At 45.3% G+C, this 144,179-nt stretch overlaps 1 protein-coding gene across 1 annotated transcript; it reads left to right on the top strand.

Moving 5' to 3' along the window:
* The first annotated feature begins 42,788 nt into the window (after positions 1–42,788).
* Positions 42,789–142,272, top strand: WDFY2 (WD repeat and FYVE domain containing 2). Its single transcript, XM_044285229.1, has 12 exons — positions 42,789–43,035; positions 68,300–68,367; positions 80,850–80,923; positions 99,785–99,839; positions 103,179–103,329; positions 105,950–106,062; positions 110,729–110,855; positions 120,002–120,107; positions 123,638–123,739; positions 138,042–138,172; positions 139,687–139,795; positions 141,573–142,272. Exons 1-12 carry the CDS (start codon positions 42,899–42,901, stop codon positions 141,600–141,602), a joined length of 1,203 nt encoding a protein of 400 aa, XP_044141164.1. The 5' UTR covers positions 42,789–42,898; the 3' UTR covers positions 141,603–142,272.
* The last annotated feature ends 1,907 nt before the right edge of the window (positions 142,273–144,179 follow it).

The following is a 144,179-nucleotide window of genomic DNA, read 5'->3' as shown; positions in this document are numbered from 1 at the left end:
AAAAATGCCCCTTCTTAGTGCCCCAGCAGATGCCCCTATAGTGCTCCTCTCCCCCACAATGTGCCAGTAAAAAAATGCCCCTTCTTAGTGCCACCATATGCCCCAATAGTGCTCCACTCCCCCATAGTGCCCCCAAATAATGCCCCATAGTGCCGCTCTCCCCTATAGTGCCTCCCATAATGTGCCAGTAAAAAATTCCCCCTTAGTGCCACCAAATGCCATAGTGCCCCCATAATGTTCCAATACAAAAGGCCCCTATAGAGCCCCCACTTCCCCTTAGTGCCCCAAATAATGCCCCTATAGTAACACCAGATGCTCCATAGTGCTGCTCTCCCCTATAGTGCCCCCAGAATGTGCCAATAATTAAAAAAAGCCACTTTAGAGCCCCAAGATACCCCCATAGTGCTCCTCTCCCCCATGGTGCCCCCCCATAATGTGAAAGTAAGAAATGCCCCCATAGTGCCAGCTCCCCTCATAGTGTAAGGCCCCCCATAGTGCCAGCTCTCCCCCATAGTGCCAGCCCCCCATAGTGCCAGCTCCCCCAATAGTGCCAGCCGCCCCATAGTGCCAGCCCCCCTATAGTGCAAGCCCCCATAGTGCCAGACCCCCCCAATAGTGCCAGATCCCCCCCAATAGTGCCAGATCCCCCCCATAGTGCCAGCCCCCCATAGTGCCAGCCGCCCCATAGTGCCAGCCCCCCTATAGTGCAAGCCCCCAATAGTGCCAGACCCCCCCAATAGTGCCAGATCCCCCCCAATAGTGCCAGATCTCCCCATAGTGTCAGCCCCCCCATAGTGCTAGCTCCCCCATAGTGCCAGCCCCCCTATAGTGCCAGCCCCCTATAGTGCTAGCTCCCCCATAGTGCTAGCCCCCTATAGTGCCAGCCCCCCTATAGTGCAAGCCCCCCATAGTGCCAGATCCCCCCCAATAGTGCCAGATCCCCCCATAGTGTCAGCCCCCCCATAGTGCTAGCTCCCCCATAGTGCCAGCCCCCCTATAGTGCCAGCCCCCTATAGTGCTAGCTCCCCCATAGTGCTAGCCCCCTATAGTGCCAGCCCCCCCTATAGTGCAAGCCCCCCATAGTGCCAGATCCCCCCCAATAGTGCCAGATCCCTCCATAGTGTCAGCCCCCTTATAGTGCTAGCTCCCCCTATAGTGCCAGCCCCCCTATAGTGCAAGCCCCCCCTATAGTGCAAGCCCCCCATAGTGCCAGATCCCCCCATAGTGCCAGATCCCCCCCATAGTGCCAGATACCCCCCATAGTGCCAGCCCCCTTATAAGCCAGCCCCCCCTATAGTGCCAGCTCCCCCCCCCCCACATAGTGCCAGCTCCCCCCCCCCCCACATAGTGCCAGCTCCCCCCCCCCCCCCCACATAGTGCCGGCTCCCCCCGCAAAGAAAAAAAAAAACACTAATACTTACCTCCATCAGCAGCGATGCAGGCCTCTTCTGTCCTGTGTCCCTGCTGTGTGCCGCCCGACTCAGGCGGCGCGACGATAATGACGTCATCGCGCTGCCTGAGCCGGCCTCTGATAGGCTGCAGGCATTAGTGCCTGCGGCCTATCAGAAGAACAGGGGAGGGACACGCCTCTCCCTGAGTCCCTCCCCTTGCCCACAGCACACAGCACCACCCTGCCGCCGCCACAATTATATCCAGGGCCGCGCCGCCTGTGGTGATCGGCGGTGCGGCCCTGAAGAACAAAAAATATAAATAATTTTTGTTAAAGATGGGCGGTCTGGGGGGCAATTGTCTGCCTGCCCACCGGCCCAGCCCGCCCCTGGATGAGGCAGCTCTTCAGCTCAGTGTTGTGAAGTAACTTGTCCTGCTGTGTGATTAGGACAGGTTTTGTGTGTACTAATACCGGTAGGACAGCAGCCATTTTTCTTCTCCTAATGATTGCTCCCTAGACAAAACTAGCAATTATAACTAATGTAAGGTATTTGGGTATATATTTATAATGAAGTAATATTTAAATATTTTAATTTTCTTAATTGCTGTAGAACCCTTTAATGTATTGCTTCCTATATGATATTTTATAGAACAGATCTAGCACTATAGTTTTATGTAAAAACATCAAAGAAATAAAGCAGTCGCCTACACTTAAATTGCAATCCCTTATTTTATTTTTTTCTGCCCGAAACCTCTCTTCATGAACAGGAGCAATACAGTAATTGAGGACGGCAGAGAGGCAATACCCCATGACTCCCATCCAGCCTGGCATTTTCAGGGCACTAATGAGGAGTCTCTTTATAGTACTGTGTGCTACCACTCATAATAGAAGGAATTGGGAAAATGTTTTAAATCCATTTTTTTTTCAAAGCTTTAGTTATTTAAAATGTTTTTGTGCTTCTGAATGTGCTACATCATGTAGTGAGTGCCTTTTCTCTGACCTCTGATACCCCAACTAACAGGAGCCATTGGCTGTGTATAAATTGCAAAACAGCTCCATTCACTTGAGTTAGGCTGTGTTGCAATGTCTGAGTCAGCGTTGGTGCTGTGTCGGAAAAAATGCTGAAGGCGTTGGTATGTCTTTGCTCCAGGCACTGGCCTAGAGGTCAAACCTCTAAAGAGGTTATCTGACTTATTTGAAAATCTGCCCAGTGCCCTTAAATAGGATAAAATAGCAAAATATCAGGCATTCAACACTAAATCCCCTGCCGTTTCCATTCCTCATCTTCGGTCTGCATTTACTGGCTGTAGCGTTGATGTAGCTTATATGGCCCATCACCTCTGCAACTAATCACTGGTCTCAGCACTGCTGGGTCTTGTCACTGCTGAGGTCAGTCACTGGCTGCAGCGGTACACATGACCTCATTCATGCAGGAAGTATACACGTGGGGCCTAGAAGTGCAGTGAAGACAACCCGGGACCCACGGAGCTGGAAATAAACGGTGGTGAGCAGGCAATCATAGCTCTCTTCACAGAGCCTGCTGTATAAAAAAAAATCTGGATAATCTATTTAAATCCATTTTTCACCAAGTAGACTTTTGCCACTTTCTGTGGGCGGGCAGCAGCTCATCACAGGAGCAATAAAGCCCCTGCAACTCCCAGGATGCCTTACAATTAGCTCTTGTTAACCCCTTCCTCCCCAGCATAGAAAATAGTCCCCTTGTGGTATGTAATGTCCTCCCCTCAATTTCCTTGTCCACTGTCTAGATAGATATGTAGCTATATACTTATGTGAGTTTGTTGTAGGGATGAATGAAAGGTGTCTGGAACGCTTCACGATAAGATCACTACGCCGGCACTGGGGAGAGCAGAAGCAAGTTGGGAAGCTACTGAGCATGTCCGTCCACCACTGAATGCAGGAGCAGTTGGACCAGAATTTCATCCACAGAATAAACAGCAGGTGGCACTACCAGAGAGGATAATGTAGTGTAGTCAAAAAAAGGCAAACAATATTATTATTGCATTAATATTCCAGGAACACTTCATTTGCAATGCCATATTCATTGCAAAGAGATACTTTTCGTGGCAAAACCCCTTTAATATTAATTAAATAGCAGTATAACATGGACAGTTTAAAGGGCTTCTGTCACCCCCCAAAAGTCATTTTTCATTTTTGGGCTAATTAAAATCATGTCCATGTCACATCTACACCCGGCGCAGGCGCACTGAGGAAGGAGCGGCCGAGTGAGCGTCCTCCTCTCAGTGCGCCTGCGCCGACTGAAGAACGGTACGGCGCAGGCGAGAGATTTGGAACGCAGACAGGGCCAGCCGGAGGAAGAGAGCTGGTAGCCAGGTAATTAACATATTATAAAAGTGCGGTTTTTAAAGAAACTAAGCGACAGAAAAAGGTAAGGGCACTATACACTCTCCTAAAGAATTATTAGGAACACCATACTAATATGGTGTTTAACCCCCTTTTGCCTTCAGAACTGCCTTAATTCTACATGGCATTGATTCAACAAGGTGCTGATAGCATTCTTTAGAAATGTTGGCCCATATTGATAGGAAAGCATCTTGCAGTTGATGGAGATTTGAGGGATGCACATCCAGGGCACGAAGCTCCCGTTCCACTACATCCCAAAGATGCTCTACTGGGTTGAGATCTGGTGACTGTGGGGGCCATTTTAGTACAGTGAACTCATTGTCATGTTCAATAAACCAATTTGAAATGATTCGAGCTTTGTGACATGGTGCATTAGCCTGCTGGAAGTAGCCATCAGACGATGGGTACATGGTGGTCATGAAGGGATGGACATGGTCAGAAACAATGCTCAGGTAGCCCGTGGCATTTGAACAATTGCCAATTAGCACTAAGGGGCGTAAAGTGTTCCCAGAAAACATCCCCCACACCATTACACCACCAGCCCGCACAGTGGTAACAAGGCATGATGGATACATGTTCTCATTCTGTTTACGCCAAATTCGGACTCTACCATTTGAATGTCTCAACAGAAATCGAGACTCATCAGACCAGGCAACATTTTTCCAGTCTTCAACAGTCCAATTTTGGTGAGCTCGTGCAAATTGTAGCCTCTTTTTCCTATTTGTAGTGGAGATGAGTGTTACCCGGTGGGGTCTTCTGCTGTTGTAGCCCACCTTTCTTTCCCATTCTGACATTCAGTTTGGAGTTCAGGAGATTGTCTTGACCAGGACCACAACCCTACATGCATTGAAGCAACTGCCATGTGATTGGTTGACTAGATAATCGCATTAATGAGAAATAGAACAGGTGTTCCTAATAATTCTTTAGGTGAGTGTATATTGAATAATCGCACTATAAGGATTTTAATTAGCCCAAAAATACAAATGACTTTTGGGGGGTGACAGAAGCCCTTTAATGCACTGGTATTACATTACTCTATGAATGGAGCTGTTATGCAGTCACTATATGTTGGTATTATGGTTATTTATATACTTTTTGACAGTACACCATATGGAGACTACAGAAGGTACTATACAGGGCACCGACCAATGTAAAGTTGGGCCAAGTTGAGCCAGGCCTCAATTACTGAGGTCTTTTAAAACTAAACCATCCTGTGTCTGGTGAAATTTCTGCCAAAAAACCCCAGAATGGATGTTAAAACCCCCCAAAGCTTGGCATGTCTATGGGACAACAGTGTCCGTTTTGCGGACCACAAACCGCAACCCTGCAAAACACAGGCACTGGCCATGTGCCCTACACATCGCTGTGTGGATCCACGGACTTCAACGGGTCTACTATACACAAGATAGGACAGTGATGGCGAACCTGTCAGAGACCGAGTGCCTAAACTGCAACCCAATACCCACTTATTTATCGCAAAGTGCCACTGTTCATAGTGCGCCTTGCGCTAATGAATGTCAGTAAGAGTCTAAGGCGTAATGGGACTTTTTCCAGGGCCTGGGTGCTAACAGAGAGGGCCACCACTGCCACCACTGAGATAGGACATGGCCTATCTTTTGGGGTGCGGAGACACAGAAACACACGGAGGCCCTTCCGTGTGCTTCCACATCTGTGTTTCCATATGGCAAAAGATAGGACATAACCTATCTTTGGCCGCATCATGCACACAGCAGACTCGTTGAAGTCAATGGGTCTCCGCGATGCCAAGTGCACACGGACGGTGCCCATGTTTTGAGGATCGGTGACTTGCAGTCCACAAAATGGGCATATATTGTGTGAATGCAGCCTTATCAGGAAGAAGAATGAAGTGTTTCTGATACTGACATATGAGGGTGCATTTAGAGATAAGAATGACAGGTCTGCTCCATCTCTCATGGCACGGGAGAATATGAGGACAGAGTAGGAGATATGGGAATCTGAGAGCTTCACATTGTTTAATTCACCCCTTCTCAATTTATTTTAATGAATTCCTCTTTCGCATCTCTTCATGGTATTCAGACGGAGGTGGGAGATCCGATTATAGGGCATTCCCCAGACACCTCTTTTCATTTCATTGTGAGACTCGTGCCACTAACTCTACGGTCAGCAGGTATTACATGCTGAAATCAGCACTGCCCTGAGAGGGCATTTGGATAAAAGTGCTTCTGGGAACGAACGTTCAGCAAGGTTCGGTAATTACTCTCATTACTTTCAACAGAAATTACTCAAAATGATATTGTGCCATGTAGGAGAAATGATGTATAGTAGGTGCAGGCTAAACTCATTGCGGCAAAGCAGCAGTATACTACAGCTATATACTACAGCACAGGGGAAATGTAAGGCCTGTAAGTTAAAGGGCATCTGTCAGCAGATTTGTCCCTATGACACTGGCTGACCTGTTACATGTGCTCTTGGCAGCTGAAGACATCTGTGTCGGTCCCATGTTCATATGTGTCCGTGAATTTTTTTTTTTTAATATATACAAGTTAGCCTTTAGGAGCAATGGGGGTGTTGCTGTTACACCTAGAGGCTCTGCTCTTTCTATAGCTGCCGCTCCTTCTCCATTTTGATTGACAGGACCAGGCAGTGAAAACATCATCACACCTGGCCCTGTCAATCAAAGCGCAGAGGGCACAGCAGTGGCAGAGAAAGCGGAGCCTCTAGGTGTAATGGTAACGCCTCCATTGCTCCTCGAGGCTCATTTGCATATATTAAAACATCATATTTCTCAGCAATGCGGACACATATGAACATGGGACCAACTCAGATGCCTTCAGCTGCCAAGTGCACATGTAACAGGTCAGCCAGTGTCATAGGTACAAATCTGCTGACAGATGCCCTTTAACCATGCTTTTTCAGTAGGATGTACTCAAGGGGCATTCTGTGCCACTGCTTTGTAGTGGTGGTAGACCCCAGTGCATTATCTTACTTCATGCTTCATTAGGCAGTAGTGTCTCTGCAACCATGGATCACAACTTTTTGGACATTCAAAGAGGGATTCCCATGATTCATTGTGTGAAAGATCCCCTTTTTAAAGGGGTTGTGCCCATAATAACGTTTATTCCCTATCCACAGGATAGAGCATAAGTGTTTGATCAGTGTGTGTGTGTGTGTGTGTGTGTGGGGGGGTCCAACCTCTGGGACCACCAGCGATCACAAGAATGTGGGTCTTTAAGTGCCACCAAACTGCCCAATAAAAATGGAGCGGTGGTGAGCCTGTGTGTCCATTCGCTTCTTCAGTACTGCTTCGAGCACTGTACTCGGCAGTCACATAGACGTGAACATGCCCACCACCACTCTGTTCTCATGGGGGAGTACGACGGCACTTGTGGATCCCCGGCAATCAAACACTTATCCCCTATCCTGTGAAATAAGGAAATAAGTGTTATTAGTAGCACAACCCCTTTAATGCATATTTTTGAAGATCTTTTTCATATTCAGACAAACATTATCAGGGCTGTACCGCCAATTAGGCAATGTGATCTCCTCAGGCGGTGCAGCCCTGGAGATGAGTGGGGGGAGCTCTCATCTCTCTATATTCAACTGTAACGCCGTCCTCAGGACAGTGATACATTTGGATGCTGCAGTGGGACACGGAAGTGACATCTCCCTGCCCCACTTTTCCCTATGTTAAGCTTCAGGCCTAGTGCCTGTAGCCTATCAGATGCTGGAGCAGGCAGCACGATGATGTCACCATCGTCACGCCGCTGGAGCCAGGCAGCGTACGGGAGAGGAGCAGCATGGGGTTTCTACTAGGGCACTATAAAGGGAAATTATATACTGGCACAAATTATGGGGGCATCATATACTGACATACATTAGAAAGGACAGATATTTACAGACTGTCCAGGATCACAAGGCCGTGTGTGTTAGCAAAGTTACCGCTCGTTTACTGCCAAAGGCTTTGCTGTTTATGAAGAGGGTACCATCAGGTAGGAGCTCCAGAAAGTCAGTGAGCGCCCCTGAAGAAGAAAGGGTGCACCCTCTATTCACTGTGCATGGCCCAGGTAGAGCCAGAGTGATGATTGCCACCGTGCCTTTTCATAACTTCGGCGGATCCTCCACCAACACAGGGGCTTATTAAGTCCTGCGTCTAAAACTCTGGTCTTAATAAATGACCCCTATAATATATAATCTAGAAATTTAATATGTATTTGACTAGAGAGGAAGAATTGCTCTGCATGATTACATCACAGCACAATTAGTATTGTCTTTGTGCCTACACAAAACCTGGGTACTCCTAGGTAGTATTCGGAGGTATGCCAGCAGTAGGTGACTGTTTCCAAATAGTACCTCTGCACCTCCTTTAGCGACACTATTGATGGGTATATTTTAGACAGCTTTTGTTGTGTTTCCATATATTGCTGTCTGAGTATTTATATCTGAAGTTGACATATTCAGTTTTGTTTTATTGCTATGACAGTGTATGTTAAGGGATACTGTAATTAGACCTCACACGTGTTGATTACTATTGTGAGTTAAGTCATCTGCTTATTTTATCTCTGCTTATCCAAAGGCAAAACCATTTTACTATATAAGGCTACTTTCACACTAGCGGCAGCCTTCTCCGGCAGGCTGTTCCGACGGGTCTACCGGATCCGTGCTGCCGCTAGTGCACACGTGCCGCCGGAGGTCCGCTCTGGCCCCATTGACTATAATGGGGGTAGGCCGGAGTTCCGGCGGCATCACGGCAAACATGCCGAGAGGCGGCCAGAATAAAACTACGACATGTTCACCCACCGGAACAGCCTGTCGCAGAATTCTAAACCCGGTGCATATTTTTAAAGGGAATCTGTCGCCAGTTTTATGTTCTCCTATCTGAGAGCAGCATGAACAGGTATGGCTAGTTTCACACCCGTGGCTGTCCTCTCCAGCAGGCTGTTCCAGTGCAGAATACCGGGAATTTACTGGACAAAAACCGTTGTGTGCAGTTTTCTCTGACCAATTCATGGAATACTATACTTGCCGGTTAGTGGCTTGATCTCTGACGAACCCCATTATAGTCAATAGGTTTTGGCAAGTGGCATTGTCCAGCTGTGCCGGATCTGAAGAACTCCAGCAGGTTGTTCCATACCAGAATAGTCTGGCGAAGATGACAGCCGCAGATGTCAAACTTGCCTACCAAAGACAGTGAGCAAAGTGAGTTGTTTTGCTAAAATCTGTATTGAATAGCATCATCCTGAAGTTCGATGGAGTCCTCCTAGTACACTGCATGTGACAGGGAGTCCTCCTATCAACAACCCTGGGGTGAAATGCTGGGAACTCATGAATATGAGGACTCCCTACCATCCCTAGTTCTTGGCGGGATCAGACAACACTCTAATGTTTGTTGGGAGCTCCTGACTCTCTCCCAACAGATGATGTTAGGAAGAATCAGACAAAATTTATATTTTTGTCTGATCCTTTTGTTCTCCTGGTAGAAAAGCCGTCGCCAATGGCGTCTGAAGCAGCTTTCTCCACTCTCTCCATAGAATACACATATACATTTGGCTAAACATGTATGAGGAAGCCGTGGGGAAGTCGGGAGAGATAGCTGACGGCCAAACAAACAATCCAGCTATTGAATGTGTATTGGCGCTTTTCCAGTCAGCAACTGTTCTCTTCCACCATGAGAAGAGGGAGGAGGAGTAAAAGGGAACCTATAAAACGCCATAGCATATAGCGCAGGCGTTTCAGACTGAGGATGGGGTGTAGGCAGCAGGGGTTTTTATATTGCCTTTCTGGCTGGCTGACCAAGTTAGTGCAGGGCAGGAAAGGGTGTAAAGGTTTAGGGGTGGTTATGCCAGGGCACCCCTCCTCTTCCCCTTCAGAAATAATAAAAAGGAGGGTCTCCTGTGTTTTGGCCTCTTGCTCCAGCACCTAACAGTGGGAAGCTTTCCCGCCCTCCCTCCCGCTATGCAGTATGTGCTGTTTGTTTGATGTTTTATTGCTTTTCTAATTAAGTCACAGCTCGAGGTCGGTGGTTTAAGAAAATGGTACAGCGGAGGAGAAGGCGGACTTGCGCATCAATGTTTGGTGCGGCATAGCGCTTCTCGCTCTCTGGCATTTAACAGTTGGATGGTTGTTAAAGAGTTAACAAAAAAATGGAGAAATACATAAAGCTGTGACCGACTTTCCACCCACATAAACGGCTTGCTGTGTTTTATTTCGGCCAGACAGACAGGGCTAGTTCTGTAAGGGGTCAGATGTCGTCAGTCTTCACATAAATGTGTGATTGGGACTATTTCATTCCATTCTTTATCCTTTATTATCAAAAAAGTTGAAAACATTTTTTGATAGTAAAGGATAAATAGTGGAATTAAATCAAACTTTTAAGTGATGGATTTACTGTATGTGGATGGTGGATATCCAAATGAATTGGGATAAAGACTAGCCGCATTAATTAGAAACCGTCTAGATACCACCAGATAGCACATGTCCTATTATTTGTCTACAACATGCAGATCACAGACCCATTCAAGTCAATGGGTCCACACTGCGATGCAGGGTGCAAATGGCCAATGTCCATGTTCTTTTGGATCAACGGTTTGGGGTCCGTAAAACGGAAATGGTCGCGTGTATACACCCTAAAGCTGGGTAAAACTTTAGATTTTTGTTATTTGGATGTTGACAAGATCCATCAAAAATCCCTGCCCTTGGGGACAGTTTGACATTACCCTTTTCTTTTCCTCTTAGTGTAGTGCCACTTATTTACCTCCCTCTATAGAATTCACTTGGCATCGCAAAACATATGTTAAAGGGACACTGGCAGGCCCAATAACCATAATTAGCTGTACATATCCATGCACAGGTCTTCTAATGTGCATTAAAAACATATAAGTATCCCCCCTGTCCACATTATGAATACAGTTAACTCACGTTTTATAACCTGAACTAATCGCTGTTCTTTCTGCCCAAGGGGCAGGTTTCAGCTTCTCTTGCGCCCAGCCAGCATCAGCCCAACCGCCGTTTTTGAAGCGCCGCCCAGCTCATCAATATTCACTTAGCTGGGCGGCTTCTGCAGTCCCCGACCTTCCGAGATCCGGCGCATCCGCCGGTACTCCCCCCGCCCCTATTATAGTCCGGGGGCACGCGTTCACTAGCGGCAGGACGGATCCGACAGGCTGTTCACCCGACGGAGCAGCCTGCCGCAGGTCCGTGCCGCTAGTGTGAAAGTAGCCTTGGCTTGTTTCCTGACTGCTTCCTTTTTTGGCCCGTCCTTAGCATTTTCATGTCATGATTTTCCATTTCATGATTTCAGTTTGCACTATCTTTTACATAAGTTCCTCCTGACCATTCTTATCGTGTATACAGTCTTATTTGTCTGTTTGACATCTGGTTTCCTTTAGCTGTTCCAAGCCTTTCTGAGAAAGCAGCTGAATCTTGGTGTCAGTATTTTAGGATGATTCAACTATTACAGCTGTTGCATGAATCTTAAAGCGGTATTCTTGTAATTTGAATTTATTCCCTATGTAACTATTGGATCCAGGGGGGTCCTACTGCCACGACCCCCAACGAATCACAAGAACAAGGGCCCTCTGAAATTACCCGAGCAGCAGGCCAAGCATGTTCACTGCTGTTCACTGCGTCTCCATGGAAAGTAGGTAATAGCAGTCACGTGCCACCCCCTGCACAAGTGGCACATAACACAGTAGACTTACTGCACTACACACATATAATCCATGTACAGCACCTCCACCGGCCTATGTTCTTATAAAAAACTTGATAGATTATTCAAGAAACTACTATTATTATAGACACAATCAGAGCTGAGATGACTTCTAGGTATACGGTGGGCCCCCAAAATAAATTTTACTGGTGGTCCCTAGGCACCCCAGTCCAACACTGCCTGTATATGTCACCTCGGAGGCCACTGATTTTCTGGCAGAGCTGATGTGCATGCAGATGGCACATTACACCAGAAGTGGAGGAGAAGGGAGGTTGGCAATGGGACTGAAGCGCCGCAACAGGTGAATCTTTTTTTTTTTTTTTTTTTTTTTTTTTTTTTAAACTTGCACACTGCCTGGCCATATGAATAAAAGGGTTCCTGGTCTCGGATAACCTTTTAAAAGCGTGTGATCTTATTAAGCAGAATTTAATGTGGTTCAGTTTTATAACACAATGCTCACTTTGTCTACAACCTCGCCCATTTCATTTCTGACTCTTCTAGTTTTACAGGTAGACCCGGAAAGCAGTGCCAACCAGTTCTACATCCAGAAAACCTACAAAAATCGTTAATTTCTAACGATAATTTGTTTTCCCTTAGTCCTAACAGCAGCACAGATGGGGGTTAACTGCCCCCCGTGGACTGGTAGGACCGGCGGAATGTTTAATGAGCCCAAAGAATAAACCAATAAAAGAACTCCAGCTCCCTTAAAGGGAGGGGTTCATCCCCCAGCCCACCGTGTATATCACAAGAAAAAAATGCTTTAGGGTGGGAAATTTGTGTGCTGCTGTTAGGACTAAGGGAAAACAAATTATCGTTAGAAATTAACGATTCCCTTACGTCCTACCAGCAGCACAGATGGGGAGATAGCAAGAAGAATCCCCTAGGGAGGGTCCTCATGCTCGGCAGAAGCAAGAACTGTCTGCCCAAAGGCCGAAAACTCTGATACCCTAGCAACAATCCTATAATGGGAGATGAAGGTTGACTCAGAGCTCCAGGAAGCTGCCTTACAGATCAACTCTAGGGGGAGAAGACTTCTCTCCGCAACAGAGGTAGCTACGGCCCTTGTAGAATGGGCCCTCACAAACTCCAGAGGATCTAAGGATTGAGAGGTGAAAGCTTCCCTGATAGCTTCCTTGACCCAGCGACTAATAGTCGTTTTAGACGCCTTACGGCCTTTAGACTTACCGGCAAACAGGATAAAGAGATTTTCATCCAACCTGAATTCTTTGGATCTATCCACATAGATCTGAAGGCATCTAGATATATCCAGTGGATGTCGCACTGGAACATCAGAGGAGGAGGCAGAGAGTAATACAGGTAGAGAGACTACCTGATTAATATTCTGAAAGGTTGAAACCTTAGGCCTAAAGTAAGGTAGAAATTTTAAAAGGACCCTATCCTGTAGAAACATGGTATATGGGTATAACGCGGAGAAAGCTTGTAGCTCCGAAATTCTTTTGGCCGAGGTTATGGCCAGAAGAAAGACCATCTTAAGTGTTAAAAATTTAAAACTTGCCTCCTCCAAGGGTTCAAAGGGGGGGGATGCTAGCCCCCTGAGAACAACTGACAAATCCCATTGAGGGACGGGTTTCAGTATTGTAGGCTTCAATCTTTCCGCTCCTTTAAGGAAGCGCTTGATGAGTGGGTCCCGAGAATATGGTCTGTTAAGACAGGCCGAGATGGCAAACACTTGGACCTTTAGGGTAGATGGGGCGAGACCTCTGTCCATCCCATCCTGAAGGAACTGTAAGATCGCTGCGAGGGGCGGATCTGCAAACGCCACCTGGTTGGAGCTACACCAAGAGGTGAAGATCCTCATGATCCGGGAGTAGGCCTTTTTAGTAGACTCTGCTCTGGAATGCGATAAAGTTCTCAGGACCGACTCAGAGAGCCCATCCACTCTGGGAAGGGACTGATCAACCTCCAGGCTGTCAGGTTGAATCTGTGCAGATCTGGGCAGAGATGTGTGTCCCATGACACCAGGGTCTGCTCCGGGGGGAGTCTCCAATATTGTCCCCGACTCATCTGAATGAGCTGGGTAAACCAGGATCTCTTGGGCCAAAATGGTATGATGGCTATTACCGAGGCCTGATCCTGATGGATTTTCATCAATACCCTCGGGATCATGGAAAGGGGAGGGAAGATGTACGCCAGCCTGAACCTCCACGGTGTTGTCAGAGCGTCTATCGCCAGGGGGTTGTTCTCCCTGTCTAGGGAACAGAACCTCTGTACCTTGGCGTTGAACTTGGTTGCCATGAGATACTCCTATGGCATCCCCCATCTGAGGGCTAATTATTTGAGGATCTCCGGATGTAGTGACCATTCCATGGTCGATAGGCCGCAATTTAGGCGGTACGTGATGACGTTGAAGGAGCCTCAGATGTGAGTGGCGGATAGATGGGATAAGTTCAGCTCTGGCCACCGCAGAATTACCCCGTTCACAGACGGAAGGGGTAAGAATCTTGTGCCTCCCTGCTTGTCTATGTAAAGCACGACAGTCCTGTTGTCTGACGGGACTTTCACTGCTTTGCCCCGAATCTGAGGGGCGAAGTGAAGGAGGGCTAGCCGGATAGCACTCATCTCGTGGAGATTTGAAGAAAGATGCCACTCCTGAGGAGACCAGGATCCCCGAACTGGGGACCCGTCTATGTAAGCGCCCCAGCCTACTAGGGACGCGTCCATGGTCAATATGAGCCAAACTGGTTGGGTCATAGACTTTCCCTGTGGTAGATAGAACCACCATGTGGGGGAAAGTTGGGACTGGTTGAATAGGGGGCACAGGGAATCTAGCCCCAAGGGGCTGCCGTTCCGTTTGTTTAAGACCTCCGACTAAAGGGGCCGGAGGTGCTATAAAGCTCAAGGGACTGCATCCGCAGCCGCTGACACGAGCCCCACCATCTTCATGAGGGTCCATATGGAGACTCGTTGTGATACATAAGGGAACCTTGCTAGGTCCTGAATCCGCATTCTTCTTTCTGGTGTCAACTGGAGGGACATCTCCAGAGAGTCGACTATGAATCCTAGATGACGGATAGAAGTCGAAGGGCTCACGTTCGACTTCAGCCAGTTGACAATCCAACCTAGGTGGAGCAGAAAGAAAATTGCGACATGAAGAAGAAGGGAAAGTAGAGGCCAGACGTCCAAGTAAGGGACAATGGTCAGATCTTGGAGTCTCAATGCTGCCACTACCGATACTATCACCTTGGTGAAGATCAGGGGGGCAGACGAGATTCCGAAGGGAAGGGCGGCAAACTGGAGATGTCTGCCTACTCCTAGTATCTGGACCGTGATCCTGCCGGATGATGGGTGGATCGGGATATGGAGATAAGCGTCTTTGAGGTCCAGAGTGGCCATCACCTCCCCAGAGCTGAGGAGGTGGCTGACTGACCTTATAGTTTCCATGTGGAATCTGGTCCTCCTTAAGAAGCGATTGAGAAGTATCCAATCTATGATCGTCCGAAGATCTCCCGTCTTCTTGGGAACCAGGAATACTGGAGAATAAATCCCTAGACCCTTCTCCCCTGCCGGTACCTCCTCCAGGGTTCCCTTGGAAAGGTAGTCTTGAATATAGACCTCCAAGATTCTTTGCCTGGCCGGCAATAAACTGCGAGTAGCAATGAGTCTTCCTGGGGGGAGAAAAACAAGGTCTATTAGATTGCCTATGGCTACAATATTTTGGACCCAAGGATGCGGGATTTCTTGGGCCCATAAGAGTCTGGATAAGGGACGCCCCCTTAGAGGGAGGTGGAGAAGGGGTACGGGAAAAACCAGAGGCGTAACGACAGGGATAGCAGGGCTTATCCAAGAGCCTCAGAGAGGCCCATAGTCAGGAGGGTTTTGCCTCCCTGGTGGGTTTACGGGAGCGTCTAGAAAATTTTCTAGGCGCCCCCCCCCCAATCTCTGCGTCCAACCTGCTGTCCTGGCCGGCCCCCGCGGGCTTGTCTACCCCTGCCTCGAAAGGACTGTTGGGGGAGACTCTTCCCCTTTTTATCTGAAAGACCCTCCATAATGGTGTCTAATTCAGATCCAAATAGACGGCCAGGTTCAAAGGGGAGCCCACAGAGGTTATACTTGGACGCATTATCTGCGTTCCAAGGTTTCAGCCACAGAGGTCTCCTAGCAGCAGATACTAAAGCCATTGTTTTGGCTGCCAACTTTAACTGAAGTTGGGCTGTGTCACATAGGAAGTCCATGGCCAAATTGACGGACTTGAAGGCAGCGAGGATATCATCGCGAGAGACACTCTGGTCGACATCCGTCTGGATCTGATTCAACCTGGCTCTGAGGAAGGACGAGACCTCTGTGGCAGCAATGGAAGTCGAGGCGGAAGCGGCGGCCGCCGAGTAACCTCGTCTAAGGGTGCACTCTGTCCTCCTATCTAGAGGGTCCTGCAGGCTAGACCCATCGTCTGCAGGAACCAGAGTGCGCCTGGACAACTTGGCGATTGCCATGTCCACCTTAGGAATGGAACCCCACGATTCCACTAAGGGTTTAGCCATTGGGAACATTTGTTTGAATTTCCTGGTAAGGACTGGGCCTTTTTCCGGCTTTTTCCACTCTGTGCGCATCACAGAGAGAAGGGTCTCATCTGCCCTAAAGACCCGCTGGGTCCGGTAGGCGGGATCGGAAGACTCCCCTACGTCAACATCATGGTCCCCCGACCTGATGGACCTTAGAAGCTTCTGAGTCTTTTCCGGTGGAAAGAAGCCAGAAGTCGATTCTTCTTCCTCAGAAGAAGATGACCCCACAGAAAGGGGTAAAGGCCTATCGGTCACCTCCATAGGAGCTTGGGAGGGAACAGGTAGCCTCTCATTAAGGAGACGTACGACCCCTTGAATGGAGTCGTCAACATAAGTCTTGGCCCACTGGTACATGTCCTGCATCGAAGGCTCAGTAGCAGTGGTGGAACGACAACTGTCACACCTGGAAAAAGGGCAGCTCTCATCAAGAGGCGTATTGCAGTCATAGCAAGCCAGGTGTTTCCTCTTGGTAGCTGCTTTCCGTAGCTGATCGGGCTCTCTGGGAGAGGCCATAGCTGAAAATAGAGAAGGAAAACAATTAAAACATCCTAAAAAAGAAGAAATAAGGGAAAAACCCTCCATTGATTTTTAGGAGCACGAACCAGAGGAGTCAGTAATAAGCTGAAGCAAAAAAATCCCGTCTGGATAGCAATATCACACAAAGGCAGGAGACTCTGGAGCTTGCTTGTAAAAGCAGCGCAGCCAGAGACCGACTGAATGGAAGCAGGGAGCTTAAATAGAATAGCTCCGCCCAGGGGAGTGGTCTTTGTTAAAATAATCCTCCCCCTAACGATACTGCCATTCATTACTGTTACATTCCCTAAAAGAGAAGGTTAATGAATAAGTGGTGATCCCCACCACACCTCCATCCCCCCTAGAGAAAAAAAGAACCGGCCGGTAACTCTTGTCATCCTGAAACTGCAGTCAGGGACCGAACGGCCGGCCGAGGGACCGGAAGTGACGCCGCGGCTAGGCCCGCGTCACTTCCGGTCATGGCGGCGCCCATACCAGCCATGCAGCGGAGCGCTGCCGACTCACAGGGGGAGAGACCGAAGCAAGTAGACTAATCCACTTGCAAATGAGGCGCAAAATATAAGCGCACTAACAAGGAAAAAAAGGGGGACACTCGTGGCTCTAAGAGTCAAGAAAAACGTCCCCAATTCTCAACAAGGAGAGAGTGAAAAAACTCGCCAGTCCACCTGTCCAAAGGACAGAAAAAAACACGGTGGGCTGGGGGATGAACCCCTCCCTTTAAGGGAGCTGGAGTTCTTTTATTGGTTTATTCTTTGGGCTCATTAAACATTCCGCCGGTCCTACCAGTCCACGGGGGGCAGTTAACCCCCATCTGTGCTGCTGGTAGGACGTAAGGGAATACTGAATTTGACATTGCCAGTCGTATCCTGAATATGTTTTCTGTTAAATCACTTTAAGAAATGACCATGCGGCCATCCTATAGAATGGTTATGGTGAGGACAGATCTGGATTTGTCTCCCTTTGTTTATCAGCTGGAAATGTCATCAGATTTAATTAAACAGTGATTATTCCGGGAGAGTCAATAAAAAGCTTCCAGGACTTCATTGTGCTGATTTTCTCTGTTGATTTATAGACAGCCCTCAGTGCGGAGGTTTGCATGTAATAAGTAGCTGCATGTAGCTCTTTCGTATATGCACTGTGTTCAAGGCCTGCATGAATGAGATGAATATCATACATAAAAAGCTCTTGTTCCTAAGGCATGGTTTCACTTCTTTTTTTTTTTTTACCCCTGCACCTACAGTACTGTACATAGCATGTTATTTTTGATTGCCTGATTTCACTTTCAATAATGTAGGAGACTATGTTGGCACCTGGTCAATGGTACATTTAATATCCAATACTTTAGCAAGCCCTAGTCGCCTTAGAATCCTTGTTGGCCCTGTGGTGTGATAGTCCATGGTGGCTCAATGACTTCTCTGGTTATATAAAAGAGCGGCTCACAATCACAGTTCATAAACTGACCATTGCAGTATGACTAAGGCTTTGTTCATATCTCTGCTAAGGTAATACAGTAGTCTTTTCCTGCTAAAGAACAGATTACCGGAATTACTTTACGAGACATAGACAGACATTGCCACTAGAGATGAGCGAATTTCATATTTTGAAAATTCGTTTGTGCTTCGTTTGGCGGTAAAAGCAGAATTACGTTATGGATTCCGTTACCACGCAACATAACGCAATTCTATAAATCCTCTCCTGCATAACGGAAACGGGACAGATCCGTTATGCAGGCCATAGACAATGTAGACTTCTATTATGAAGGAATGAATAACGGAATGCCTTTAGTGGCACGGATACATTCCGTCATAGAATTGCGTTATGGTCTGTGGTAACGGAATCCATAATTCAATTCTGCTTTTACCACCAAGCGAAGCGCAAACGAATTTCATAACATGAAATTTACTCATCCCTAATCGCCACTCATCACTGGCTCCTCATTGACTATAATCGGTTCCGATACATTTCCGGCATAAATGCTGGCTTTCTGCAGAAAGCCATCAGATACCTGCTAAATCCCATAATGCTCCCCAAAGATATAGAAGGGTGCAGAAGGGCAGGGCTGGAAAGTATATTGCCGCCCACCTGCAGTCCAAGCTCAGAGCTACCTGAAGCCACTGCTTTAAATTGCTTCATTAAGGATGCGCCTTTAATTGCATCACATTATTAGATGGAAGTACCCTTTCAAAGGGGTTGTCCCTACTGGAAACCACATACGGTATTCCTCTACAGTGGAACAACCCGTTTAGAACAGATCACCAGGCATTACTAGTCAACCTTCTTCAAGTTGAAGAAAATTTGACAAGATAATGCAACCCCATTCTATAGCGCAGTGTGAGTGCGCTGTGTCCATGTGTGGGTCACCAGTTTTGCACTGGGTATGTGCGGCGGGGCAACCAATCAGGACACAGCATTCCACACGCACCCACACCGCCAACAGCATTGTGCCGACCAATGAGGACATGGCGCTGAAACGCTGCTTCAAATAACTGTTTAACCCCTTCGTTAGGGACTGCTGTCTGGAAGGGGCCAACCATTGGACCGCTGCTCTGCCCTAGCAGCGGCCCAATGCTTGAAGGGTTAATGCCCCCCACCCGCACACAACACCCCTGCCCCCCCTTTCAGGAAGGCAGAGCGGCAGCGGGGTAGAGTGTTAGCTGCTTGGAGGGACCGCTGTATGGAGGGGCTAACAATCGGGCCGCTGCTCTGCTGTGGCAGCGGCCGATGCTTGAAGGATAAACTAAGGGAGGAGCTCCCTCCCCCATCGGGCGGCTAGCGTCCCGATGGTTACCATGGCAACCAAACGCATTCACAGGCATCCGGCTTGCCGTGGTATATCTAAGCCTGATCAGGCTCCTTCTAAAGGCAGGAGCCAGATCAGGCTTACGGCTTGTTCACACGACCGTTGTTCCTCCGTGCCCATGCTGTGCACTGCACGGGCACTGTCAGTGGGGCTGCCACATGCAGATCGCGACCCCATTCACTTGAATTTAAGTGAATGGGTCCGCATCCGTGATCCTTGTATTGTAGACCCGCCGTATGCGTTCCGTGTGAGTTCAATACCCACTGGATCTTCAAGAAGCAAGTGTGTCTGGGTCCAATTTTAATTTTTTTTTGTGAAAAAAGTAAAAAAATAAAATTAATTAAAAAACCTTCCTATATCCACACATAATTGGTTAAAAATGTAAAAAATAAAAAACACGAAACATTTTTGGTATCGCCGCGTCTGTAAGGACCTGATCTATAAAAGGACTATGCTACTTTTACCGCATGGTGAACACCATAAAAAAAAAATGAAAAACTATGATGGAATTGCAATTTTGCCCACCGCACTTCCCAAAAGATGGTATAAAAAGTAATCAAAAATGTAATATGTATCCAAAATTAGCACCAATCAAACTGTAACCCCACCCCACAAAAAATGACCCCCTACATAAGCCAATCGTCCAAAAAATAAAAATATATGGCTTTCACAAAATGGAGACACAAAAACATGATTTTTCTTTCAAACATTATTTTATTGAATAAAATAAAGTTAAAAAAAATGCACATATTAGGTGTCGTCATGTCCGTAGCGACCTGCCCTATAAAAATAGCATGTGATACAACCCATCTGGTGAACACCATAAAAAATATAAAAAATACAAAATGTGCCAAAAATCTATTTTTTATCACCTTACATCACAAAAAGTGTAATTCCGAGCAATCAAAAAGTCATATGTGCCCCCTAATGGTACCAATCAAACCATCATCTCATCCCACAAAAAATGAGACCCTACTAAAGAAAAACGCCCAAAAAATAAAGAAAATATGGCTTTCAGAAAATGGAAAAAATCTTTATTGTGTAAATCCAAAATAAAATAAAATAAATTGACTTATTAGGTATCACCGCATCGTTATGACCTGCTCTATAAAAATATCACATTATCTACTCTGTCAAGTGAACATTGTAAAAAAACAAATAATAGAAACTGTGCCAGAACAGCCATTTTTTGGTTACCTTGCCTCATAAAAAATAAATAAAAATAATATACATATATATACACTAGGGATCGACTGATTATCGATTTTACCAATATTATCGGCCGATTTTAAGGATTTTGAACGTTATCGGTATTAGCATCTATTTTGCCGATATATCGATAGCGTATGGGGAACAAGGATCGCGCTGCTGACAGCGCTCTCCATGTTCCTTCAGCAGCACAGGGGAGAAGGAAGCAGTGTCTCCCTCCCTCCTGTGCTGCTGCTGCCGCTGCCACCAATGAGAGGGGGGAGGACATGAGGAGGGGAGGGGCTGTGGCCACTGCGCCACCAATGAAGATAACACTCTCATTAATTCATATACAGGAGGCAGGAGCTGGCTGCAGAATCACATAGCCAGCTCCCGACCTCTTTGAGCGGTAGCTGCGATCCGCGGTAGTTAACCCCTCAGGTGCCACGGATCGCTAGGCCAGAGTCAGCTAGACTTCTGGGCCACAATCCCCCAAAGGTACTGAACTACTTTGTTACAGCCTGGAAGTGCTGGAGTATTGGCTAAGAAAGCTGTAGTGTCCCACTAGGTATGGGTGGGCACTACACAAGGGTCAATTGGTGTGCGCGTTACTCCTACTCACAAGGAACAGAAATGTCATATTTTATTCTGCATTTAATGTATGTTTTAATGTATTGTTATATGCAATGTACCCCTGTCTAATGCAGCAGCAGGCCGAGTTGGGTGTAGTTAGACATCCCAGACACTAGAGGGAGATAGGGAGCCCCTAGTATAAATGTCCAGGCCCAGACAGGGAGAGTTAGTGCAGAGTCAGGAGTCTGAGAAGACACAGGTTAAGAAGCCTGCTCCTGACATGCAGCTGGATAGCCCTGGCTGCTAGTGATGTCCAGGAGGCTGTTGAGAAGCTCCAGCCTGCCTGAAGAACAAGAGAGCCTAAGTTAGCTCTGAAGAGACACCCCAGTTGAAGGATTCAACCTCCTGGGAGAAACCAACAGTTACCCACCTGATAGGAGGAGGCGACCCAGGGTAAGCAAAGTGACCCTGATAGGCAGAAGAACTTAGGAACCATTGCAAGCAGTATAATACCTGAGGAAGGAGGTAACCAAGGATATAAGCCACCCTTTTAGGCATCCGGGCCTTGGGAATTATCAAGCCAGAGTAGGAGTTCTATAAAGGACAACCTGCTGCTGAGTGCTTGTGGAATTTACCCTCAGTGTAACTTGCATGTCTATTGCCTGCCATACTTGTGAATAAGCCCCTTTTTGTGGAACTGTAATCTGAAGACTATACTACTCCCTGCTGTACAAAGTTGGATTGTCCAGTAAAGTTTATGTTTGGTTCACTGCATACTTGTGTACCTTCATCTTTCCAACCACCGACCGGCGTGCCACCGGCCAAAGGCACTGGCGTCACGAATACCACAGGGACCTTGCCCCAGGCACACAAAATACCTGTAACATCCAGGGCACCTCAACTACCATCAGGCCTGGTCCCTAACTACAGAGCGTGCCCCAGAGGAACTGTGTCTACCTCTCCTTCACTGCCACGCGCCTACCCAGGGTTCTTCAAATATAGTGAGTACCCTCGATTGCCCATAACTGTGACCTCACTTCGGCATACCCTGCAGGTCTGGCGTGTTGCATAAATTGGCGTCACGAACAGGATACGAATATTCCTGCGCCATAGCGGATTTAAAAACTGTGTGCTGAAAATTGTCTTAAAGTGACATGCCCCAATTGTTCTATTAAAAATTGCTGGGCCAAAGTGAACTGTAATAATTGCGGTGTGAAGATTGCATTGTATGGACTGTTTTCTACTTATTTAAGCCACCGCTTGCTGTCAGTGAATAGACAGCTATTTCGCTCAAAGATGGCCGCTGAGCTTGCTTGAAATTGTTTGCTGCGTCATCTTCATCTTAAATTGGCGGTAAAAATTGGCGCCTTCTGCTAAAAGTGCGGGAAGGCTGTATGCTGGCGCCACCGCCCTGTCTGGACATTTGCATGTCTGCTGTGATGGACTCCGCCTCCCCAATACTGGAGTACCTGGGGGGCGGCCTCCCAGTGCAATGGGAGGATCTGTCTGAACTTATTGGCGCCACCCTGTCGCTCTCCAGAGAAAGATCGAGCATGTTGAGGAGTGAGGACTTTCCTGATGATATGTCCGCGCCTGACTTATTAAACATGAAAGTGACTGGTGTTGAGCGAGAGGACGCTCCACCGGCCTACTCTCCGGGACCGGAGAGACCCGCCTGCCCGCCACAGAGGACGCAACAGGAGACCTATTATGGCTCCTGGAGAGACTTCTTCCAGCCCTCGTTCAAGTGGTCTGCATTGATGGCAGAGATCCGGGAGGCCGCCATAAAGAAGACAACCAAAACCAAGATTTACTACGAAGAACTGGCAAAGACCGTTCACGAGTGCCACACTGACACACAACCCCGCCTGGAAAGGAGAATGGGGTTGGTTGTGGCCTTTGACAAGGACCGAGGCTTCGGTTTCATAAAAGACTACCTGACTGGACGAGACTTATATGTCAACAGGAGGTCCGTCAAGCGGAGTTACCTCCCAGAACGTCTGCACAACCTCCGCGAGGGAGAGGAGGTTGAATTTACCCCTGCTGAGGGCCTGCGAGGCCCCTACGCCACTGCCGTGTCCCGTCCTAAGAAGAAGACAGAGGACTGGGACTTTGATGAGGACTACTCTGGCTGCGAGCGTGAGTCTGTGCGCTCTCCGGAGGACAACCCTGGCTGCGAGCGCGAATCTGAATGCTCTCCAGGACCGGCCCATCACGCCTTCCAAGAACGGGGCTCTTTCATTGGCCCAAATGTGTTCTGGCAGCCGACAGTGGTAGAGAAGAGGGTTAGCCCATGGCCCTCACCTGAGTTGCCTCGCAGGGAGAAAACTATCCGTGAGCTTCAGGATGCAGAAAGATTCAGAGCTACCCTGGAGAATATCCACAGAGGGAGGAAAGCGGACGCCTCACCTGAGCCTGCAGCGGCTGCGCAGGACGAACCACCCACCGCCCAAGTGCCGACAACGACAGCGGAGACCAGCGATCCCGACTCCGAAAGCCTGGACGACCAGATCGTGCGGCTGGAGCTGAAACTGCAGGGAGCTACGCCTGATTGCCACCGCCAGGATCCGGACTCCACCTGGCCTACAACGTAAGGACCCGGACGTCTCTGGGTCAAAGGTGAGAGTACCTGTCCCTGCCAGTCGTCCCTCCTTAGTACCGGCACCTGCGGTGGGATCCTCATATGCTGTGCACCGACGCACAGAGCCAGTCGTCTCAGAACCCACCGGACCGCTTGCAGCAGCGGTACCCAGGCCAGTGCAGCAGCCTACGATTGTCATGCCTGCCCCGGTGAGGTCAGCGACTGTGATAACCCCTAGGCCTATGGGGCCTATACCTATTAGGGGTCCATTTGTGTTACAGTTGCCCCCCAATACGGTGTTGTGGGCACATCCATCTGTTGAATCGCAGTACAGGCCCAATATACAAATGGAGCCAGGGAGCACCACTGAAATGCAAAGTGGATATGACATGCCCCTGTGAATTGGCCTGCTAGGCCCTTGATGTTTGCTTGTTTTGCCAAGGGATCCTAAAGAAGAGTTAACCCTTTCAGGACAGGAGTCCTTCGTTGTTTTGGCCCTCTGTTGCTGCTGCCAGTTACCCACGGCTCAGTGGAGGCGGCAAGCCACTGAAGTACCACATGCAGCAAGGCCATCTTGTTTACAGGACCTCCTGCCTGCTTTCTCAGAGTGAAAACCCAGTTGTGCCTGTTTTCATGTTGCACCTTTTAACCCTTTAACCCCCTTTTCAGGTTGATTAAGGGTATTACAGCACTACTTTGATGTGTATGCCATTTAAATAATGTGGACTATTTTATGTGCTGCTATTTTATTATGCAACTGGAATTTAAAAGAATTGGGCCCAGGGATAGACTCAAAAGCACATGAGCCTCTGAGATTTTGCTACTGTTTTAAAGTATTGTGCCCAGAGATGGACTCCACCTCGTGCGAGCCTCTGTGATTCTTGCTACACTGTATGGTCGCCTCTGCCTATATCTCTACTTAGCTGTGGAATGAACGAAAAGAAAAGAACCTGGGTACGGACTCGTTTTAAATGCTTTGAGCCTCCAAAGAACTGTTATTTAATGTTTACATTTTCCATGGACAATTTGCACTTAAAAAGTATTATATGGACTATCCTGGTATTTAATGGTACGCTGTGCCAGGTCAGCGCCCCTGTTCCCATTGTTTTATCCTGAGAGAAGAGAACGACGCCCCTTTTCACCATTACTTGCTCCTATTCCAGTGGAACTGCCTACTATGTGTATACATATAATGTATATTTTGCAAATGTAGATGTGTTTTCCTGCTTTGCTTTATTGTCCTCATTACAGGTGCAGTATCCAGCTGTGCAGGTACCCTCCATGTTGCGCCGAGGACGGGCAACGTTATAGCGTGGGGGTATGTAGTGTCCCACTAGGTATGGGTGGGCACTACACAAGGGTCAATTGGTGTGCGCGTTACTCCTACTCACAAGGAACAGAAATGTCATATTTTATTCTGCATTTAATGTATGTTTTAATGTATTGTTATATGCAATGTACCCCTGTCTAATGCAGCAGCAGGCCGAGTTGGGTGTAGTTAGACATCCCAGACACTAGAGGGAGATAGGGAGCCCCTAGTATAAATGTCCAGGCCCAGACAGGGAGAGTTAGTGCAGAGTCAGGAGTCTGAGAAGACACAGGTTAAGAAGCCTGCTCCTGACATGCAGCTGGATAGCCCTGGCTGCTAGTGATGTCCAGGAGGCTGTTGAGAAGCTCCAGCCTGCCTGAAGAACAAGAGAGCCTAAGTTAGCTCTGAAGAGACACCCCAGTTGAAGGATTCAACCTCCTGGGAGAAACCAACAGTTACCCACCTGATAGGAGGAGGCGACCCAGGGTAAGCAAAGTGACCCTGATAGGCAGAAGAACTTAGGAACCATTGCAAGCAGTATAATACCTGAGGAAGGAGGTAACCAAGGATATAAGCCACCCTTTTAGGCATCCGGGCCTTGGGAATTATCAAGCCAGAGTAGGAGTTCTATAAAGGACAACCTGCTGCTGAGTGCTTGTGGAATTTACCCTCAGTGTAACTTGCATGTCTATTGCCTGCCATACTTGTGAATAAGCCCCTTTTTGTGGAACTGTAATCTGAAGACTATACTACTCCCTGCTGTACAAAGTTGGATTGTCCAGTAAAGTTTATGTTTGGTTCACTGCATACTTGTGTACCTTCATCTTTCCAACCACCGACCGGCGTGCCACCGGCCAAAGGCACTGGCGTCACGAATACCACAGGGACCTTGCCCCAGGCACACAAAATACCTGTAACATCCAGGGCACCTCAACTACCATCAGGCCTGGTCCCTAACTACAGAGCGTGCCCCAGAGGAACTGTGTCTACCTCTCCTTCACTGCCACGCGCCTACCCAGGGTTCTTCAAATATAGTGAGTACCCTCGATTGCCCATAACTGTGACCTCACTTCGGCATACCCTGCAGGTCTGGCGTGTTGCAAAGCCACATGTTGGTACCGTGTGTGAACGGTGCTCTAAGTGAGGTAGGAATATGTTATGTTTAGGTAGAGCCCAGACGGGCAGTCTTATATTTTGCACTGTTTTGTTGTTGCTATAAAATAAGTCTCACGTTTGGACCTGCAATCCGACTGTGGCGAAGCTAATTGTGAAAATGACCCCTGAAATAGAGCTAATCCCCCACTATATATATATATATATATATATATATATATATATATACATACAGTATATAGGGGTCAAAAAAGATGGGCTGCGCTCCAAGAAGTAAAAAAATACAAAAAAATCTTTATTTACCCAAGCAGGACATGCGACGTTTCGGCTCTATGCTGGAGCCTTTCTCAAGCAGTGTATACAGACAAAGTGCCAAGTATATATAGCAATGTGCTGATTCATAGCAATTTACACAACATGTGTGTTCAATTCATAACAATTAACAAAAAACATATAAAAATACAGTGCAACCACATAATAATAAAATAAAACTAGGACTATCGATATCCTATGATCATATTGTATATATCAAGAAAAGAAGTGCAATCACAATTCCACCCTATATATGGAAAATCATACGTATATACATAATTGATATTAGTGTCATCATCAGTGCCCTGTGTGATTAATAATGTAAAGTGCCAAGAGCTTACTGGAGGGTATTGCAAACGGAGGGTGAAGGAGGAGTAAAGAGGCGAATGGCTGCCATCCGTGGTATCGCGTGCAGTCCGGCGTGCCTGGGGCGCAACTGCGCATGTCTGAATGACGTATGTTTCATACTTCCGGATTCCACCGCCCTCGTCACTATGCAGCTGCGCATTGCGGCTCTGATGTCGAGTCAACCATTTTGGGTGCGGGAATAACACATAGACTGACGGGCGCATGCGAATTAATACCGGTCCCATCTGATACACACAGGATCAAGGTAGCGTTTACACTTATTCGTGCCATACAAAGCAGACAGTGGCTATGTGGGATCAGATGAAGACTACCACAACATAATAGAGGTGGAGCCTCCATCCGTGACCACCGATCAGTTGCGACCCCACACGTTAGTGCAGGGTCACTCTGTATCCATGATCCTGGCCCACTTATCACCACCATTTCAAAGGGTTCTCCTGAAGACCACCTGCCATGTGAATACCAGACTTTGACCAAAAAAATAATAAATGCTGAAAGACAAACATCCTCTGCAGATTATAACTCATGACTGCACGCCAAACCCCAGTGCGGCCTCGAACTTCCTCTCTCCATACTCCGTGGCATACCATCTGTGATAAAGAATGAATGAATCCACTGTAGTTCCCTTTTTTTTTTAAAGACTGGTTCTATTGCCACCTCTCCTAGGCATTGGTACAGAATCAATGATGCAGCACTTCATATCTCTCTGTGTGCTTGAACTCAACAAAGTGCTTTGGAACTGGTAAGTCGAGTCGTTTTTTCCTTATGGTGTATCTATGGTTGTTGAGACGTGACTTGAAGTTAGTAGTCGTCTCACCAACATACACCAGATTGCACGGACATACAAGCACATAAATGACATAGCTGGAATCGCAAGTCAGATAATGTCGTATCTGATATGCAATGCCAGTCTGGGGTGTACAAAAGTTTCACCTTTAAGGATATATTTGCAGTTAACACATGTCAGGCAAGGGAAACATCCAACACTGATTGTTGTCTGTCTAGCTGTTTTCAATGTCCCCACATCGGCCTTAACCAATTGGTCCTTTATGCTCCTGGACCTACGGTAGGACATCAAAGGAGGAGAATGAAATTCCTCAATTGTGTTATGGCAACCTCCTTATATGTTCCAATGACGTCGGATAATGTTCCCTATATCTACGCTCTGCTCAGAGTGTGTCGAGATAAAGGGAATCCTTACCGCTTTAGAATGTTGTGTTTTCCATATGAGGGTGTCCTTCCTATTTAATCTCATGGCCATTTCCTTTTTTTCATGTAGTAATTTAGTTGGATAACCCCGCCTCTGGAATTTATTCATCAGTGTATCTAAAGTTCTATCAAAAACCTCAGAATCTGAGACTATACGTCTGGCCCTTTAAAACTGCGAATACGGTAAAGATCTAACCATTGGTCTGGGGTGATTACTACTGTATGTCAATAACGTGTTCCTGTCAGTGGGCTTGGTAAATAGTTCTGTCTGCAACCTGCCCTCTCTCAGCAGCACGCGGGTGTCCAAAAATTGCATTTCAGTGTGGGAATGCACCAATGTAAATTGGAGAGCATTGTCAATCCCATTGAGGAACCTGTGGAAGCTTCCAGATGAGGAAGATGTCATCTATGTACCGCCACCACGCCCTAACGTAGTGGAAGTGGTGGCTTCCATAGTCGACATCCTCCTCAAATCGACGCATAAAAATATTGGCATAGGTTGGGGCCACATTGGACCCTATCGCCACGCCCTGTTCTTGCATAAAATAGGAATCCTGAAACAGGAAATAGTTAAACCTCAAAACAATCTCCAAGTGGTTGAGCTGGTGTGTTGTTCCTTTGGATCTCCTGCTCCTCCATTCTGCTTTAAGCTATGCATTTTGTCTTGCATTTCGTTGTTTGCTTGTGTGTGTTGTTGTCTATCCCTCAGAGAGATGCTGGTTCCTTCATCTGGGAAGGAACCAATAGTCTTATTCCCTGCCACCATTCTAGGGCTTTCCAGGGTCTTCAGGGCTTAGGTTATGGTGTATGAGTATTTCCACCTTCAGGGTCTACTCATACTGGCAGGAGTCAGGAAGAGGTCTAGGGATTCCTAGGTGGTCACCATCCCTCTCCCTTAGCTTTGAGGCCTAGACTCCGGTCTATTCCTTCTGTGTGTCATTTGGTGTTATCTCCTCCCCATTACTCGTGACAGGAACGGAAGTGTGACTTCACATCGGTAGTCACGTGCACCACTGCCGCCATTTACTGGCCTAAGTGGTGAGGTGTCCTCAAGGGGCATGTGACCACTGAGCTTCTGCAGTCACTTGCTGCTTGGGGACAGGTAACTATTGAGGCCAGAGAATGGCTACAGTGGTGCATGTGACCATAGACAGAATGTCACACTTCTGGTCCAGAGGAGAATGGAAACAGCTAGGACTGAACAACATGACATCATGGTCATAATGTTAAAATAAATTAAAACTCCAGATGAGATTAAAACTCCAGATGAGAATAATATCTCCCGTCATATGACAGGAGGAAGTACAGAGGTCCTATCAGTGCTCCAACATTCTATACTAGGAACCGCAGTCACGTGCCCCTGACCGCCTCCCTGCTGGCCCTGAATTAAAATAAGTTGAAAGCAGCATGAAAGCAGAAATGACTGGCATACAAATGGACATCAAAGTGGGCATAAAAGAGTATGATTTAAAGGGTTAACTGACTTTGAGCCACTGATCTCACACTGCCAACATGCAAAGGGTGCATCATATTCATTGTACTTCAGTGTGGCTGAACAGGTTCTTAGCATAAGACCTGGCATCAAAGTAGGCAAATGGCCCCTTTTAAAATATTTTAGTAGCTGGGCCACCAATTTCATACTGCCTACATACAGAGGGTTGTGTCCCTCATCATATTCAGTTGAGTAGAGCAACAGGTTTTGGGCACAAGAACTGGCATCAACGTGGGTAGATTATGACAAACAAACTGTGCCCGCCAGGTGCCGTTCTGCTCCTCTCCCACTCCTGTGCTCTGGTGCCTTGGATACTTTGGCCTCCTCTCCCTCTTCTCAGCAGAGCAGAGCAGCCTGGCTCTTCCTCCTCGCAGGTCGCGGTCTGCCCCCTGATGACACTGCCTCTTATTGCCTGTAGGGCGTGCATGTGTGCGTTCTGCGGCTGTTAAAGGGCCACTCTATGTCCACCCACATTTTCCCCAGCCAGGGCTACTTAAGGGTCCTTCCCTTGTGATAGGATGGCTGAACAATGGGTTCTAGTCCAATACTGTAGTGTCCTGTAATGATGTGCCGTTCTACGTTCATCTGTCTGTGTACTGACTTCTGCCTACTTTCCAGATTTTAGCCTTCACTGCCTGATCTATGTTCTGACCCTGAGCTGCCTGCCCTGAACTCGGATTTCTTATTGGATTGCCCGTACTATGCCTGCCCTGACTTCAGCCTGTCCCTTTTTTATTTTGTTCAGTGCAACCCTTTGCTGACAAATACCACTGCATGGCATCTGAGACATTCTTTGAATGTATATGTCATATCTATACATTAAAGGGGTTATCCTGGAAATAATATTTATGACCTGTCTCCAGGATAGATCATGAATATCAGATCGGCAGGGGTCCAACTCCCGGGACGCCCCGGATCAGTTAGGAGATGCTCTTCCTAGGCCATGTGATGTCACCGTACATCGGTCATATGGCCTAGTTGCAGTTCAGACCCATTGAAGTGAATGGGGCTGAGCTGCAATACCAAGCACAGCCACTATACAATGTATGGCTCTGTGCTTAGAAAGCTGCCGGGAGAATGCTGTGCTCACCAGGCGGAGGGTGCTGGGACTCTGAACCCCGCCAATGTGATAATAATGACCTATCCAGAAGATAGGTCATCATTATCAATTCCTGGATAAACTCCTTAACCACTTCAGCCCCCCTAGCTTAAACACCCTTAATGACCAGACCACTTTTTACACTTCTGCACTACACTACTTTCACGGTTTATTGCTCGGTCATGCAACTTACCACCCAAATGAATTTTACCTCCTTTTCTTCTCACTAATAGAGCTTTCATTTGGTGGTATTTCATTGCTGCTGACATTTTGACATTTTTTTGTTATTAATCAAAATTTAACTAATTTTTTGCAAAAAAATGACATTTTTCAAGAAGAAACGACATCCATATAAAAAAAAAAAATAATCGCTAAATGTATTGTTCTACATGTCTTTGATAAAAAAAAATGTTTGGGTGAAAAAAAATGGTTTGGGTAAAAGTTATAGCGTTTACAAACTATAGTACAAAAATGTGAATTTCCGCTTTTTGAAGCAGCTCTGACTTTCTGAGCACCTGTCATGTTTCCTGAGGTTCTACAATGCCCAGACAGTAGAAAAACCCCACAAATGACCCCATTTCGGAAAGTAGACACCCTAAGGTATTCGCTGATGGGCATAGTGAGTTCATCGAACTTTTTATTTTTTGTCACAAGTTAGCGGAAAATGATGATTTATTTTTTTTTCCTTACAAAGTCTCATATTCGACTAACTTGTGACAAAAAATAAAAACTTCCATGAAATCACTATGCCCATCATGAAATACCTTGGGGTGTCTTCTTTCCAAAATGGGGTCACTTGTGGGGTAGTTATACTGCCCTGGCATTTTAGGGGCCTAAATGCGTGCAAAGTAGTTTGAAATCAAAATGTGTAAAAAATGGCCTGTGAAATCCAAAAGGTGGTCTTTGGAATGTGGGCCCCTTTGCCCACCTAGGCTGCAAAAAAGTGTCACACATGTGGTATCGCCGTACTCAGGAGAAGTTGGTGAATGTGTTTTGGGGTGTCATTTTACATATACCCATGCTGGGTGAGATAAATATCTCGGCAAAAGACAACTTTTCCAATTTTTTTATACAAAGTTGGCATTTGACCAAGATATTTCTCTCACCCAGCATGGGTATATGTAAAATGACACCCCAAAACACATTCCCCAACTTCTCCTGAGTACGGCGATACCACATGTGTGACACTTTCTCGCAGCCTAGGTGGGCAAAGGGGCCCACATTCCAAAGAGCACCTTTTGGATTTCACAGGCCATTTTTTACACATTTTGATTTCAAACTACTTCGCACACATTTGGGCCCCTAAAATGCCAGGGCAGTATAACTACCCCACAAGTGACCCCATTTTGGAAAGAAGACACCCCAAGGTATTTCGTGATGGGCATAGTGAGTTCATGGAAGTTTTTATTTTTTGTCACAAGTTAGTAGAATATGAGACTTTGTAAGAAAAAAAAAAGAACAAATCATCATTTTCCGCTAACTTGTGACAAAAAATAAAAAAATCTAGGAACTCTCCATGCCCCTCACGGAATACCTTGGGGTGTCTTCTTTCCAAAATGGGGTCACTTGTGGGGTAGTTATACTGCCCTGGCATTTTAGGGGCCCAAATGTGTGCAAAGTAGTTTGAAATCAAAATGTGTAAAAAATCCCCTGTGAAATCCGAAAGGTGCTCTTTGGAATGTGGGCCCATTTGCCCACCTAGGCTGCAAAAAAGTGTCACACATCTGGTATCGCTGTACTCAGATGAAGTAGGGAAATGTGTTTTGGGGTGTCTTTTTACATATACCCATGCTGGGTGAGAGAAATATCTTGGCAAAAGACAACTTTTCCAATTTTTTATACAAAGTTGGCATTTGACCAAGATATTTATTTCACCCAGCATGGGTATATGTAAAATGACACCCCAAAACACATTGCCCAACTTCTCCTGAGTACGGTGATACCACACGTGTGACACTTTTTTGCAGCCTAGATGCGCAAAGGGGCCCACATTCTTTTTAGGAGGGCATTTTTAGACATTTGGATCCTAGACTTCTTCACACGCTTTAGGGCCCCTAAAATGCCAGGGCAGTATAAATACCCCACATGTGACCCCATTTTGGAAAGAAGACACCCCAAGGTATTCAATAAGGGCGAGTTCATAGAATTTATTTTTTTTGGGCACAAGTTAGCGGAAATCGATATATATATTTTTTTTCTCACAAAGTCTCCCTTTCCGCTAACTTGGGACAAAAATTTCAATCTTTCATAGACTCAATATGCCCTCAGTGAATACCTCGGGGTGTTTTCTTTCCAAAATGGGGTCATTTGTGGGGTGTTTGTACTGCCCTGGCATTTGAGGGTCTCCGCAATCATTACATGTATGCCCAGCATTTGGAGTTTCTGCTATTCTCCTTATATTGAGCATACGGGTAATGAGATTTTTTTTTTCGTTCAGCCTCTGGGCAGAAAGAAAAAATAAACGGCACAATGTGGATGAAAAAATCTCTACCCAAAAAAAAAGGAGGGGGAAAGGCGTCTGCCAGGACATAGGAGCTCCGCCCAACATCCATACCCACTTAGCTCGTATGCCCTGGCAAACCCGATTGCTCCATTCACATCAATCGATGTGGATGAATAAATCATTGCCGGGATTTTTTTTTTTTTTTTTTTATATATATATACAAAGTGTTTGCCAAAGCATATGAACACGCCGCCTCCTCAGCTCATATGCCTCGGCAAACGTATCTTTTACTGCAGAGGAGAAATCTCGTCTTGCAGCGCCGCATACACCGACTTTTGTGTAATCTGACAGCAGCGCAATGCTTCTGTCAGAATGCACATTAGTGCTGCAGCTAGTCGATCGATTGGTCCACCTGGAAGGTAAAAATAACAAAACAAAAAAGAAAAAGCCAGGCCGCAACGCAATAAATTTATTAACTTTATAATAACATTTGAACGGAACATATAAACTTTATTTAACTTTTTGAACTGAACGTTAACTTTTTTGCTTACCGGTGATTTTTGTTTTGTTTCTTTTTTTTTACCTTTATAGGACAAACCTCTCCTTCCCCATGGGACAATGTGCAAAGCGCAAATCGCCCAAAGATGTGGCAAAGTACATTATACACTTTGTCCCAGGTGAAAGGAGAGGTTTGCAGCAGCTGTGTGTGAATGGGCCCTAATAGCCCTGTGTGCCTGTCCTGTGAGATGCAATCCCTATGCTAAGTGTACCTGTGTGTGGTACTTCCGGAAACACTCCTCTAAGCATAGGGCAGGGTGGTCAGGGAAGTCAGGACAGAAATAGCGGGTGTCACGCCTTATTCCACTCCTGCTACAGACACAACATTTTTTTCGGGGTGGCGGTCGGTTTGAGGTACCAGCAACGACACTGGGGAAATGGCCCTCGTGTAGACGGCTCACTACACTGGTGGATGGAGCCACGGAACCTCCTGGATACAGGAGGTTCTCGATGATCTCTTCCTGAAATTTGAGGAAGGATCCTGTTCTCCCAGCCTTACTGTAGAGAACAAAACTATTATACAGAGCCAATTGAATTAAATATACAGACACCTTCTTATACCAGCGTCTGGGTCTGCGGGAAAGTAGATAAGGAGCCAACATCTGGTCATTGAAGTCCACCCCTCCCATGAGCGAATTATAGTCGTGGACACAGAGGGGATTTTCAATGACACTGGTTGCTCGTTCAATTTGGATTGTCGTGTCTGCGTGAATGGAGGAGAGCATGTAAACGTCACGCTTGTCTCTCCATTTCACCGCGAGCAGTTCTTGGTTACACAAGGCAGCCCTCTCCCCCCTTGCAAGACGGGTGGTAACGAGCCGTTGGAGGAAGCCCAGGCGACTTGGTCACGCAGTGCCACAGCAGCCAATCTGTTCTAGGAACAAATGCCTGAAGAGGGGCACACTTGTGTAGAAATTGTCCACATAAAGATGGTACCCCTTGCCAAATAAGGGTGACACCAAGTCCCAGACTGTCTTCCCACTGCTCCCCAGGTAGTCAGGGCAACCGACTGGCTCCAGGGTCTGATCTTTACCCTCATAGATCCGAAATTTGTGGGTATAGCCTGTGGCCCTTTCACAGAGCTTATACAATTTGACCCCATACCGGGCACGCTTGCTTGGGATGTATTGTTTAAAGCCAAGGCGCCCGGTAAACTGTATAAGGGACTCGTCTATGCAGATGTTTTGCTCAGGGGTATACAAATCTGCAAATTTGTTGTTGAAGTGGTCTATGAGGGGCCGAATTTTGTGGAGCCAGTCAAAAGCTGGGTGGCCCCTGGGACGGGAGGTGCTGTTATCACTAAAGTGCAGGAAACCAGGATGGTCTCAAATCGTGTCCTGGACATGGCAGCAGAGAACATGGGCATGTGATGAATTGGGTTTGTGGACCAATATAAACGCAATTCATACTTTTTGGTTAAGCCCATGTTGAGGAGAAGGCCCAGAAAAATTTTAAATTCGGAAACTTGGACGGGTTTCCACCGGAAAGACTAGGCATAATAACTTCCTGGGTTGGCGGCTATAAATTCAGTGGCATATCGGTTTGTTTCTGCCACAACTAAGTCCAAGAGCTCCGCAGTCAAGAACAGCTCAAAAAATCCCAGGGCCGAACCGATCTGAGCTGTCTCAACCCGAACTCCAGACTGGGCGGTGAAAGGTGGAACTAATGGTGCGGCTGAAGTTGGGGACTGCCAATCAGGGTTTGCCAGCACCTCAGGGACTCTAGGGGGTCTACGGGCCTGTCTGTGCGGTGGCTGCGACGGGGTAACTATTGCACGTTCCACCGTACCAGCTTCAACTGTCCTTCTGGTGCTCGCCACTTCACCATGTTGTACGGCAGTGCTGGTACTAGGTCCGGGATGGGCTGCGCTGCTGGTGTATGCCTCACCACGTAATCCGACAGCGCCAGCCCCACTCTGCTGCCCTTGAAGCGAATCCTGCGCAACCTGTGGTCTAGCAACACGGGGCCGGGTACGCCTGGTGCTATCAGGGACCTCAACCTCCTCGTCCGAACTTTGGGTCAGACTGCCACTGCTTTCTACAGGTTCATATTCTGACCCGCTAGATTCGTCAGATGAGGGTTCCCATTCCTCATCCAAGTGGGTCAGAAGCCTGTAGGCCTCTTCAGAAGAATACCCCTTGTTTGCCATTTGGACTACTAAATTTAGGGGGTATTCCCTGAGACTACCCAAGTAAAAAAGCAAGCCTGTCTTACAAATGGGAGGCTAGCAAAGTACCGGAGGCCACTGCGATTGATAAAAAATATCAAAACTGATTTTTTTTATCGCCGCAGCGCTTGTAAAGTGATTGTGCAGTGACAAAAATATTTTTTTGTCACTGCGGCGGGGCGGGCGTGGATGAACGCACGTGTGGGCGACCGATCAGGCCTGATCGGGCAAACACTGCGTTTTGGGTGGAGGGCGAGCTAAGGTGACACTAATACTATTATAGATCTGACTGTGATCAGTTCTGATCACCTACAGATACTATAAAAGTACAAATGCTGATTAGCGATACGCTAATCAGCGAATCAGTGGCTGTGGTGCGGTGGGCTGGGCGCTAAACGATCGCTAACTACCCAACCAAGGGGCCTAAACTATCCTAAAACCTATCAGTCAATACCAGTGAAAAAAAAAAGTGACAGTTTACACTGATCACTTTTTTCCCTTTCACTAGGTGATTGACAGGGGTGATCAAGGGGTTAATTGGGGTGCTGGGGGGTGATCTGGGGCTAAGTGTAGTGTTTGGTGGCTACTCACTGTGATGCCTGCTCCTCTGCTGAGACCAACCGACGAACAGGACCAGCAGAGGAGCAGGGAAGCCATTTAACACCTTATATTTGTAAAAAATAAAGTGTCAACTGGCTTCTGATTCGATTTTTTAAAAATCATCAGCCTGCCAGCCACGATCATTGGCTGGCAGGCTGATGACGAAATACTCCTCTAACTTTTGCCGGCCCGCGATGCGCATGCGCGGGCCGGCTTTGCCTGCAATCTCGCGTCTCGCGATATGACGCACCGGCGCGTCCAGCCGGAATAACAGGGCCGCCGCCAGGACACAATCCTGCGTACGGCGGTCCTGTAGTGGTTAAGGCCTCTTTCACGCGATCGTATGGCTTTTTCAGTGTTTTGTTACAAAAAGTAACAAATAAAGATCCGACTGACTTGATCCCAAACTAAGGAACAAATGGGTGAGCCCTATAAAATCCCTAGAGCTCTCCCTGACTGCTCAGCCCATGCAAAGATCTTTATGATAGAAAGTTGCATGTCCACGTACCTAGACTGAGTGACACCTGCAAACCCTATAATAGTAAGGGGACACGACCACCGGCTCCCTGCACTTAATACAGAGGGAGTCGGGGTCACCTAGAATCAAGCCAACAGGAAAACAGAAATAGAATTAACTGAGGAACCAGCAGTAGTAGCATCTAGCAGTGAACACAATCCAGGAAGTAGTATAAACCGCAAGGTGAGGCAGTATGAGAGGGGATATAAAGGGAGGCAATCACTGCTAATAGATGACAGCTGGAAGAGGGAGAAGAAATGTCAAAGCGAAACCAAAACAAAAGAACATCATGCAGGAGGTACTGAAGAACGTCTGTCAGAACTTCTCAGAGATCTGGCGGTGACAATCTTTCAACGCAATGGAAATACGGAAATGGAATGCATATGGAGTGTTGCGGAGCTACAGTACCTAAATCCCCTTGTAGCCGAAGAAGCAGGTCAATGTCCAAGAGACAATTTCCCCAGTAACTGGACGACACACAGTTTTGGGAGTCAACTGACTTTACTAGGCATGGCACACATGGTTTCAAACCCCCAACAGACTCTTTTACATACAATAGAGTACATAGTTTACTATAATACAAGGAAAGTTGGGGTCAGACAATAGCAAAGGCTGATGGGAGGTTCAGGGGGGACACAGCAGCTAGTTTAAACAGGTCTGGCAGTGTCCCTGGGACACCGCCCTGCTTTTGGGAAACAATGGGACAGGAAAAAGGGGAAGGGGGGGTTGTGCGGACAGCCGAACATAAAATAATATAAAATGATCCATCTGTTACACTGCTCCCCCTTAACCACAAGCCAGCATACACAGTCTGATCCCCCAACTGATCGGCTTGGGGATGTCTGGGAGGTACTCACGAATCACTTTTCCAGTTCAGTTTGTCGTGATAACCCGTCAGCATTGCCATTCTGTTTTCCTGGGCGGTATTGAATTGTAAAATCGTATGGTTGTAACGCCAAGCTCCAGCGCAACAACCGGGCATTATCCCCTGTCACACGATTTAGCTATACTAACGGGTTATGATCCGTGAGTAATGTGAACTGCTGTCCATACAAGTAGGGTTGAAGCTTCTTTAGGGCCCACACCACAGCCAGGGATTCTTTCTCTATGGCAGCGTAGCTCACTTGGGTAGAAGCTTCCGACTCAAGTAAGCTATGGGATGTTCACCGCCATGTTCTCCAATTTGGCTCAGTACCGCTTGCAATCCAAACATTGAAGCATCTGTGTGAACGAGGAATCTTTTAGATGGATTGGGAGCAGCGAGTACAGGACTATTAACAAGGGCCTGCTTGAGCTGTTGGAATGCCTGCTCACACTCTGGGGCCTAGACTACTTGGCGGGGACAGTTCTTTTTAGTGAGGTCAGTGAGGGGTTTGGCCAGGGTACTATAGTTTTGGACAAATTTCCAATAATAGCCCGCGGTTCCTTAGGAAGGCTAACACCTGCGTTTTGGTACGGGGGGTTGGCCACTGGGCTACTGCCTCTACTTTAGTTGGCTCAGGCTTTTGTTTCCCACAACCCACCCGGTGTCCTAGATATGGTACCTCTAACTCTCCGTCCGAACAGTAGTTAGAACGGCGAAAACCCTGTTGATTCCTGCGGCACCTCCCTGTAAGCAAAAGGTGGGGTAGGGGTTTTTCCCAGTCCCGACAGGTGTCAGTAAAGGGTGTCAGTAAAGGTGCTAAGCATCTGTTTTAAGGTACCATTAAATCTTTCACACAAACCATTCGTCTGTGGGTGGTAAGGTGAACTAACGATGGATTTGATGCCGCACAGTTTCCACAGCTATTGGGCGACTTCTGCATAAAAAAGAGTGCCCTGATCCTAGACTATCTTTCTGGGAAAACCCATCCGAGAGAAGACTCGCATCAATGCCTCCGCCAACGTCTCTGCCTGAATATTAGTTAGAGCCACAGCTTCTGGATACCGTGTTGCATAATCCACTTTAGTTAAAATATACCTTTTGCCTGACGGGCTGGGTTTGGCCAATGGTCCTATAATATCTACCGCTACCCGTCCGAAAGGTTCTTCGATGATGGGTAGGTGTTGCAACTTAGCTTTGCGGCGATCCCCTCTTTTACCTACTCGTTGGCATGTGTCGCATGTTTGACAGTACTGCCTAACATCTTTAGAGATGCTAGGCCAAAAAAAAATGTGGGTAAGCCTGTACCTGGTGCGGCTGACCCCTAAGTATCCTGCCAGGGGGATATCATGCACGATCTGTAATAGCTCCCTCCTGTACTTCTGTGGGACTACTAGCTGTCGGGTGGAGATAGGTGGGGACCATGCTGTGACCCTTTCAGAGTCCTGTTAAAATAACCCCTGCTGCCAAAAATATCTCTCTCCTTCTATTCCAGTCTGTGACTGGTTAACTTTATCCCTATAAACCTGCAACGTAGGGTCACTAAGGGTTTCCTGCCCAAATGTTGCGGGGATATCCCAGGGGATAGGGTGAACGTTTTGAGGAAGGGTTCTTACCTGGACCTCAGAATGTGCTGGGTTGTTCAGGGAGTGGGCCTGTGACCTGGTGGTAACTGGATAGGTCTCGTTGGTACCCTGGGAAGGTACAAAAGCGGAAGTCATCTGGCCAAGATCATTTCCCAGCAAAACATCAGTGGGTAGGTCTTTCATCAACCCAATATTAACCATTCCTGCCCCCAAACCCCAATGTAGATGTACCCTGGCTGTGGGTATTCTGTGGATGGTCTCTCCCGCTACCCGTACAGCTACAGAACCTCCAGTGCGGTCGTTCTCTGGAACCAGATGTCGTCGCACCAAGGTGAGGGTGGCACCGGAATCACGCAGCCCCTGGGTCTCCTTGCCGTTGAGGATAACATCAGGTACAGCTCTATATGCCTCTGCTGCATGGCCAGAGAGCATACCAGCGAGGATCCGTACCCAGTCCTCCTCGGCTTCCACAATTTTTTTAAACGCATCATGCAGTACCTTGACTTTGGGTTCTGGAACCGGAGTACTAGTTAGCAGTCTTTCCAATGCCTGCTGCTCTGCTATCTGGAGTTGGTTCTCTCTCTCTTCCCTTGCAGTGATCAAGCCATCCACCTGGTTCATGGTTGCCTGTACCATCTCTAGGGAGGGATTCACTCCATAAAATGCTAGCCTGCGTTTCACCTCTCTGTCGAACTCTGACTCTCTGGTTTCTGTAGCCATACTTGTGTGCCCGTTCTCCCTCGGTCAGTTCAGCAATTAGCATGTCCTTCGTTTTATTGCTGGCTATCTGCCCTCTCGCTTCCTGCAATTCCTTTAATGTTGTCTGTTTTAATCCAGTATAGTTCGTCTCCATTCACAGTTCCATTCGTATAACCAAACTGAAACGGCCTGTTATCTGCACGAACCGCTGCTGCTTTCTCCTGCTGCAAGGCTTGGATCCCGCTGCTTGCCACCAATTGTTGCAGAGCTCCAAGACATACCATCAATATCTCCACTTTAATCCTCTTGTAGCCGAAGAAGCAGGTTAATGTCCAAGAGACAATTTCCCCAGTAACTGGGGAGTCAACGGACTTTACTAGGAATGGCACACATGGTTTCAAACCCCCAACAGCCTAATTTACATACAATAGAGTACATAGATTACTATAATACAAGGAAAGGTGGGGTCAGACAATAGCAAGGGCTGATGGGAGGTTGAGGGGTAAACAGGTCCAGCAGTGTCCCTGGGACAACGCCCTGCTCTTGGGAAACAGGGGGACAGGAAAATGGTGAAGGGGGGTGGGGAAGTGTACGGACAGCCGAACATAAAATAATATAAAAGGGTCCATCTGTTACACAGAGAACAATCATTATTTTTTGTGGAACCATTGAAATGAAAGGAACGCAAAAAAACGCCCGTAAACGGAAAAAAAAACCCTGTCATATGAAAGAGGCCTAAGGGTCAATTTACACATCTGTAGTGAATTGCGGATCTGCAATACACCCGGCCGGCACCCCCTCAGAAATGCCTATTCTCGTCCGCAAATGCGGACATAGTGTGTTCTCCGCATCCATTCCATCCTCATAGAGAATGAATGGGTCCGCACCCGTTCCGCAATTTGCTTGTTTACACAACCGTATGGTTTTGTGGTCCGTTTTTGATGGATCCGTTGTTCCGTTTTTTTGGGATCCGTTGTTTTTCTGTTCCGTTTTTCGGCAAAAACAGGAACTTTGTAATCATTGCAAACACCAAACACATGTGCAAAATGGGCTGGGCATAGCATTTCTACAGCATGGATCCGCAAAAAACGGATGACATACGGACATGTGTTCTGTATGCATTCCGTTTTTTATACGGACCCATTGACTTGAATGGAGCCACTGAACGTGATTTGCGGACAATAATAGGACCTGACTCAAAATGTTGTGGACCCATTGAATGTTGTTTGTGGACCCATTGAAATGAACGGTTCCGTATACGGAAAGCAAAAAACGGCCTGTATACGGAAAGCAAAAAACGTTCCTGTGAACGAGCCCTAAATGTGGGAAATAAACCGGATGTGAACACAGTCTTAGATCAGTGGACCAAAGTCATGTAGATTGTAAGCTCTCGCAGGCAGGACTCTCTCCCCCCTGTAGCAGTCTGTTAATAGTTTCATCATGCATCCCAACCATGCTTGATCTGTCAGAACAGTCCCAGATTTCAGTGGCTGTCCCGCAGTCCCAGAATAGCTGTGGTATGTCCCACTCTCAGCTGATAGTAATGGTGAAGCAGGGAGCCGTCTGCTCCCTGCCTCACCATTCACCTCAGTTACCGACACTCCCCAGCTGGGAAGGGCCGGGAATCAGCTTAACTACTGTGATGGGGCACATGTCTGGGCATAACTATTGTGAGGGGGCACATATCTGGGCAAACCAATTGTGAGGGGGCACATATCTGGGCATAACTATTGTGAGGGGGCACATATCTTGGCATAACTATTGTGAGGTGGCACATATCTGGGCATAACTATTGTGAGGGGGCACATGTCTGGGCATAACTATTGTGAGGGGGCACATATCTGGGCATAACTATTGTGAGGAAGCACATATCTGGGCATAACTATTGTGAGGGAGCACATATCTGGGCATAGCTATTGTGAGGGGACACATATCTTGGCATAACTATTGTGAGGGGGCACATATCTTGGCATAACTATTGTGAGGGGGCACATGTAGGCACTGCTCTTGTGTGGTGGTGCAAAGGGGAATAATTACTATGTGGGGGCATTAAGGGGACTGAGTGTGTATAGTTATGCTTTGGGTGGAGTTGGGGGAGTGGCCTAGTATAAATTATTGCACATATTATTGTCCCTCTTTGCGATCTTGGCAGGTCTGGTTTCATGTTTATGGTAGTTTTCCTGTTGTGTATGTGTAACCCTCTACCCACTTTAATGCCAGTTCCTGCTTCCAGAACCTGTTGGGACCAGGCTCAGCTCAGCTGAATATGATGTAGGGAGTCACCCTCTGTACGTTGGCAGTGTGAGATAGGTTATTTAACCCTTTAAATCACACCCTTTTATGCCCACTTTGATGCCCATTTGTGTGCCAGTCGTTTCTGCTATCAAATGATGTCACCACAAGACAGCTCACTGCAATTTATTTTATTTTTGAGAAAAGCCGTCCTCATGATTCAGAACCAAAATACAAAACATTTAAGTCACGTGAATTAGAAACTGAAGAATAAGAATCCAGCTCCAGCTTTGTACAAGTTCCCACTGTGTATGTGTTGGTCACGTGACGTGTGTTTACCGTCCCTGCAGGGAGGCGGTGCGGGTCACGTGACCACTGTTCCTATTATACTGACAGGACCTCTGTCCTTCCTCCTGTCATATGACGGGCGATACTGTTCCCACCATGATGTCCTTGCTGCTCCTTCACACATATCAATAAAGATGAGTGAAAGAAACGAAAGAAAAAAACCAACCCCCCCCCCCCCAGGTGATGGGCGTGACCTGAGTAGTGACGCGTCAGTCAGCTGACAGAAGCTCGGAGCAGAGGCTGGAAGGTTGTAGAGCTGCTGCCAGTCTGTACCCGGCTGCTGCAGCTAGAGACGGGCACGTCACACCTTGGCACCAGGTAGAAGAGGATGGCGGCGGAGATCCACCCCACACCCCTCACCCGCAAACCCATACTAATGAACAAGGTGGAAGGATCCCAGGACGTGGTGAATATGGCTGTGATTGTGCCCAAGGAGGACGGGATGATCAGTGTGTCGGAGGACAGGTACCTGCAGCGCGTGGCATGATGCCCCCGGAGCCTGCTTCATTATTTACTGCCTGCAGCTTAGTTACTGAGCAGGGTGCTGGGTTACATGGGGTGCTTAATAATTCACTGCCAGCTCCAGAAGTGAGAGGCACAGGTGAGGTGTATTGGCATTTGTGGGCACAGGTGAGGTGTATTGGCATTTGTGGGCACAGGTGAGGTGTATTGGCATTTGTGGGCACAGGTGAGGTGTATTGGCATTTGTGGGCACAGGTGAGGTGTATTGGCATTTGTGGGCACAGGTGAGGTGTATTGGCATTTGGGCACAGGTGAGGTGTATTGGCATTTGTGGGCACAGGGGGGTGTATTGGCATTTGTGGGCACAGGGGGGGTGTATTGGCATTTGTGGGCACAGGTGAGGTGTATTGGCATTTGTGGGCACAGTGGGGTGTATTGGCAAGGGGAGGTTTGGCAGCAGTAAAGTAAGTTACTCTTCTGCAGGTTATTCATAAGACTAATAATCTGCTCTTACCGGGGGGGGGGGGGGGCTGCGTCGTGATCACTTGGGACTGGCACATATTTAGGGCATCTGGTAGTTATTGCCGCTTATCAGTTGTGCCCGTCTAGCAGTAAACTTGATATTACTGCAGAGTTGTACCGCCCGATGGATCAGGTTCCATTGTTTTCTTCTTGCTCCTTCGTGCTAATTATCCCTCATGTAGCCAAAACATAGGTGTGACATTTACCAGCGTACCTCTGAAAGACAGGGCACAGATTACCATGCGGAAAAGCGCCAGTGTAGTACAGAACCAGCAAAGTGGATGGGATCAGACAGATCTGATCGACACTTTGCTTTATCCTTCAGTGCGGAAATTCCTCTGCTGTGTGGATTTTGAAATCTGCAGCTTCTCAATTGTTTGTGCGGATTTCACCCTTTTAAATTTTAGGGGTGAGATATACGGCAAATCCGCCTTAAATCGGCACCAAAAACCGTGAGTAACACGTGGTATTTAGTGCGGAAACGTACAGCAATCCGCATGGAAATTCTTGTAGTATTTTCTGCAAGACGGCCCGCTCCTATGTGCTGGTAGCTTCAAGGGTTAGGCTCATCTCATACATTTGGGGCTAGTGATGAGCGAAGCGAGCTTTGGATGCTACATCCTAAGTCGCTTTGTTCTTCGCTCATCACTATTTGGGGCATATTGCTAGGACCTATCTCTAGAATGGAGCCCGCAAAGGAGAGCAGGCCACGCATGTGCGGCCGCCCTGCATTCAATCCTATGGGACTGCCGAACGTAAATGGCAAGCGTGGCCACCGCTCCCTTCACTTCTGTGGGGCTAACAGAGATACTTCTCGGCTATTTTCAGCATTACCGTAGAAACAAATGGAGGACGGCCACACGTGTGTGATCCTCTCTCCTTTTTGGCAGACTCCTTACTAGAGAGAGGTGTGGGACCCGCACCTATCAGACGTTGGGGGCATATCCTACTGATATGCCCCCAAAGTATGAGAGGGGCCAACCCTTTTAAGGGTACAGCCACACAAGACTGAAATTACAGAGGAAAAAAACACACAAAAAAAGCTGTCTGTGTCACATGTGACAACTGCCGCGATTCTGGCGGGTACAGCACCTACACTCCAGCCCTACAGTAGTGTTCTGTGATGAAAGCAGGTTCTGCCTTGGTACTAATGATGCAGGGCTGGAGGGCGCCTGCTGCCATCATGCATAGTGCGGACACACACAGGACCAGCACCATTGCCAGTAGCTGCCATGACTTTAGTTGGGGCAGTGCTGCCGTGACGAGTGCTGTCCACTACAATGTTGACTGTGCTGTGTAGCTCTGGCGCTGACTTCCCATTGATGGCGCTACATCGAACAGCTGATCAGTGGATATAGAGGGCGCTAGACTCTATAGGTGGGGTGCAGGGAAACATTGAAAAGGATGCAGCGCTGACAGGAGCACCATAAGCCCTGGTGCTGGGAGTCAGATCCCCGCCAATCTTATATTGATGACCTATCCTGAGGCATTTAGGCATAAAAATGGTTGCAAGAACCATTTTATTACTTTCTTTTTTATGTCCATGCGGCAATATTTAGTCGCACAGACGTTTCGACACTTCTGAGTGTCGAGGGTGTGCAGGGCCCGGAACATTGGCCCCTGCAAATTTACTAACAGGTGTAAATGTTCTTAAAAACCTACTCCAGTCAGGAGCTTAAGTAGTTTTTATGCCTGGCGCAAAGACTGCTGGAGGAGAATCTAACTTATAAGGAAGTGTCCTGTGGCTAGGGGATGACCAACTGACCGGTAAGGGGGGGGGGGGGGCATCTTCTTGGACCCCCACCGATCCCTAGACCAGAGGTCCTATTCATGCAGGAAGAGCATGTGCCATGCTGCTCCATTCATCCTCTATCGATGGAGCTGCCGGATACTGCAGAGCTTAGTACTCTACTACCTCCGGCAGTGCCCTAGAAAATGTATGGAGTTGTAGGGTGCATGCTCGACCTGCCGCTCCATCAGATCAGGGGAATGGGACCCCTGTTCTCAGGTTCACTGGTCAGATCCCCAACAATCACTTATATATAAACTTGGCACAACGCCTTTAATTAAACCATATCACACAATGGAGAACGGTGAAAGGGAACCCCTTAGGGGACAGCGAAGAATGGTCTGGATACTTTTTTGATGGTTGACTGACACATGATTGGATGGATATGTGCAGTTAGCATTTTTTGTTATTCCGCCAATGCTCCTGTGCAGACCTATGTGTCAGTGCTGCAAACCGTGTGCGGCCTGATCCTGCAGTCGTGTTACCGTCTTCCATCCGACCCCTTCTGATCCAACAAAATAGTTCATCTAAAAATACTAATTATTCATCTCTTTGCAAACAGGTCTTTTTTTCAGGTCATCATTCCTTTGATGACATTTATTAGCTTTTTTTCATGTTGGGCATTCGTCTGTGTGCTGCACAGGATACGTCTGTGCTGACGCTGTCCGATGTAGAGGATGAGCGGAGTGCGGCCCATACATGCTGAATGTGCAGCCCGAGTAACCTTTCTAGGGAAGGAAATGACTGGAGACATGTTCCTGTTAACGAGGTATTCAGACAGCAGACTTTTTCAGCTTATTCGTAGGCTAAGAACCTCTGGGAACCCAACCTTTTGATGAGGATCCTTCTAAACCTTATTGTAAGATAGAAGTGTCCAAAGTGCATTACAAGTTATGAAGACTGGATTCTGTCCTGTTGGTGTCGCCTCATCCCTTTTCTTCCCTCCATTGAGAGAAAGCAGGCAGCCGTAAGATGTCCTTTATCAGAATTGTCTATAGCGAGCAGAATTAATACCCTACGGTTCTCCGTTCTGGCTTGTAAATCGGGACCCCCCACTCTGATGTCCATATGCTCTAACAGGGTTTCTACATAGTGGCCATGCCAAAACCCCAGAGTTTACCGGACTTTGTTTCTGTTTCTCGGCAAGTGCATGTGAAGCATATAATGTGCTTCAGGCCTTATTCACACATCTGTGTCCATGGAGACATGGCAAAATGGTCAGTGGTTCATCCATGAAGATGTCTGTAAAGGATCCATGTTTGGTCAGTGTTTTGTTTTTTTGCCCTTCGTGTGGCATCGACATGCACTACTAGGCGGAAAACCCACTTTGTTTTGTCAGTGGTTTTTGCCGACCCATAGACTTAAGTGGCCATATTTGATCCACAAAAGTAGAGAGTGTCTCCGTGATTTTCTTTTGCAACTTCATGGCAGATTTTTCTGCAGCAATTTACACCCCATACGAATGTTCTCTAAGGCCTCTTTCACACGTCACTGAATCGCGTACGTGTGCTTTCCATGATCTCCACCGATCGTTCATGTAACCATTGACTTTAATGTGTGTATTCACACCAGAGCTATGGGTCTGTGGTGAGACCATGGAAGCATGTCCTATTTTGTCCATGATTACGGATCCCTCACGCACCTTATAGTCTATGGGTCTAAAAACCATTCCATGTTTGGTCTGTGGTTTTCATGGACCATTGGTATGAGATGGTCTAATATTTTTCGGTCTAGCAGTGTCTGTGGAAAACAGATGACACAAGGAGGGAAAAAAATGGACACACAGACCAAACACAGATTCTTCATGGACAGCTTTACGGAGGAACCACTGACCATCTTATCACGGGATGTCATCATGGACGTGGGAACGAGGCCTAAAGTGCTTGTTTATCCACAGAAAGCCCCTTTCATCTTGCAGCCACCCATCTCACCAAGGGTAGCTACAGCCAGCCAGAGAAATGTAGTACCTATAAGACGCACTGGCCCATAAGACGCAGGTTTTAGAGGACAATAAGAAAAAAATATTTTTCATTAGACCTCAGATCAGCAATCAGACCTCCAATATTGATCAGACCTCAGCTCACGGCCCCAATCAGACCCCCAATGTTAATAAGACCCTTAATCAGACTTCAGATCAGACTCCAATGTTAATAAGACCCCAATCAGACCTCAGATCAGCACCCAATATAAAGAAGACCCCCCCCCCCCATTCAGACTTCAGATGAGACATGCCTCATATCAGCCCCCTGCTATATTTATTTGCCCCTAGCCATGTTTGATCAGCCCCCAGCCATGTTTGATCAGCCCCCAACTAGGGCTGCAACGAGTACTAGACTAAATCGAGTAATTCGACATAAAAAAATCCTCGATGCAAATTTTTTGCATCAAGGATTCGTTGTGTCACGTGACCATGGAGCGGGAGTCTCCCGCCGCGCTCAGAATACTCTCCTTTCCAGCAGGGGGCCTTCGGACACTCCACAGCACGTCCATGGTCCCGCGCTGACCTCCTGACGTACGCACGCCGTAACCTGACGCGCTGTGTGACGTCAGGCGCAGAGCAGCGTGGAACGATGTAGTGTCGGCGGCGCCCCTGCTGGAAAGGTAAGGTGGTGCGACTAAGGCCGGTGGTGCGACCAATGACGCTGTGCACTCCGGGTGTCAGGAGGAGGGGGGGGGGAGCTGCTGGCACTGGGGTGGGGGAGAGCTGCTGGCACTGGGGTGGGGGAGAGCTGAAGGCACTGGGGTGGGGGAGAGCGGATGGCACTTGGGGGAGAGCTGAAGGCACTGGGGTGGGGGAGAGCGGATGGCACTTGGGGAACGGAGCTGATGGCACAGGGCGGGGCGCTGATGGCACTGGGGGATAGTGGAGCTGATGGCACCGGGGGGAACTGATGCACTTGGGCTGATCGCACAGGGGGGAATGAAGGGTGTTGGGGACTGATGGTAGAGGGTCTGATGAGTTTTTATAAAAGAAAACAGTCTATTAATTCATTTTTTTCTTATTAGATTACTCGATTAATCATAAAAAATAATCGATAGAATACTCAATTTCTAAAATAATCGTTTACTGCAGCCCTACACCAGCCATGTTTGATCAGCCCCCAGTCTCGGATCACAAAATAAATAAACCACTTACCTCTCCTGCTCCTGGACGCGGCCGCTCCTCACTGCCTGCGCTCTGTCTTCCTCCTCCGTCGGCTGTGCTGTAAATCGGCGTGCACAGAGCGCCCCCACGCTGTGCGCAGCCACTGCACAGCCGACAGCCAAGAAGGACCAGGAAGCGGTGAGTACAGAGCCTTCACTGCTTCCTGGTCCTCCAGTACTAATGAGCGCTTCCATAATGGAAGCGCTCATTAGTATTCACCACATTAGATGGAGGGGCCTTTTTCGAGAGCATATTGTGAATAAATTGTAATAGTAGATTTTTTTTTTTCCCGGAATATTGTATTGATGGTTGTTTACTAGAACTCTCAGCTGTTGTCCATGTACATGTGCATTTTTTTTTTATAGTATTTGTACGTTTTATTTACATCCTTTACTTTCTATTTATGAGACGGTTAACTGCACAAACCACTTTGAAATTGGGTCACACTTGCCTGCAAGACATAACCTGCTATTATGTACTGGAGCTCGTGTCTGCTCATCAGTGCTACAGGAAAAAGTTTAAAAAGAAATGAGGAGCATTGTCACTCTTTAATATTTAACCACTTCCAGACCGGGCCATTTACCTCATTCCTGACCAGGCCTAATTTAGCAAATCTGACATGTGTCAATTTATGTGGTAATAACTTTGGAACGCTTTTACTTATCCAGGCCATTCTAAGATTGTTTTTTCGTCACATATTGTACTTCATGACACTGGTAAAATGAAGTAAAAAAAATTCATTTTTATTTATAAAAAAAATACCAAATTTACCATTTTGTTTAAAAAAAAAAAAGCTAATTTCCAAGTTTCAATTTCTCTACTTCTATAATAATAGTAATACCTACAAAGATAGTTATTACTTTACATTCCCCATATGTCTACTTCATGTTTTGGATTCATTTGGGAATGATATTTTATTTTTGGGGGATGTTACAAGGCTTAGAAGTTTAGAAGCACTTTTTAGGGACCAGTGCAGGTCTGAAGTCACTTTGTGAGGCTTACATAATAGAAACCACCCAAAAATGACCCCATTCTAGAAACTACACCCCTCAAGGTATTCAAAACTGATTTTACAAACGTCGTTAACCCTTTAGGTGTTCCACAAGAGTTAATGGCAAATGGTGATAACATTTCTGAATTCAAATTTTTGGGTAACTTTTCCATTTTAATTTTTTTCCAGTATCAAAGCAAGGGTTAACAGTCAATCAAAATACATTATTTATTGCCCTGATTCTGTAGTTTGCAGAAACACCCCATATGTGGCCGTAAACTACTGTACGGGCACACAGTAGGGCATAGAGGGAAAGGTGCGCCGTATGGTTTTTGGAAGGCAGATTTTGCTGGACTAGTTTATTTACACCATGTCCCATTTGAAGCCCCCCTGATGCACCCCTAGAGTAGAAACTCCATAAAAGTGACCCCATCTAAGAAACTACACCCCTCAAGGTATTCAAAACTGATTTTACAAACTCTGTTAACCCTTTAGGTGTTCCACAAGAATTAATGGAAAATAGAGATACAATTTCAAAATTTCCCTTTTCCAGGACGTCCCTCCATGACAGCACCCATGGAGGTTGTCCTATTGGTCTCTGTAGGGACAGGAAGCGAGAGAGATTAAAAGGCCCCCTCCCCTCCCACTCTCCAGTGTTCTTCCTGTCCCTACAGGGATCGGAGCAGAGAGAATCTTTCCCGACTCTGGGAATCTATTTCAGGGCCGAGCCTGGTCGGGGGGGTCTCCCTCTCCTCTTCAGGCTCTGGAGGGCCCTGGGGCTAGCACCTCTCTGGGTAGGGGTCCCCTAGCTTCCCCCGATACCTGTTTTTCCTTTCTGCATCAAGCTGTGGTGGCCGCGGTATCGGGGAGCCGAAGCCGCTTCTTCCGTCGGGAGCTCTGGGATCGGCTGCGGCTCCTGCGCTCGGCGCTCCTCCCGTTGACGTGCAGGCCCATGTGACCGGAAGTGAGGGTCACATGGGCGGAAGCAAGATGGCGGCGCCCAGGGAACGCTGAGCCCGGCGGAATGCACGCAAGGGGGGGTCGACTCTTCGTTTGAATGAGTCCCCCCCCACCTGGATTTAAGGAGGCGGAGCTGCGCGGCAACGGGTGGACCAGGTAGGACATAAATTGTGTGTCAGTTTGATTGTCCAAGCGTGGTATGGAGGTCCAGATGTCAGCTATGGATTCTAGCGCAGACATCCCTAACCCGAGTCATGTAAGTAGTGAGGCTTGTATTCCGGTCCCTCTCTCTCTTCTTGGCACTGGACTAATGGTCTCTCTCTCTTCCATACCAGGGAGAGAAAGACACCACGGTTAAAACGCTGGGAGAACCCAAAAAGAAACCCAGAAGATGTGCTCTGTGCTCAAAGAGACTGGGGGACGCACATGTAAAAGCCCTGTGTAGCGACTGCCTGGCAAAGATCCTCAGAGACGAACAATCCTCCCTTTTGGCTGATCTAAGAGTGATTGTGAAGGAGGAGATCCAAGCGGCCAGCTCTAGTATAGCACAGAGACCCTGTGCCGTCTCCCCTCCCCCCAAGAGACCCCGTGTTCTTAGGGAGTCCGATTCTGAGGAAGAAGGTTTATATCTGTCAGAAGGGGAAACCTCAAAGGGGGATGACGATCAGGGCTCGTCTTATATGGCCGACGACCAGAGAAGATATCTCTTCTCGCAAGAAGATCTAGATCCCCTCCTGTCGGCTGTAAGGCAGACAATGGATATAGAGGAGGAAGAACAGACTCGCTCGATACAGGACGAGATGTTCGGCGGCTTAAAAGCTAAGAAGAAAAAGTTGTTCCCGGTAAACGAGACCTTAAAGGACCTAGTCATAGACGAGTGGGCAGATGCCGATAGAAAATTGTACATTCCACGGGAGTTTAAGAACAGACTATTGTTCAACTCAGAGGACACAAAACTGTGGGATATAGTTCCTAAAGTTGACATTCAAGTGGCAAAGGTGGTAAAGAGAACCACTCTCCCCTTTGAAGACTCAGCCCAGCTAAAGGAACCAATGGATCGGAAGATCGACGGTTTGCTCAAAAGAGCATGGGAAGTGTCGGCCAACAGCATAAATACCAACATTGCTGCTACCTCCGTGGCCAGATCTCTGTGTTTATGGGTGAACCAGCTGGAGGAACATCTCAAGCGGGACACCCCTAAGGAAGAAATTCTGGCATCCCTGCCTCTCTTTAAGATGGCCGCATCCTTTGTAGCAGACGCCTCGGCAGAGTCCATAAGGTTCGCAGCAAAAACAGACTCCCTAACAAATACGGCAAGGAGAGCCCTGTGGCTAAAATCCTGGTCTGGGGATATAGCCTCCAAGAATAAATTATGCGCCTTACCTCTTAAAGGTTCTCACCTCTTTGGTCCGGTACTGGACGAGATCCTGGAGAAAACAGCGGACAGAAAGAAAGGTTTTCCGGAGGAAAAAGGCAAGAAACCCTTGCCCTTTCGTAAGACGACCAGCAGCTTCCAGGGCACTCCCAGAGGTAAAGGGAAGACAGGAAGGTGGAGCTACCCCAAAGGAGGAAAAGGTCGGGGTTTCCTTTTTTTTAATCCCAACTCCAAGCCTGAGAAACAATGACGCCAGACCAGTAGGGGGCAGACTTCAGTTCTTTTGGGAAGAATGGACCCGGATAACCAAGAACCAATACATCCTGGAATCCATCCAGAAAGGGTTCAAGATAGAGTTTCGCCTTCCCCCTCCTCATCTTTTTCAGGCCACAATATTTCAGCTAACACTCCCTTCATTTTGTTCCTTTCCCAAAAATATACAGGAGGAAAGATTCCAGAGGCTGGACGTTAGAAGAACAATCCTAGCCTATCTGGACAGAACCAGTTCCTGGAGGAGATCAAGTAATCTGTTCATCCAGTTCGGTGGGAAAAATAGAGGCTTGAAAGCATCAAAACAGACGCTGGCACGGTGGATTAAGGACACCATCAGAGAAACATACAGACTGCAGGAGATGGCCTGCCCCTTAAATCTGAAGGCACATTCCACGAGAGCGATGGCAACTTCCTGGGCTGAAAGGGCCGACGCTACAGTTGACCAGATTTGCAAGGCTGCAACCTGGTCTAACTTCCTGACTTTTGCCAAGCATTATAGGCTTGATGTATTGGCCGGACAGGACTTGGCCTTTGGGCGAAAAGTCCTTCAGGCAGTAGTCCCCCCCCCCCCTAGGAGATTCAGTTGTTAGTTCTCCATGGGTGCTGTCATGGAGGGACGTCCTGGAAATACTGGTTTAGTTTACCGGTAAATCCTTTTCCAGGAGTCCGACATGACAGCACCCTGTACTACCCTCCCTGTTATGCTGGTTCCAGCCTTGTAAGCAGTGTGAATATAACATTGTATTAATAAAGGTGTTGGATCCTATCCGGTGTAGTAATTTGAAAGAACACTGGAGAGTGGGAGGGGAGGGGGCCTTTTAATCTCTCTCGCTTCCTGTCCCTACAGAGACCAATAGGACAACCTCCATGGGTGCTGTCATGTCGGACTCCTGGAAAAGGATTTACCGGTAAACTAAACCAGTATTTTTGGCAGATTTTCCATTTTAATAATTTTTTTCCAGTTACAAAGCAAAGGTTAACAGCCAAACAAAATGCTATGTTTATCACTCTGATTCTGTAGTTTACAGTAACACTCCATATGTGGTCGTAAACCGCTGTACGGGCACACGGCAGGGCGCAGAAGGAAAGGAATGCCATACGGTTTTTGGAAGGCAGATTTTGCTGGACCGTTTTTTTTACACCATGTCATATTTGAACCCCCCCTCATGCACGCCTAGAGTAGAAACTCAAAAAAAAAATGTGACCCCATTTTAGAAACTACGGGATGGGGTGGCAGTATTGTTGGTACTAGTTGAGGGTACATATGATTTTTGGTTGCTCTATATTACACTTTTTGTTAGGCAAGGTAACAAGAAATAGGTGTTTTGGCACCGTTTTTATTTTGTGTTATTTACAACATTCATGTCATAGGTTAGATCATGTGGTATTTTTTAAAGAGCAGGTTGTCACTGACGCGGCGATACCTAATATGTATGCAATTTTTTTTTTAATGTTAGTTTTACACAATGATTTCATTTTTTAAACAAAAAAAATCATGTTTTAGTGTTTCCATAGTCTGAGAGCCATAGTTCTTTCAGTTTTTAAGCGATTTTATCAGTTAGGGTCTCATGTTTTGCGGGATGAGTTGACGGTTTGATTGATTTTGAGGTGCATATGACTATTTCATTGCTTGCTATTACACTTTTTGTAATGTAAGGTGACAAAAATAGCTTTTTTTTTATACCTTTTTTTTTTTTTTTTTTACGGTATTCACCTGAGTGGTTAGGTCATGTAATATTTTTATAGAGCAGGTTTTTATGGACGCGGCGATACCTAATATGTATACTTTATTTTTTTATTTTTATTTATGTAAGTTTTACACAATTTATTTTTTTATTTTTATTTTTTTTTGCGGTATGAGGTGACTGTTTGGTACTATTTTGGCGTGCATATGACTTTTTTGATTACTTTTATTACCTTTTTTGGGAAGTAAGGTGAGCAAAATTTTTATTTTAACATAGTGGTTTCTTTTGTTTTTTTTTATGGCGTTCACCGTGCGGGTAAAGTAAAGTAATCAGTGGTAAATGTGTTTTTTGATTTTAACTTTTTTAAACTTTTTTTTTTTAACTTTTTTTGACCCAGACCCAATTGGTTCTTGAAGATCCAGTGGGTCTGATGTCTGTATAATACAGTACAGTACACTATATAGTGTACTGTACTGTATTTTCACTTTACAAAGTCTGATTAGACTGCACCATGAACAGCCTCTGATCAGTACCATGGACAGATGGTAACCATCACTCGCTGCCACAGCAGAGCAGTGGTTTATGGGGAGGGAGGGGGGCCCCCTCCCTCTCCCATCGGGGGCTGAAAAGGCACAGCAGCCCCTGATGGGAGACGGAGGGAGTTCCCTCCCTCTTAACCTCTTCCATACAGCGGTGCCTACGGACCGCGGCATGGAAAGGATAAAAACGCCTGACATCTGTGCTAGCACAGATGTCAGGCATTTCAAGCAGAGTGTCAGCAATGTGCTGACACTCTGCAAACCGCTCGGCTATCCTGAGAGTGGGGGCGGGCGGATGATCGCATGCCTGCACGCCCCCCCAAGCACAAATGTGAAACTTTTTTTTTTTTAAACACTTTTTATTTTACACTTTGTGTCCCCCAATAGTTTTTAAACTATTGATTTCTCCTGTAACTGGGGCTGACATAGTAGCCCCTGTTACAGGGGAAATACACCCCCAGAGAAGCTGTACAGCAAAATACACTGCTGTACAGCCTCAGTGCAGGGCTGATTGAGGTCTCTGAAAGACCTCACACAGCTCCTATACTCTCTGACCCGGAGGTCACATGACAGCCGGGACAGGAAGCGCTTAGCGCTTCCTGATCTGGATACACAGCACTCCTTGGGCGCTGTGTATACAGCGCTCTAGAAGGCAGGGACACCGAGGAAAGGTCCCTGCCTTCTCTCTGGGGTGCTCTGCTGTCACCAACAGTGGGCCCCCCTCTCGGCAGCTGCATGATTAGTGTGCAGCTGCCATCTCTAAATGGACATTCCAGAACGTATGGACATTCCAGATAAATTACCAGCCCAAGGACGTTTATAGTCAATGGGCGGTCGTGAAGTGGTTAAAGAGGACCTTTCACAGCTCATGACATGCCTATTTTAATAGCTTCATGCATTCCCCATGTAATAACAATTCTGGAGCATCTGGTTCTTATGGCTCTATGTTGTGCCATTCCTCTATTATTTCTGCTGGAAGTTATGAATGAATTGCTAGCAGTCTGCAGTAAGGGTACAGAGGGGTGGTAACAATTTGGGGGGGTGTACCTGCACAGACTCGCTCAATCCAATCAGTGCTGCCATTTTCAGACTGTGCAAGGACACACCCCAACTGGTTACCTCCCCTCTGTACCCTTACTGCAGACTGCTAGAAATTCATTCATAACTTCTAGTAGAAATAATACAGGAATGGCACAACATAGAGCAATAAGAAGAGATGCTCCAGAATTATTATTACATGGGAAATGCATGAAGCTATTAAAACAGGCATCTCAGGAGCGGTGACAGGTCCTCTTTAAAGGGTATTATAGAACAATAGCTGTTTAGTTGCATATGGACATCAAAGATGGGGTTCTCCTATTTTGACCCCCCCCCCCCCCTTCTATTAACCAGAACAGAGAGCATCTGCAAAGTGGAAGGAAGACTTTTTATATGGACAGCTATGTAATAAGAGTCTCAAAGTTTTTGCTGCCAATTGTGATAAATTCACAAGGCCGTTCCTAACACCTGATGAAAACGTACGTCACATGTGGTTGTCAGTTGCCATACCATGTAAAAAAAAAAATTGAGATTCCTCAGTGGTTGATACCTTTTATTGGCTAACTGAAAACATCATGACACAATTGTAAGCTTTCTAGGCTATTTGGGCCTTTTCATAAGGCATCTTTTAAGATAGTATGTCAAGATTTACATATTTATACACCAAAGTACATAGGAAGTATGGGGTAGATGAGACAAGTGATGAAAAGCAGAGCAATATGAGTGGGGGAGGAAACAAACAGTTGTAGCAGTAAATTTTGTAATAATTATAGATAAGGTGTTAAATAAGGAGTTCTCTAATAGATATCCAGTCCATGAATTTGATGAACTCAAGAGGTCTGGGGGGCACATTTCTTAAGAGATGTAGGAGGACATAAATCCATGAGACACATTTATCCCTGATCTGAGTGTATTAAAGGTCATCATGAACTTGTATTCTCAGATTCTCATGTCCTTCTGTGATTTAAAATTCAATTTGAATATAAAAAAAAAATGGAGATTCCTCACCTTTTAGTGGCTAACTGAAAAGATGATGACACAGTTGAAAGCTTCTGTGGCTACTTGGGCCTCTTTGTCAGGCGTCTTTTAAGACAGTATCTGAAGATTCACATATTTATACACCAAAGCACATAGGAATAATGAGGTAGATGAGACACGTGATGTTAACTAGATCAATAGGAGTGGAAGAGGAAACCGTTGTAGCAGAAAATTGTTGGATCACTTATAGATAAGTTTATATAAAGTTGTATTGTTTTATTTATCTTATTGGGAAGAGGCCCAAGTAGCCTTCAAAACTTGCAAATGTGTTATCATCTTTCCAGTAAGCCATTAGAAGGTATCAACCAATGATGAATCTCAATCTTTTTTATCATCTGTTTGCTGGCTGACTTGGCACTAATATATATATATAACTTTTAATACCGATTTTTTTTATTTTTTTTTCCCCTCCATGTCTATGATATTGTGGTCATGGCTGCACAAGTGTTTCGGTACATGCAGATGATTCCTTTCTTCTTTTATTGTTTGGTGATGAGAGTTCATTCTTGTTCTAAGCTTTTGACCAGTTTTACCCACATAGAGACCCCCAGTAGGACATTTGGTGTGGCTCAGGTGAATGTACCTGGGATCCTGTTGTTCTGATGTGTATTGGGGATCTGTACGTGGTCAGTGGCCATTGTTTATGGACAGGTCTTACATTTGGTCTGTTTGCACAGGAATGTTCTTGTTGTTGGCGAGGACTGTGAACTTCTGGCAGTGATGTTTTTAAGATTAGGGGGTTGTCTGTAGTACAGGATGGGGGGGTCTGGAAATATGTATAATTGCCATGAGCTTAGTGGTAAGAGCATGGCTGTAATACATAGTCCTGCTCTGGAGCAACTGCCGGAAGTATTTTGTATCAGTAGATGTAAGCCAAACGCAGGATTGTAACCTATGTCTTTAGAACCCGCTCCTGGCTCTGGCTTACAAATACTGACCAGAATACTTAGGCGAGAATGAGGCCTATTGCCAAGTCACTGCATAAAGACCTAACCTGTTGCTTCTCCCGATCTCTCTGCTTTAGTAAATGCATTCCTCATGAAATATAATTTCTGGAGCATATTTTCATGTCCATGCACAATGCAGCAGTGCTCTACAAACATTGCATTGTGTTTTTGATTTTGTATTTTCAGCCATGGTGGCACACACCTGCGCGTTAGGATGTGCTGACTAACTTTGGTTTTCATCTTTACATGTTGTGCCGTTCTTTTCTTACTCCTACTAGAAATTTCTGAATAAATTGAGAGCTATGTGCTACCAGATGGAGGTATGTTCCTGGACACTCTCTTGCTTTGTCCAGTCAGTGCTGACATTGTCACACTGCATTGCTACTCATCCTTATGGGGGTGTCAAAATATTGTAAAATTTCCAAGGGAGGAAACAGAGGTACAGCAAAACATAGTTATGAGAAAGGCTACTTCAGAATAATTTAATGGGGAATGCAAGTATTTATAAGGGTACGTTCACAGTTGCGTTTCTAAATCCAGCATGTTCTTCTGGTAGCCTGTTCCGGACAAAAAACGCTGCAAGCAACAGTACAGTCAGGTCCATAAATATTGGGACATCGACACAATTCTAACATTTTTGGCTCTGTACACCACCACAATGGATTTGAAATGAAACACACAAGATGTGCTTTAACTGCAGACTGTCAGCTTTAATTTGAGGGTATTTACATCCAAATCAGGTGAACGGTGTAGGAATTGCAACAGTTTGCAAATGTGCCTCCCACTTGTTAAGGAACCAAAAGTAATGGGACAATTGGCTTATCAGCTGTTCTATGGCCAGGTGTGTGTTATTCCCTCATTATCCCAATTACAATGAGCAGATAAAAGGTCCGGAGTTAATTTCAAGTGTGCTATTTGCATTTGGAATCTGTTGCTGTAAACTCTCAAGATGAGATCCAAAGAGCTGTCACTATCAGTGAAGCAAGCCATCATTAGGCTGAAAAAACTAAATAAACCCATCAGAGAGATAGCAGAAACATTAGGCGTTGTCAAAACAACTGTTTGGAGCATTCTTAAAAAGAAGGAACGCATCGGTGAGCTCAGCAACTCCTAAAGGCCCAGAAGACCACGGAAAACAACTGTGGTGGATGACCGAAGAATTATTTCCCTGGTGAAGAAAACACCCTTCACAACAGTTGGTCAAATCAAGGACACTCTCCAGGAGGTAGGTGTATGTGTGTCAAAGTAAATAATCAAGAGAAGACTTCACCAGAGTGAATGCAGATGGTTCACCACAAGATGTAAACCATTGGTGAGCCTCAAAAACAGGAAGGCCAGATTAGAGTTTGCCAAACAACATCTTAAAAAGCCTTCACAGTTCTGGAACAACATCCTATGGACAGATGAGACCAAGATTAACTTGTACCAGAGCGATGGGAAAAGAAGAGTATGGAGAAGGAAAGGAACTGCTCATGATCCTAAGCATACCACCTCATCAGTGAAGCATGATGGTGGTAGTGTCATGACGTGGGCATGTATGGCTGCCAATGGAACTGGTTCTCTTGTATTTATTGATGATGTGACTGCTGTCAAAAGCAGCAGGATGAATTCTGAAGTGTTTCGGGCATTATTATCTGCTCATATTCAGCCAAATGCTTCAGAACTCATTGGACGGTGCTTCACAGTGCAGATGGATAATGACCCAAAGCATACTGCAAAAGCAACCAAAGAGTTTTTTAAGGGAAAGAAGTGGAATGTTATGCAATGGCCAAGTCAATCACCTGACCTGAATCCGATTGAGCATGCATTTCACTTGCTGAAGACAAAAACTGAAGGGAAAATGCCCCAAGAACAATCAGGAACTGAAGACAGTTGCAGTAGAGGCCTGGCAGAGCATCACCAGGGATGAAACCCAGCGTCTGGTGATGTCTATGCATTCCAGACTTCAGGCTGTAATTGATTGCAAGGGATTTGCAACCAAGTATTAAAAAGTGAAAGTTTGATTTATGATTATTCTTTCCCATTACTTTTGGTTCCTTAACAAGTGGGAGGCACATATGCAAACTGTTGTAATTCCTACACCGTTCACCTGATCTGGATGTAAATACCCTCAAATTAAAGCTGACAGTCTGCAGTTAAAGCACATCTTGTTCATTTCATTTCAAATCTATTGTGGTGGTGTATAGAGCCAAAAATGTTAGAATTGTGTCGACGTTCCAATATTTATGGACCTGACTGTCCTAATCCTGGCATTTATGCCGGAAAGTGGCCATATAACCACCAGATCCCTTTGACTATAATGGGATCCAGTAGAATCCAGCAGTGCCGAATCCAGTAAACTCCTGCAGGTTGTTCCCTAACAGAACATCCTGCTGGATAAGGGGATGTGAACGAGCCCTTAAACTTTGAGGAGACGTGACAGGCTCATGCACACAACCGTATGTATTTTGCGCTCCGCAAAACACAGATCATCAACAAATATGGATGACGTCCGTGTGCATTCCATATTTTGCGGAGCGGAACAGCCGGCCTGTAATAGAACAGTCCTCTCCTTATCCGTAATGTGGACAATAAAAGGACATGTTCTATTTTTTGTTTGCGGAATAGACTGAAACGGAATGCACAGGGAGTCGTTTTTTGCGGCCCCACTGAAGTGAATTGTTCCGCATATGGTCCACAAAAAAAACCAAAAACTGAATGGACACGGAAAGAAAGTACGTTCGTGTGCATGAGCCCTTAAAGCAGTTATCCTGGAAATAATATTGATTCCCTATCCTCTGGATCGGTGGGGGTCCAGGAATCAGCTGTTAGAAAAGGTTGGGCACTCTGAGTGCTGCGGCCTCTTCCTAGGCCATGTGATCTCCCCGTACATTGGTCACCAGGTCTAGTTGCTGCTCAGTCCCATTCAAGTAAACGGAGCTTACCCGCGCCCAGGCCAGTTGATACTAGTTGTGACGTCACTGGGCCAGCAGTAAACAGTGAGAAGGCCGCGGCGCTACTGGTGCGCCTCTGCCTTCTCAAACAGCTGATTGGTGGGGGTCCCGGGTGTCGGACACCCGCCGGTCGGATGCTGATGATCTATCCAGACGATAGATCATCAGTTTAAACAAACTGCAGAACCCCTTTAAATAAAGATATAAAGTATATTTATATTTAGTTTCTGTTAGCAAACCAAAAAAATAACCCTTCATTCAGCCTCTGCAATGAAAAAAATTTCATATGACCTGGAATGCCAAGATGAAAAACATATGTTTCTGGTCCTTGAGACCAAAAATTAGTCCTTAAAGAGTAGAACTGAATAGTACGTCTGACATGTCCCTGAGACCCCAGCTGATTATTGAAGTGAAGAGTCAGAAGCATTCGGCTGAGGACTGGACCTTTTTGGCTATGATGGCCTTTACTTGACAGTCATCAGAGCCATTCTCCTTGCAGTTGTGTCATCTCTTAGGCTTCTTTCACACTAACGTTAATATTTTCCGGTAGTGAGATCCGTCATAGGGCCTCAATACCGGAAAAAAAACGCTTCCGTTTTGTCCCCATTCATTGTCAATGGGGACAAAACGTAACTGAACAGAACGGAGTGCTCCAAAATGCTGCAGTTTTCTTTCCGTCCTGGGATGCGGAGCAAGACTGATCCGTCATGAGCCACAATGCAAGTCAATGGGGACTGATCCGTTTTCTCTGACACAATAGAATACTGATCCGTCCCCTATTGCCTTTCAATGGAGTTTATGATGGATCCGTCTTGGCTATGTTAAAGCTAATACAACCGGAGCCGTTCATAATCGATAGGCAGATGGTTGTATTATCAGTAACAGAAGCGTTTTTGCTGAACCCTGCCGGATCCAGCAAAAACGCTAGTGAAAGTAGCCTTAAAAATGTTCACGTTTTGAGGCATCACTCGCACACAGTTAAAGGGCATCTGTCAGCAGTTTTGTACCTATGACACTGGCTGACCTGTTACATGTGCACTTGGCAGCTGAAGGCATCTGTGTTGGTCCCATGTTCATATGTGCCCGCATTGCTGAGAAAAATTATCTTTTACTATATGCAAACGAGTCTCTAGAAGCAATGAGGGCATTGCCGTTACACCTAGAGGCTCACCTCCCACTGCAACTATCAATCAAAGTGCAGAGGGTGCAGCAGAGAGCAGAGCCTCTGCACCTAGAGGCTCATTTGCATATATTAACATTTTTCTCAGCAATGCGGGCACATACGAACATGGGACCAACACAGATGCCTTCAGCTGCCAAGCGCACATGTAACAGGTCAGCCAGTGTCATAGGTACAAAACTGCTGACAGATTAGGGCTCATGCACACGCAAAACGTGGATCTGCTAAAAATACGGATGACATCCTTGTGCATTCTGCATTTTGCAAAAGGGAACAGCTTGCCCATAATAGAACAGTCCTATCCTTGTCCGTTATGCGGACAATAATAGAACATGTTCTGTTTTTTTTGTGGAATGGACATACAGACATGTAAGATGTAAGCCGTGTACTGGGATAGGCTCCCCAGGATACAGCGAAGTCACGAACCGCGAAAACAACTCCACCACCAGCTTTTGCCAAAACAGAATTTTACTTAAACGTTGTAATGAACACAACAAATGCTGGAAACCTCCAATAGATTTATATACACCTAGCCCGAAGGCTGAGACCCGCACAGCGCGGCGCCCTCCTATGGATGCAGGAGGAAAGCGTGGTAATTTACCTACTGGTGGGCATGACTAAACTGCCACACCTTACCTGTTATTACCCAAAAAAAAAGAATTACTGTATGGGTGCGTGGTGCGGGCTAGCCTGCGGTGCAGCACAACAGCTTACAATTTTACAGTGCTCTACAGTATTCCTCCTTCCATAACTGGTCTTGTAGCATGTGCCTGAGTATTCCTCCCGAGCAAAACGCCAGCCTGGCTTGAGTTTGTGGGAAGTTTATCAGCTCTCCAATGTGAAATGTCACTTTAAGTTATGGAGTCCTTGCAATGAACAGCCAGCAACATTTGTGGCCTGACACAAACAGAAATCCTAACTAACTACAGGTCTGGTCTCAGTCTCTAGGCGTCAATGCTGTAATGAGGTGCGTGCACGATCTTACCGACCTGGGTCTGCTCTGCATCCGCTGGTGACTCTGAACCGAACAAAAGCTTCTCCAACAAGCATGCGGTCCCACAGTGTATGTAGCTTTGCTCCTCAGCTCTCATCAGCGTTCCTGGAAACAATCCTCATTCCTCTGGACAGGATCAGGGTCTTGGACAGGATCAGGTTTACTTAGCTGCCGCTCTGGTCATGTGGGATGCTCTCACACCTGGATGCCGTCGGATCCTCTGCTGACACAGTTCCTCAGTCTCAGCTCCCTCTAAGATGGCTGCTCCCTTTCTCTTTCTCACCAGGCTCTGTGTAACCCCAGCTCTCATGAATATGGAAATATATGCAGTCCGTAGCTGTGTTTAGGAAACAGCGGCATCTTGTGGCCAAACAGCAGAATGTCAGTCCAGATCATTTAATTTAATCTACATTGTGTTCAGACAAGGAGAGACGTTTCCCCATCTTACAAATTCACACGGAGTGATTTCCTTATTTTTTTTGCGGCCCCATTGATGTGAATAGTTTCTGCATGCGGGCTACAAAAAAAACCCACTGAACAGACACGGAAACAAAATATGTTTGTGTGCATGAGCCCTTACACTGACAGCATTATATCAGTGTAAATCAGTAGATTTCAGGACTGTAAGGCCCCTTTCACACGAACGTGACGGATTAGGTCCAGGTGCGTTCAGTGAAACTCGCACCAAGCAAATTCAGTCAGTTTTGTCTGTGATTTTTTTTCAGTTTTTTTTTCTTCGTGGGTGTATTATAAAGCATTATAATGCTGTGCAATCTAGTCAGAGGAGCAGAGGTCAGAATGGGATCGCTGCAGGTTTCTCGCATTGAACTCGCTCCTGTGTGTCTAGCCTTAATGGCCAGCTAGGGATGAGTAAATCGAGCCTCGGATCCAAGATCAACTTAGTCTCTACAGCATTAAAATGTATGGGCTCTGGCGAGGTAAATTCGTGATCACCAAAAAGTCTCGTGGGACTTTGGTGAATAACTTCGGGATTAGATTTTTCAACTTGAAAACCATTTTAAAACTTGAATCTGAAATCGGCTTCGGTACCGAGGTACCATCCAATACTGAAGCCAACTTCGGATTCCTGTTTTAAAATGGTTTTCAATTTTAAAAATCGGATGTCAAAGTTATTCGCAGGACTTCGGTGATAATTCATTTCATCTCGCCAGAGCCCATACATGCCGTCTCACTTACCCTTCACACTGCGCTGTCACACCTGGAGCAGAGAGACCGCTATGTGCGGATGCTGTTCATTGATTACAGCTCGGCCTTTAACACCATCCCTCCCAACAAGTTGGCAACGAAACTGAACAACTTGGGTCTCAGCTCACACCTGTGCAACTGGATACTGGATTTTCTTACAAAAAGACCACAAATCGTACGCGTGGGCAAGCACTTTTCTTCATCCTTCACACTAAACACTGGGGTACCGCAAGGCTGTGTGTTGAGCCCTCTCCTTTACTCCCTCTTCACAAATGACTGTAAACCTATTCACAATACCAATACCATTATAAAATTTGCAGATGACACGACCGTGATAGGCCTAATCTCCAACAATGATGAAACAGCCTATAGGAAAGAGGTTGAGAACCTAGAGAGATGGAGTAAGAACAACAACCTCATAGTCAATACCAAGAAAACAAAGGAGCTAATTCTGGACACCATCCCATTAGCATTAATGGTGGAAACGTGGAGATAGTTCAAAGTTTCAGATTCTTGGGAGTTCATATTAGTCAGGACCTGTCATGGATAAAAAACACAACAGAAATTACCAAAAAAGGCCTTCAGAGGCTTTATTTTCTGAGGAGTCTGAAGAAAGCACAACTCCCAAAACAGCTGGTAGTCAATTTTTACAGGTGCACCATAGAATCTGTTATCACATACTGCATTACAGTGTGGTACTCCGGCTGCTCTTCTGAGGACAAGAAGACCCTCAAGCGCATCATCATCAGAATGGCTGGCAGAATTACTGGTACTCCGTTACCATCACTGGATGACATCTTCACTGCTCGCTGCAGCAACAGGGCAAAAATTATCTGCGGGGATCCAACTCACCCCGGCCACAGCCTTTTCACTCCCCTACCCTCTGGTAGGCGTCTTAGAGCCCTACATGCCCGCACCACTAGGCTGAAGAACAGCTTTTATCCCAAAGCAATCCGTCTCCTAAATGCTCGGAGATTATTGCCCCTTCCTAGGATAGAAACTACCACAGACTGAAAGTTACTGCTGCATTCATGACCCCATGATGATCTCTTGTCTGCAGTGGTGTCTGAATCAGTGTGTATATATACTCACAAGCACTCCCTACTTTGCTCTTGCTATATATATATATATGCTGTGAACTGTGAATAGTAATGCTTTCTAGTGCAATGTTTTGCTTTTTTCTAGTGTAATGCTTTAGTTTAAATGCCAGTTCTTGTTCCCCTGTCCATGGCATCTAGGATTGCTCGAAACATTTCATTGTATTGTACATTGTATTACATTGTATTGTACAGTGACAATAAAGGCATCTTATCTTATTTGTATACTGTTCAGAAACTAATCTCCATACAATATTCAAATGAAGCGTTGACCGAAGCGACTTTGAATCTAGCGTCCGAAGCTCACTTCTCTCATCACTATTGGCCACCATTCTTCATCACTGAAAATTTAAATTATATATATTTTTTTTACATTGAGGGAGATTGCAACCAATCACATTTTTTCTTTAATTTTCCTAATACACAGCCATGGGCAACTACTCCCATTCTTCTTTGCAGTAGTCTTCTACATCTCCCCTACGGATTTCTATAATCCTTAGTATTTTATTTCATTTTCTGCCGCTCCTTCCCGTAATGCAACTCGTTAATGTGACCCTCGCATCAAAAACTACAGTGCTAAATTAATTGTACATTATTCTGGCGTAGCATGATAGGACTTGTAGTGCCACAGCTGCTATAATGCCCTAGGCTTCCTTCCATGATCCAGTAAGGATAATGTTTAGCGCTGTGACTAGCGTGTTCCTCCCACACACATTCATTATTGCGGTTCTTCTGAGATGTTCTGGAAATGGTAATTGTTACATAGGATATGGGTGAATGCTGTAGGTGCTTCTTGCTGGAGAGCGTTTAGATGTCACCTGCAGCTTTTAGACTCCATGTTACAGCTGGAAGGGCACAGCTTTCCTCGACCACCTGCAGTGCACTGTAAAAGGTGAGATCTCTGCTTCAGGAGGCTTCATAGACTGCAGGCACAGATGGAGCGGGAATGTAAGGGTGCCTGTACGCTGTCTGTTATACCTTATCTCGGTGTAGCCTCCACTCCTGGTTTTGGCTCAAAATCCCTGATGAAAATCGCTGATCAAAACACTGATGTGTGAAAACGGCCAAACTTGGCCAAATGTGCAGGATTGGCCATGATCGCCTGAAGGGGTTGTGAAGATGTTCTGAGAAGCAGTGTCGTCTTTTTGTCAACCCTATTAAACTTTTTTTTGCATATTTTTTTTTTGCCATTTATTGTTAATTATGCTGTTTTATTTATAATTTATGATGACAGAGCTAAAGAAAGGAAGGCCTGTAGATTTATGACCTGATAAGCCAGTTAATGACCCTCTTCTGCACTTAAATGCTTTCAGGATTCTGAAGGGGCAAGCAACCACCAACACAATGGGGAGATTTATCAATCTGGTGTAAATTAGAACTGGCTTAGTTGCCCATAGCAACCAATTATATTCCACCTTTCATTTCCAAAGGAGCTGTCAAAAATGAAAGGTAAAATCTGTTTGGTTGCTATAGGCAACTAAGCCAGTTCTACTTTAGTTTGATAAATGACCCCCAATGTCTGTTGTAGAGTTTATCCCATCTCGCCGTTTCCGCGGTAAGGTGTCACTAAGCTCTTTCCACAGTGGTTTCCTCCTTGGTCGTCTTCCATTAAGACTACGTTGGCTAAGACAGTGACGGATGGTGCGATCTGACACTGATGTACCTTCACCTTGGAGTTCATCTCCAATCTCTATGAAAGTTGTTCTGGGCTCTTTGGTTACCGTTTCTATTATCCATCTCTTTAGACATTAAACTTCTGAATAATATGTGCAACTGTAGTAGCAGGAACATCAAGCTGTTTGGAGATGGTCTTATAGCCTCTACCGTTAACATGTTTGTCTATAATTTTCTTTCTAATCTCGTGAGACAACTCTCTCCTTAGCTTTCTTTGGTCCATGTTTAGTGGGGTACCCACCATGACTTTTCACCCTCTAAATAGACAGACTGATGGTTTACAAGTTTGAAGACACCTGTGATCCTAATTGCAGGAGACACCATAGGTTAACATGTCTCTATAGTCAAATTATTTTTAATCTTTTCTAGGTTTACCATCATTTTTGTCCAGACCAGTTTCATTAGTTACTTTTTATTAAATATTCTGTCGAACCACAATTCAAAAGCAATGTCTGATTTTTTTTGTCACTTTCAAGTTTGGTGCCCAGGATGTTATATTAGCACAAAAAATGTGTTGTCCCGACAACCTCCCGCCCCCCGGAATTTTCATAGAAGAAAAACCATTTCCCTGAAGAATAATTTTCCATTTTTTTTTAATATATTTTTTCTGATATGGAAGTGCATTGCTTTTTATCTGTGGCAGATTGTGCTGTTTCCTTGTGTGGTTATAGAGGATGCAGATGTCACACAGAAGGGCCTCCACCCGTCGTAATGGTTGCACCCATAATAAATTGAGTCTGCTTTTATGAATCTTGGTGCCTTGGATTCTTACGGGACATTTACAGCACTTCATGTGTTATCTATTTATATATTTTGGGATGGTTGGTTTTGTTAATATATTATTTACCTGTTTTTAGTTAAATTGCAATGTAATTGTTTAGTTCTTACCTTCAAGGGGTGTCCAAGATTTTAATACGGATGACCTATTCTTATGATAGGCCATGAACATCAGATAGGTGTGGCGCCTGCCTCTCGACACATGGTGACCGTGGTGTGGTGAGCGCTGCGGCTTCATTGTTTACCAGACACAGCACTCTCTCTATTTTATTGTGCGTGGCACTGCAGCTTCTTCCCATTTAGAGGGGTTATGCCAGATTTATTAAAATGATGTGAGGAGCAGTGTATAAAAAAATAACACTTTAATGTGCTGCCTCTCCGGTGCTCGATACTCTGATCTCTTTTGGACCAGCAGCAGTAAAATGTTTATCGCTCACGTTATGCTGCAGGCAATCACCGCCGCCAGCAGTGACACGCTGTTCATGCACACGTGATCGCTGAGAGTTCAATGGATGTGTGTCAGAATACAGGACACCGCCATGGGATAACTGCATAGAAGTAATGGTGGAAACCATTGTGGCTATTACAACAACTACTTCACTGTATTTGTGTTTTACATGGCTGCCTGTTTCTGGGTGATATGTAAAATGGCAGCCTGTCTTTAGGTGATGTTGTCATGCTGTTAATAAAAAAAAAAAAAATTACAAACACAACACATGAAGGGGAGAACAATGTGCTTTTACACAGACCAGATGAGGTGCTGCTGCAGGCAGTAATGCTGTATATACTGTATACATATGAATGCCAGAGATCACATGACATGCTTGAGGGTCACATGACTGACACTATCTTTAGTCCTAATCGGATCTCCTGCGGATGCATTTTACAGGACTCAAATGTGCTGTAACATTCTCTTTCCTTAGAGAGAGGCTATTGTGCAAATATAATAAGTAATACATTTTAAATAAACTTATATTAGACAATGGTATGTTCTCTAAACTAATACATGTAATAATTTAAAACCGGAAAACCTCTTTAAAAAATGTTTTGACTGTGCCTAAGTAACTAAAATATGTGTGAATTTTTTTTACGCCATTGTTTTAGGACTGTCCGTGTGTGGATGAAGAGGGACAGCGGTCAGTTCTGGCCCAGTATTTATCACGCTATGCCAGGTATGGCTGTTATTGATTTGCCATTGATCATATTCACAGATGTCACACAAATACAGTACAGAGTAAAATGGACCGTTTTAATGCTTTTTTTTCCCCACTGTCAAGTGAATGTGCCCTAATCAATAACTGCTCAAATGTCTGCATTGAGGTTGCCCATACACAACTTGGTCCAGCAGCGGTATCTGCATGTGAATCACTACTAATTGTTGGGCCACAGCTGGACTTGATGTTTGTTTCATATGGCATGTACCGCTGCGGCTCGGCAATTAGCTGCCAGACCACATAGTGTACCGGCAGCCTAACAGACCCGACTACGGGAAGAATGAGGTCATGGCCGATTTACTGGTGTCATGACTGTTTTCAGGTTCACTGCTGAACAATATTGAAGTCTGCAGACATAAGCTTTCCAATTTAACATGTTCTGAGAGGTCTACATCCATTGGGGGAGATTTATCAAACTGGTGTAAAGTAGAACTGGCTTAGTTTCCCATAGCAACCAGATTCCACCTTTCATTTTTCCCATACGCCATTCTTTGCACCAGAGTGAGATGTGTCTATTTTATGAAGAGACAGATGCCTCCTAATAAATTAGACACATCTCTGGCCCTCCGTGCACCAGAGCCTCAAATCTATGTAAGGTAGGGGCTGGCGTAGACTTGAGCTTTAACTGCCACCAGTTTTTGGCGTAAGCTTTAGTAAATCCGGGGGCAGTGGGAAGCCCTGCCCCTTCCTTTTAAGCCCTGCTCCTTTTAACGCAAATAACATGAAGCTCAGTAAGTCTCAAATCATGGAGCAAATATGCCGTACACCATAATTTTTTACTTTTTTTTTTTACGCCAGGTTAGGTAAATGTCCCCCACTATTCATAGCAAAGCACTTTTTTGGGGCAGTTTTTCTTTTTCATTTGGGCAGTACTATGCCATTTAACATTTTATACAAAATCTTGTCCTTCTGTAGCAGCCAGCACAGAGAGAGAAAACTCCTATATAGATAGGCAATCCTTTGTCAGTTTACTGCTACTGTGAGAGAATTATGTTATCTTATGGGTAAACCTCATGATAATAGTAGGGGTAGACTTGGGATAACAGTATGACAGCTCTATTGTTTTCTTGATAGGCCTAGATAAAGATACCCACAGAAGTGATGGTCTGACTGAAAACGTCAAGCAAGGCTGTTTACCGTGCTGAAAGGAAGTAGAATACATAGATTGACTTAAAAAATGTACATAGAAATCACATTTAGGAAATTGTGTCCCCTATAAACTCCTTCAGCCGTACATGTCTTTAACACAGCAGATATCTGCCAGCAGAGTCCATGATCAGAGACAACTCAGATTACGGACTTTAACCCCTCAGATGTTGTGGTGATTTGCGACCACTGCATCTAAGCGGTCATTTGAAGGGGTTGTCCAGCCTTTTTACAGTGGTGGCCTATCGTCAGTATCTTATGCATCCGGATGATAAATTTACTACCTGTTCCGCTGCTTGTTGTAGATTATCTACAACGTCTGTGGCACCACGCTGCTCAGCCATCGATGAGAACACATCGCGCATGCGCCAACCACGGCAGCGGATCAGCTAACATAAAGCTGTAAGTGCTGATTACTGACTACTGCTAACTTATATCGGGGACCTGATTCACCTTCAGCAATGTACGGACCAAAACAGGTGTTAAGTATAATCCAGTGATCCTGGCTGGGTAAGATACTTCATATACTTCACTGTTTGGATGCTTACATCTCCGCTGACTGTTGGCTGTGAATCAATATGTGCTTTCCCCAAAAAATTGGTAGCAATCCTATCAGTACATGAATATGATTGATTGCAGGCAGGGCCCAGCAGCATTTTTACATCCCTCATTTTGGACTGCACAGACATCTACAAATACGGAGCGTAAGCCTGCCGTCTACTTGATTGAACCTCTTATTGTCCTGCAGCTGCCAGGTTTTTGCAGCTTGTGCACTTGCTGCTTCTAGTTTTGCAGTGTACAAAAAAAAAAAAAAAAAAAAAAAAAAAAAAAAAAGTATTTTTTTCAGGATGAGCTGCATTTATATACATTCTTTGGTCTCCATAAAAGTATTTATGCCATATGATGAAGAGCATAACGGGAAAACAACTTCAAAATGGCCAAATATTTTTTTTGTTGTTGTTTTTTTTTTTGTAACTCTGCCAACCCAAAAATATTTAATAAAAAGTGATCATAAAGTCAAACATATAAGAAAATTGTATCAACAAAATCTACAGATTTCCCCTCAAAAACAAGCCATTACAGAGCTCCGTAGACTGAAATCCAACAAAGTTATAGGTGTCAGACTATGGCGATGCAAAGCTTCTTTTTTAAAGTATTAAAACAAAAATAAAATTAAAAAAAGCTATATATGTAACAGATCTCCTAGCAGCCCGACTTGGTACCTCCGTTGATGGATGCTCCTAGTGCTTCCCAAGGGCTCCAAGCACTCCGCTCGACACCGTAAGCACTGCCGATCCCACGAACCACCGTAGATTGGTTGGGATCCCATCGTCTTCTACCCACCCCGGACCCTACTACAAGGTTTCCAGGTTCCAGTGGGTGATCCTCTCATTTCAGAGAGCGATGCAGGAACAAGCTCTTACAAGAGCTAGGGATTATACTCTGGAGTGTATAATGATTATAGCAATCCCCAGAGTGTAGTTCTCCAACCCCCCAAACATGAGCCCAGACTTCATGAAGGGTAGAACAGGACTCTTTAATGGGGCTACATGTCAGCCTTTTATACAGGTCTTCCAGCAAGGGACACTCCCCATGGGGACCTTGTGGAAGACTGAGACAGTTTTTTTTTTTTTGTAGACCTTTTGTAGACCCATTGTAACAATGCCTATTCTTGTCTGCAAAACGGACAAGTATTGGACATGTTCTGTCTTTTTTGTGGGACTGCATAACGGACATATGGATGCGGACAGCACACTGTGTGCTATCAGCATTTTTTGCGGCACAATTGAAATTAATCGAATGTGTAGCAAAAATACGGTCATTCGAATGGGGCCTTATGGTTCTGACCCATGGAATAAAGTTTTAATGTAATTGTTACCATACACTGAATGCCGTGAAAATATGAAACCCATAAAACAAAGACAGAATAATTTTTTTCCCTCCAATTCCTTGTTTTTATGGTGAATTAATTGGTGCCATTAGAAGGTACAGCTTGCCCCGCAAGTCCTCATACGACTATGTAAACAGAAAAGTAAAAAGTTATGGCTCTTGAAAGGCAGAGAGTAAAAAAGAATAAAATAAACACAGAAGATGGCCTCCCTTTTTCTCTTCCTGCCTCGCTCTCTCCCTGCCTGTTTGCATCTCTTTTTCTGCTTGCCTCTTTCTTTCTCTAGCTGTCTGTCTCTCTGCCTGTCTGTCTCACTTTAATCATGTGAGTGGATGTTGCTGTGACCAATGGCTCATTAGTAGCTAAAAATGGCTTCTTAACAGTTCAACCAACATGAATTAAGTCTCAGATTCCATTTTCATTATTCAGAGCTCCTTTTGAAAATGAAAGGTGAAATCTGATTGGTTGCTATGGGCAACTAAGCCAGTTTTCCGTTACACCAGTTTTGATAAACCTCCCCCATAGCGTTTTGTGGCAGTATTCAGTCACTGATCGACAGTCTCTGCCTTGTCTGTGGGGCTGCCCCATTTCCGGCTGCTTCCAATCCCCACAGGACAAGGATGTGGCTTGGTCCTGTGACTTCCATGGCTATTCGTATGCCTTAGGCCTCTTTCACACGGGCGTCATTTTTTTTGCCCGGATAAGAGCCGGGTGCGTTGCGGGAAAATGCGCGATTTTTTTCTGCGCAAGTGCAAAACATTGTCATGCGTTGCACTCGCGTGAGAAAAATCGCTCATGTTTGGTACCCAAACCCGAACTTCTTCATGGGGTTATAAGGGAAAATAATAGCATTCTGAATACAGAATGCATAGTAAACCAGCGCTAGAGGGGTTAAAAAAAATAAAAAAATAATTTAACTCACCTTAGTCCACTTGATCGCGAAGCCCGACATCTCCTTGTGTTTCCGCTGCTGATGAACAGGACCTGGGGTGAGCTGCTCCATTAAATACAGGTTAAGGACCTTCGATGACGTCACTCCGGTCATCACATGGTACGTCACATGATCTTTTACCATGGTGATTCACCATGGTAAAAGATCATGTGATGACCGGAGTGACGTCATCGAAGGTCCTTAAGCTCTATTTAATGTTCATCAGCAGCGGAGACACAAGGAGATGCCAGCTTCGCGAGCAAGTGGACTAAGGTGAGTTAAATTTTTTTTTATTTTTTTTTAACCCCTCTAGCGCTGGTTTACTATGCATTCTGTATTCAGAATGCTATTATTTTCCCTTATAACCATGTTATAAGGGAAAATAATAATGATCGGGTCTCCATCCCGATGGTCTCCTAGCAACCATGCGTGCAAATCGCACGGCATCCGTACTTGCTTGCGGATGCCATCCGATTTTCACACACCCCATTCACTTCTATGGGGCCTGCGTCACGTCAAAATCGGAAAATATAGAGCATGCTGCGATTTCAACTGAACGCACAAGTGATGCGTTAAAAACATCGCTCATGTGCACAGCCCCATAGAAATGAATGGGTCAGGATTTAGTGCGGGTGCCATACGTTCGCCGCACGGATCGCACCCGCACGGAAAACTCGCCCGTGTGAAAGGGGCCTTAGTAGTCACATCTGCTTAAACAGAATGCCACATAGATCATAGTTTTAGGTGCTGTAAAACCAAAGATGTGGCCTGGGAGTTGTGTTGGGAGTGAGAGCTGCAGGTTTATGCGGCTCTCACTGGGACCCAGGAGCTAGCTATAGGGGGTGCAGAGGTAGCAGTTGCTACCGGGACCAGGAGCCTGAGGTGGCCCAAAGAGCCTTGTGCCTCATAAGAACACACCAGTATTCCAGTATTATAGAAAGTGCATGCCCGTCAAGTTACACCTCTGGCTGGAGGGAAGGGGTTAGGTCAAAAATATAACATTGGGGGGGGGGGGGGGGGGTGCGTCTGGCAGCACAAAGGCTCAGGCTGAACTCTTGCACCAGGGCCCATGAGCTTTTAGCTACGCCCCTGATGGGACCTGTTTCAAGTGGATAGGTCATCAATGTCAAAAATATGGACTACCCCTTTGAAGGTGTTGATTAGTTAATAATCTTACAGGCCATTCAGAACAGTGCACAACTTGAGTTCAGTCACAAAAGTTGCAGAAGCCTACTTGCCCTGAGGCTTAAAGGGGTTGTCCAGAATTAGAAAAAAAAACATTTCTTCCGGAAACAGCAGCACTTGTGTGTGGTTATGTGTGTTATTGCCGCTTAGTCCCATTTAGTTCAATGGCTCTTAGCTGTGAGGGTACAACCACACGGCGCGGTCTTGTGGCGCTTGTGACAGAGCCTTGCCGCGTTCTATTACCGTGTGGCTGAAAGGGCCACAGTGGGCTCTAATTAAACAAATGAAACCGACTTGCAGTCTCAGTTCTAGTTCATCCCAAAGTTGTTGCAAAGAGTTGAGGTCAGGGCTCTGTTCGGGCAAGTCAAGTTCTTCTACACCAGACTCGCCCAACCATGTCTTCATGGACCTTGCTTAATGCAATGGGTACAGTCATGCTGGAACAGAAAAGAGCTTTTCCCAAACTGTTCCCACAAAGTTGGAAGCATACAATGGTCCAAAATGTCTTGGTATGCTGAAGCATTAAGATTTCCCTTCACTGGAACGAAGGGGCCTAGGCCGACCCCTGAAAAGCAACCCCGTAGCATTATCCATCCTCTACCAAACTTTAGAGTTGGCACAATGCAGTCAGGCATTTAACGTTATCCTGGCATTTGCCCTACCCAGGCTCGTTTATCAGACTGCCAGATAGAGCAATGTGATGCTTGACTCCACAGAACACATTTCCACAGCTCCAGAGTCCAGTAGTGGAATGCTGTATACCTCTTCATCCAACGCTTGGCATTGTGCTTGGCAATGTAAGGCTTCCATGCAGCTGCTCAGCCATTGAAACCCATGCCATGAAGCTTCCGGAGATGTTTGTGCTGATGTTGCCAGAGGAGGTTTGGACTCTGCACTATGCACTTTGCGACACACTATGCTTGTCGGCACTCTGGGACCCTGCTCTGTAACTTTACGTGGTCTCCATTTTGTGGTTGAGTTGCTTTGGCTCCTAAACGCTTCCACTTTGCAGTAATACCACTCACAGTTGATGATGGAATATCTAGGAGCAGTGGCGTCGCTAGGTCAAAACATCCGGGGCTTGAGCCCCGGATGTTTTGTTTAGTGCCCCGAATGTTATGCTGCGAATCCTGCAAACAACCAATTAAACCCCCACCCCCCTCCTGACCAGTACCGCGGCGCGTCCGCACTTACCTGCGGACTACTGTCGCCGGGCGGAGGTTTACTCATTTAGGACTCAGCAGCGCAGCGCACAGCCACTGACTGCATAGGGGAGGGGCGGACCCGGCGTAGGCAGAGCGTGCAGGCTGGTGGCAGAGTTGAAGACTCACATCACGCTGCGCGCCTGCTGGACATGGTAACAAGGTGAGGGCGGCAGCGCGGCATACTTCAAGAGTGTGTCTGCCAGAGCCTGGTCGACTAGTTAGAATACTGTGCCCTCTCCCTCACCCTGGCCCCAGTGCCCTGCTGAGCCTATGTACCTTACCCAGCGGGGGATCTGTGGATGGAACAGTTATGGGGAGGGGGATCTGTGGATGGAAAAGTTATGGGCAGGGGGATCTGTGGATGGCACAGTTATGGGCAGGGGGATCTGTGGATGGCACAGTTATGGGCAGGGGGATCTGTGGATGGCACAGTTATGGGCAGGGGGATCTGTGGATGGCACAGTTATGGGCAGGGAGATCTGTGGATGGCGCTGTTATGGGCAGGGGGATCTGTGGATGGCACAGTTATGGGCAGGGGGGTTTGTGGATGGCGCTGTTATGGGCAGGGGGATCTGTGGATGGCACAGTTATGGGGAGGGGGATCTGTGGATGGCACAGTTATGGGCGAGGGGGATCTGTGGATGGCACTGTTATGGGCAGGGGGGTCTGTGGATGGCACTGTTATGGGCAGGGGGGTCTGTGGATGGCACTGTTATGGGCAGGGGGGTCTGTGGATGGCACTGTTATGGGCAGGGGGGTCTGTGGATGGCACTGTTATGGGCAGGGGGGTCTGTGGATGGCACAGTTATGGGCAGAGGGATCTGTGGATGGCACAGTTATGGGGAGGGGGATCTGTGGATGGCACTGATATGGGGAGGGAGGGATCTGTGGGATTGCCCAGATGGCTAGGCCCTTCACTGAAGTTATTAACCCCATTCAGCAGTCCCCCATTCACTGAAGGGGGGGACTGCTGAAAAGGGGTTAATAACTACTGTGAAGGCCCCCCCCAGTGGCGATGAGGGCGTGGCTTCATGGGATGGGGGCGTGGCTTCACGTGGGCTCGTGCCCCGGATGTCTTCAGACCCTAGCAACGCCCCTGTCTAGGAGGGAAGAGATTTCTCAAACTGACTTGTTGCAGTGGAGGCCTCTTATTATAGGACCTCAATCAAATTCAGTAAGCTCTTTAAAACGACCAATTATTTCACAAATGATCATAAAGGCAGACTGCATGGCTAGGTGCTGGATTGTATACACCTGTGGCAATTGGACTCAATGAAACTAATGAAACTTGACCTTTATCTGAGTTTAAAAAAAATATTTCTTAGTGTATGTCATGACAGAATTGCTTGCATTCCACCATAACAAATTCTCCTGACAACAGCATTGTGTACTGCCAAGGCATCTTTGGCCCCTCGCTTTTACAGCAATCCCAGCCTCTGTAGCAAGCACAACAATTTTAGACCCCAGACCAGACATCTAACTTACTGCAGACCCCAGACTAGAGCCTGGAATAAATACAGATTCCTGACGAGATGCCTCCCCCCAATACTCCAGACTCTTACACCGTGACTCACTCTCTTCTCCTCTTGTGTATCCTTGTTGTTGTGTCCTCTGGCTGCAGGACCAGGTATGGTTATGTGATCATATCTGTGCAGGTTCTGTGCTTTCAAGGATCACTTCACCTTGCAGTTTTGCACCATTCTTGCAGCTACAAAATTGTAATGTACAGACAACCTTTGGCGCTTGGTCGGCTGCCCAGGCCACCACTGATGGCAGAGGCTCAAGCTGTTGCTTCCTCTCTACTTCTGTTCAGATTGACCAACTATATATGCTGTTACAGTACTCAACAGGACCCTAGCTGAAATTCTAAAAATGTATGGCGTCTTCCAGAGGGCTAGCCACTCTCTGCATCAGTCTCCCTCTTGGCGGTTGCACGCGGCTAGTTTACTGAAGGAAGAGGTTTTTTTTTTGGGTTTTTTTTTTTGGTTTTTTTTTTATCACTGTTTGTATTATTGTGCAATTTGGCCCATTTTAGATTTTTTTTTTTTGCTTGAGTCAATGTTACCATAATTTGTGCCAAATTTATCAAACATACCACGTTGTTTGATAAATTTAGCACATCTTTAAAAGGCATCTGTAAGCAGATCTGTACCTATGACGCTGGCTGACCTGTGATCTGTGTTGGTCCCATGTTCATATGTGTCCGCATTGCTGAGAAAAGTTATGATTAATATATGCAAATCAGCCTCTAGGAGCAACGGGGGCTCTGCCCTTTGATTGACGGGGCCAGGCAGAGAAAATATCATGGTCACAAGTAGCCAGAAAGTGGCCAACTCCTTTAAAGTAATCAATTAAGCGTTACAAATTGTTAGACCTTTTTAAATGGGAGGGGGGGGGGGGGGGGAGAGAGAGTATCAAAGGTGGGCATTCACTTTAAACTTGGGCTACTTTCACACTAGTGTTAATATTTTCCAGTATTGAGATCCGTCATAGGGTCTCAATACTGGCAAAAAACACTTCTGTTTTGTCCCCATTCATTGTCAATGGGGACAAAACGTAACTGAACAGAACGGAGCGCTCCAAAATGCATTCTGTTCCGTTCTCATACCGTTCTCATACCGTTCTCATACGCTAGTGTGAAAATAGCCTTAAAGGGTTTCTGGGTTTCTGTCAGTTAGATTTCTGGTGTAACGGGGGCATAGATAAAAGTAGGAATAGGCTAGTTAGGTTTGGCTGACATTAGCACATCGCTAATATCAGCTAGCTTAATAGGGTTAAATCTGGTGACAAAATCCCTTTAAGGCCTCATGCACACGACCGTTGTGTGCATCCGTGGCCGTTGTGCCGTTTTCCGTTTTTTTTTGCGGACCCATTGACTTTCAATGGGTCCGTGGAAAAATCGGAAACTGCACCGTTTGGCAGCCGCATCCGTGATCCGTTTTTCCTGGCCGTGAAAAAAATAGGACCTGTCCTATTTTTTTCACGGCCAACGGTTCACGGACCCATTCAAGTCAATGGGTCCGTGAAAATCACGGATGCACACAAGATTGTCATCCGTGTCCGTGATCCGTGTCCGTTTTTTCCTATCATTTCAATGGCAAACTTGACTTAGATTTTTTTTTTCATTTTTCATGTCCGTGGATCCTCCAAAAAACAAGGAAGACCCACGGACGAAAAAACGGTCACGGATCACGGACCAACGGAACCCCGTTTTGCGGACAGTGAAAAAATACTGTCGTGTGCATGAGGCCTAAAGGAAATGTACGGTGATATATTTTGTACAAATCAAATCCAGATGCCTTTGTGCAGGGGGGAGGGGGAGTAGATAAGCTGTAGCCATCACTTATTCTCAATGGTGGATCACTTTCTAATCAGACGTTATATTTAAATGTGATGTCGCAGGCTGACAACACATTCCTCTATACCATTGTAGGGCTTACCTACATCATAAAGGGGCTCAAGGTGGGTGGGTTTAAATTTCCCAGGCAGGTACTGCTGCAGGTGAAATGTGTGGCTTCCCATAGCCATAACTACTGATTGCCTAAGACCAGGTTGATATCTGCAGTGGAGGATTTTTTTGTCTAGTAAAATGGTGGAAACCCGGCAAACCTTATTATAGTCAGTGGGACACCATTTGTGCCCAGCATATGCTGGATTCTGTAGTTCTTTTTAGGGCTCATGCATACAACCGTATGTATTTTGAGATCCACAAAACATGGATCCGCAAAAAAAGGATGACATCTGTGTAACATCCGTATTACATCATTTTTTTTTTTATGTGGGTCCAATGTAACAATGCCTGTCCTCGTCCGCAAAACAGATACGAATAGGACATGTTCTTTACTTTGGCGGAATGGACATACGGAAACGGAATTTCCAGTTTTTTCTTTTTTTTTGCTGCCCCATTGAAAGGAATGGTTCCGCATAAAAAACGAAACCGAAAAAAATACGTTTGTGTGCATGAGCCCTTACTGTACTGGAACAGAGAATGGAAAATGAGCCACAGATATGAACCTAGTCTACTGGTTAAAGTTTAGTCTGATGCCCAATTCCCTTAGATGAATGTTAGGTGTGTAACTTATTTATATTTTAATGGCTATGGACACCTTTGATGTTTAATTGTATGTTAATAAATAAAACCTAACTACAGTTAGTTTTGATTACAAATTTTGCACCATATCTCCCAGCAGCTTGTATATCTCAGAATACAGTACATGCTGCAGTAGGCCATACTGTGCTAAATTGATGAGGCAAGCTCTTATCCATTTTGATTCAAAAGGGTTTCCCTGGAGTAGACTATTGATGACCTATCCTTAGGTTAGATCTTCAATAGCTGATCGGTGGGGGTCCAACTACCAGCACCCCCGACGATCAGCTGTTTGAAGAGGCCAGGCCACTTCATGTGAACAGGCCTGGGCTGCAGTACTGAGCACAGCTACTATACAATGTACGCCGCTGTGCTTGGTATGCTGTAAGGAGGCCGCAGCACTCAAAGGTGCACCGCGGCCTCTTCAAACAGCTGATCAGTGGTGGTGCTGGGTGCCAGACCCCCATCAATCAGAAATCGATAACCTATCATGAGAATGGATCATCATCATCAATATTCTACTCCCAGAAACCCCTGTAAATTTATTTAATAAAATTCCAAAGATGTCACAATAATATTCACATGCAGGAAAGCATAGATGAGGGCTGCAAAGTGATCCATAAGAGAGCTTGTGACGGATTTGACACAGAAAGGCATTCTGCAGCATGTCTTGTATTTCTTGTATAAAGCTGCAGATGACAAATGGTGCAACATTTTTAATTAAAGCTAATTGTAAATATGTTTAATTATCTGAAATACTTTTAATTAAAAGTGTAATAAAAAGTCTTCCTGTTTGTCCATAGCCTTTATGGTATAACGTGTAGAAGCTCGCAAGTTACCCAATTGGGTATGCGCCGAACTCGAATATATTATCCCAGATAATATCAGTGCTGAAACTAAAAATAATAAATCTTTATTAATATATCAATCTAAAAATAATAATTGGCAGGGAAACCTATTCCAAAAAGATCCCAAAAGAGTGGTTCATTTGTGCTGGTGGAACCGAGATTTCAGGCCACTCTTTTGGGATCTTTTTGGAATAGGTTTCCCTGCCAATTATTATTTTTAGATATATTGATAAAGATTATTTATTTATTTTTTGTTTTGGCACCGACATTATCTGTGATATTTTATGGTCTAACTTTAAAACGAATAAAATGTTGCATTCATGAAGAAATCAGCTACTTAATAAAATTAAAAAAAATGAAAGTAAAGATTTGTTAGTTTGAAAAAAAAAAAAGAAAAAAGAGTAGTAATATAGTGACTGTCCTGGCCTTGTTCTGTGACCCTGACTCTGGAAGCCAGTGACCGTGATTTCAGCCGCCAGTTGTACGATTCTGTCACTTTGGCCAGGTTTCAATAATGCAATGACCTTTTGAGCTGTTGACGCTGCACCGCACCGGCTCTGTATGGAGACTTATTGGCCATGCTCCATGGGAAAGCAATAGGCAAAGCGATATCTCCCAAGAAGAGAGAACCATCTCGCTAGCGCCACTAGCGTCAAATATCCATCTGTTCACCTCATCAGTATGGAGTAGGATTTTGGCTGGCTTAGTGCGAAGGAGAACCAGTAGAGCCACTTCCACAAGGTGGCGCTAGCGAGATGTTTTTTTTTCTCTTTACATAGTGCTATTGGTGCATAATTGCTGCCTTTGTCTGAGGACCCCTTTATTAGAGTATATATGTAAAGACTCCAGATTTGAGCATGCAGTTGTTATCATCCGCTCTCATGCACACGGTCATATGTGCCAGCACTGTGTCTGTGTGCTTCCAATATTGCATGTGGCGTGCTTCATCACATATAACGGAGGAATACGGTTCCTAAGGCAGACTCCATACACTGGCACATGGAGTGGTTGTGGCTCCATGACAGGAATCGGTAGTGTCTCTGTACACTATATGATTTCCGTGGGTGGGGTGGGGGGGACTGTATGTATCATGATAGATGAGCTGGGTATAGGAACATTGCTAACACCATCACATCTTCATCTCTTTCAGCTCCATGTTCATGCATGTCTTTTAACCCGGAAACCCGAAGGCTGTCTGTGGGGCTAGACAATGGTACTATCTCAGTAAGTATATGGTAAATGATGTTTCTCCGCATAAGGTGGACAGGCTGAGGTCGAGGCCTCATGCACCAACCGGTCCGCAAAAATACCTTCTGTCTGCACTCCGTCTTTTTCTCATTCCCATCAATAGAAAGAGCTAGTCACGTCCACAAAACCGAACAGAACAGGACATGTTGTATAATTTGGGGAACAGATAAATGGGTCTGCAAAAAAAATAAAAATAAAATGTGTGCATGGCTCAATAGAAAGGTCAATGTGCTGTCTGCAAATAGCAAACGGATGAAAAATACGGTCGTGTGCATGAGGCCTGGAAGTGTTTTTTCTCCATTTTTATATAACTAAAGCGTCTTTGACAATTGCGGTAGGCTGTTCCAGCATAGAATACCGGGAATCGGCCTCACAAAAAACACTGTGCAATGTTTTTTTTTCCGGCCAAATTCCACCATATTTGCCGGTTAGCAACCGCATCCCATTATAGTTAATGAGGCCGGCGGGCACGTCTGATCTCTTGCCACATATGCGAAACTAGCCAAAGAAGTTTTACAAATGTTATTGTGTAAGGCAGGGATCAGCAACCTTCAGCACTCCAGCTGTTGTGAAACTACAATTCCCAGCATGCTCCATTCATTTCTATGTGAGTTCTTAGAAGAGCAGAGTAAGTATGCATGCTGGGAGTTGTAGTTTCACAACAGCTGGAGTGCCGGAGGTTGCCTACCCCTGGTGTAAGGTATATTAAACCACCAGGATGCAGAGGGTTAAATGCAGGGGCCCAATGTGATGTCTGCAGCAGGGCTCCTAACGATACGTCATTTATAGTACTGGTGCAGGAGGACCTTTGTGTCTTCTCAGTAGGGCTGCAGTTAAAGAATATTTTAGTAATCGAGTATTCTATCGATTTTATTTTTTACAATTTAATTGAGTAATCTAATAAGAAAAACCTTCTTAAAATAACGTATTGCTTTATAAAAACAATATTTTTATTTATTACATCCAATTTTCATCAGATCAAACTACACCCCCCCCCCCAAATCAGACTATCAGAGATCTCAGCCACAGATAAGCCCCCCCAGTCAGCCTTGCCCTCAAATCAGTCCCCCCATGCCGCAACCCCGCAATCAGAGCCCATGCCACCATGATCACACCCTCCCTTGCAGTGCAATCAGAGCCAGACCCCCATGCAATCCATTGCCATGTCCGCCACTCCCCCAGTGCCATCAGATCAGCAGCCCCTCCATGCCATCCAGATTGCCATGATGTCCCCCTTCCCCTGTGCCTCCATGCCATCCACCATATCCCCCACTCCCCCAGATCATCCCCTCCATGCCAAATAACAGGTGCCCCCATTAACCCCTCTCCCAACCAATAGCTTTATACATGCCAAGTCACAGGTGCCCCCATAAACCCCTCTCCAAACCAATAACTTTATACATGCCAAATTACAGGTGCCCCCAATTAACCTTTTGAGGACTACAAGATTACCATCATCAATATAAAAATAATTATATTTTTTTTCCCTTTAAGAATGTATTTGAACAATAAATAAAGCTAGATCCATTTGTTGATAAGATGATAAGAACTAATATTTTGACTCAAAAAAAAAAAAAGAAAAAAAAAAGAATTTTAAATTCTTAATCAGATGATACAGGCAATTAAAAACATGGGACAAATACGTCCCTTGGTCGGTCCTCAAAGGGTTAACACCTCTACATCCCCCCCCCCACCTCCCTCTCATATCTCTTTATACAAGCCAAATCACAGGTGCCCGATTAACCTCTCCCCCCCCCCCCCCCTCCAATAACTTTATACATGCCCATGCCAAATCACAGGTGCCCCCATTAACCCCTCTCCTCCTACCCCGCCAATAGCTTTATACATGCCAAAATCGCAGGTGCCCCCATTAACCCCTCTCATCCCCCCACCACCCTTTCATATCTCTTTATACATGCCAAATCACAGCCTGGTGCCCCAATTAACCAGTCTCTCCCCCTGGTCCCCGTCACCAATAACATGCCATTGCCAATTCACAGGTGCCCCCGTTTCCCCCCTGGCCTGCCGCTACTAACTTTATACTTGCAGCGTGTGCTGGCACACTGAGTTCGCAGGAGATGCATCTTCATCCCAGCATGCACTGGGACCTGACGTCACACACATCGTCAGCCAGCGCGCTGATGATGTGTGTACGCAAGGCCCTGCAGTGCGGTGCTGAGTCGGGACTCGGGAGGCCATGAAGCGGTGAGTGAGAAGCTACATTTTACTCCCACTCCGAGGTGATGTGATTCCACCGATTCATCAATGCAGAGGAACTGCATCGAGGATTTTTTTGCATCGATTTAATCGATGAATCGTTCAGCCTTACTTCTCAGGCTCCAAAGCTTAGATGCAAAAGTGCAGTCATAACCTCTGCCCCCCTAACTGTATTTCCCCTGTATATCTTCAAATATGTGAAATGATAAAGCCTTGCATCCAGTGCCGCCTGGCCTCGGCCATATTTGCTATCAGCGCCGGTTCACAGTTGCATAAAGATAAAGCCTCATCTATTACATTTCACTGCAATTTGTCATCTTCCACTTGACCTAGAAAGAACGATCTCATTACCCAGTGTAACTAGATGCCCTTGTACCACAGATTTCATCTCCACAATGCCGCATTTGTTCCGCACTTGGGTTTGTATTTTTGACATTAAGAACAGCATTTTGAACAGAGTAGTGTTCAGACTCAATAAAGGGACAGGCGCCCCTTTATTTCTGGATGAGCTCTCCTTCATACTTCTACTTCTGTGAATTCTCTGTATGATTTTCTGTATTATACTTACATATAGGTAGCAGATGAGGTTACAGCCTTCATACAGAGCTATACAAAGTACGCTTGCACATAAGAAATGCATAGGAAACTATTCCCTAAATGCTTTGAGTAGCTGAACCATTCTCATTGTTTGGCCTTTAAATGCTATGTACACCTTTAGGGTTCAATGTTTTTTATTTATTATTGCATTGTACTCATTTTGAGATAAAAATTTTTTTTTAACTGGTCTTTATTAAAATTATGGAGCCCTTTTTTCTGTACAGAGCTGGGATGCTCTAGAAGCAGCCTCTGGATTTTCTCTTTTCCATCAGTTGGGGAGCTGACGGACTCCTGATCTGTGCTCTCTGACATTATAAACACTCATATAAGCCACATTCTTATCAGTCAGATAAGAATTGAGCTATAATAAGTGTTTATGACCTCTTAGTAGTTTAGAGATAAGGTTTATTAGATGACGGCACAAAGTGAAAGTACTAGTCACACTTTGTGACAGAATGGCTTGATATTTTTAATAAAGGCCAAAAATGAGTAAAATGCAATCATAAACTAAAATAGCCTCCGAAGGTGTACATAGTCTTTAATGACAAAGTGATTTTTATTAAAATATTTAAAATTTTTTCATCATTGCCTTCCAAGAGCTATGCATTTTTTAAGCCTTATGAGGGCTTGTTTTTTTTGCGGGACAAGTTGTTTTTAATGCCACCATTTTGGGGTATATGAACAGCCAGAGATACAGTGGAATGGTTTAGATCAACGCATACTCATGTGTTATAACATATAGTCCAGACCTAAATCCAATTGAGAATCTGTGGCAAGACTTGAAAATTGCTGTTCACAGACACTCTCCATCCAATGTGACTGAGCTTGAACTATTTTGCAAAGAAGAATGGGCAAATATTTCAGCCTCTAGATTAGGGTTGTTTTGGGTATCGAAAATTCGATACCCAATCTATACTTTTGTCTGGTATCGACCTCGATACCGGGATTTGCCTTTTTTCGATACTAGGCTTTGCTATTGCGCAGTCTAGTATCAGAGAACATGGAGCGCGCTGCTCTCAGCGCGCTCCGTGTTCTCCTCAGCAGCACAGGGGAGAAGGAGTCAATTTCTCCCTCTGCCCTGTGCCACTGCTGCCACCAATGAGGAAAGAGCGGCGGGCTCACTGCACCACCAATGAAGGTAAACGTTTAATACAAATCCAGGAGGTGAGTGATGGGGAGCTGCGATCAGCTGCAGTTAACCCCTCAGGTGCCGCACCCACCCCCTGTATTAAATGTTAATTATCATTGGTGGCGCAATGCGTCCTCCTCCCCAGTATTAAAATAATTGGTGGTGCAGTGTGCCCCCTCCCCACCAACCCCCCCAGTATTAAAATTATTGGTGGCAGTGGCCACAGGGTCCCCTCCTCCTCATTGGTGGTGCAGTGGCAGCTTCTGATCGGAGCCCCAGCAGTGTAATCCTGAGGCTCCGATCGGTTACCACGGCAGCCACATCCAAAAAGTCCAAACTATTAAAATATAAAAAAAATGTCCTATGCGGTGAACGCCGTAATAGAAAAAAATTAAATAAAAAATGCACGATTCGCTATTTTCTTTTAGTCACCTTGTCCCCCAAAAAAATTGGATTGGGCTGTTTTATTATGGGCCGGACATTCCATAAAATGTGGAATGCACGCGGCTTTTTTGGGTGGTTTATTTTTTTTTTGCATGGTATCGAATGCTTTTTTATGGTATCGAAACCGAATCAAAATTTTGGTATCGAAACAACCCTACTCTAGATGTGCAAAGCTGGTAGAGACGTACCCCAAAAGACTTGCAGCTGTAATTGCAGCGAAAGGTGGTCCTACCAAGTATTTGAAAACCATGTATCATTTTCTTTTCACTTCACACATACTTGCTACTTTGCATTGGTATGTCACATAAAATTCCAATAAAATACTTTTAGACAATGAAGTATTGTGGAAAAGTGCAAGGGCTATAAATACTTTTTCAAGGCACTGTAAGTTTCTGTGAGGGGGATATGAAAACATTTTGGGCTTTCATTTTTCAGCATAAATAACATGATAACGTTACTCTCTGGGTCAGTACAATTACAATGAAACCAAATACATATATATTATTTATTTATTTTTTTACATTTCACTGGTTTTGCACAATAAAAACTTTATTTATTTATTTTTGCATCGTCACATCCCAAAACCCATAACTTTTTTTTTTTTCTTTTGGAACTGTCTAAAGACTTGGTTTTTGTGGGACAACTTGTATTTTTTAACGTTTTGATCTATTTTTATTCGATTTTCTTTATTATTTTTTTGGGTGACAAGCAAAGAACATTTTTTTATTTTTTTACAGCATTCACCATATGGGATAAATTACATAATAATTCTGTTGTGAGGGTCCTTATGGATGCGGCGATACAAAATATGTGGAGGGGATTTTATTTTTGCAATTTTTTCCACATTTGCAGTGTGCCAATGGGAGACAGAGGGAGTCCACTCCTTCTGTATTGCACTTTGATGCCTCGGTCGCTATTGGCCACGGCATCCAAGGGGTTCTGCTGGTCCGTGGCCATTAGAGCAGGGGCTCGGCTCTGTTGTTGTAACTAAGGCCCCTGCTCTCCACTGCACAGGAGACCCATGCAGCATGTAGACTGAGCTTCCGTAAAAAGGCAGCCCCCCCCCTAAGGCCCCTTAGTGACCACTGTAAAAAAGCCTATAAGTGGTCACTAAGAGATTAAGGACAATGTAATAGACCAAATAGATAAAATTCTCTGCCAACTGACTCTGTAAGCTTGTATTAAAGGATATGTCTGGTTTCATGATATTGGTGATCTGTCCTCGGGATAGGTCATCAATATCGGATCGGTGGCGTTCTGACTCCCGGCGCCCCTGCCGATCAGCTGTTTGAAGAGGCCTTGGCGCTCATGTAAACTCTCTGTCTTTTTCAATGTTTACCTGCACACAGTCTCCTTTGTAGTGGCGGTGTGGTGTAACTATAACTGCTCATCCCATTCACTTGAGTGGGAGAGAAAACTGTAATTACACTGCACCACCGCTACAGTGTAGATGGTGTGCAGGTAGACATTGAAGTGGATGCCATGCGCGCATGAGCACAGAGTCTTCTTCAAACAGCTGATTGGCAGGGGTTCCGGGAGATGGACCTTCACCGATCTGATATTGATAACCTATATAGGTCATCAATATTTATAGCCCGGAGAACCCCTTTAACTACTTCAGCCCTGCTAGCTAAAACCCCCTTCATGACCAGAGCACTTTTTACACTTCGGCACTACACTACTTTCACCGTTTATCGCTCGGTCATGCAATTTACCACCCAAATGAATTTTACCTCCTTTTCTTCTCACTAATAGAGCTTTCATTTGGTGGTATTTCATTGCTGCTGACATTTTTACTTTTTTTGTTATTAATCGAAATTTAACGATTTTTTTGCAAAAAAATGACATTTTTCACTTTCAGCTGTAAAATTTTGCAAAAAAAACGACATCCATATATACATTTTTCGCTAAATTTATTGTTCTACATGTCTTTGATAAAAAAAAAATGTTTGGGCAAAAAAAAAAAAAATGGTTTGGGTAAAAGTTATAGCGTTTACAAACTATGGTACAAAAATGTGAATTTCCGCTTTTTGAAGCAGCTCTGACTTTCTGAGCACCTGTCATGTTTCCTGAGGTTCTACAATGCCCAGACAGTAGAAACCCCCCACAAATGACCCCATTTTGGAAAGTAGACACCCTAAGGTATTCGCTGATAGGCATAGTGAGTTCATAGAACTTTTTTTTTTTTGTCACAAGTTAGCGGAAAATGATGATTTTTATTTTAATTTTTTTTTCTTACAAAGTCTCATATTCCACTAACTTGCGACAAAAAATAAAAAATTCTAGGAACTCGCCATGCCCCTCACGGAATACCTTGGGGTGTCTTCTTTCCAAAATGGGGTCACTTGTGGCATAGTTATACTGCCCTGGCAATTTAGGGGCCCAAATGTGTGAGAAGAACTTTGCAATCAAAATGTGTAAAAAATGGCCTGCGAAATCCGAAAGGTGCACTTTGGAATATGTGCCCCTTTGCCCACCTTGGCCGCAAAAAAGTGTGACACATCTGGTATCGCCGTACTCAGGAGAAGTTGGGGAATGTGTTTTGGGGTGTCATTTTACATATACCCATGCTGGTGAGAAAAATATCTTGGTCAAATGCCAACTTTGTATAAAAAAATTGGAAAAGTTGTCTTTTGCCAAGATATTTCATTCACCCAGCATGGGTATATGTAAAATGACACCCCAAAACAAATTCCCCAACTTCTCCTGAGTACGGCGATACCAGATGTGTGACACTTTTTTGCAGCCTAGGTGGGCAAAGGGGCACATATTCCAAAGTGCACCTTTCGGATTTCGCAGGCCATTTTTTACACATTTTGATTGCAAAGTTCTTCTCACACATTTGGGCCCCTAAATTGCCAGGGCAGTATAACTACGCCACAAGTGACCCCATTTTGGAAAGAAGACACCCCAAGGTATTCCGTGAGGGGCATGGCGAGTTCCTAGAATTTTTTATTTTTTGTCGCAAGTTAGTGGAATATGAGACTTTGTAAGGAAAAAAGAAAAAAAAAAAAAATCATCATTTTCCTCTAACTTGTGACAAAAAATAAAAAATTCTAGGAACTCGCCATGCCCCTCACGAAATACCTTGGGGTGTCTTATTTCCAAAATGGGGTCACTTGTGGCGTAGTTATACTGCCCTGGCAATTTAGGGGCCCAAATGTGTGAGAAGTACCTTGCAATCAAAATGTGTAAAAAATGACCGGTGAAATCCGAAAGGTGCACTTTGGAATGTGGGCCCCTTTGCCCACCTTGGCTGCAAAAAAGTGTCACACATCTGGTATCGCCGTACTCAGGAGAAGTTGGGGAATGTGTTTTAGGGTGTCATTTTACATATACCCATGCTGGGTGAGAGAAATATCTCGGCAAAATACAACTTTTCCCATTTTTTTATACAAAGTTGGCATTTGACCAAGATATTTCTCTCACCCAGCATGGGTATATGTAAAATGACACCCCAAAACACATTGCCCAACTTCTCCTGAGTATGGCGATACCAGATGTGTGACACTTTTTTGCAGCCTAGATGCGCAAAGGTGCCCAAATTCCTTTTAGGAGGGCATTTTTAGACATTTGGATCCCAGACTTCTTCTCACGCTTTAGGGCCCCTAAAAAGCCAGGGCAGTATAAATACCCCACATGTGACCCCACTTTGGAAAGAAGACACCCCAAGGTATTCAATGAGGGGCCTGGCGAGTTCCTAAAAAATTTTTTTTTTGCATAAGTTAGCGGAAATTGATTTTTGTTTTTGTTTGTTTTTTCTCACAAAGTCTCACTTTCCGCTAACTTAGGACAAAAATTTCAATCTTTCATGGACTCAATATGCCCCTCACGGAATACCTTGGGGTGTCTTCTTTCCGAAATGGGGTCACATGTGGGGTATTTATACTGCCCTGGCTTTTTAGGGACCCTAAAGCGTGAGAAGAAGTCTGGAATATAAATGTCTAAAAATGTTTACGCATTTGGATTCCGTGAGGGGTATGGCGAGTTCATGGGAGATTTTATTTTTTGACACAAGTTAGTGGAATATGAGACTTAGTAAGAAAAAACAAACAAAAAAATATATATATTTCCGCTAACTTGGGCCCAAAAAATGTCTGAATGGAGCCTTACAGGGGGGTGATCAATGACAGGGGGGTGATCAATGACAGGGGGGTGATCACCCATATAGACTCCCTGATCACCCCCCTGTCATTGATCACCCCCCTGGTAAGGCTCCATTCAGACGTCCGCATGATTTTTACGGATCTATGGATACATGGATCGGATCCGCAAAACACATGCGGACGTCTGAATGGAGCCTTACAGGGGGGTGATCAATGACAGGGGGTGATCAGGGAGTGTATATGGGTGATCACCCCTCTGTCATTGATCACCCCCCTGTAAGGCTCCATTCAGACGTCCGTATGATTTTTATGGATCCATGGATCGGATCCGCAAAACACATGCGGACGTCTGAATGGAGCCTTACAGGGGGGTGATCAATGACAGGGGGTGATCAGGGAGTGTATATGGGTGATCACCCCTCTGTCATTGATCACCCCCTGTAAGGCTCCATTCAGACGTCCGCATGATTCTTACGGATCCATGGATACATGGATCGGATCCGCAAAACACATGCGGATGTCTAAATGGAGCCTTACAGGGGGGTGATCAATGACAGGGGGTGATCAGGGAGTGTATATGGGTGATCACCCCTCTGTCATTGATCACCCCCTGTAAGGCTCCATTCAGACGTCCGCATGATTTTTACGGATCCATGGATACCAAAACACATGCGGACGTCTGAATGGAGCCTTACAGGGGGGTGATCAATGACAGGGGGTGATCAGGGAGTGTGTATGGGTGATCACCCGCCTGTCATTGATCACCCCCCTGTAAGGCTCCATTCAGACGTCCGTATGTGTTTTGCGGATCCGATCCATGTATCCGTGGATCCGTAAAAATCATACGGACGTCTGAACGGAGCCTGACAGGGGGGTGATCAATGACAGGGGGGTGATCAGGGAGTTTATATGGGTGATCAGGGGTTTATAAGGGGTTAATAAGTGACGGGGGGGGGGGGGGGTGTAGTGTAGTGTAGTGGTGTTTTGTGGTACTTTACACAGCTACCTGTGTCCTCTGGTGGTCGATCCAAACAAAAGGGACCACCAGAGGACCAGGTAGCAGGTATATTAGACGCTGTTATCAAAACAGCGTCTAATATACCTGTTAGGGGTTAAAAAAATCACATCTCCAGCCTGCCAGCGAACGATCACCGCTGGCAGGCTGGAGATCCACTCGCTTACCTTCCGTTCCTGTGAGCGCGCGTTCACAGGAAATCTCGGGTATCGCGAGATGACGCGCCGATGCGTCCAGGAGGAATAAATCAACCACCTCCCGGACGCATCGGTGCGTTAGGCGGTCGGGAGGTGGTTAAAGGGAACCTGTCACCTGGATTTTGTGTATAGAGCTGAGGACATTGGTTGCTAGATGGCTGCTAGCACATCCGCAATATCCAGTCCCCATGCTTTTATTGTGTAAAAAAAAATATTTGATACATATGCAAATTAACCTGAGATGAGTCCTGTATGTGAGATAAGTCAGGGACAGGACTCATCTCGGGTTCATTTGCATATGTATCAAATCGTTTTTTTTACACAATAAAAGCACATAGAGCTATGGGGACTGGGTATTGTGGATGTGCTAGCGGCCATCTAGCAACCCAAGTTCTCAGCTCTATGGCAAAATCATGGTGACAGGTTCCCTTTAGGGTCCATTCACACATCCGTGTGTGTTTTGCGGATCCACGGAAAAATGAATTTTTAATATATGCAAATGAGACTCTAGGAGCAACGGGGGCGTTACCATTACACCTAGAGGCTCTGCTCTCTCTGCAACTGCCGTGCCCTCTGCACTTTGGTTGACAGGACCAGGAAATGAAAACATGATCACGTTTACTGATGGAAAAAATTCTGGCTATGCGACAATGAAAAAAAATGTTTGGTTCTTTAGTGTCAGAAATAAGCTGTTCTCTAAGTGGCTAACAGGTGAGCAATGGTTTCTTAAAAGGGTTGTCCACGCTCTGGTTACTTGTGACCAGTGTGTATATAAGATGATTGTGTGACACTTAACTTCAAACACACAGAGCCAAACTCCCAAGAGTACAAGTGCAAATGGCAGGCGCAGTGTATTTAACCCGTTCGCTACCAGTGCCGTACATGTACTACGGCACGCTGATCGGGCAGATGCAGGAGCTGCGTCCGCCCGATCAGCTGCAGGGGTCCGACAGTGACTGATAGCTGGACCCCTGCTGTATCAGTCAGCATCTGTAAAAACACAGATGCCGGCGCATTAATCCTAGATGTGACGTGGTCAGCGCTGACCACGGCACGTGCGATGTATGGAGGGAGCTGCCATTGGGTCCCCACGCTGCTGTGACGGGGACCCGATGGCTTGGACGGCAGCCCTTCCTTAAGCGTCTTGGCTGCCTTCCGTGTGAGCCTGTGAGATCCAGGAAGCTGTAAGTGTATTACAGTGTGTTATAATAATTACAGCCAATGCATTACAATACAGAAGTATCGTAATGCATTGTAAAGGGGATCAGACCCCCAAAAGTTGAATTCCCAGAGTGGGACAAAAAATAAAGTGAAAAAAATAATAAAAAATAAAGTTTTACAAAAAATGTAAAAGTGTCAAGAAACAAATAAATAAAGCGTCCTTTTCCCAAAATAAAGTAAATAAAATAAAAAATAGGGAAAAAATGAAAAGTAGACATATTAGGTATCACCGCGTCCATATTGACCGGCTCTATAAAAGTATCACATGATCCACCCCGTCAGGTGAAGGCCGTAAAAAAAAAACTGCCCAAAAAATAAATTTTCTGGACACCATGCCTCACAAAAGTGTAATACCAAGTGATCAAAAAGTCTTATGTACCCCAGAATGGTACCAATCAAACCATCATTTTATCCTGCAAAAATGAGCCTCTACCTAAGCCCAAAAAAATAAATAAATTAAATTGTCTCTCATAAAATGGCAACACAAAAACAAGATTTTATTCTGTTCAAAAAGGCTTTCACTGTGTAAAACAAAAAAATAAAATAATAGACACATTGGGTATCGCTACATTCCTAACAACCTGCTCTACAATTTTTTTTACATGAGCTGGCCCCTCAGGTGAATGCTGTAAAAAATAAAATAAAAAAAACTATGCCATTTTTGTCACCTTGCCTAACAAAAAGTTTAATATCAAGCGATCAAAAAGTCTCATGTACCCCAAAATGGTACCAATGAAAAGGTCACCTCATCCCGCAAAAAATGAGCCCCCACATAAGACAATCGCTCAAAAAAAACAATGGCACCCATAAACCAATCCACCAAATTCTGCACTGCAAAGCCATATGGCGCTCCTTCTGTTTTGACTCCTGCCATGTGCCCCCACAGCAGTTTACCACCACATATGAGGTGCTGCCATATTCAGGAGAAAATGGGTAACAAATTATGGGGTGCTTTTTCTCCTGTTGCCCCTTGTGAAAATGAGAAATGTGGGGCTAAAGCAACATTTTGTTGGAAGAAATTCAACTTTTTTCATTTTCACAGTCAAGTGTTTCCAAATTTCATAAAATGTTTAGGGGGTCAAAGTGCTCACCCCCCCCCCAATATATTCTTGAAGGGGTGTAGTTTTCAAAATGGGATCACTTTTTGAGGGTTTCCATTGTAGGGGTACATCAGGGTTTCTTTAAATACAAAATGGTGCCTAAAAACCATTCTAGCAAAATCTGTCTCCAAAAACCATATTGTGCTCCTTTTCTTCTGACCACTGGCACATGCCGATAGAGCAGTTTACCGCCACATATGGGGTATTTCTGTAAACTGCAGAATCAGAGTAATGTATATTGAGGTTTATTTTGCTGTTAACCTTTGCTGTGTTGCAAGAAAAAATTGACTAAGGGCTCTTTCACACTTGCGTTGTCCGGATCCGTCGTGTACTCCATTTGCCGGAATTACACCCCGGATTCGGAAAAACGCAAGTGAACTGAAAGCATTTGAAGACGGATCCGTCTTAAAAATGCTTTCAGTGTTACTATGGCAGCCAGGACGCTATTAAAGTCCTGGTTGCCATAGTAGTAGTGGGGAGCGGGAGAGCAGTATACTTACAGTCCGTGCGGCTCCCGGGGCGCTCCAGAATGACGTCAGAGCGCCCCATGCGCATGGATGACGTGTCCATACGATCACGTCTTGCCGCTATGTTCACCGTCTTGCCGCTATTTAGCCGTGCCGCCGCTCCGTCCCCATTGACTATAATGGAGACAGGGGCGGAGCTTCGGCGCAGCACGGCAGTTCGCGGTGAGAGGCTGCCGGACTAAAAAGTCGGACTTGCAGTACTTTTAGTCCGGCGGCCTCTCGCCGTTCACTGCCGCGCTGCGCCGAAGCTCCGCCCCCGTCGCCATTATAGTCAATAGGGAGGGAGCGGCGGCACGGTAAAATAGCGGCAGGATGGATCCGACAGGGTGAACAGCCTGTAGGATCCGTCCTGCCGCTAGTGTGAAAGTAGCCTAAGATGGAGGAGGTCCCAACACAATCATACTCTTTATGCCACTGAGGAAGGAACAATAGTTCCAAAACGCATCTGGCGAGGATAAGAACAGTGATCCTACACATTTGAAAAACCCTCCTTGTATACTGTAAGCGTAAGAACGGAGCGCTGAAAGATCTCTGAAGTCCGACATGGGTAAGGTTGCAAAGCGCATGCGCGAACATATACCAGCCAGTACAGCAAGCGCTCCAAGCGCAGGAAGACATCGGAGTCTGGTAAGAGTGAAATAACGAAGTATATAAGAGTGGACGATGCCAAAACCTGGAATATTGCCATAATTCCTGAAGTGTAAAGTATATAACACGGCAAGGCGTGTTAATTAACATCGACACCATTTGGTCCCGGCGTGAGATTAAAAACCCATTTGGCCGATTCAGTGAACTGCAGAACTATCTCGTATACAATAGAAAGAGCCTTCTAAATATATAGTGGCTTGTAATTAATGTGATTGTGATACTTACGTACATCATAACAAACAATAGGAGTGGACTTCTCATCCAAAGTGTGGACAAAGGATCACTAATTAATTGTCTTAGGCTGGGTTCACACCTGAGCGTATTCGATAATCGCTGTTTACAGGCGTTTTTATCTGGCGTTTTTGAGGTGTATTTTGGGGCGTTTCTGTATTTTGGAAACGCGCGTCGTACGCGCGTTCGTGCTATTGACCACATTGAAAAACAGAGGTGTTATGCGCGACGATACGCCCCAAAGAAGCTCCTGTACTTCTTGGGGCGGAGGGCGTTTTAAAACGCTCAGGTGAAAACCATGCCCATAGGGAAACATTTGGTTTTTGCCTGTTGAGCATTTTACAGTGTGTAGGAACGCGTTGTAAAACGCTCAGGTGTGAACCTAGCCTTATTGTTGAATGCGTGAGCTCCACATGTTAATGCAAAGTAAACAACAACAAAAATGAAGCGGACCGAGACTGCTTATTTATATTTTATGAATTTATATTTTTTAAACTATGTTATTGTATCCTATTAAATGGATATATGTTACTGTGAGCCAGCAATTTTGTATTTGTAGCAATTTTATGTATTGTTCTTGGGTAGAAGGCAGGCAGTGCTCCAGAATTGTAATTGTTTTAGTACCTGGTGAACGCCCCCTAATTAACTATTGTTGGAGTAACCAGAAAGTGGCCGACCCCTTTAAGTTCTTCAACTCTCGTCTCGGGCTACCCTTTTCACTAGCACCACAGCAGATTATACTACTGAAATCGGCCATGATAAGTCACGTTTTGGAGAAATACAGTCCATCTATAGCCTATGTTGCCATTTTATAGCATTAAACCCATAGACACCCACCTGGTAATCGGCAGTTATTGTTGAGAAGCTGCAACTACCCATACATTCCCCTTTCAGTGGTAAATTAATGCCTAGTCTGGTGATGCCAGGGTGGGAACCGCTCTTACCGACTCTCAGATCTAGTTCATAGAGGGGGGGTTCTGAATGGGTTATGATGTCCATATGTCCTCATAGGGTGTATGGAAGGTGTCTGTCATACATCATACAACCCTTATAATCTTCTAAAAAGGTAAAAGCAGATGGATGATAATAACTGAGCTCTTAGAAATGCAGTTGGCAAGCCATAGGCGACGGTTAGAACCATGACATCAGAAGACCATTGATAAACGTGATGTTGGTTTCGGACTGTAGTCCGCCTAGTAACTAGTTGCCTGTTATATTTACAACCTCTCCCTGCTTAGCTCATTACGCAGGTTCTGCAGTCACAGCGTTGGCCTGCAGGTTACCTATGTACTAAACTTTGTGCGGCACAGATGTTACTTATAACCCCCTTCACATTTTGTGTCTCGGTGCTATTCCCAACTGGCTCGGAATATCAGGTCTGTATCCTCAAAATACCTCACTCCTGCCCCAGTTTCATTTATTTAGCCATTTTAGGCGGTCTCCTGTGCTCTCTTGTCCTCATTAGCGTAAGACAATTATAGATAACTTGTACCGAAGGGAGAACTGATCTACATCCTGCAGTACCAGGCACTTCAGTTTAGCCTTGGGATATTAGGACAACATAAAATAGAATAACATGATTTCTGGCGAATATTACAGATTGTAGCCATAAGCACAGTCCACCAGAGTACCAGAAGAGCCTCCAGTGGGCCCAGGGTGTAATATTATAATACAAAGGTCTAGAAGAAAAAAAAAATTGGACCTCAGGGGTGGATTGGCCATAGATCCTACAGGGAAATCTCCCGGTGGGCCGATGCCTAGAAAGGCCACCCCAGCCCCCCTCACGGCTGCCAGCCAGGTTCATAATGATCTGATTCTCTCCTACGCATCTGGCCAGCAGCCGTAGGTGTCCTCCTGAATTCAACTGTATATACAGTACAGACCAAAAGTTTGCACACACCTTCTCATTCAAAGAGTTTTCTTTATTTTCATGACTATGAAAATTGTAGATTTACACTGAAGGCATCAAAACTATGAATTAACACATGTGGAATTATATACATAACAAAAAAGTGTGAAACAACTGAAAATATGTCATATTCTAGGTTCTTCAAAGTAGCCACCTTTTGCTTTGATTACTGCTTTGCACACTCTTGGCATTCTCTTGATGAGCTTCAAGAGGTAGTCACCTGAAATGGTTTTCACTTCACAGGTGTCCCCTGTCAGGTTTAATAAGTGGGATTTCTTGCCTTATAAATGGGGTTGGGACCATCAGTTGCGTTGTGGAGAAGTCAGGTGGATACACAGCTGATAGTCCTACTGAATAGACTGTTAGAATTTGAATTATGGCAAGAAAAAAGCAGCTAAGTAAAGAAAAACGAGTGGCCATCATTACTTTAAGAAATGAAGGTCAGTCAGTCCGAAAAATTGGGAAAACTTTGAAAGTGTCCCCAAGTGCAGTCACAAAAACCATCAAGCGCTACAAAGAAACTGGCTCACATGCGGACCGCCCCAGGAAAGGAAGACCAAGAGTCACCTCTGCTGCGGAGGATAAGTTCATCCGAGTCACCAGCCTTAGAAATTGCAGGTTAACAGCAGCTCAGCTTAGAGACCAGGTCAATGCCACACAGAGTTCTAGCAGCAGACACATCTCTAGAACAACTGTTAAGAGGAGACTGTGTGAATCAGGCCTTCATGGTAGAATATCTGCTAGGAAACCACTGCTAAGGACAGGCAACAAGCAGAAGAGACTTGTTTGGGCTAAAGAACACAAGGCATGGACATTAGACCAGTGGAAAACTGTGCTTTGGTCTGATGAGTCCAAATTTGAGATCTTTGGTTCCAACCACCGTGTCTTTGTGCGACGCAGAAAAGGTGAACGGATGGACTCTACATGCCTAGTTCCCACCGTGAAGCATGGAGGAGGAGGTGTGATGGTGTGGGGGTGCTTTGCTGGTGACACTGTTGGGGATTTATTCAAAATTGAAGGCATACAAAACCAGCATGGCTACCACAGCATCTTGCAGCGGCATGCTATTCCATCCGGTTTGCGTTTAGTTGGACCATCATTTATTTTTCAACAGGACAATGACCCCAAACACACCTCCAGGCTGTGTAAGGGCTATTTGACCATGAAGGAGAGTGATGGGGTGCTGCACCAGATGACCTGGCCTCCACAGTCACCGAACCTGAACCCAATCGAGATGGTTTGGGGTGAGCTGGACCACAGAGTGAAGGCAAAAGGGCCAACAAGTGCTAAGCATCTCTGGGAACTCCTTCAAGACTGTTGGAAGACCATTTCAGGTGACTACCTCTTGAAGCTCATCAAGAGAATGCCAAGAGTGTGCAAAGCCGTAATCAAAGCAAAAGGTGGCTACTTTGAAGAACCTAGAATATGACATATTTTCAGTTGTTTTACACTTTTTTGTTATGTATTAAATTCCACGTGTTAATTCATAGTTTTGATGCCTTCAGTGTGAATCTACAATTTTCATAGTCATCAAAATAAAGAAAACTCTTTGAATGAGAAGGTGTGTCCAAACTTTTGGTCTGTACTGTATGTCCTCAGGACAGCGATACAGTTGAATACTATGGCGCAGGTGGCAGTATTGTGTGCAGCACTGTGGTATTTGGTTCAGATTGGGCAGTCTACTGCTCCGCACTGTGGTATTGCTGGCCCTGCCTACTTCCGTTGGCCCTGCCTAATTATCTTGCCCCGCCTTCTGTCAGTTTCGACCTACAACTTAGGGCCACTTTTATGTTTTTTACAGGGCCACTTTTTTAGTTCCCAATCTGCCCTTGTTTGTCCTGCTGGGGATCTCGTCATTTTCCACTGGGTTCAATTTCTTTGAATGAAAACCTATTCGACTTTATTGATGACTAGCAGAAGGACGAGGCTTTGCACTGGTCTATTTCATTTGTTGTTTTTGTGTGTGGTTAAGGCTTCTTGCACATGGCCATAGCCCATTAAAAAAATAGGACATGCACTATTTCTTTGCAGTGCGAATGCACGGACAGAAAGCCCACAAAAGTGCTCTGTAGTCTTCTGTGGTCTTCCGTTCCATGCCTCCTCTCCGCATCGTATCTGGCGGATTGCTGATCTATTCAAGTGTACATGAGGCCTAAAAGACATCTACTGCGCCCCCATAATGTTGGCATCCACTGTACCCTTATAACAGTGAAGAAAAAGGACAGGGTTGTTTTGTAAACCTGATGTAAAACTGTGTGTATGTCAGTGAGGTGAAGAATGAAGGACTAATATGGGTCATTTGATGGTGGCATATTTGCATGTTTGGGAATATCTCCAGAACAGTCCTAGAGAGCTGAAACCAGATCTAAAATCTTTCTAATTTACCTAATTTACGTATATGACAAATTTGGTGCAGATTGGGCCAGTTGTTTGACCATGAATAAAGGACAGAACACATAAATTTATTTTTATATATATGAACATATAGGGGGTTGGATACCGAGAATACTTTCCTTAGGTGGGCCCAAAGAACCCCCGTCTGACACTGGCTAAAAGGCTGAATTATCTGTGTCGGGAGTAAACATCTGAATCCAAAAACGTGATGGATGCATTGACTTTAATGGGTTAGACAGAGTTGGATTCATCTTTGATCTTCATTTTTGGACTCCATTTAACCTGTTTTTAGTTCCTTTCAAGCATTTTTGCCAAAGAGCATACAATGGCAGACTGTGCTGTTCGGTGAAAAGGCTAGGAAGGACCTGGAAAACTGATCGTATGGCGTCCATTGATGAATCCAACTCTATTTAACCCATCTCTGAGTTGTCAGGTTCCAAAACCAGAATGTCAGAAATGTTCCATTACTAGTAAAGCGTTGTTCACATTACTATTTTGACTACTGATTTCATTATGCTTTCTGCCCATCTAAATTGCAGGACGGATGTGTGAACATAGTCTTGTGATTAAACCAATAGGGTTACACAGCACAAACTTGTGGGGATCATGTAGGGGAATTCACTGATACACCGGGGACAACACCTTGTAGGACTAGCCCAGCTGAATGTAATGATACCGTTCACTTAGTGATCCGTTGCTTCATTCTGGAGAAAAAATAATTGTAATCCATATGCAAATGAGCAGTTAAGTGCACTGAGGGTGGGCCCTGTACTCCTCCGCATTTCTCTGCCACCCATTTGTTCTTCTTGATTGACAGGGTCAGGTTCCTGCATAGACATCTTGCCTGGCCCTGTCAATCAAGGAGAGGGAGGGGCTAGCAGGGGGAGTAGGAGGAGCAAATGTGCACACAGTGTCTTGCGCCCGCCCTCAGTGCACTTATCTGCTAATTTGCATATGTATTAAATATACTTTTTCTCGAGAATGAACCTATTGATCGCTAAGTGACAGGTATCTTTGCATTCAGCCGAGCTATCCCTACCAGAATATCCTGGTGATAGATTGATTTTAACTAAATTATGTCTTTTTTTTTTTTTTTTTCTAGGAATTTATTTTAGCTGAAGATTATAACAAAATGACCCCCACAAGAACGTATTCTGGTAAGGATGTCATGTATTGGTATCTACTGTATGGACTGCCCTGATGTCTGTGCCTGCAGCGGTTTCTGAAGCCTTTTAACCTCATTTCCAGCTGTTACAGTATAGTTATAGAAATGTGGTTAAGGCTTCGTTCACACCAGCGTTCAGCCTTTCCGTTCTCCTGCTCCGTTATAGGAGCAGGAGAACGGAAAGGACGGATTGGGCACATAACTGAGCCGAGCGGAGCCTACGGACCCCATAGACTATAATGAGGTCCGTTAGGTTTACGCTCAGAAGATGATTTTGGAGCGGAGACAAAAGTCCTGCATGCAGTACTTTCGTCTCTGCTCCAAAATCATCTTCTGAGCGTAAACCTAACGGACCCCATTATAGTCTATGGGGTCCTTAGGCTCCGCTCGGCTCAGTTATGTGCCCAATCCGTCCTTTCCGTTCTCCTGCTCCTATAACGGAGCAGGAGAACGGAAAGGCTGAACGCTGGTGTGAACTAAACTGTTCCTATTTAAAACCGCATTTGAATGGTCTTTTTTTTAATTTATTTTTTATTTATTTTTGTGGTGCTGTAAAGGCATACTTTGTGTGGAGAGGTTTTCCAGATACATGTATTAATCCTATTATTAATATCAATAACACAGAAAGCAGGTGATAAAGTTATGGTGGATTGGACAGGAGCACAAAAACCCTTCTCACGTTTCTTCTGCTAGAGATGGGCTTCACTTAAATGGGTTGTCCGCTTTGTTTATATTGATGACCTATTGGCTCTGTAGCGTTCACTTGAATAGAAAGGAGCCATCCCATAGAAGTGAATGTTACGACTTGTAATTGTACCTGCTCACTGCTGCGGTGGTGATGGCGAGCAGGTAAACAATGAAGGGAAGGCAGCGCTTGCACAGAGCGCTGCTTTCTCTTCAAACAGCTGATCTGTGTGTGTGCAAGGAGTTAGACCCCCGCCAATCTGATATTGATGACCTATTCATCAGTATAAATAAAGCTGACAACCCATTTAGCAACCTAGCAGTAAGGCCTCATGCACACGACCGTTGTGTGCATCCGTGGCCGTTGTGCCGTTTTTTTTCGCGGACCCGTTGACTTTCAATGGGTCCGTGGAAAAATTGGAAAATGCACCGTTTTGCAGCCGAGACCGTGATCCGTGTATCCTGTCCGTCAAAAAAATATGACCTGTCCTATTTTTTTGACGGACAACGGTTCACGGACCCATTCAAGTCAATGATCCGTGGCCGTAGGTTACTTTCATACAGACGGATCCGAAGATCTGTCTGCATAAAAGCTTTTTCAGAGCTGAGTTTTCACTTCGTGAAAACTCAGATCCGACAGTATATTCTAACACAGAGGCGTTCCCATGGTGATGGGGGCGCTTCTAGTTAGAATATACAACGAACTGTGTACATGACTGCCCCCTGCTGCCTGGCAGCACCCGATCTCTTACAGGGGGCTGTGATCCGTACAATTAACCCCTCAGGTGCTGCACCTGAAGGGGTTAATTGTGCGTATCATATCCCCCTGTAAGAGATCCGGGGCTGCCAGGCAGCAGGGGGCAGACCCCCCTCCCTCCCCAGTTTAAATTTCATTGGTGGCCAGTGCGTCCCCCCCCCTCCCTCCCTCTATTGTAATAATAACATTGGTGGCAGAGTGTGCGCCCCCCCCTTCCTCTATTGCATTATTAACATTGGTGGCAGTGTGCGGCCTCCCCTCTCCCCACCCCCCCCATCATTGGTGGCAGCTGAGTTCCGATCGGAGTCCCAGTTTAATCGCTGGGGCTCCGATCGGTAACCATGGCAACCCCAGGACGCTACTGCAGTCCTGGTTGCCATAGTTACTTAGCAATAGTAGAAGCATCATACTTACCTGCTAGCTGCTGCGATGTCTGTGTCTGGCCGGGAGCTCCTCCTACTGGTAAGTGACAGCAATGCGCCGCACAGACATGTTACCGATCGGAGCCCCAACGATTAAACTGGGACTCCGATCGGAACTCCGCTGCCACCAAAGATGGGGGGGAGGGGAGGCCGCACACTGCCACCAATGCGGATAATACAATAGAGGGAGGGGGGGCCGGGGGGGCCGCACACTGCCACCAGTGTTATTAATGCAATAGAGGGAGGGAGGGGGGGGGCCGGGGGAGGCCGCACACTGGCCACCAATGATATTCAAACTGGGGAGGGGGGGGGTCTGCCCCCTGCGGCCTGGCAGCCCCTGATCTCTTACAGGGGGCTATGATACGCACAATTAACCCCTTCAGGTGTGGCACTTGAGGGGTTAATTGTGCTGATCACGGCCCCCTGTAAGAGATCGGGTGCTGCCAGGCAGCAGGGGGCAGTCATGTACACAGTTTGTAGTATATTCTAACTAGAAGCGTCCCCATCACCAAAAATCAAGGAAGACCCACGGACGAAAAAACGGTCACGGATCACGGACCTACGGACCCCATTTTTGCGGACCGTGAAAAAAAACTGTCGTGTGCATGAGGCCTAAGGGAGATCCTTAGTAGCCAGCAATTTAGAGCACTTTTAGAGGTGGAAGATAGTGTTTTTGTTAAATAAAGTGATTTACATTTTTGCTATTTTATTACATTGGCAGATAGACATAGGTTGTGTGACGATACAGTGACCATTTAAAGGGGTAGTCTCACTTCAGCAAGTGGCATTTATCATGTAGAGAAAGTTAATACAAGGCACTCACTAATGTATTGTTATTATCCATATTGCCTCCTCTGCTGGCTTGATTCATTTTTCCATCACATTATACACTGCTCGTATCCAAAGGTTATGACTACCCTGCAATCCAGCATCGGTAGTGGCCGTGGTTGTACACTATAGGAAAAGCGTATGATGCGATGAAAAATTGAATCCAGCCAGGAAAGGAAGCAATATGGACAATCACAATACATTTGTAAGTGCCTTGTTTTAACTTTGTCTTAAACCCCTTTAGGTTAATTCACCCCAAAAAAACTCTAACGCCAGCAGCCTTCTAAATGGGGTGCCAAGCAACTCTGGGAATCAGTCTGTCTCCGATTATTCAGGCCTCCAAGTCGAGAAGCAACGGGGCTCAGCTAAGGGAGGCAAAAGGGGGACGTTAAAGACACAGAAAATGTCTGCTTTCACAGAGATTTTCAGAAATAGTCACAGTGATCATAATCGGGATTAGATTCTTCTACTAAAATACAGATTATAAAGATTCTCCCAAAGTTGGATTAGTTTCACATTGAGGTTTCCATAACCATAGTTCTAATGTTTTTGTTTTACTGTTATAATGGGGTGACTAGAATACTGTAACCTACCTGAATCTACAGTAACTATTATAACTAGATGTGTTGTTACCATACAGCACACCAGAGCAGAGTAACCATGGTTCTCTTCATTCTGGAGATGGAGTGGATGCTGAGTACAGGTCAGGATAAGCTCTTTACCTGGCATTGCTCAGAGACTGGGGAACGTCTAGGAAACTACCGCACTACAGCCTGTGCTTCATGTCTGCAGTATCCTTTTACAGTCCTACTCCATAAAAGTGGACTCTTGTCGTGGAGTGTGCAAAACCTTTCATGGTACTTGAATATTAAAGCTCCATCATGATGTAATCTTCTCTGGGACTGTAGATCAGGGTCATATTTCATTGATTTTATGAAAACTTTTATTCTATAGCAACAAGCCCAGTAGGCTGACCACACGTATAAAATAATGCAAAGACCTGGACCTCTCACCACTCCTCAAAGCCCCTGTCTTAGATCTAGTTATTTCTGAAGACAAAAATGTAGGTGGCATGGTCCATATGGTGTACCACCTTTGTCAGATGCTTCCCGCTGACCAGTGGACGGGAACATCATCTCCAAATCCAAGTACAGTGGCAACATGTATTTTAGGGAACTTTGGGGTCACAGTCCTTTAGATTTAGGAACTAGTGTTGAGCGAACTTCTGTTTTAAGTTCGGCGTCTAAAGTTCGGCTTCCGGTTAGCGGAGAATCCCGATATGGATTCCGAATTCCGTTGTGGTCCGTGGTAGCGGAATCAATAATCGGCCATTATTGATTCCGCTACCACGGACCACAACGGTATTCGGAATCCATATCGGGATTCTCCGCTAACCGGAAGCCGAACTTTAGACGCTGAACTTAAAACAGAAGTTCGCTCAACACTATTAGGAACTTTTATGTGGTGTATATTGGGGTCAGAAAGACTCTTTTTAATATATCTGTGAAGGTTCTCATTTATCCAGGTCATGGTATATATCTGTAAAGAATAAATCAAGGCAACTGGACGTACTGTAGATTTCTTGAAAACGTTTCACTCGTTCTTCCAACGAGCTTTCTCAATTCAGAATTGAGAAAGCTCGTTGGAAGAACGAGTGAAACGTTTTCAAGAAATCTACAGTACGTCCAGTTGCCTTGATTTATTCTTTACAGATATATCTTTTTAATATAGAGTGAAAGGTCAGATGGGGACAATTAACTACGTTCTTTGAGCTAATTGTGTGGTATGCTGAGAAGATCCTGTCCCAGAAGGACTTTGATTTGGCACAACCTCAACATTGGTGAAGCATTGTACCTCATTCATTTTCACAGCACGAATGGTTCTCGGGAAGAAATGAGTACAGTAGGCAAAATAATCACGTCCATTTTTTTTGCGTATTTTCTATAAATGGTGTTCCTAATCTTTTGGAGAGGATTTATGCAGAATTCATACTGAAGGCCTTTATATGCTGAGACCTGCATTCTGAGCAGCAGCTGTGGTGGCACGTGTTACCTGAAAGCCTTACCATGGGAACCACTTCACCTCTTCCTACTGCCTCCAGCTCCCAGTCTCCAATTACAGCGGCTATAATTGAGCAGAGCCTTATGTTCTGCCCAGATGATGTGCAGTGCTTTATTAACTATTCAGTACTCTGTAAATCTCTCATATAAAAGACGGCTTTGCAGCTTTCATTTCATCTTTCTGTATACAACACAGTCTTGAAGATCTGGAGGTCTAGTAAGTGTATTACATAAAGGGAACCTGTCAGCAGCTAACACAGCCCCGTTTCCTGACCTATAATGACAAAATCATCTTGAAATTCTGCAACGTACGTGTGCAGTACGTCACCAGGACAGCTCACTTTTCTTTGTAATTCTGCTTGATAATTGACTTTTTTTTCCCAGCCTGACACCCGTGTAATCTTATCTCAAATCTGACATGTCTTTGAATCGAATGCCATGTCTAGCTTAGGCACTGTATAATGCCTTGGACCCCCACGTAGACACACACTTCTCCCTAGCTGTTTGATTCCACTTACAGCGTTTTTAGGAGCTTTGAAAAGTGTTCGGTCAATGAATTGATCCTCCTTTCCACTTCGGCTGGCACATACCAGGGTAAGAATAAAAGCGACATCATGACCTGCACATATCGCACCTGCCCTAGATAAGGCATTCAATGCCCAAGGAAGCCTGGTTACCAAGGAAGCTGACGAAGAAGATGGACTTTTCTCGAGTGAAGAACATTCACTGCACTCATCTCGCTTCCTTAGCATACAGGAACATGTGTTGTGTTTGGAGTGGGTTGGTAAATTGTTGGTGACCAGTTCTCTTTAACAGGAATGTCCACCCTTTACCATTTTTCTTTAAAGATACAAGTTTGTATATGTGGAGAAGTTCAGGTTTTACTGTGCTGTTGGTTAAGGGGTTCTCTGGGAACCTCTCCTAGAATGTGAGCAGGACTTATTGCCACCACTTGCAGAGCGGTCTAGGACGATGAGGGTGTCCTCACTACATAATAGGCTCTGGCACTTGCATATACTAAGCGGTGATGAGCGATCCTGTAGGCTGGTCAGCCATGATGGCATATCATAGGCAGGATAGCATCATTACCATGTATTGTAGAGCACTGTAGTGTCTACCCTCTAGGATGCTCTACATATAGTGGCAACCAGTCCTGCTCACGTTCTAGGACAGGTTGCTTGTGGCCATTTTAAATCATTCCTGGAGAACCCCTTTAATTTGTTTTGACTTTTATTTTCAAGAGCTGCATGAAGGTGCAGGGGCACCTTGACACCAACTGTTCTCCTTTTATAGAAAACTCTTGAAGAACATTTCCACTGTGCATATTTTTTCCTTGACTCTGATGCATCAGATTTGACGTGGAGACAAGACATGTGTTTGTTGGTGACCATTCTGGGCAGGTCACTATTCTAAAACTTGAACAAGACAACTGTAGCCTCATTACTACATTTAAAGGACATACAGGTGAGTTATTATCTGTTTACTCGTATTGCTCACTTTAGGTGGCGGAGTCATTTGCTGACTTCAGAGAAGTTGCTAGAATAAAGAGTTGTTCTCATCTGATCAACTCAGGATATGCCATCACTTTATGATTGGTGGAGGTCCTGCTTCTAGGATTTTCACCGATCCTGAAAAAATGGTCTGGGGACCACTGTGCAAAGATGTCCACAAAAAATGTGAAGGGAAGGTCCACAATGCGGACCCTTCATTTTCAGGATTGGTGTGGGGTCCAAACTCCTACAAATATCCCATGTCATGTGAGATACTCCTTTTGCTATTTGCAATGCTGGCTTCACCTTCACTGGACTTGTGTACATGTTTAATGGGGAGAGAAGAACAAGACCCTTCTGATGGTAGTGGCTAATCCCCCACAGGAATAATGCATATTAAAATGCCCAGTCCTACTTGTCCCCAATATCTGTCAAAAACCGTGGGGACACCTCCATACACTTTATATCTTTGGTTGTTCCCAACAGCATCTTTGGGTTCAGCCGGTTTTGATCTAATATGTATTGTATGGACAACTTTACCCAAGTTCTACTGATCAGCATCACATCAGTTTGCTATATGAGTTGGCCATTTACATATCCAGTTATCCAGAGGTCTCCACGGTAAAATGGTGATTCATAGAAGCATGTCATGTTTAGTCACCACAGGCTGATCCAGAAGCTGTTACTCATGGAGAACCTTATTTCATGCCAGCCGATACCGCCTGATGTTGTAGAAACCCGAACGAGAACGCACTCTGATATCCAGTGATTGATTATTGTGTATTAAATCTGCCTTTTTATCATGGCGTCCTAATGCGGACAGTATTACTATAGTACCTTTCCCATAGAGATAATAGTCTTATGATTATGTATTTTGTTATGTAGCTTTATGCTATTGTGTTGCTGTCATATACAGTTGGCCCATAGGGATGTGCTTAGATTTTCCATTTGGGCAGCATTAGCTCACTGTTTATATTGAGAATTCAAGGCGCGTTCACGTTGCTAGATTTCACTGTTATTCCCATACAGCAGTCATCAGTGGGTTTAGACCGTGCAAATCATCTAGGAATTAACATCACCTTCTAATTACAGCAATTTACTAGTTCAGACTTTCTCTTAATCCCCAGGTCTTTTTAGCTGTCTGCTTTTTCCATGACTAGTGTGACAGAGCTGGCTTATCACTGCCTTGTGCATCATGTTTTCTGGTATTTTTAGTGTGATCTGCTTTACGGTAAAAAAAATTAGCTTGTGATTTTAAAGAGGTATTCCGATTAATGATTACATTTATCTGTTTAGAGAATAGGCAGTTATAAAATTTTCTAATTTACATGTATTTAAAATTTTGCTCGCACACCTTATCTGCACATTAGCCGCTCTCTAAAAAGAAAAAAAAAATGATACGGCCCATGCGAGTCCTGTAAAATACATCCATAGGACATCGGCATAAGGCCTCTTTCACACTACCGTTTTTTTTTTTTTTCGTTTTGCAGGCCGTTTTTTGCGTTCTGTATACGGAACCATTCATTTCAATGGTTCCGCAAAAAAAACAGAATGTACTCCGTATGCATTCCATTTCCATATTTCCGTTTTTCCTTTCCGTTGAAAGATAGAACATGTCCTATTGTTGCCCGCAAATCACATTCCGTGGCTCCATTCAAGTCAATGGGTCCGCAAAAAAAACTGAACACATACGGAAATGCATCCGTATGTCTTCCGTATCCGTTCCATTTTTTTTTCTGAACCATCTATTGAAAATGTTATGCCCAGCCCAATTTTTTCTATGTAATTACTGTATACTGTATATGCCATACGGAAAAACGAAACCGAAACACAACGGAAACAAAAAACGGAACAACGGATCCGTGAAAAACGGACCGCAAAACACTGAAATAGCCATACGGTAGTGTGAAAGAGGCCTAAGACTAAATATGGTTTCAGTTATGTGACTTCAAGCTGGTCATGTGATCTCTGGCATTCAGTTAACTGTCCAGATATCTAACAGGTGAATGGCTGTTTATTGAGATGCAGCACATATGTATACAGTATATACAGAATTAGTGCCTGCAGCTGTCTGTCAGTGTAGAAAAACATCTAACATTGTTCTCCCTGTCTCCCCTCTGTGTCGTGTTTTTTAGTGTTTTTTTTTTTTTTTACCGTTAACTTTATTGACAACATGACATCACCTAGAGACAAGTAGCCATTGTACAAATCACCTGGAAACAGGCAGCCATATAAACACACATACAGTGAAAAAGCTGTTATAGCCACAATGGTTTCCACCATTAGTTCTTTGTAGTTATCCCACGGAAGTGTCCTGTGTGCTGACCCAGCACATATATGTCATGTCACACTATTGCTTACTGAATGTCAGTGGGGTGTCTCTCGTGACTGATGTATTACACAGAATTGACCGATACATGAGCTATACCATTCTGCTGTGCAGATAGGGGTCAACAGCCTGATCTAAGCAGGTATGTAAGCAAAATTTTAAATAAATCTGTAGTTGAAAATTTAAATACATAAATAAAAACCAGAATATCCCTTTAATTCTGTGTTGCCACCAAAGCTGCCTGTATGTAGAATACATGTCCAAAAGGTTCATACACTTGGGTGACCATATCGTAACCTATCGGATATTGTACCACCCATGACAAAATATATATATTGTATGTAGACCTAGAAAGGAACCCCCACACATGCACCCCACTGTTACCGCTGGATAGGTGAAAAGATGCTGATTCGGAGTACCTCCTTTTTGTCTGTACTCTCTGGTATTTTCCAGCAGTCAGCCCTCAAAGGGTCGATGTGCTGTATGCCAAAGTAATACCCTGGACTCCTAAGCTCCGTGTTATAATGGAGAGGACACAATCCAGACTTGGGATCACCCAGGGGCAGACTGGGAACTTAAAGTGGCCCTGGAAAAAATACTAAAAGTGGCCCCGTTTTGTAGTCGGGTCCAAATTGATGTAAGGCGGGGCCAACACAAGTAGGTAGCGCCAGCAATGCCATATTGCGGCACATTATACCACCCTACCACAGAACCAAATACCTCAGTCAATCACAAAATACTGCCAGCAGAACAAAATAAGTCCCCAAAAACTTCCACTGGCTACCCGTGAGGAGTGCTCAGGTGGCCCCTTGGGCATCGGCCCACCTGGAAATTTCCCTGTTAGGTCTATGGCCAAATCCGCCCCTGGCATCACCTCTCCAGCCATTGCAATAGTTTTTGGGGGTAAAGCAGTGACAGATACCCTTTACTGATCAAGACTGGCCTAAGTAATTTTCTGGTAAGTGATTATGATCACTTACTGATTATGATAGCTTAGGCTGGGTTCAGACCTGAGCGTTTTACAGCGCGTTCCTACGCTCTGTAAAACGCTCAACAGGCAAGAACCAATGATTCCCTATGGGAATGGTTCTGCCCTGAGCGTTATACAGCGCGTACGATCGCGCTGTAAAACGCCCGACGCCCCAAGAAGTACATGAGCTTCTTTGGGGCGTCTTGTCGCGCGTTCCCGTACATAGACTTCCGGGAACGCGCGACAATGGGCGTTTGCTTGTTCCGGAGCCGCGATTGTTCCCGAACGCTCAGGTCTGAACCCAGCCTTACAGATGAAAGTCCCATTCAGCCCACAGCTTTACACTCCTGACTTCTGTATGAATATGGACTCGTAGATCTGCCGAACATTCAGGCTTGTGGCCATAGGGTGGGGTGGGATAGCGGATGTCAGACAATTTCATAGACCGCAAATAATTCACCCACATCAGGCCATTTAGGACACCAGGCATGGTGGTGTCAGCATGGCCATTTTTGTCCTTTTCAGGATAAATCCTCGTTCTCTGGAAAAAAAAAACTAATAAAACAGATGCGATCTGCGTCCTTGTTTCCCTGATGACAGATTTCAAGGGATAGTCAGTTTTCCAAGAAGCAATAGTTGTTTTTGACACAGTAAGGCCTCATGCACACGGCCGTTGTATTGGTCCGCATCTGTGCCGCAGTTTTGGCGGCTCGAATGTGGACCCATTCACTTCATAAGGGCCGCAAAAGATGCGGACAGCACTCCGTTTGCTGTCTGCATCCGTTGCTCCGTTTCGTGGCCCCGCAACAAAAATATAACATGTCCTCTTCTTGTCCGTGCTTTGCGGACAAGAATAGGCAGTTATATTAAAATTGCGGAACGCGCACGGACGCCATCCGTGTTTTACGGATCCGCGATTTGCGGACCGCAAACACACAATGGTCGTGTGCATGTAGCCTAAACGGTACAAAACAACTGAAAGCAGGAAAAGGATGAAGATAAATTAAAGCGTAACATTTGCTAATGATACAGCCCTTGTAGTCAAAGGTGGCCGGAGAAACTGTTGAATTGTTAATGACTTGTCAGAGGTGCTAGTGGACTAATGATTCCGGGTGTTTTCTAGCAAGTCCCGCTCATTATAGCCAGCCTTGTTCATGCTTCACTTTGACATGACTAACAATCAATAGACCCTGTACTCCTCTGACGGATCTGCTCTGTGAAGTGTTGGTTATTAGCTGTAAATCAGAACTTGTAGACATAAGAACCGTCCAATGACTCAAGATACGCCCAAGTGACCTGTAAATCCTGCGATGACCCTATTAATCTCTGCTTCATCCCCAGCTGGTGTGACGTCCTTGTGTTGGGACCCGGTACAGAGACTTTTATTTTCCGGCAGTTCTGACCACTCCATTATCATATGGGACATCGGGGGACGAAAAGGAATGGCTCTAGAACTGCAAGGACATCAGTAAGAAACTGTGGGATTCTTCTGGAGGGCTTCACTTCTATATTGGAGGCTCTGTTCACAGCCTCTGTCAGATTTGAAAGCAGGAATAAGTCGGCATTTCACAGTAGTCTTGCTGTGGTGGAATCATGGTGGACCCCGTAATAAGCTAAAGGGGTCCACCAGGCGTCTTTGGGATCTGCCGTACAGCAGAGCCAGCACAGACGCCATGACACAGAAGTGAACAGAGTCTAAAATGTACCTGTCTTTATATAGCTGTTAGTATAAATCACTAGTACATGTCAATGTATGAAATATGTCTTCCTCACCATCCAGCAGTCTGCAGTTTCCACGCTTTTGATTGCATTTTTGTGTCCATTCAGTAGCTGAAAAAAATCTGTCTAGATTAATACAGTTAAGAAAAATGAGGGAAAAGAAGATGTCTGTGCGACTATGAAAGGCTGAGAAGGGGGTGCTTCTGAGCACCCTAATAGCCTCACACCAGGAGGAGACGGCCCGCTCAGCAGGGACGGGTAGAGGAATGTTTTCAAAAAGGATTCAGAGGGATAGAAAAGACCACTAGAGCTGATTAGAGATGTATTCCCTGTGTGCCAGGAGATCCTCCATTTCCCCAATGCCTTCCACACTGTTTATGGCTGTATGACAGCTGGGTGCAGCAGGTGCCTCCACCTCTGCCCTGTCGACAGTAGGGCACACAAGACCCTGGGTTAACCTCTGATAGCACAGTAAAGGCCCTTGTACACTGGCAGATTATGGGTCCTATTATTGGGAACGAATGTTTGTACAAACGCTCGTTCCTGATAATTGGCGGGTGTAAATGTGCAACCGATCACCCACAATGACTCTGTGTAAGGACAAGCAGTCACTCATCCCTGTACTCGTCACTGCAGCTATAACCTCTGCTCAAGATCAGACCATTATCTGGATCGTTTGGTTTGTTCATGAAAATTGCCTGGTTAGTTGGTTATGCAATAATGATTTTTATTTTTATTTTTTTGGCAACCTTTTCCCCCAAAGACTCCGAGGTCCTTCTCTTCCAGGCCTACGATGCTCCTCTGGACTGCCTAGCTGTAAGGCCTAGGTCCAGTTTGACGAACTTGCGTTATGACAAATGGTCACATGACGCAAGGGGATCCGGTCTCCACCGCGGCCAGTGATTGAATGTGGCAATGTCAAACCGGATGTTTACAGCGATGGGGCCCAGCGGAGCAGCCCAGGCCTGGAGGAAAAGGAGCAGGTAAGTAGGCTTTCCTTTACAGGTTCAGCCAAGTAGGGGGTTTTCCAAAAAAACTAACAAAAAAAACCATTCTTTCACAACCCCTTTTAAGAAACTCTTAGCCTGCCTCTATAAATCTGCGCCTGTCCTGTATGTCTTTGTGTATATTTAGGGTCCATTCACACGTCCGTTTTTTATTTCCTGATCTGTTCCGTTTTTTCAGGAACAGATCAGGACCAGATCTGGACCCATTCATTTTCAATGGGTCCTGGAAAAAATCGGACAGCATAATGTGTGCTGTCCGTTTCCGTTGTTCCGTTCCGCATGTCCGTTTAAATATAAAACATGTCCTATTCTTGTCCTGAAAAATTGGATCCTGGTACAATACAAAGTCAATGGATCCACAAAAAACGGATGACATTCGGATGTCATTCCGTATGTCATCCGTTTTTTGCGGATTCCGTTCCTGGAAACACATAACAAATTTTTTTTTTTATTTTTTTTTTTCAATTTTTTTTCAAAGAAATCCAAACAACTTTATTTGATTATTGAAATGTATACATGTTTCCGTTTTTTGCGGATCCGCAAAAAACGGATGACATACGGAAACATTTTCAGGAACAACGGATCCGCAAAAAACGGACCGTTTTTCAGGATGAAAAAAAACAGGACGTGTGAATGGACCCTAAATCTGAAAATTTTTATTTACATTTTTTAACATTTTACAGGAAAAGCAAAAACATCCAATCCAGACACAGGATATATTAATGGGTACATTCATTCCATTGACCATGTGTAGTATGTTTGAGACTGTTGCAGACCACATTCAGCATACGACAATAAAAGTACATGGTACCAAAGCGTACTCCAATATCAGTAATTTTTGTTATTGAATATAAACAGACCACCCAACAATCCACCCACCCCCCCCACCAGCGAAGAGACGGACACGCCACCACCGAGATGCTCAAGATGTACCTGAACAGCGAGACAGATGTCACCAGGGCCGTCTTTAATATTGATTGGACCCTGGGCAAGAATTTACTTGGGCCCCCTGGATCCCGCCTTCCCACACCCTAGCATGCAATCACGCCCTCCACCACAACACACACACAAAAAACAAAATCCACACACTTCGTAGAGTAGTAAATTTTAATCATTATGAGTGGCCACTAGAGGTGTTCCTTGGCAGTAGTGTAAATACTGCCTTTTTTTCTGAAAAGGCAGTGTTTACATTAAAAAGCTTGCAGAGACATGTTATAGACACCAGAACTACTACGTTTAGCTGTTGTGGTTCTGGTGACTATAGTGTCCCTTAAAGGGTTTGTCAGGGTTCAGAGCTGAACCTGGACATACCTACATTTTTACCCAGGCAGCCCCCTGACTTGAGCATCGGAGCAGTTCATGATCCGATGCTCTCCTTTGCCCTGCGCTAAATCGCGCAGGGCAAAGGCCTTCTCAGGAGTTCAGGTGACGTACCAGGCTCTCCATGGGGCTGCCAGGAAGCCCGGCGATGTCACCGGCACTGATAGGCGGGCTTTAGCGCTGCCCTAGCCAGTAAAACTGAAGTCACCGAACACACTGCCGGGCAGAAGCTTCCACCCGGCGGTGTTATTGTAAACAAAAGAGCCCTTGCCCTGCGCAATCTAGCGCAGGGCAAGGGAGCGCATCGGAGTACGAGATATTCTGATGCTAACATCAGAGGGGCTGCCTGGATAAAAATATGGGTATGTCCGGGTTTATCTCTAAACCTGGACAACCCCTTTAATATAGAGAAAAAAATGAATCCGCACAAAAGTATCAAATAAAATGGCTGTATCATTATTCCAAAAAATAAAAAAGCACAACTTCTGACACAAATATATAGTATTTTGCAGGTTACTGTGCAGATAGTATTGTACTACTAACCCCTCCATCCACCCCTACATACAGGGTAATACAGCGCCACATACCTCTTACATCCAGTGACGTCTCTTTGATGTAGATGTTCTCTTTCCTCATCTTCTCCTTTCAGACCTTCAGACCGGACCACCATTTTTTAGCCATTTCTCGTCTCTGCAGTTTGACAAACAGAATCTTAGTTTACTACTTTTCCATCATCCTCCCATCTTCTGGACAAATCATCCTACCACCCCCAATACTGTGCCGCTGTGCTCTCCAATACTATACTGCACAAACAGATAAACCCCCTGATAATAGTAGTACCATGCAGATAGTGCCCTTCAACAATTATTGGCACATAGTGCCCTAAAATAACTGCGCCCAGCAAATAGTGCCCCTGACACTAATAGTGTAAACATAACGTCCCCCAAAAATAATTGTGGTAAGCTGATACTGTGCCAAGGTGCCCCCACAGTAATAATGCTCCCAAAAGTCCCACCAATAAGAATAATTCTCTGCTAGAGCACACATGGTAGTAATAGTGCTCCTACAGTGCCCCCAACATGTACCCACTGTGACCCAGAAGTAATAATGCTCCCATAGTGCCCATACTAGTAATCATGTTCCCCATAGACCCCCAGTAGTAATAAAGCCTATCATAATGCTCCCAGTAGTAATAATTCTCCTTATAATATTACAGTACAAAAAATACCCCCTTTTAATGCCCCCAGTTGAGCTAATGTCCCCATAATGTTCCAGTATAAAATACCACTATATAGTGCCCCCAGTAAATGCCCCCATAGTGCTCCTCTCCCCCCTTCTTCCTAGTGCCCCCATAATGTACCAGTATAAAATGCCCCATATATAGTGCCCCAGTAGATGCCCTCAGTGTCCCCCACAATTTGCAAGCATAAAATACCCCTTCTTAGTGCCCCCCATAGATGAGCCTATAGTACTCCTCTCTCCCCTTCCCCATAGTACCCACCATAATGTGCCCCAGTATAAAATGCCCCTATACAAAGCCCCCATATAAAATACCCCTTCTTTGTGGCCTCAGTAGAAGCCCCCATAGGGTTCCTCTCCCCCCTTCCCCCATATAAAATACCCCTTTTTTGTGGCCTCAGTAAATGCCCCCAATAATGTGCCAGTAAGAAGTGCCCTTATAGATGCCCCCTAGTGCCACTCAATAATGTGCCAGTAAGATGTGCCCCCATAGATGCCCCCTAATTATGTGCCAGTAACAAGTGCCCCTGTAGATGCCGCCCAATAATGTGCCATTAAGATGTGCCTCCATAGATGCCCCACAATCATGTGCCAGTAACAAGTACCCCCATAGATGCCCCCTAGTCATGTGCCAGTAACAAGTGCCTCCATAGATGCCCCCCAATCATGTGCCAGTAACAAGTACCCCCATAGATGCCCCCCAATCATGTGCCAGTAGTAGTACCATATAAAAAAAAGAAACACTTATACTTGCCTCCATCAGGCTGGCAGCGATACGATGCAGGCCTCTTCTGGCCTGTGTCCCGCGCTGTACAGCTCAGGCAGCACGATGACGTCATTGTGCCACCTGCATCGGCCTCTTATAGGCTGCAGGCACTAGGCCTGTAGTCTATCAGAGGAACAGGGAAGGGGAGACGCCTTTGCCTCGCCGCAACACTTCCATCTGTATCGCTGTCCTGAGGACGGCAATACAGATGACTATGGAGATGAGCGCTTCCGCAATTGAAGCGCTCATCTCCCTGTTCCCTGTCGCCGCTCCCCAGGAGCAACTGGGCCCGGGGCAGCTGCCCCTTTTGCCCCACGTTTAAGACTGCCCTAGATGACGCCCATACTCTAGAACAGGGATGCTCAACCTGCGGCCCTCCAGCTGTTGTAAAACTACAACTTCCACCATACCCTTCTGTAGGCTGATAGCTGTAGGCTGTCCGGGAATTATGGGAGTTGTAGTTTTGCTGTAGGGCCGCAGGTGGAGCATGCCTGCTCTAGAATATGTACACTGTGCTTCGCCTGATATCCATCCCGATTTCCCTTCCCATTTTGAATCTCACATGTGTACGATACTACATCACACTGACCTCTAAGACCATTTCTTTCACATCATTCCGGAGAACCACAGGCCCAACCTAAGTCACCTTAGACCTATACTCAATCCATTTGTCCCAAATTTTGGAGAACTTGGCCAAGCAATTTCTTTTAATGTATACACCCTTTTTCCAGGCGTAAGATCTCTGCCATTCTACTCAAGAACTCTGCCCCAGATGGGGATTGGGGTCTAAGCCAATATTTAGCAATTCATTTTCTGGCTTGGAAAAGCAGACACTGCGCTCCCAGTCGGGTATTTTGATTTTTGATATTCAATATTCCAATTACACATGTCCTGGTGCCAAACGGGATCACAATTTGATATGCATCCTTACCAGAGGCAAGTAGTCTTTGTGTATATTACATTAGACATAGGCCGGGGCTGTTACAGCTAGTAGTGAATAACTGATGAGTCCATGGCATCTGTTGCTGCTGGTTTTCTCCTTGTATTCAGCTATGAGATCTGGGTCCGATGATGTGTTAGCACGAGGATCGCTGTGACACCCGGGGACGCCAACCGATGGCTGTTGCCTAGAAACGGGTTGTGCCGAATTCTGACTGCTTGTGGGAATAAATGTCTGCACAGGATTGATTTTCATATCTTTCTGTTTAGACATTTTGATGTGCCGGAACACTACTTAAAGGGGTTGTCTGCTTTTTACTATTAATGACCTATGCTCAGGATAGATCATCAATATCAGATTAGCAGGGGTCTGACACCCTGCACCCCCACTGATCAGCTGTTTGAAGAGAAGGCAGCACTGGTACAAGCGCTGCCTTCTCTGCTCTGTTTACCTGCTGGCTGCAGCAGTTGCAGAGGTGAGCACTGTCATTACAAGTATGGCTTCCGCATTCACTTCTATGGGACTGTCTGTTCATGTGCATACTACAGAGCCGTTCCATAGCTGTGAATGGGGACGCCATACTTGTAATTACACCTGCTCACCACTGCAATAGCTGCGGCGAGTAAGTAAACAGAGCAGAGAAGGCAGCGCTTGTTTGAGCACTGCCTTCTCTTCAAACAGCTGATTGGTGGGCGTGCTGGGAGTCAGACCCCTGCCGATTTGATATTGATGACCTATTCTGGGGACATCAGTAGTAAAAATCGGACAACCCTTTTTAATTTAGTTTGCATGACCATTCACTTTTCTGCTGGAGACCAACTTAGCTGGCCATGCACATTAGATAAAAGTCAGCCGAAACTACCGGATTGGGCAGGACCAGCTGAACATCCAGTGTGTATGGAGTCCTCCCGGCTCTTCCCCTGTCAGCAGATATCAGGGGAGATGAGGATCGGGCAGTTGGATTACTTTTATTCTCAGTTAAGAGTTGTTTGGCAGCAGCCTCCTCCTCCTCCCAGTTCAGGGTGCATGAACGCTCAGCCGAGCATGCATGTGTATGGAGCTGTCTCAGCTTCTGACATCTGTAGGAGTAGTAACTGCATCGGTCAATTTGAACAGTGGTGATAGATTTATTTCTACACATGTAATAATGATCACTAGAAGTGATTTAAAACCTACAGGTGAAACTAAAAAAATTTGAATATTTGTGCAAAGTTCATTTATTTCAGTAATGCAACGTAAAAGGTGAAACTAAGATATGAGATAGACTCATCACAGGCAAAGTGAGATATGTCAAGACTTTGTTATAATTTGGATGATTACGGCTTCCAGCTTATGAAACCCCAAAGTCACAATCTCAGGTCCCCTTTGCTCGGGGGGTACGGATTAATTAGCTGACTAGAGTGCGACACTTTGAGCCTAAAATATTGAACCTTTTCACAATATTCAAATTTTAAATTGCATTACTGAAATAAATGGACTTTTGCACGATATTCAAATTTTTCGAGTTTCACCTATATATGTTTTTTTTTTCTTCATTTTTTTTAAATTGCTTAATATAAAACTGAGAGAAAATCTTCCTAATTTTTTCACACTTGAACCCTACCTGCACCCACAGAAACATGAAAGAAAGGGGGAAAAACGCAAACCTCCCTGCACCCTCTCTTTTCCAAATCCAGGGACCTAATATCGGCCTGAAATTTTGTATACTATCGTTTCTGGCATACATCTGGTACTCCAAATTTATTGACATGCATTTTTTTTTTTTTTTTTTTTAGCGATCCCCCCCTCACGGAATCCAACACGTAATTCAATGCCGACTTGCTGCACAATACAAGTGTATGGCCGGCTCCGAGGGTTCCGTACTGCTGGTCATACACTTGTGTTATGACGGCGTGCAAAACCAATTGCTTCTAAAGGCATTCCGTTTGGCATGCCGGCATTGAATTACGTTATGGATTCCGTGACAACGGAATACATTATGTTGGTCACCTAAAACCCACACTTAAACCTGAACTCGAACCTGCCAAAAGGCAGGTCGTCTCAACTCTAAACCCTACCTAAGGTTCCCAGTCCTTAACGACAGGCCATGTGGCAGATTTATGTTAAGACGCCAGTCTTAGAACAAGTCCGTTGGAGTAAGAGGCGCTAAAGTTATTAAAAGGGATTATCCCATGCCTAATGTAAAAAATGAAATTCCGATATCGTATAGGACACGACAAGCTCTAACAAACCTGGAACCAGCCCTGTACCTCACATGGATCCAGATCTGCCCATATATTGCTGCAATTGCTCTGCTAGATTTATTTCAAGCTGGCCGCTTAGGGAGCATGTCCTTTTTGTTGCAGCTGGTGGCAGTTGAAGGATGGAGCTGAGAACGTATGTCAACCTCAGTGAGCTGGACAGAGAATTTAGAAAAAGGGCAAAGAGCAGGTGGCGCTATATAGAATTCAGTGAAAATTTTTTAATTCCATGCAATTACAAAAGTATTCAGATCCAGTTGCTGGTTTGAAAATTCTATAATATTTTTCGCGGGACAACCCCTTTAACAGGAGCAAACCTCCTAATGCATTTGTCGTATCTTGGATACTCTTGTATGTGCGCGATAAACGGAAATGGCTGGCGTAGTTTTCAGCTTTAATTTGCGTTAATATTGTGGAATAAGCACATCTATCATGTGACAAAATAACAGAATAGTAATTTACTATCGGGGTGTCAGGCCAGCTTCCTCATTCCCCTCCCAGTCTTTGTGACTCACTACCTATAATATACCGGTACTTATGCCTTTCGCTATGGATGTGCCGTACAGTTTGGAACACCCTTTTAATTTGTAACCTGAACCAGAATATTATGACATCATTTAAAAGATGGTTCCACCCTAAAAATTTCATTGAGAGAAATATTGTTCCCCATTTATTATCCACTATCTTCTCTTTTATTAGTTTAAAACCTGCATGATTCTACATAGGCAGTCTATTAGTCAGCAGGTCGCAGGCTTAGGAAATGGTAAAGGATTCCGGCTATTAACACATTATGTTCCAGGACAATCGCTCTTTTCAAATCGTACATGTGGTTGTTCTGCTACAGAGAGTCTCTCCCCTATGGTTCTCTATGTTGGGCCATTGCTCTATTATTCCTACTAGAAGTTTACAAATGAATTGCCAGCAGTCTGCAATAAAGGGGTCCAGCTGGGTGTTACCAGTTTTGGGTGTGTCCCTACACAGTCTGACGCTGGCAGCACTGATTGGATAGTATCAGACTATGCGGTAACACCCAGCTGGACCTTTTTTTTTGCAAACTGCTGTCAATTCATTCATAACCTTTAGCAGAAATAATGGAGGAATGGCACATCATAGAGTCAGAAGAATAGATGCTCCAGAATTATTACATGAGGAATACAAGTAGTTACGACAGAAGACATGTCAGGAGGGGGGACAGGTCGTCCAGAGCAGCCACGTATGTGGTGTGGAAAGGATGGTTCATGCTCTGTACTGTAGATAAATGGTGTTCATTCTATGGCGCCCTAAGCGGAGTCCTATTCTGTAGTGATGTAGTAACTATTAGCACCCTCTGTTTTGCAGTATGTGATATCATTTCACTGAATAGATTTTTGTCTTTGCCTCCAGCGACAAGATCCAGTCCATCGCCTATGCGCACCACTCCAGGCAGCTCATTTCCTGCAGTGCGGATGGTGGGATAGTAGTCTGGAACATGGATGTGGAGAGACAGGAGGTTAGTTTTATATATATATTGAATTTGGTTTATTTTTTCTGATCCTCCCCCAGTAAATGTAATATAATAATTACCCTGTTATCCCTCCTCCAGCTCTGGGTGGTGGTAGCCATCTTGCTTCCTGCGTGGCTTTGGATAAGGCTACATTCACACAAACTTATTTTGTTTCCTTGTCCATTCCGTTTTTTGTTGCGGATAGGATGCAGACCCACTCATTTCGATGGGTCCGCAAAAAATGCGGACAGCACACAGTGTGCTATCCGCATCCGTATGTCCGTTCCATAGCCCAGCAAAAAAAATAGAACATGTCCTATTCTTGTCCATTTTGCGGACAAGGATAGACATTGTTACGATAAATTTGCAAAAAAATAAATAAAAAACAGATGCCATACGGACGTCATTGTTTTTTTTCGCGGACCGCAAAACACATACGTCGTGTGAATCTAGTCTAACACTTGATGGCATGCTTGCACTAAGTGTGGGTGACACAGGCCATTCTCTCCGGTTATTATACAACGGTTGGAATATTTTTGGGCTGCTGCATAGCAAACAGTGGGGTAAAGTCATTACAGGATTCGTTAGAAACTGCTAATTAAACTTCCAAATGAAAGCTTATGTTAGGAAACTCCGGCTTTCTCCGTTTTTGCTGCAGGAATCGCAGCGAGTCTTCTGTCGCTTTCAAGCTTAGCATTGGTTGTGGGGAAAACAGCATAAATTGGCATGCTGCGGAATCAAAACCCTCAGCGCAAGTCAGTTTACGCTGCAGGTATTTTGAAGTCTCATCCACTTTGCCCTATTTTACAGTAAATACGGCAGATTTTCCGTATGCAGTTGAGCAGTGGGGAATTTGCAGCATTTACGCCACGTGTGGTCAGACCTTTACCTAGCACCTGTTCCATAGAATGGGTGACGCTGTATTATCGGTCTACCACTTTAACCACTTCCTTCCACTTTCTGTCAATTTTTCCACCCTAAAGTGAACAGCCGTTAACATTTCAGTTGTTCTGCAAGGACTTTGACTTATTCAGAGTTGGATGGAAAGAAGGTTCTGGTATATTTGGTAATATCCATAGTAAAGTCCTACAGTATGTTTGCCAGGTATCCATTGGGCTCTATTCACCCAGCGGGGGCCAAAGGACTGTCCTGCGTTGGCCTGGTATACATTGCTCAATGCAGAGCTAAATGTGGCCTGCACTGGTGAGGATCATATAGGAGACCATAGATTTCATTGGTGTCCAGGAAAGGGGTTAAAATCAATACATTTAGCAATCCTTGAATGTCCAATTTAAAAGACAGTAAAATTCCAGTAGTCTGTTTTGTTAGCCTTAAAGAGACTCTGTCAGACATGATCGTCCCTGTTAAATGAAGCATATTGCCTGGTAGGGTTGATCATGCTGATTAAATTGATGTGTGTCTTATAGCCAAACTATCAACTGCTGCAGCGATTATATTAGTTTTTATGTTTATGAAGATAACCTAGCTCGGTGTCCTTGTTTTGTAGATCTGTGGTTTGCAGTCCGCAAAACAGACAAGGTCTTCTGAATGGGGCCTTAACAAGAGGATCGGATGTGGAAATTCAAAGCATCGGTCCTTCTCTCCCGTTCTATTTCCTTTTCAAAATGTTCTCACGTTTTTAAACGTAAAGGGGTTATCTGAGACTATAAAAAGCTCCCCCATATGTCGGGCCCCACACTTTGAATATACTTACCCCACTCCCCACGCCGCTTCTGGTCCCCACACCGCCGCTGCTGCTTCTCCTCATGCGCGGATAAAAACATCCAGTGTCGGGGGGTGGGAGCAGCCAATGGCAAGCGGGGACCAGGACGAGCCTCGATAGCATTACGGATGACGCTAGGGAGGCTCGTCCCTGTCCCGGTCTGCCATTGGCTGCTCCTACCCCCGACACCGGATGTGTTTATCCGCCCACAGGGAGAAGCAGCTGCGGTGGTACGGGGAGCGGGGTAATTATATTCAATGTGAGGGTCCTAGCATAAAGGGGAGGCTTTTTATAGTCTCAGATAACCCCTTTAAGATCCAAGCAGGACCCATTCAGTCGCATCCACCAAAATAATGCAGTAGACCCATATAATATTTTTAGCATAACCTGTGTGAGCTGACAGGGTGAAGTTTTCTAATTGGTGCATCCCATTTTCAACTGGATCAGTTCCATGTAAGTAAGGACTGATAATGGGAGATGGATAAAATAGTAATGAACTCCGTCCTGATGGAGAAAAGTGTGGTATGAGCGGTCGTGTTTTCTCGATTGTCATCGTTACAGGTTACGTTACCTTAAATTTATAGGTGCATTAATAATAATAAGACATGGTGGTTGTGATTGCTCTGCCCTTGCTTTAGATACTGTATGTATCCTGGTTGTGATGGTCAGTTCGCCAGCGAACACATGCGGGCTGCCATCTATAGTAAGGTAGACTCAACCGTCCCGTGATGCACAGGTAAGCCCTTACCTGTCCCTGTGCCGCGAGCCGGTCTGAAATCAATTGCAGTCACCGGGAGCAGGCAGTTCCGAGAACATCCTGATGAAGGCCCCCGGTGTCTGTTCTCGGAACTGCCTGCTCCCGGTGACTGCATTTTATTTCAGACCGGCTCGCGGCACAGGGACTGGTAAGGGCTTACCTGTGCATCGCCGGACGGGTGAGTCTACCTTACTAAAGATGGCAGCCCGCATGTGTTCGCTGGCAAACACTGCAAACTGATCATCACTGATGATGGGTATTGATCGTCACCTCGTTCAGTATCATTTTTGACTATAGATGGTAATAAAGCATCTATTATTGTGTGGGTGACCATTTTTAACTTTTTGCATCTCCTGTTATGATTTGTCTGCTTCCTCTCCTTTTGAATATGCTAATAAGGAATAAAAGAGCCCATGGAGCTGTACTTATCCCTAAATTAGCCCAGCTGCACCGTCAGAACGAAGGCCGGCTCCTCCCCCCCCCCCCCCAGCCTAGCCTAGCCTAACCTCCTCGACGTAATCAAGATGCAGCTTCAAATCTTGCGCAGGTTTGTGAAATTCGGTGGGCATCGGCTTTTTCAACTGAACTGTACATACATCAGTAGTAAGCGCAGTATTGTTGACCCGGAACTCGCCATCCTGGCATGCACAGTTCAGTTAAAGAAGCCGATGCCCACTGAAGTTCACAGATGGCGCAGACGCACATCTTATCAGATTTGAAGCAGCATCATGATGGACTACGATGAAGCAGGGAGCTGTCCTAAAGACACAGATAGTTGAAGTCGGGACATGCAGGGGTCCGGACAGCTGACGGCCTTGGCCCGCCAGTTGAGTGCCCCTGGCATACAGCAGTCATCGGCACTGTATATGCCCGAACAATCCTTGTGTGATTTTTTTATTTATTTTTCTGCACATACAGTTGTCGGCAGCACATCCCTGATTGACACGTCTTGCTCTGCAGTCCACATGTATATCACGTGGAACGGAAACGCACATCTATTTGAGACTTTTATTAATGAATGGATTTATGGAATCATTTGTTTTGTCCGTTCTACAGACTCCAGAATGGTTAGACAGTGACTCTTGTCAGAAATGTGACCAGCCCTTCTTCTGGAACTTCAAACAGATGTGGGACAGCAAAAAGATAGGCCTCCGACAGGTGTGTATGACTACTTAGAGGGGGTGCATCATCAGAAAATGACCTGTCATCTAAATTAAGGTTTTATGTTAAACATTTTTTACATTTTCATTGTCACTTTCTCCATTCAAAAAAATCCTAAAATCCTGCAGTATTCGCACCAACCTCTGAGCCTAACAGTAAGTCGAGACTTCGTCGAGACTTCCTATTCTGTTCACTTCTCAGCAGTCATCTCTGGCAGGATTACTATAATAGATAACACCTTTGTATAGATAACACAGGATCCACCATTCACAATAGCAGATCATCGCAGCACATATACTTCCTCCCTGCACAATGACCTCTGCGCAGGTCACAGAGCATGCCTAGAAAACTCTCCCATAGACATCACTGAACATCTCCAGTCTGCCATCGGTATAGTCAATGTGGCTGTTGTAAAGCATATGTCAAAATGCTATTAACAGCTCAGGCAAGATGGTCACCCCCATCATCATGTTCAGGAAATAGAATAAAATCTGCAATCAGAAAATGACAACAAAACCAGGTTTTAATTTCGGCACACAGATTATTTAGATGCAATTTCAGTATTTTCAGTGTGATATCATGCAAAAAATTGTTATCCAGTTACATTGTGGATTAATTTTCGTGACCACTCTTGATAATGATGGCCACCGAATATTTCGGTCCAGACGGACCTTCTTCAGCGATCTTATTATCTATAATAATAACACAGGCCCCATTAGTACTGTAACCAGATAAAAACAATAAATAAAGTGACAAAATAAGTACTGTATATTTCGCCCTATAAGATGCACTGGCTCATAAGACGCACACAGGTTTTAGAGGAGGACAATAAGAAAAAAATATTTTTCATTAGACCTCAGATCAGATCAGCAATCAGACCCCCAATGTTAATAAGACCTCAGATCAGAGCCCAATATAAAGAAGACCCCCCAATCAGACCTCAAATGAGTCCCCTATGCCTCATCAGTCCTCCATGCCTCATATCAGCCCCCCAGCCATATGTGATCAGCCCCCCAGCCATATGTGATCAGCCCCCCAGCCATATGTGATCAGCCCCCCAGTCATATGTGATCAGCCCCCCAGTCATATGTGATCAACCCCCAGCCTCAGATCACAAAATAAATAAACCACTTACCTCTCCTGCTCCTGGACGCCACCACTCCTCACCGCCCGCACTCTTCTTCCTCCTGCTGTCGGCTGTGCTGTGAACCGGTGTGCACAGAGTGAGGTCGCAAAGCGCCCCCATGCTGTGCGCAGCCACTGCACAGCCGAGGACCAGGAAGCGGTGAGTACAAAGCCTTCACTGCTTCCCGGTCCTCCAGTACTAATGAGCGCTTCCATAATGGAAGCGCTCATTAGTATTCACCCCATAAGATGCAGGGAAATTTTCCCCCCACTTTGGGGGGAAAAGTGCATCTTATGGGGCAAAAAAATACGGTATATACAGCATATTAAATATGGCATATTGATAAAACAACAGTAGTCACCAATATTAATCCACAATGTAACTGGATCACGATTTATTGCATGATATCACACCAATAAAATACTGAAATTGCATCCAAATAATCTGTGTGCTGCAATTTTCATATTACTGACTACGACTATACAGTCCTTGCTGGCACCAGTAAACATAGTGTGCGGTGCTCCAATTTCAATATTATCTGGTTTTAATTGGCATAAAAAAATATACACTAGATGACTCAATCTCTTTAGGTAATTTCCCAGTAAGCTTAAAGGGGTTGTCTCGCTTCAGCAAATGGCATTGACAAATGGCAAATGACAATCACATTATACACTGCTCGTATCCAGCGGTTATGACCACCATGCAATCCAGCAGAGGTGGACGTGCTTGTACACTATATAGGAAAGTGATAAAGGGCATGAATGAGACAACCCCCTTAATGACCAGTAAGCATGAGCTCTGGAGGTGTCCTCTCCTGTTATGTCGGTATAAGTTTTCACACATGGAAACTCAAGGACTGAAGAAAAGCTGCTCGGATCTAAAATGCCTCACTGAAACATTTAGCCAGAATTGGTTAGACTGCGTTCAAATTTTTGACAGGTAAAACCAGTAGTCTGTTCAGCAGAGGAGCAGACTACCAGAGTTACCATATCCGGCATAGCCGTCCACCACCAGATCCTCATTGACTATAATGGGATTGGACAGGAATATCCTGTTGACATAAACACGCTGTGTCTAGGCAAATGTAACGTGTACCTTTTAGCCTCAACATATCTTTACAGCATTAGGCCTCATTCAGATGACCGTATGAATGAGTCCGCATCCGTTCCGCAATCTTGCGGAACGGGTGCCGACCCATTCCTTTCAATAGGGCCACAAAAGATGCAGACAGCACACTGTCCGTATCCAAAGTTACGTTCTGCGGCCCCGCAAAAAAGAGAGAGCACGTCCTATTATTGTCCACGATAAGAATAGGCATTTGTATCATAGTGCTGGCCACGTGCAGTCCACAAAATGCAAAACGCACACAGCCGGTATCTATGATTTGCGGATCTGCAATTTGCGGGCCGCAAAACACTACGGCCATCTGAATGAGCCCTTAATAATAGTGATGTAGTTCTGCCATACAGATATGTTGATCATAGTAATAATCATGTTTGACGGTTTCCTATGCTGATAGTATTTAGTAGCTCGTTGTAGTATAATTTGTTTTACAGAGGTCCTTGCTTACCTGCCAGGCCTCATGCACACGAACATATTTTGTTTCTGTGTCCGTTCATTTATTTATTTTGATGATTGGATGAGGACCCTTTTGTTTAAATGGGTCCGTAAGAAATGCAGACAGCACACCGTGTGCTATCCGAATGTCCGTTCCGTAGCCCCGCAAAAAATATACATTATGTCCTATTCTTGTCCGTTTTGCGGACAAGGATAGGCTTTGTTACAATGTCATCCGGGCCACAAAACCCATACGGTGGTGTGAATGTAGCCTTATAACATGTTATTTCTCCACAGTTCTTGTATGATTGCAGTTGCTCTCATGTTGTCGTAGCCCCAGCTCTACGTATAGGGGTTGTTTAGGATTCTGAAATTGATGGTCTATCCTCAGGATAAGCCATCAGTATCTGCTTGTCTAAGTCAGACTCCCTGCACCTGAAAAAAGGCCATCAATATAAAAATCCTAAGAAACCCCTTTAAGAGGGAGCCCAGAGTCCCTATGTGTATTGATGTATGCACAGTTTTTCTGCCTAGTAGGTAAATAGATATTTTTTCCCCTCACCCACGACAGCACCACGAGAGAGAGGCTCTACCCCCACAGACAGGAAACCTGAAGCATAAAAAGGCGGAGGCTATCCTCCCACCTCTGTATGGTTTCCTGTCTCTGGAGGGAAGCCTGAAGTTCTATAGGTGGCTTCTTCCCCGGGTATCCCTGGTTTACCTGCGATCTTCTATAATATATGGTGGCATATTCTTGCGCCGAGGGACCTGCAGAGGCACGTTGACTGTTACAGAGGGCTTTGAAGTGCTGTGGGATATGGCTGCTTGGTGGTGTAGTGGCGCACCTTAGGCAGCGAGGAGTAAAGCCCAGGGGAGGAGCGGATGCTTCTGGATGCCCGAGTGGCTTAACAGGAAGCGGAAGACGTCGGTGGAAAGCAAAGGCGGCAGAATTGTGGTGCGTGCGGGAATGACGTCATGGGAGGCGCTTAAAGAGCGCGTAACCCGAAGTGTAGTTTCCGGCGAGTTCATGCGAATAGCATGTGTATAGTCTCCTGGCGGGTGTTCTCTTTATAACTCGGATGAGGAGTACTATATCCCGCGGCTAACTACCATGGAAGAAGACAAAAAGGATATTACAGAAGATCCTGCTTCCACACCAGCTCCGGTACCTGAAGGGTGGTGAGTGGCCTCTGGCCATAATTTTATATAATTCTTATGTTAATGGCACATATGTATATTACAGGGAGAACCTAAGAAAGCTGTGTCTAAGAGAAAAAATAAGGAATGTGCCCTATGGCTATGCAGATGCCTTCTGAATACTTGAAAAAATTATGTCAGGTCTGCATTGAGAAAACGGTAGCAGAGGAATCACCTGTCTTTTTATAAAAACCTTCAGTCATTGGTCAGCTCTGCTAGGTCCACTAGGAAATCGGGGAGTCAAAAAGAGCAGAAATCTAGAAGAATTCAGCATCTTAATTTGGTGAGCTCCTCTGACTCGAGAACAGGATTTTCATTCTTTTGAGGATCCATGTTCTGATGTATCATCTGACTCGTCTGGAGAAGAAGGGGAAGATATGGGAAGGCCCTTTTTTCCAGTGGAGGATATTAATCCTTTATTGAAAGCAGTAAGATCCACCATGGGCATTGAAGATTCTAAAGAACCAAAGTCCATGCAAGATTTGATGTTTGGGGGACTTGAAACTACGGTAGACATCAAAAATTTTTCCCTATACATAAAAATGTTTTGTCTTCAATTAAAGGAGAGTGGGATAAGCCTAGTAGAAGAGTTTATATTTCTAAGAATTTTAAGAGAAAATATATATTCTTAGAAGCAGATTGTGCTCCCTGGAACAAGGCACCTAAGATAGATGTTGCGATTTCTAAAGTTACCAAAAGATCTTGTCTCCCCTTTTGAGGATGCGGGTTCTCTTAAAGATCCATTAGATAGGAAAGCAGATGGATTTCTAAAAGGTGTCTGGGAGGCGTCTACGTCCTCGTTTAGACCCCCTATTGCGTCCACTTGTACTGCCCGTTCCTTAATTGTTTGGGTCTCTGAGTTAGAGGATCAGTTAAAGAACAAATGTCCTAGGGAGGAAATTTTGGCAGGTCTTCCCACCATTAAGAAAGCAGCTGATTTTTTAGCTGATTTTTCTGCAGATTCTATTAGGCTTGCGGCTAGATCTTCTGCCCTCGCTAACTCAGCCAGAAGGGCTTTGTGGCTAAAGGGTTGGAGCGGAGACTGGCTTTCCAAGAAAAAATTGTGTGCAGTCCCTTGTGAGGGAAAGTTTTTTTTTGGTGCTGCTTTAGGCTACTTGCACACTAGCGTTCGGGTGTCCGCTTGTGAGCTCCGTTTGAAGGGGCTCACAAGCGGTCCCGAACGCTTCCGTCCAGCACTAATGCATTCTGAGTGGACGCGGATCCGCTCAGAATGCATCAGTCTGGCGGCGTTCAGCCTCCGCTCCGCTCAGCAGGCCGACACTTGAATGCTGCTTGCAGCGTTCGGGTGTCCGCCTGGCCATGCGGAGGCAAACGGATCCGTCCAGACTTACAATGTAAGTCAATGGGGACGGATCCGTTTGAAGATGACACACTATGGCTCAATCTTCAAACGGAGCCGTCCCTATTGACTTTCAATGTAAAAGTCTGGACGGATCCGTTCAGGCTACTTTGACACTTAGACATTTTTTAACAATATAATGCAGACGGATCCGTTCTGAACGGAGCCACCGTCTGCATTATATGAGCGGATCCGTCTGAGACGGATCCGCTCTGAACGCTAGTGTGAAAGTAGCCTAAGATGAACTGTTACATAAGGCAGCTGATAAGAAGAAGAAATTTCCTGTCCAGACCTTTTCCGGTAGGGGTTACAGCTCTAGAGGTAGAATTGACCGTTCTTTTCAGGGTAACAGGGAAGGAGATAGAGGAGACAAGAAGTTTAAGTTTAGATACAGATCACAAAGGAGAAGCGGAAGGGTGTTTTTCTTCGGCAGATCCTTCAGTGATAAGAAAAAATCAGGTGATCAACAATGACGCCAGGTTGCCTGTGGGAGGAAGACTAGCAAAGTTTCTTCCTGCATGGCAGCGAATTTCCAACAGTTCTTGGATTTTAGAAACCATTGGTCTAAGTTTAAAGTTAGAGTTTTATTCTCCTCCTCCAAACAGGTTTGTAGTTGCAAAGACTACTGGGAAGACAAACGGTTCGATAGAGCTAGAGGTCTGTCCATGGCACCAAGAGTGTTCATGAAGATAATCTCAGAGATGGCAGCTAATATCAGGGAAAAGGACATTCTTTTCATCCCATATCTGGACGACTTTTTGATAGTCGGAGAATCGCGGGAGTCCTGCAAGAAGGCAGTACAGAATGTATCTCGGACTCTGGAAAAAATGGGATGGCTCCTGAACAAAGAGAAATCAAGACCGGAACCCTCTCAGCGTAAACTTTTTCTAGGATTGCTACTGGATTCAAGGGTACAGAGGTGTTTCTTAACGGAAGAAAAGATTGCGAAATTAAGAGAAAAAAATACAAGATCTAGCCAGGAACCCAAGAACATCCCTGAGAAAAGTTACCGTATGTCTATTCTGGGAAGTTTGACATCATGTATTCCAGCTGTTCAATGGGCCCAGTTCCACTCAAGAGGCCTACAATGGGTTCTATTGTCAGCTTGGGAAGGGGGCAAGGAACCCTTAGAGTCTTGTCTAGTTATACCTAACCAAACCTTAGAGGAATTAAGGTGGTGGTTGCTAAGAGACAATCTAACCCAAGGGCCTCCCTGGGTAAGGAAGAATCTTTTATACTTTACTACGGATGCAAGTCCTTGGGGTTGGGGAGCTCATATCCTAGGACACTCAATCCAAGGCTTATGGAAAGATGGGCAGAGGTAAGCCTCTTCAAATATGAAGGAACTTATGGCAATAAAATTTGCTATGTTAGACGTTCTTCCATTAATTTCGGACAACAGCACTGTAGTTTACTATTAAAACAAACAAGGGGGTACAAGTGAGATTCTTCATTTGGCAGAAAGTAATTGTAGTTCACATCCGGGGCACAGAGAATATTAAGGTGGATTTTTTGAGTCATCATGTTATTTCCCAAGGCGAGTGGAGTCTAAACCAATAAATTTTTAATAAAATTTCTGACAATTGGGGGGTTCCTTCAGTAGATCTGTTTGCGACCAGTCAGCACAGAAAAGTTAAGGAATTATTTTCTTTATCTCCAGAGGGATCCCCCTGTGGTCTGGATGTCTTCCTTCAGTTAGAATTTCCCCCTGGGGTATGCCTTCCCTCCTTTTCCCTTGATTCCCAGGGTATTACAGAAGATAAGTAAACATCATGCTCGTGTGATTTTAATAGCTCCCTTTTGGCCCAGGAGAACGTGGTTTTCCTGCCTGAGAAAGATGTTGGTGTCAGACCCGTGGGTCCTTCCAGAAATCCACGACCTTCTGTCTCAGGGGCCAATTTTTTATCCGCAGATAAAAGGCCTTCATTTGATGGCATGGAATTTGAAAGGTTCCTGCTAGCCAAGAGGGGTTTTTCGTCCAACTTAGTAAATACTCTCTTGAAATGTAGAAAGAAAGTAACAATTTCCATTTATGCCAGACTCTGGAAGAAATTTCTGACTTTTGCTGATATTGATTTTAGGGAAATCCCTTCCAAAGTCCCGATTTTTCCAAGTATTAGAATTCCTTCAGAAGGGGTTGCAGTTAGGGTTATCTCCTAGCACCTTAAAGGGATTCTGTCACCTCGTTTTTTGTTATACAGCTGCGGACATGCACGGCTAGATCGCCGCTAGCATGTCCGCAATATGCCTGTCCTATAGGGCTGTGTGCTTTTATTGTGCTTAAAAAATGATTTATATATATATATATATATATATATATATATATATATGTAAATGACCCTGGTAAGGTGCCCAAGGGGCTGTACTACCCTTCTTTGTGCCCAGCCACGCCCCCTGTGAAGGAGCCCAGCACCGCCTGCGTCCTCCGAATCTCCTCCTAGCTCACAGTTAGATTGCCGTAATCTCGCGATGCGAGAGCTTGCGCATGCGCAGTGCCGGTATTGTGTTCCTTCCCTGTGCTTGCATCAGCCTCAGGGAAGGAACTGCGCATGCGCAAGCTCCCGGCGATCTAACTGTGAGCAAGGAGGAGATTCGGAGGACGCAGGCGGTGCTGGGCTCCTTCACAGGGGGGCGTGGCTGGGCACCAAGAAGGTTAGTACAGCCCCTTGTCCTCCTTACCAGGGTCATTTGCATATATATATATATATAATAATTTTTTAAACACAATAAAAGCACACAGCTTGATGGGACAGGTATATTGTGGACATGCTAGCGGCGATCTAGCCGTGCATGTCCACAGCTCTATAACCTAAAACCAGGTGACAGAATCCCTTTAAAGGGAACCTGTCAGTGGCAAAAACCACCCTAAACCGCCAGCAGTACCTTCAAGTAGCTGGTAGTGTGTTTCTAATGATGATTTTCTTCCTGCAGTCAGATGCGGTAAAAGCAGGAAAAAAAACATTCTTTTATCCCCTGAGCACGCTATTTTTAGAGTCACTCTTGAAGTCACTGGGGCAGCGGCCTCCTTGCTTCAAGTCAAGGTAACCGTGCCCCCTTCCCTGCCCCTTCTCCTGTGACTGACAGCCGGCTGTTCGGCAAAGCCAGCCGGCTGTTGGGCATAAGCGCTGTCAGTCACAGCGGAGGGGCAGGGAAGGGGGCGTGGTTACCGTGACTTGAAGCAAGGAGGCCGCTGCCCCCGTGACTTCAAGAGTGACTCTCAGGGAATAAAATATTTTTTTTTCCTGCTTTTACCGCATCTGACTGCAGGAAGAAAATCATCATTAGCAACACACTGCCGGCGTCAGATCCTTGGATAGTTAGGTTCTTTAGATCAGTCTCCCGTTATTATCTTCATCTTTTGCCCAGGGCTGCGCCTTAGGATTTGAATTTGGTTCTAAACGCCTTAATAAAGCTTTAAGCCTATGGAGGAGGTTTCCATAAAATATATATCATTCAAACTTGTCCTTTTAGTAGCTCTAACTTCGGCCCGCAGGATTAGTGAACTCCAGAGTATTTCCATCAATCCTCCCTATACTACTATACTGGAAGATAGGGTAGTCATTCAACCTGATCCAGCATTCCTTCCCAAGGTGGCCTCCACGTTTCACAGATCTCGGGTAATTGTGCTCCCAACCTTCTGTCAGTCACCATCTACAGAGGAGGAAAAGGCTTATCATTCTCTTGATGTTAGAAGGTGTTTAATACATTATTTGTCCAAGACTAAAGACTGGAGGAGGTCGTCCTCATTTGTTGTTTTTCAGGGGAAAAGAAAGGGACATGCAGCATCTAAGAATACCTTGGCCAGATGGATTACTTCAGAAATATTATTGGCTTACTCTTCCTCAGGAAAGTCTCCTCCAGAGGGCCTTAGGGCTCACTCTACTAGAGCTATCTCTACTTCTTGGGCTGAGATGGATGCTGTATCTATAGAGGATATCTGTAAGGCGGCTGTTTCGTCTTCTCCGACTACCTTCTTCAGACACTACCGCTTAGGCCTCATGCACACGACCGTTTTGTGCATCCGTGGCCGTTGTGGCGTTTTCCGTTTTTTTTCGCGGACCCATTGACTTTCAATGGGTCCGTGGAAAAATCGGAAAATGCACCGTTTTGCAGCCGAGACCGTGATCCGTGTATCCTGTCCGTCAAAAAAATATGACCTGTCCTATTTTTTTGATGGACAACGGTTCACGGACCCATTCAAGTCAGTGGGTCCGTGAAAGAACACGGATGCACACAAGATTGGCATCCGTGTCCGTGATCCGTGGCCGTAGGTTACTTTCATACAGTATAAATATTTAGAGAGGGCTCACCTGTATAGTCAAGAGTGGAAATGGGTGCACCTGCCAAGAGGATTCACCCAATCCTCTAAGGTAAAAATGGCAGAATCAAAAGAGAAAAAGGTAGGGCACACCAATATTCGGAATTACAAGGATAATTAATATATCAATATTTTATTATTAAGTGACATACACTGTTGAATAACACACGTAAAATTTATAAAACTGTTAAATACAATAAAATAATAAAACAATATGCATACAAATCAATAGTCTTATATGTATAAATATTCGCAGTGCGTTTGATGATATTTGCCCTAAAGTCAATTAAGTAGTGGTCGGTATCTTTCCAAATGGGTTATTTAACCCAGTCAGTGCCCCAATAAATGAGGTGGGAAGTAAATTCGCTGTTTGGATAGAGTCTTTTCTCATTTAGTCACTTGTAACAATTGTTGCGACTCAGTAGTCGTTGCGCTTATGTGAGCGCTACACTGTTGCTGCCTGCTAATAGAGAAAGCCGAAGCTGTTGTACTCACAGTTTGTAGTGAAATGATGTCGGCTTGCTGCGTCACAGGTGGCGTCCCACGTGTGGTCAGCAGTGATGATTCAGGTTGCAGCAAATAAAACTGATGCGGCTTCGGGATCTTCAGTGTTCTTATATGGCCGTACTGTCTCGGAGATCAATCAATGAGCATTTAAGCAGATCTTTTTCAAGGGTGGATTTGACCACAAAGTTGACTCTCCCAATACGCCAATTTCCAGCTTGTCTTTACTTTTTCAAGATAGAGGAAATCACCGATCCCTTGCGTCTTTTACTTTAGCGCTTCCAGTCCTCCGGTATTGTGTTCTGTTCCATGGGATAGTTACCAAACGCGTTTCGGAGTTAACTACGACTAGGAGGTATGGCACTGCTCTGAAGCTCACAGGAACTCGTTCCTGTGAGCTTCAGAGCAGTGCCATACCTCCTAGTCGTAGTTAACTCCGAAACGCGTTTGGTAACTATCCCATGGAACAGAACACAATACCGGAGGACTGGAAGCGCTAAAGTAAAAGACGCAAGGGATCGGTGATTTCCTCTATCTTGAAAAAGTAAAGACAAGCTGGAAATTGGCGTATTGGGAGAGTCAACTTTGTGGTCAAATCCACCCTTGAAAAAGATCTGCTTAAATGCTCATTGATTGATCTCCGAGACAGTACGGCCATATAAGAACACTGAAGATCCCGAAGCCGCATCAGTTTTATTTGCTGCAACCTGAATCATCACTGCTGACCACACGTGGGACGCCACCTGTGACGCAGCAAGCCGACATCATTTCACTACAAACTGTGAGTACAACAGCTTCGGCTTTCTCTATTAGCAGGCAGCAACAGTGTAGCGCTCACATAAGCGCAACGACTACTGAGTCGCAACAATTGTTACAAGTGACTAAATGAGAAAAGACTCTATCCAAACAGCGAATTTACTTCCCACCTCATTTATTGGGGCACTGACTGGGTTAAATAACCCATTTGGAAAGATACCGACCACTACTTAATTGACTTTAGGGCAAATATCATCAAACGCACTGTGAATATTTATACATATAAGACTATTGATTTGTATGCATATTGTTTTATTATTTTATTGTATTTAACAGTTTTATAAATTTTACGTGTGTTATTCAACAGTGTATGTCACTTAATAATAAAATATTGATATATTAATTATCCTTGTAATTCCGAATATTGGTGTGCCCTACCTTTTTCTCTTTTGATTCTACTTTCATACAGACTGATCCGAAGATCCGTCTGCATAAAAGCTTTTTCATAGCTGAGTTTTCACTTCGTGAAAACTCATATCCGACAGTATATTCTAACACAGAGGCGTTCCCATGGTGATGGGGACGCTTCTAGTTAAAATATACAACGAACTGTGTACATGACTGCCCCCTGCTGCCTGGCAGCACCCGATCTCTTACAGGGGGCCGTGATCCGTACAATTAACCCCTTCAGGTGCTGCACCTGAAGGGGTTAATTGTGCTATCATAGCCCCCTGTAAGAGATCGGGTGCTACCAGGCAGCAGGGGGCAGACCCCCCCCCGCCCCAGTTTAAATTTCATTGGTGGCCAGTGCGCCCCCCCCTCCCTCCCTCTATTGTAATGATAACATTGGTGGCACAGTGTGTGCCCCCTCCTCCCTCCCTCTATTGTAATAATAGCATTGGTGGCACAGTGTGCGGCCCCCCTCCCTCCCTCTATTGCATTAACAATGGTAGCAGTGTGCACCCCCCCCCCTCCTCCCTCTATTGTTTTAATACATTGGTGGCAGTGTGCGCCCCCCCCCCCTTCCTCCCTCTATTGTTTTAATACATTGGTGGCAGTGTGCGCCCTCCCCCTTCCTCCCTCTATTCTTTTAATACATTGGTGGCAGTGTGCGGCCTCCCCTCTCCCCCCCCTCCCCCCAGATCATTGGTGGCAGCGGAGTTCCGATCGGAGTCCCAGTTTAATCGCTGGGGCTCCGATCGGTAACCATGGCAACGAGGACGCTACTGCAGTCCTGGTTGCCATGGTTACTTAGCCTTAGCAATAGTAGAAGATTCATACTTACCTGCTGGCTGCTGCGATGTCTGCATCCGGCCGGGAGCTCCTCCTACTGGTAAGTGACAGCAATGCGCCGCACAGCCCTGTCACTTACCAGTAGGAGGAGCTCCCGGCCGGACACAGAGATCGCAGCAGCCAGGTAAGTATGATGCTTCTACTCCGCTGCCACCAATGATCGGGGGGGAAGGGGGGGCGCACACTGCCACCAATGCTATTATTACAATAGAGGGAGGGAGGGGGGGTGCACACTGCCACCAATGCTATTATTACAATAGAGGGAGGGAGGGAGCGCACACTGTGCCACCAATGCTATTATTACAATAGAGGGAGGGAGGGAGGGGGGGCGCACACTGCCACCAATGCTATTATTACAATAGAGGGAGGGAGGGGGGGGGCGCACACTGCCACCAATGCTATTATTACAATAGAGGGAGGGAGGGGGGGGCACACACTGCCACCAATGCTATTATTACAATAGAGGGAGGGAGGGGGGGGGGCGCACACTGCCACCAATGCTATTATTACAATAGAGGGAGGGAGGGGGGGCGCACACTGCCACCAATGCTATTATTACAATAGAGGGAGGGAGGGAGCGCACACTGTGCCACCAATGCTATTATTACAATAGAGGGAGGGAGGGGGGGCGCACACTGCCACCAATGCTATTATTACAATAGAGGGAGGGAGGGGGGGGGGCGCACACTGCCACCAATGCTATTATTACAATAGAGGGAGGGGGGGGGGCGCACACTGCCACCAATGCTATGGGAATGCCTCTGTATTAGAATATACTGTCGGATCTGAGTTTCACGATGTAGCTCATATCCGACAGTATATTCTAACATAGAGGCGTTCAAATGGTGATGGGGACGCTTCAAGTTAAAATATACCATCGGATTGGAGAAAACTCCAATCCGATGGTATAAAAGAACTCCAGACTTTACATTGAAAGTCAATGGGGACGCATCAGTTTGAAATGGCACCATATTGTGTCAACGTCAAACGGATCCGTCCCCATTGACTTGCATTGTAATTCAGGACGGATCCGTTTGGCTCCGCACGGCCAGGCAGACACCAAAACGACTTTTTTTTCATGTCCGTGGATCCTCCAAAAATCAAGGAAGACCCACGGACGAAAAAACGGTCATGGATCACGGACCTACGGACCCCGTTTTTGCGGACCGTGAAAAAATACTGTTGTGTGCATGAGGCCTAAGGTGCTTTTAGCTGTCAACCCACCCTGATTGTCTCCTTGGTTCTCCCTCTCGTGGTGCTGTCGTGGGTGAGGGGAAAAATGAAAATTACTCTTATCGGTAATTTGATTTTCCTTAACCCACGACAGCACCCTTATTTCCCTTCCCTACTAGATTGGTGGTTGGTGCACATATGTGGTGTTGCAAAAAAAATAAAAAATTAAATGATAATAATTACGGGCGGAGTTTCCTCTCATCTTTGGAAAAACATACTGAGGTGGGAGGATAGCCTCCGCCTTTTTATGCTTCAGGTTTCCTGTCTGTGGGGGCGGAGCCTCTCGTGGTGCTGTCGTGGGTTCAGGAAAACCCAATTACCGGTAGGAGTAATCTTCATTATCCCCCATAACTATTTATTCTGATTTACTTCTATATCACAGAGTTCTCGAAAATGTCTCAGAGAGAAAAAAAAATACCTAATTGCTCATGGCATCCAGTCACTGTTAAAGGTGTATTCCAGCCAGAAACATGTATGATCTATCCAAAAGATCGATGATAAATGTTAGATTGTTGGGCTCTGACTGCTGGGACTCCCATGTGGGCTAGAATAGGGGACCGCAGTCCCTTGTCTCCCCAACAGCACTACCCTGGCAGCGGTCGCTCATGCATGCCACCACACCATTCACATACGTCAAGTCTAAATTTCATATTATGGTCCTAGTATAAGACAAATAATTTACCAAAAATATATACAGTATATATTTTTTTACATTTTTCATGAACTAAGTGAATGGGAATGAGCTGCAATACTAGGCACGGCTAATATACAAGTGTGGCGCTGTTTCCCATTTTATACAGTTTTCCAATCTTATACAAGACCTTTAACCATACAGCAAACTGAATATACAATGAAATGATGTAATGTAACTGGTTGTGATGGCTAACAAGACCACTTCTTCTATGCAATCGTTTTGATCCCGGAGGCCCTTACAATTGCTGTTTTGTCATTTTAGCATCACTGCAGAAAGTGTGGAAAAGCAGTTTGTGGAAAGTGCAGCTCTAAGAGGTCCACGATTCCCCTCATGGGCTTTGAGTTTGAAGTACGTGTGTGTGATAGCTGTTACGAGTCCATCACAGATGAACAGTAAGTTAGGGAAAGCTGAATGCATGCAATATATTACTGAATATAGAGTGAAACATTACAGGGGCTGTACTGCCTTGAAATGTTTATTTAATTATTTTTACGGTAATTAGGTGTTTAATCTATATAGTAATGTGCATGTCCGCCTACTGAGGTGGTCGCACATGCTCAGTTTCTTCCTTCAACTGCCACCAGCCATTACTACTGTTTGAAGCTGTGAAGCCTCATTCATACTTCAGTGATTGTGAGCCAAAACAAGGATTGCAGCCTCCACAGAGATAAGGTATAAAGATCTGTTCTGTGTTTAGACCCGCACCTGGTTTGGGCTCAAAATCAGTAATGGAAATCACTGTGTGAATGAGGCATTACAGGGAGAGAGCTGGAGCAGAAAGAACCCACCCACCATGGTTTGCAAAAGGAAGGGCACACCCCCTGAGCTGTCATAGGGAGAGAGCTGCAGCAGAAAAGACACTCCCCCTGAGCTGTCAGCTTGATATAAATGTAGCAGAGCAATGAATGAGGAGATCTCTGGCTCCATGTGAGGCACAGGGCTGGTTCTAGCTTTGTTAGAAACAGATTGTCACGTACTATATGATTTTCATTATTTAGATGTTTTACATTTATTATGGCATAACCCCTTTAAAAAGGTTATTGTTTAGGAGTGTTTGCTTATAATGTATGGTCAAGGGAAAAAAGTCGGTGTAGTGGAGCTTGTAGACTTTTTACTATTGTTGGGGTCCAAGTTGTAAGAAAAGATGGGAGAAAAGCACTCAGAGGAGCGCCACACCCCTTCAGCCGTGATCTTGGAAAGCAGAGCATGCGGTGTATGGACCCATATATTTTTGGACTCTGCATCCCGACCCCATCAATCAAAAGTTGGGACACATCATATACCCAGTGACCTATTGAAGTCAGTGGTGCAATTCACACACTTGGTCAGTGCAGAGTAACGCGGGTATACAGTACCTTGGTCCGTGTCCCACAGAACACTGACCTGGTGACGAGAACATACAGATCGCCCTAAATCCCGCCTAAAAAAAAAACATTAGTCGAGGGTGTGTTTTTCTAAAATCTTGGGGCGGATTAATTGCATTCAACATCATTGCAGATTATAATGGTCGCCATACCTTCAGACTACTACCACTACCCCATAGTGCATAGGGGAAGTAGTAGTCCAGCCGACTGCTGATGCCTAGTGTTAAATGTCCGCACTACAGCACGACAGAGGAGCGAGGGCTTATGGGATAGCGCCATGTTGCTGTTGGCGTGTTAGTGACGGATGCTCTACGGTCAAATTCACTCAGGGCGTTTTTAACCAGAGCCAGGAATGGACCCGAAAGAAGTACGGTATAAAGGGAAGTCGTCTCATTTTGAGGGCCAATCCTAGTTTAGGCCGAAGGGGAGGGGGGAGTTAAAAACTGTGCTGTGTGAACGAGGCCTGCAGGAAGACTCCCATGCACAGTCTACTGTTTGTCAGCTGTGCTTTTATCTTTTCTTCCCCTTTTTTTTCTTTTCAGACGTGCGCCGACTGCGACATTCCACAATAGTAAGCACAATATAGTCCATGTAAACTTCGACCCCACAAGAGTCTGGTTATTGACGTCCGGAACAGACAAGGTCATTAAGGTTAGTAGTGGAGGCGAGTTATGGCAAGTCCTCCCGCATAGCTCTAGCCACACACTCCTGCATGTTGTCACTTTGAAAGTTCATATTATGGGCCCAGTAGAAACAAAGGAATCCGCAAAATAACAGTTTATGAAAAGTTTCATGGAGGTGAGCCGCAGTACCAGACACAGCCAGTGGACAAGAGTGGTGCTGTTCATGATTCTATACATTATTTTATTTTTTATACTACGCTGTTTTTTTTTCCTTTTGCACATAAAAAGCTCAGTACAGCTTTGTTCACACTCTGGAGCCATGGCTACCATGCTGGATCCTGACGGATGCCAATGACTGATAATAGGGAACATTGGGATTCTGGTGTTTCTGAACAGGGAGAATAGCACTGCATGTTAGCCCGATTGAAGTAGTAGTGAGTGTTAATTTGACGCTTGCCGTATCTGTACACAAGCTGATTTTAGGAAGCCCTGGCAGTAATTCCGATGCATTGGTAAGTGGCCATATTGGGAAAGTCCCAGCTGGATAAAGGGGTTCTCTGGGGTTTTCAGACTGATGGCCTATCCTCAGGAAAGGTGGTCAATAGCTTTTAAGTGGGGGTCCAACTCCCAGCACTCTCACCATACAGCTGTAAGAAGAGACTGCGGTGCTCTGTATGAACCTAGGCCATGTGATGTCACATTCCTCAGTCACATGGCCTATATTGCAGCTCGGTCCCATTCATGTGAATGGGCTGCAATACCAAGCACAGCCGCTATCACATGGACGACATTGTGCTTGGTGAGCTGTGAGTAGGCCACAGTAGCTCCGGAGAGGGCCACGGCCTCCTCAAACAGCTGGTTGGTGGGGGTGCTGGGAATCGGAACCCTGACGATTTCATATTGGTCACCTATGGCTTGGCTATCAGTATGACAATCCTAGAGAACCCCTTTAACTCTGCCCACTGGATGCATTAGACCTGGCTTACATTGAACAGTTTCAGAGGAAAAAAACAAACAAAAAATGGGGTTTCCCAATAACTCCACCAGCTGCCGTCATTCTGCATCATCTATGACCATCGTACCCTATATCACCCCATCTGTTCATAAACTACAACTCCCAGAATGCTTCATTCGCTTCTGTGGGAGATGAGAACAGCTGTGCATGTTTGCATGCTGGGAGTTGTAGTTTCACAGCAGCTGGAGTGCAGAAGATTGCTGATCCCTGCCCGATATCATAGCTTTGTTATTGGGACCAGGACTAGCTATCAAATATTAAAACTTGATTGGCCTGCACTACTAAGACCGCAGCCATATGTATAAAATACAGCTCCTTCCATCATTGTGATCACATGACCATATAATCTCTAGGTTCTGATTAAGGGCTCATTCTGACGGCCGTATGCTGTCTGCAAAAATGCGGATCAGTTTTTTTTTTGTGGACAGTTCAGGATGCCCGCAAAAAAACCTATTGCATGCCTCATTTTTGCAGACCTATAGACTTCAATAGGGCCACATCCTGATTTTTACGGACAAGTATAGGACATGTTTTATCTGTTTTGCAGAGCCGTAGAACGGAAGAAAAGGGCCCCATAGAAGTGAATAGGTCTGCAAAAAAAACGGATCCAGGTTTTCTTCGGACAGCATACAGCCATCTGAATGAACCCTTATATGCATATACACAAATCTCCATGGCTGTTGTTGCAGCTGCATTTTTTACATATGGCCGCAGCCTTTCCACTGCAGATTTGCCACACACAGCATTTCTTGGCTTCTGATGACCGTCTTTGCTTCTTTTTATCGTGCAGCTTTGGGATATGACGCCGGTCGTCTCTTGATTTTACGTATGGATCGACCTTGAGATCGGTAATGCAAGAAGTAGAAGATTCAGTGCAGACTCTACGGGAGCGCAGTAGCGGAGTATCTAGACGTTAAGGTTTTTTGAATACGGTCTCTGGAGAGGATATTGCTCTCATTGTAATTGAATGATACAAGGTATTGACTAATCTGAGCCTATGGCAGCTCCACCTCTAGTTTGAACCAGCTTTTTGGGTTTGTTTGGAGTTTACTATGCAGAGGCTTTCCGTGCTCTATGCTGGAGCTTGTATATATAGTCGGTGTCCACCATCGTTTATCTCGGGGACCCTTCTATTTTAAACCTATCATGCTTTCTTTAGAATATACATTTCTTCTGCAGTATTAATGTGACACTCTCTGAAAGAGATACCAAAAATGTTGCAGCAATCTAACGATTTAAATGCAGTTTGTTCTTTCCTCCTCCCTCCGATTGTCTCTATGGGTCCATACAAGAAGAATAACATTTCACACATTAATATATTGGTATTTGGGCTTAATTAAGCAACATTAGCTGCAAAATATTTTATTTTGATTTAAAATGCTAAACCACGTTTTGAATTTATGTAAAAAATAAATGTAAAAAATTGTATCTTAATTGATTCATTAAAGGGGTTCTCCATGAATTAAGAAAATGAAAATACTTAAATATTACTTTATTATAAATATATTCCCAAATACATTTCATTAGTTATAATGGCTCTTTTTGTCTGAGGAGCAATCATTAGGGGAAATAAAATGGCCGCTGTCCTATTAGTACACAAAACTTGTCCTAATCACACAGCAGGACAAGTAACTTCACAACACCGAACTAAAGAGCTGCCTCATCCTCCTCTCTGCTTGTCAAGGATTATAATCCTGAATACAGATGATAAGGTCTTCTGTAGGAATGGAGTTCATGAGGAGACATGAAGTACAAGGAGAACTTGGGGGTGGCTGATGAGCAGCAGCACTTGTATGCAGTCTCCATTACCGCAGTCTGTCGTGTCCGTCCTCTCTATACTTTGTCTCCTCATGGACTCCATTCCTACAGAGATTCAGCTTAAGATCTTTAGCTCAGTGTTGTGAAGTATTTCGTCCTGCTGTGTGATTAGGACAGGTTCTGTGTGTACCAATAGGACGGCAGCCATTTTATTTCCCCTGATGATTGCTCCCTGGACAAAACGAGCCATTCTAACTATTGAAAGGTATTTGGAAATATATTTATAATAAAGTAATATTTTAAGTATTTTTATTTTCTTAAAGAGGACCTTTCACCGATCCTGACAATGTGAACTAAGAATACAGACATGGAGAGTGGCGCCCGGGGATCTCACTGCACTTACCATTATCCCTGGGCGCTGGTCCGTTCTCCCGCTATGCCCTCCGCTATCTTTGGTCACTAAGTTATAGTAGGCGGAGATTTCGGTCACTAAGTTATAGTAGGCGGAGTCTGCCCTTGTTCTGCTGTAGCGCTGGCCAATCGCAGCGCAGAGCTCACAGCCTGGGAGGTTATTTTCTCCCAGGCTGTGAGCTCTGCGATGCGATTGACCAGCGCTACAGAAGAACAAGGGCAGACTCCGCCTACCATAACTTTGTGACCGGAGATACCGGAGGGCATAGCAGGAGAACGGAGCAACGCCCAGGGATAATAGTAAGTGCAGTGAGATCCCCGGGCGCCGCTCTCCGTGTCTGTATACTTAGTTCACAATATCAGGATCGGTGAAAGGTCCTCTTTAATTCCCAGAGAACCGCTTTAAGCTAGGTGCTATATGGATAGAGGCCTGCCAAGGCTTGGGATGGCACTTGCAAAGGAGATCTCTGGGAAGCCTCCATTCATATTCAGTCCTTGCTTTCTCAAGTTGCGGTACACACATCCTTCAAGGGGAATTTGAGTGGGAAATACTGGCTCACTGTTTTAGTGAAGATCTTTTGGGACTTGCCTGTTTACAGCTGGTGGACCTCTTTTCTATTGTGGTAAACAGGGCAGAGTTCAGACAGGACTGTGTGGGGGTGTTCTGTTGTCCTACATATAATACAGCGAACATGACCAATGTTCAGTTTTAGGCAATGGGGAATTACAAATTCCTCTTCATAATGTAGTGACCTGCAAAAAAGTAATGTACTCCTGCACCAAAAGCTTATTTTTGGCTGAATTCACGCACAGCATTCAGGTCAGGTTCTAGTGTTTTTTCCAGCCACTTTTTTTGTAAGTTAAGGTACAGCAGTCAGAATTTTGCCATTAGTCAGCATGAAAACCCTATTATCTTTTTGCATGTGCTGTTTTTTTGGGGCATTTTTGCCCCTAGGTGACCCACACTGTTCGTGTGGACCGTTCTAGAAAGTGTTTAACGCATAGTTCTTAATTTTAACAAATAACAGCACTGCAAACTTTTTTGCCATTAGTACATAATTTTGTGTAGTTTGAGCTGGGAAAGTTATAATTAATTTTTCCATTCATAGGATGTGCAGGCATAACACAGTTTTTTGGCATTTTCATCCCTTGGTGACCCACACAGCACATGGTGTGGGTAGGATGTTTTTAACCCATAGACCTTAATTTTAACAAATAACAGCACCGA

The sequence above is a fragment of the Bufo gargarizans genome, chromosome 3 (assembly GCF_014858855.1).
Source record: "Bufo gargarizans isolate SCDJY-AF-19 chromosome 3, ASM1485885v1, whole genome shotgun sequence".
Taxonomy (NCBI): Eukaryota; Metazoa; Chordata; class Amphibia; order Anura; family Bufonidae; genus Bufo; species Bufo gargarizans.
Note: the sequence above shows the minus strand (reverse complement) of the source record. Positions and strands in the feature narration are given on the sequence as shown.

Excerpts from the sequence above, each read along its gene's own strand:
- WDFY2 (XM_044285229.1), top strand. The coding sequence starts at position 42,899 with ATGGCGGCGGAGATCCACCCCACACCCCTCACCCGCAAACCCATACTA. Across the intron at positions 103,330-105,949 it reads GCCTGTGCTTCATGTCTGCA|ATTTGACGTGGAGACAAGAC; the intron begins GTATCCTTTTAC and ends CTGATGCATCAG. Across the intron at positions 138,173-139,686 it reads GAGTCCATCACAGATGAACA|ACGTGCGCCGACTGCGACAT; the intron begins GTAAGTTAGGGA and ends TTTTCTTTTCAG.